Source organism: Folsomia candida, unplaced genomic scaffold, assembly GCF_002217175.1.
Source record: "Folsomia candida strain VU population unplaced genomic scaffold, ASM221717v1 Fcan01_Sc010, whole genome shotgun sequence".
Lineage (NCBI taxonomy): Eukaryota > Metazoa > Arthropoda > Collembola > Entomobryomorpha > Isotomidae > Folsomia > Folsomia candida.
The window spans coordinates 589,110-733,288 of record NW_019091202.1 but is presented as its reverse complement, the minus strand read 5'-3'; the positions used below and the strand labels follow the sequence as shown (position 1 = coordinate 733,288).

The following is a 144,179-nucleotide window of genomic DNA, read 5'->3' as shown; positions in this document are numbered from 1 at the left end:
GAGGTCAGATATCGAAAAATTTTATAGGAAAAATAATTTTCTATTAATATTTTCTAAATTCTGGCAAAGTTTGAATTTTTTTTGTGACGCGCTATGTGTTAGACCTTTTTATGGATGATCCAAAGCGGTCGACGTGGCACCACAGATATACTTAACAACAGTATCTAATCATTCTTTACATATCGTCGCACTAATTCTAAAAAGACGTAAGTGCACTCGATGTTTAATTTTAAAACCACGTAAGTGCAGTGGATGTTTAATTTTAAAAAGACGTAAGTGCACAAAAAAAACTAGTAAAAAGACGTAAGTGCACAAAAAAAACTAGTAAAAAGACGTAAGTGCACTTTTAAAATTATAAAGAGTAATTACTTGTTCAAAATTGTCCTATCAAGGGAAATTTGAACTTATTGGCCCCCGCAGGCAAGTAATGAAAAACAATTCAAAATTTAAAAACCACACCCTCAGGGGGTGTGGTTCTCGGCACCTAGCGTAAGGTGAATTAAATCCTGACGTATTTATTTCTTCACCTCGGTGACGCAATTCCTAAAGATTATTAAAAATTTCAAAACCACACCCTTTGTGGGTGCGGTTCTCCGCGCCTAATTTGCAATAAATAAAACATGGCAAGCAATATATCCTTCTTCTCATCTCGATGATCCATATTCGACGATACATTCAAAATTTTAAAACCAAAACATTCAGGGGGTGTGGTTCTTCAAGCAAAAATTGCATTTTGACGTGGTTACACCCCCAAAGTTTCAAAGATTGCACTTCAACGTGGTTACACCCCGAATTTTCTAAAATTGAATTTTGACTTGGTTACACCCCCAACGTTTCCAAAATTGAATTTTGACTTGGTTACACCCCCAAAGTTTCAAAAATTGAATTTTGACTTGGTTACACCCCCAAAGTTTCAAAAATTGAATTTTGACTTGGTTGCCCCCAAATTTTACAAAATTGAATTTTGACTTGGTTACACCCCCAAAGTTTCAAAAATTGAATTTTGACTTGCTTACTCCCCCAAATTTTACAAACCTAAATTTTGACTTGTTTACAACCCCAACGTTTCCAAAATTGAATTTTGACTTGGTTACACCCTCAAAATTTCAAAAATTGAATTTTGACTTGGTTGCACCCCCAAAGTTTCCAAAATTGAATTTTGACTTGGTTACACCCCCAAATTTTACAAAATTGAATTTTAAGTTGGTTACACCCCCAAGTTTTACAAAATTGAATTTTAAGTTGGTTACACCCCCAAAGTTTCTAAAATTCAATTTTTACTTGGTTACACCCCCAAAGTTTCCAAAATTGAATTTTGACTTGGTTACACCTCCAAAGTTTCCAAAATTGAAATTTGAGTTGGGAAAACTTTGAGGGTGTAAACACATCAAAATTTAGGTTTGTAAAATTTGGGGGAGTAACCAAGTCAAAATTTAATTTTTGAAACTTTGGGGGTGTAACCAAGTCAAAATTCAATTTTTGAAACTTTGGGGGTGTAGCCAAGTCAAAATTCAATTTTGGAAACGTTGGGGGTGTAACCAAGTCAAAATTCAATTTTAAAAAATTCGGGGTGTAACCACGTTGAAGTGCAATCTTTGAAACTTTGGGGGTGTAACCACGTCAAAATGCAATTTTTGCTTGAAGAACCACACCCCCTGAATGTTTTGGTTTTAAAATTTTGAATGTATCGTCGAATATGGATCATCGAGATGAGAAAAAGGATATATTGCTTGCCATGTTTTATTTATTGCAAATTAGGCGCGGAGAACCGCACCCACAAAGGGTGTGGTTTTGAAATTTTTAATAATCTTTAGGAATTGCGTCACCGAGGTGAAGAAATAAATACGTCAGGATTTAATTCACCTTACGCTAGGTGCCGAGAACCACACCCCCTGAGGGTGTGGTTTTTAAATTTTGAATTGTTTTTCATTACTTGCCTGCGGGGGCCAATAAGTTCAAATTTCCCTTGATAGGACAATTTTGAACAAGTAATTACTCTTTATAATTTTAAAAGTGCACTTACGTCTTTTTACTAGTTTTTTTTGTGCACTTACGTCTTTTTAAAATTAAACATCCACTGCACTTACGTGGTTTTAAAATTAAACATCGAGTGCACTTACGTGGTTTTAAAATTAAGCATCGAATGCACTTACGTCTTTTAGAATTAGTGCGACGATATGCTGGTATGTTAATTTGACCAATTAATCATGTCGTTAAGCTGGGTTGCTTATCTTAAATAAGTTTACCTATTTCTCGATTTGTACATTGGCTTGATTCAATTGTAGCTTTTAATTCATATTTGTATGCAAATAACAGTGAATTTCACGATCCCCGTGAATTGAGGGGTTTGAGTTGAGAGTTCTCAAACTAAATAAGCTAAACGAAATACATAATATGACTTCGCAGATATGTAATCACCATCAAGAATTTCAGTGGGAGAAGAGGTGGGGCATAGCTGTCCTTCAATATAAGTAAGCATGAGCAAAAATGACGCGATTATATTAAACTGTTAAGCATACTTCATCTTTCCATTACATATAAGTTTGTTTTAGGTACATTATGCTTAAAAGGTCATGAATTTTTAACCTATGTGCATATATGTATACATAGTTCTTACGTCCTGTTTACTTACAGATTTTTGAAATATTTCATCAATTATGCCAAAACTCAATGTATTTTTTTCCTCCAAGCTAAAACTGCTTAATGAACTACATAATATTTCGACTTGCATAAATTCCTTCATTCTTATTTAACCGTGCCCTAAGTCGTCCGCAAATAAGTATTCAAATGTTTCGCAACTGCTAATATCATTACCAAATTGCCCTTTTGCAAAAAAATGGGATGTCTGCGCTGCTGACAAATACCATCGCCACATCGTCAAATCTGCATTTACATATTTTAAACTCGCAAATCTAAACATTCCTAAGAAAATCCACAATTTAAAAAAAATTCCGAGTACTTAAATTACAATAATCAGAAAGAATGTCTCGGATTCCCCGTTTTTTCCAATATATTGGAAAAACTCGAAAAATTCAACCAATCCCGTCATCCGAAGATGACTTAATTTCACCCAGGTTGTGGGAAATATGGGCACAATACTCCTCTTCCTATCGACATTTGCTTCTTTTCGGCATTTTAGTGCAAAAAAGGCAAATATATTTGAAAACATGTTCCCCCCTGAAGCCAAAATTCCTAAAAATGTTGTCCCTTCTACTTATTTTTTACACCATGACGACATTCCTCCTCCTTTGCGACAAGCTCTATTTCAAGCGCGGTGACGAAACAGTACGTCCCCAAAAAGACAAGGTTAGGACCTGGGCCATGTTTTACGTCACCCTCGTTTTTCCCGCAATCATCCCGAGCAGTTGTATAATCGGGTTTCGGTCGAGTCTAGTTTGTCAATTGTTCAACCCAGCTGGCCGATTCGGCAGCCGAGTAAGAGGTAAATAACTGCAATTTTATGGTTGGTTTGACATGTTTACAGATCTCATTGATGTGTCCTGTGATGCTCCTTGTTTTTATCATGAAACTTTTTATCATGAAATTCATGATTAAAAGTCTTGAATTTCATGTTAAAAGTCTTGTACATGATTTGTTTTTGGTAAATTTGCCTTTTTGACAGCACGTCTCCTTAACCATGACCTAAAAGTAGAGCACTTTCGAACATCCGCGGTGACAATTCGTCTCAGAAAATTATAAAGAGTGCAGATAATTAAGAAATTCATACATGCTTGTGCAATTAATCCTCGCAGAAACATTATCTCTCTTTTAAAAATATAAAACATGTGAATATAAATACATATTTTCACAAGACAGAGAGAAAAGATTTTCAGAGAAATAATTAACATGCTCCCTTTATCCTCAGAATTAGGTAAAATTGGTCATCAATTTCGCTCCAGTAAAACCGTGGAGTCCTTGCTGCAATCATTTATTCAACTTTCTCACCTAATTCCCATATTTATGAGTCCCATCGCCGTCTTACTGGACATCGATCCGTTCCACGTTCTCAGTAAAGCCTCACTTTTCCAGGGATATAATTATATCACAATTCCGCTACGAATTTGCGCCCTGTTCTGGATTGTGGAAGAAATTCTGGCATCAATTTGTGGCTTTGCCATATTCGTGCTCATAGTTTTGGCGACATCCACAGAGATAATTGCTCGATGTAGGAAAGTTACGAAAACCTGGGCCAATTCCCAAACCCGAGTTTTACAGGTGTATAAAGAATTTCAAATTTGGAATTGTTACTATAACAAAGACTTTTGCTACTTTATTTGCCCACCACTCGCGTTTTTTGGGATGGGCACCCTGATTTTTACTAATTATTTGACCATCCGGTCTGAAAGGAGTTCTCTTTTGCTTTACTGGTTAGCACCGGCGACGAGTGCAATCGGGTTTTGGATATCGATGACCCTCCTACCCGAGGCGGCCAAGGTGTTTGAAAAGTCGGGTAGTTTTCTGGGGTTTTTAAAAGGGAAATGCTACTCGAAATATGAGGTCAGGTTATTGCGATCAGTGGCAAAGGTGGGGATCGCTATTGGGCCGTTTGGCCATGCCTCGAAGAGGTGGATAGTAGCTATCTTGTCGAACATTGTGAATTACACGATTGATTTATTATTGACATTTTAACTGGTACATAAATAGTTAATCTTCGTAATTAAGGTAGTTACGGATTCGCAATTTTTTATTTGGCAACTTCGCCTTACAAATGTTATCCTATAAAATATTACTCAAATAGAAAAATAGACGCCAATCTTTATAATATCTGGCCATTGTTAACATGACTGATACATAGCTTGACGGAATTGGAAATTTTGGTGGTAAATATAATACAGGGTGGTTTAAATGTCAGGTTACGATGGAAAATTTTTCAATGGGAAACATTCGTAAATTTCCATTAGTTACGGATTTGGGATTGAGATTTTTATTAGGTTTTATCGAAACTTATGGAACACTGATGACAAAATTCTTAAAATATTGAATTTCAGAGGTAAAATTTAGGTAACTAATGGAGATTTGCGAATTTTTCCCATTGCAAAATTTTCCATTGTAACCTGACATTTAAACCACCCTGTATATTAAATTAAACATGTGATTAAACCGAGAAGACACGATTGGTATGCATATGCTTTCTTTTTCATAATAAATTGTATATTTATTGTATTACAATTGCTTCCATCCCGCATTTTCTTTGACATATTTCAAAGCTATTAGACCCGTCTAAACAAAATGTCCTTCTTTTTCAAGTAAGGCATCTCCCCAACAGGAACTACTTCCCAGTCCGGGGGCACTTCCAGATATACAAATACCAACGAATTCCTCATACCTTGAAGAACCTCTACAACCTGTCGAATCTCACACTCGTCAGAAAACCAATTAATCTCCAGCCTCACCAAATCCGCCCTTAAACCCCGTAACACTTCTATCCCATCCCAGTTAATTTTCCTAATCCTTACCTCCCTCAACCTCGGATATGATTCTTTATTAGATACAATTTCTCGCAAAAAATGCGCATTCATTCGCGCATTGTACGACTTAAGATACAGTGCAGACACCCTGCTAGTCAATTTTATCAGCGACCGGGTCAAATTTGCATACCGCTCAGGTCTTATCGTCGACGAAACGTTGGGATCCATATCTATCTCGAACCTTTTCAGGAGCGGGAATTCTATATACGGGAAAAACTCGGTAATATCATCCTCCGAATTTCCACAATTTTCGAAACAAATCGACAATTCCTCTAGCGAATTGGCCAACCGATTCAGCAACCTTATCAATAGCACGTTATTTATGGTGGGACAATAAACACAACTCAGGCGACGGATTACGCCACAATTCTCGAGCACCTTGTCGAAATCGACACTTAATTTGCAAAACATCACCGTTTCACCGGTATCGATTCGGTCCACGTGCCAATTGGGATGGGCGAATGGTAACATTTCATGTCTGTAGAGAAAGAATCTCGTCGACTTGGCGGGTTCGCGGTAGGCGTAAAACTGGAACCGAATTTCGGATCGGGACTTGAGCAAAAGGACGGCTTCACTCTCCCAGAAGGATGAGACAAGGCGACAATTCTTTAAGGTTGGTAGGGCCAAGTACGAAAATATTTTGGAGAGTATCTACTTTTAAAAAGATTTCAGAAATTTAGGATTTTAGAGAGAAATTCAAAAATTGTTTACCCACCAATGTGTTCTCGAGGGCGCTGTATGTTTCAGTTGTGTCACGGGCGAAATATTCGAACTTTGAGGAATCTTCGTTCTCAGACGAGTCGAACGTAGTAGGAAGTCTTCTCGCCTGAAATTTCAACTAAAAATTTGAGCAAACCCCGGTGAACCAGTTCACGAGGTCATTAATAACTTCGTAAAATAAATTTACAAACTTTTACAGAAGTAAAAAGGCCTTAATGAGTTTGTAAAAATATGCTTCAGAAATATTTGTAGAACTATTTGTTTCTGTAAAGAATTTATGTATTTTAAAATGCCACCAAGCTTGAATTAGCCCAGTGATTTGTCATTTTTTCTGATAAGTTTCCAAGTGGTGTAACTTTTTTTGCAGTTTTGTAGCAAATAAAATAGTATGGACATAAGTAACAAAATTGGAATTTATAAAGCTCTTAGAATTTAGTAAAACCTTAAAAACTACACATTTCCTGTCAGGCAAATCAAATTTATTTTTTTCACAAACCTGGAAGCTGAAAACGCACGTGTGCTGAAAATTTTCGGGGCGATTCTTCCTCTGCACATTTTCTTTTGATAAAAATTTCCACCTTGATTTCCACCAGGAGGGATATTTCAGCGTGTTATGTTCCGCGACGACTAAAATGTCCCCAAGCGATATTCTCATACCTTCCGTGGTATCACAGACTTCGGTCTCGTTTAGGAATATTGCGTAATTTTGGGCATTCTGAAATTTTAGTTTGAAAGTTTATAGATTATTTCACATAAAAATTATTCATTTTGGAAATACGATGCGTAGTAAAACGTTCATCTGGGTACACCTATTAAAATTTTATGAAATGATTCTTCTTTCGTACTTATAAGTCTCGAAAAGTGTGAAAATATGGTTAGGTAACATTCATAAATATATATTTTCGAGATACTATGTAGTTAATAACCGTTACGTTGTAATACAGAGGTGTTGCCCAAAAAATTAAAATATTTTGACTGATTAAAATATTTTGAAATAACTGTAAATAACATGTGTAACTAACCGATAACCGCCTAATCCGGTATTTCCCATGGCGACAAGAAATTTGAAATCGGGCAGCTTCCTTCTCCTTCCCGAATAATCGGATCCTCAACAAGTACAAAAATTCTTCTCCGCCACCACAAGGTTGATACGAGTGGCCGAACGTGTACTATGCAAATAATTGCACACTTCAAAATAGAGTTCTTTTTTTAACAGTAAATGCACTCTAAATTCTAAATAAATTAAATAAACTATACAAAACCCAGTGTAAACTTTATTAAATTTACGATACCCTGGAATTAGTATACATAGTTTACGTCATATAATATTCAGAAATCATTTACTATGCTTTATTTTTAAGAGTGCAAAATCGATTTTCGAAAAAATTTGGCCTCAAAAATAATTAAAATATTTATTCACAACAGTTATGCACACCATCTTTAATAAATAATTCCGCTCACCCGCTGGCCCTCGATGTACGGAAGGACGCAGTACACAAATTGACGAGTTGTTTTAAATTTATGGTCCCGACCTAAAAAACGAAGCTCAATGTCCATTTAACCAAAATTTTGGCTAATAAATAATTTGTTTTATTTTTTTTTGCACAGAACTGTTTGAACAAAACTAGCTTAACGAGCAGCTGGAGTTAAATGGAGAATTATGTAGGTTGGATGCTGTGAAATACCCGGAACAGATTTCGGGTCGATTGCGTAGTGATCCGGGGAAAGTATTGCTGTCAAAATTTAGTAAATATCTGGTGTGGTGGATACGCTTATGCTTAATCCGTAAATGCTGTAAATAATCACACAGCGTACATGCACATGTATGCAATTGCACTCTTAAAAATAAAGTTGCCCTTTTGAAAAGTTAATTCACCTGCAATTTTATATCAAGTATGGGTAAGATATACAAAATTAAGAGCAACACTAACTTCATAAACAGTGAAGTATGCATTTACATATGTGCAAACTCTGCATATAGTGCAGTTTATGAAATTTAGAACTCAGAGCGTATTTAATCTTAAAAATTGTTAGCACTATTTTTAAGAGTTCGTGGTTTTTTGAGTTATCCAAATAAGTTTTTATTAATATTTAGATTACTGGCTACATAAGCATGTACATACATTGTCCGTGCTTAAATACACTCACAATGCGATGGTGTGAAGTGTAATTTGGTTGAAATTTTGAAATTATGTGGTCCAGCTCAATACAACCAACGTTTCTTGAGCCAGTTGTGCGATGGTCAGAATTTGGAAAAATATTTTAGGGGAAGGTGACAGTCAATCTTATTTATGTAGTGTACGCTCGGGCGCCCATGGCTTGTCGGCGCCCTGGGCAATTGCCCCGCTTGTCCCTCCAAAATCAGTACCGAATCGGTACTGATTTTTTCTGACAATGTCGCCCAAGCCCTTATGCTCACCTGAAAATTTTGTGTACATCCGAAAAACATGAAAAGCGCTCAAAATATGGTGGGAGCATTTTTTCTCGCGTGCTCAGAAACTTTATGTACGTAGAACAGATTTCCTCGATGATGTAATACTATTCTTCATCAGGATAGAAGCGAGAAAGCTAAGGTATTGTTAGTAACCAATTAATCGTGGTGTCGAGATGGGTTTGAAGAAATGTTGTAAATGTAGACTTCTTAAAGTAATAGAACGAACCAACATTCACTCTCAAGGGGTGCAACGATTTTGCCACTTTTTTCTCGAATTTATTCCCAAACCGGCGAACAGTCTGGAAAATTAATTAATGATGAAAAAATTAGATATCATGGAAATTCTGAAATTTTCAATCAACATATTTTGCACACCTTTTTGAATTTAGTCGAAGTCTCAACCATTTTAGCCCCCGATTTGATACACCTTCCTTGAGACACCATTGCCAATCCCAGTACAATTTGCGAAATGAGGACCGAGTTGGGGTGCACGTTGTCTAAAAATCGGATCATCAGGACGTGCTCGACGACCTGCATGACGAGCAAACCGTTTTCAAAGGCCGGCCATAATACGCCAGCAGCGACCTCGTTGTGAAGTATGTTTAGTATTTTGAGGGACGAAAATAATTTTAGCTGGACTGATATTGGTACAGTGATAGAGATCAATTTTCTAAAGGATAGAACAAGAAGTATAAATAATTGTTACTAGCTAAATACTTTGTAATTCAGCATAACTAATTAATTCGGTAATGGATATTCATTTGTTCGAGTGGTGCACATGTGTATTACTACCGAACATACGTATAATATAGATATGTAGGTATGTTGGAATCAACATATTACACTGATTCCGGTATCAGTAAAGACCGTTGTCAACCTTCATCCCTCCTCAGTGACCTCGTTCGGGTTCGGGTTATCGGAAAATTACGATAAATTTCTCACATTACAGGTAAGGCTCCATTAATAAATAAATTAATGCCAAACCATTGCCCTCCGAGGTCATTTAGGAAGCATGATGGCAGACAAGTACCCAAAAATTGTACTCCTCTTTTAATGTTCGAACCATAACACCAAGCCCAGTGGCCTGAGCAACATTTGCTCAGTAAATAACTGGTCAATGTGATTGCACATTCGACTGCGTGGTTACAGCCATACCACATACCAAGTATATAAAGGAATTGATATACTGCTTGAATATTACAAATCACACCATGAAACCGGCAGTAGCGTATATGTCACTGCCCGCTAACTTGTCAAATTTAGCACATCTGAAAAGGATGTTGCGGATCGTACAAATTTAGATTAGTATTTAAAAAACCTACTCACCCATTTTCCAAAATTCCTAGCCAAAGTTCATTCAGTTACATGTAACAGTAAAGAATTGAACATGTGAGGCTGGAAGCAAAAGCGTTGATAAATGTAACCCGAAGTTCGTACAACAAGCATAGTACGGCAACGATGGGATCATCATAAATTGATCGAGGTAGTAGTGACGACCCCCAATATTGGCGATGGTGCCGATCCTTGAATTGTTGTGGTATGCCTCCAAAAATCGGATAACATACTGAGAAAATTACTAAAAGATGGAGGAAACGGGACAGAGCTTTGTACTTTTGAGAAGTGTGCCCACCTCCAAACTTTCCTGATAAGTTAAGACCAACAATTTCAGAAATTTAAGCATTTATAAGTATTTAAGTTCCTTACTTTTCAAATCATAATCCAATTGGACAACACTGTTAAAAAATAGGGCACATTGTTTTCTCTTAAGTAACAGCTCCCACCCAAGTGATGTCGTCGCTGTAATGGCCACCAGGTTCCCAATTTCGGTGACAAAGTCGCCAATGGGAAATTCATTCACCGGACGAGAATAAATTGTCCAAGCTCTGTAACCACAATTCAACGTAGCAACGAATAAAGTGACGGAAATGAAAATTAATGAAGTCAGCTTTTCTACAGGCTGGAAATAAAAAAGTGTACATTTTAGTGATATATGTATTACACACCCAGTTTAGCGCTTTCATACCTGCACTTTTCCGTCGAATCTCAGCGGTACGGAGTTTACCATCTTGCCATATTTTAGCAACTGTTCGAAACTGTTTATCCAGGTTTTCGGAATTTTCATTCCAAATATCACTTTTCTTAGTGTAGAATATTTTTTGGTAATGTAGTCCATGGTAACTGAAGCGACTTGCAATTCATGAGTGCCTATAGCTTGGAAAAGAAAGCTTTATCTTTATTTGTTTGGTTTAAAAAAACCAAAGCATATGAAAAGATTAGAGTAAGCACCGGATGTCATATGTTGAAACGTTTAGCAATTTATCAATTTGGATTATAAATTGTCTAAACGGAAATCTATTATGCGGAATGAACTCGGCATCTAAATCATTTGGCGAAAAACATTCTATAATACTCTATAAACTAAACCTTGAGATATTGGCATGAATAAATTTCGCCAAATGTCAGTTCAAATGTGACAATAATTTCTCCATCCGGCAAATTCTGGTTTTACTATGCTGGTCAAATACCTACCGAGGTCAACTAGGGTTCGGAAATCTCTAGGGTTTTAATCGAAAAATCAAGGCGCATATTATGTTTTACGGGGTTTATTATGTCTTATTGAGTTATACTGGTGTATTTGGTTTTAAAATTAAATTCACCAAATTCTTTAAAAAAAATGTAAGTCCAATCATAAAAAACTCCGGAATATGTAGGATAGTCTCCACCATTGATTAACTCAGAAATTTAGAAAATTACAATACTAATCAAAACTACCTACCTGAAATGCAATGGTGTGAAATGCAACGTGCAACGTTCTGTGTGGTTGAAATTTAAAAATTATGTATGTAATCTGAGTCAACACATCCAAAACTTCTTCTGGCAGATTGGCCGATGATTGGAATCTCTGTCAAAATATTTGAGGACCCCCGCAAGGGCGCAAATTCCACTGCCATTCGCTTTGAAGAAATAAATTATCACTAAAGTGAGTTTGGCCTAAAATATTTTGACAAACTTTAACCATCGACAAACTGCTTAATGAAGCGTTGGTTGTATTAACTTGGACTACGTAATTTTCAGATTTCAACCAAATCGGAGTGTTACACTTCAACCCATCGCGTTGTCGGCTTTGCCGAGTCACATGCATGAAGGGTGTTTTAAACTTTTATAGCATACGTACAATTCAGTTAAAACTAAAGTCCATTAACTCCCAAGTGTAACCACTTTGCATGGTAGAACGCAGATGGTTTTATTCATTTTAATTATGCACACTGAAACTAAAATCCAGGTTAGGAAAATCATGTCAACAATCTTAGTTACTAATGCGATCAAAGTTAAGAGAAAAATCTACATACATATGCAAAAAGTGACATTACCAAGTCCAGCCTGATTGTTGTTTAAAGAAAATCTATTATACAGGTGGAATACGTACATACACACATATATGATATGCGAGGTCTTGCGAATTTAATTATGAACTGTTTAAATATTCAAGCTAGCTTAGGACTCGTCATCTTAATAAAATATATCAGTCTATCGGTGAACAAATATATCTTTCTCAATATGTAGATATTGTCATCCAACTATGCAAAAATGGGTTTATTTTTGTACTGGGATATGTGTCATTTGTGTGAATGGTGTGATTGGAAAATGTGATATGACTCATAATAATTAATCTGGTTAGAAATGTAGTAATTTGCATGAGTTGTAAAGCAATGCAATAATAACAATGTGTGAAAAACACCAAATATTATCGCGTGTGTAGGACTTGAGTCCCTACTTTATTCCTCTCTCTTTCCCCCCCAATATCTTAATAATCTTCTTCCTTCCAATCTCCAGTCTTATATGGTACATAATTGGTACTCCTACAGCAGACTTTAAATATCAGGCACATAATCATACAGCGTTTTAAGTGTGAATAGTCGAGTTTTCTAGGTCGTGAGATATTTGAAAGGTCAGCTCCAAACTGAACCTGTAACCTGAAACCTGTCTGGTTTGCCATTCTCCATCCGCTATCTACACAGGATTTTTATGAGCATGCAATTAATTATTATAACTATGTATAGCAGAGCCTGGTTGCTCACAATACTATATCGTCGTATTAATTCGAAAACGACGTAAGTGCAGTCGTGTGTTAATTCGAAAACGACGTAAGTGCAGTCGTGTGTTAATTCGAAAAAGACGTAAGTGCAGTCGTGTGTTAATCCGAAAAAGACGTAAGTGCAGTCGTGTGTTAATCCGAAAAAGACGTAAGTGCAGTCGTGTGTTAATCCGAAAAAGACGTAAGTACACAATAAAATTTTGTAAAAGGACGTAAGTGCAATTATAACTTTAACAACTGGTCAGTTTGTGTTCAAAATTACTTCGTAAGTTTAAATACATATTTATATATTGGAATGTGCAAAATATTTATGCATGAAACTATGTAACTCTTTGGAGTTTGTCAAAAATTAAATTATATATATTTTGAATGCATATATATAACTATTGGTTGTGAAATTTCAAAATCTCGGTTTGCGGAATCATACGTATGACCCTACGGGGAGGATCCCGTCATATTTTGGGGCCAATCGGACCACACCCCCTCGCTTCCATGGGGTGTGGTCGTAGCAAAATGAGGCTTTTACAAAAATTGAATCCATGGATGAAATAGAGTAAAAGTAAGTGTTCCTGAGTTGTGCCACACCCCCTCGAGCCCAGGGGGTGTGGTCAGGGCAAAGTGAGATTTTTACAAATATTTAATCGAACACGTAGGAGATATAAAACAGTAAGATTGATTTATTAATTAGGATTGATAAAACAGTAAAACATGTAAGATGCATTATTCTTCAGAGTGGCAAGATAGAATGAGGAAATCTCAATTATTTTGTTATTTTTAGATAATTCAGATTCGGCAATCTTTGTTTTCTTTGCTGTATCGCATTCTCAGCATTTTTGCGCTACTTTATTTACTAATGGAATTATTGATGAAGATGAAAGATTTACTTCAATAAATATAATATACATATTTAAATTTAAATTTTAAACTTAATTAAATATAATTAGTTTTGAAAAACTGACCTGTTGTTAAAATTATAATTGCACTTACGTCCTTTTACAAGATTTTATTGTGTACTTACGTCTTTTTCAAATTAACACACGACTGCACTTACGTCTTTTTCGGATTAACACACGACTGCACTTACGTCTTTTTCGAATTGACACACGACTGCAATTACGTCGTTTTCGAATTAATACGACGATATTCGGTATGCAAACTCCACGGCAATGAAAGGATGTATACTTGTAAATCAGAGGTCGACGCCGCCGACCATACGCCGCCGACGCCGCCGGCACCGGTACTATTTTACGCGCCGCCGCCGCCGAAAAATCTGATTTCCTATACCTTCAACATTGCGACGCCGCGCCGCGCCGCCGACGCCGCCGAAAAATAACCAAATACTGGCGCCGCCGGAGCCGAAAATTTGTCGGCGTCGACCTCTGTTGTAAATATATACATATGTAAATATGTTCATCAATTGCCAGAATGCGAAACTCCGGTGCTTATCAAGCTTCGCTTCCCTTATATTTAAACAAGATAGAAAATATATTTATGTAACTCCTGTCGGCAAATGATGGCGTGTATAGAACCGAAACATAAAACGGAAATGCCTCATGAATCTAAATATGTAAATATTTAGTCCAAGTAAACTTATCGATTATTATCAAAATATGTACATACATATTTCCTCTTAATACATTTGCTTATTAATCAAACAAAATCAAATTTCACAAACCCATACTTCACTGTCATAAGGACAGCAATTAAAATATTATTGGGACTTTTAGTTTTAAACGAAAAAATCAAAAATGTTATCCCTGTCAATTTTGAACTTGAAAATTTTATCTATTTTGACAGGAATTAGGCCTATCGTATATAATTCAATTAAGAAAAAGTTTCACGCTTCAGTTCATCCTGGTCGTGGGAAAATCATTCTGTATATTCTCATCATTAGCGCAATTTCAGTGAACGGGATAGTTTCCATTATTTGTGGGAATTTGACTCGACTTAGGGTCATGTATTGTGCAATTTTCGTCGGAGTTTTTACCCCCTCGCTGGTCGCAGCGTGTAAATTTCTGTGGGAACCGGAATCCTTCGTTACTTTGCTAAATATGATGTTCGCTTTAAAGGATTCGCTTTCAACTGGTCAGTAAAATATGAGAATAAGTGTAGATTTGGAAAATCATTTCTTAATATATTGATAACCAGAGGACGGATATGTACGTATTTCCAAAAATCTCTAAAATACTTATGTGAAATACTTAGGTAAAAAAGCGCCAATTGGCGCTTTTGCATGAAAAGCTTTTCATGCAAACAATCCTACCTGAAAGTCATGCAATGTCCTTTGTACGGATTTCTAAAAGATTATGTATGTAATTACGTGGAATTTTCTTAAATGACTTTTTTGTAGAAAATAACCCAGCGTTAACCTTGTGGAAATTAGGGATCAAATACTGCAACCTTTTATCCACCTTGACAGCAATAGTTTCATCCGTGGTTGTAATAGCGATACCATTGTTCAAACCTGAAATGCCACCATTTCTTGGGTCTCTATTTTCTTCTTTGATCAATCGACAATGGACCGGTCTTTTTCATAGGGAAGTGAGCCTAGCGCAAGAGACTGGCATAAAAATGTGGATATCTCGAAACATAGCAGACTTGGTTTACTAAAAATTCACGATGATAAAGTAGTGACCCTACCCTACAATCAGCCTCAACCATAGTTTGCTAGGTTTCGTGTGCAGCTTCCACAACCACGTTCTTCCTGAAAACTCCCAAAAAATTTTTCTCACCCACTTGGAGCTAGTTTGCTACCACATTCTGTTGAATCCTGTCCATCCATTCGGTGTTTCTGATTCAGTAGGATATTAGCTTTTAAAATCTGTGCCTACTTTTTCAATGTGACCACATGGGGGAAAGTTTTGGGCAATTTCCTCTCGGCAATAAAATCAAAATTTTTTAACTTTTTTGCAATTTTTAGGAATTTTGACTTATTGGCAGCGAGTTACGTCCAACCAAAAACTAATTTTCTGCAGAAGATGATGACCAATGACCATGGATTCCAAAATTCATTTGATCCAGTTTTTCGCGTACGTATTTTGGTCACTGGGGTCATTTATAGTGAAGAATTCAGGGTCATTTCTTTTCTGACAAATCCCCGAATTTTTGGGGAAACTTGCTTGTCACTTTTAATTTGAAGCCACATCGGACGTCCTGACCCTTGACTGAAAAGAAAACCGGCCATTTGAAAATTCGGCTAAATTCTATTCGGGTCATCCACATGAGTTTAGTTTCGAGCATATTTTTTGAAAAATTGTATGCAAAGTGTCCACTTTGAATTCGAGCTAAAAAAGTTGCGGGTATTATTTAAAGTAATACATCATGATTTTTTAAGTCAACATAAGTTTGTCTAAAACTTCAACAACAAATTTTATTTTTAAAATCGCGTGCGGAGCCACACGGCGTTTTTCGACCAGTCTCCTACGCTAGGCTCACTTCCCTACTTTCCCCTCAATGTCGAGCGTGTCGGGACACCCTGCTGACCGAAGCCAAAAAAGGACACCGTGCAAGGCAAAAAAGAGCTCCGACACTCTGCTGGCCGCAGGGCAGCCGAGTGTCGGAAATTTTTTCCTTACATCACGAAAATAATTTGGGAAAATTTTAATAATAAATTTCGTAAAGAAATTTTATAATTTAGATTTGAATTCAGAATTTATTCAAGTGAGAAGGCCCATATCGCCGAAAGCTGGCATAATGAGATTTATGAGAAGCTGGTGATCCACACAAAAAGTCTATGTAAATTCTACTGTATGTACAAAATGACCTAAATTTCTATCATTACGGAATTGACGCGGTTGCTCGAATTAAGTAATTAAATAAAAAATAAGCCAACCGACGTTATGTTGGTATTATGTATTTTTTGGGTAATGGGCCACCTGTTTAAATTTGAAATCCGCCCGCTACCATGAGAACTTACGTACGAAATGAAACAGCGGCAAAACCAGGGGGCCCATTACCCAAAACATTCATAATAATGTAAAACCACTTCTGCATGAAAAAGTTTCCATGCGTTATTTCACTGAAATTAAATAGATATCGTGTCGAGAGTCTCATTTAACGGACAAGATGTTTAATTGAAATCAAATAGTTAAACACAGGTTGTACCTTATTTAACGTTAAGATTTTTAATTTCAAATTCAAATCCAATTTTTTAAAGAATAGGAACCTATTTCAAAATTGTTTTCATACCATTTATTAATAATGCTAGTATATTGGACTACATTATGGAAATTTTCCGAAGGAAGGGAGATAAAATTGTTGAATGCATAAGTAAGTATTTTAATGTTAAAATATTGCGAATCCCCCGTAGCATAATTCATGCTACGGGAGTTGGCCGGTTCATTATTTCATTCTACCCTACTTAGGAGGAGAGACCCTTTATGTGTCATCTTCAGATCTTGATGCTCTTTGGATATGTTGGAGTATCTAATGAGTCTACTAAAACCCAGAAGCGGTTTGATGCCATGACCCCATTTGCGCCCGCCACACCCCCTCAATGGTGTGAAAAGCATGAAAAAAGCCCTATTTTCATGCCCTTCAACTGTCACCAAAAATCCATTTTTGCTGGGATTTCGATAAAATTTACATTTTTGTGATCCCAAATACATGAGTGATCACATCCAATAGCAATCTCAACTTCTTTGAAATTTTTAATTATTTCAAATAATTCATGAATGTCTAAAAATTTCGAAAATTTCAAAAAAAAAGTTGAGATTGCTATTGGATATGATCACACAAGTATCTGGGATCACAAAAGTGTAAATTTTATCAAAATCCGAACAAAATTGAACTTTTGGTGGATTTTTGATGTTAGTAATTTTTGTGGTTTGCACACATTTGAGTGGGTGTGGCGGGCGCAAATGGGGTCATGGCATCAAACCACTTCAGAGTTTGAGTAGACTCATAGGGTACTCCAACATATGCAAAGGGCATCAAGATCTGGAGATGACATGTAGAGGGTCTCTCTCCTTAGCTGCAATGTCTGAATTCGCCTGGGAATAAATTCCATCAACCTATCGGTTACACTACAGTCGATATCTATCAGGTTTTCTGTGCTTCCGGTTTGCAGGGAAGCCGTCCTTGCCGGTTTCTGTAGTGTCATCCGACACTACAGGGTTTCCCATGTATGCTCGATCGAATTGGGCCCAGGAAATTAGGTGGTCCTGTCCAAAACCTTTTTTTTGTTGTTTTTGAGTAATTCTGAAATGATGTTTGTAGTATTTATCTAATACTCGCCATGTCGGAAGATAATTTCCTGACCAAAGATCCACTTTTTTACGCATTGGCCAAGATTTATTTTTAAAGAAGCAAGATACCTAAGCCTCGTTTGTCATGATGGCATTGATACACGAAAGGGGTACAACCATGTTGCAACATATACTGCTTAAAAATCTTACTTGCCGAAAGTTTCACAAACAGGTTTACTGTTAAACATAGCCGGGATTTCCTTATCTCCGCTATGTTCAACACTTGGTCTCAGAAATCAATTTTTCAAGCTTTCCTTGCGCTTCCTCCACACTTCAATCGTTCCAACCGAACTGATCAGGCGAATTCTGGTCTTATCTGAGAACAAAATATGTTTCTTGTCTCCATGGGACCAGCCTCCCTTTGCCTTGCCCACCCAAGGGACTTATGCTAAATTTAACGGTCTGGGATAAAAATGTGGATATCTGGAGAAATGGCAGGCCAAGGTTATGAAAACTTTACTGTGCTAAAGTAGTAGTAACTCTTCCCTGCAAATAACTATCTATATTATAATTTCGAAAAGTCCGTCCCGTGAAATTTTCCGTGACATCCCAGCATTCTGATTGGCTGTCGGCTTTCTGGTTCCACCAATCGGGGAAGAGATAAGATTTCGGAACATGATTCTGGATATGATTATGAAGACGATTATGAATATTGTGAATATGATTATGAATATGATTATGATATGATATGATTATGAATATGATTATGATATGATATGATTATGTATATGATATTAGGTGAGAAATGGTCGTAATTTTACAATCACCTGAGTCCCAACGAGGTCACTGAGGTGGGAGTATGGTGGACAAGCAGACAAGAACTAGTCCTTCGATTTTTTCGAAATCAAAGTCCCGACTACAAAATAAGGATCAACTATGTAACTGGTTCATGAAACTAACTCGTGCATTTAAATCATCCGTCAAAAATGTCGTAATTAGCATAAATCTTAATTTGTCTCGATTTTAAGGTGTTTAATTCCCGAAAGGTCTCACCATCAGCCCGGTAAACCAATGCTGGAATTACGAATTCATAAATTCGGAAATGTGTTTACACAAATATAAATTATCTCATGTTGCCTTTTACTTTGTATGCATAATTAATTGTATGGATATCTCGACAAAAATATTATCGCAGAAAGCTGCAATGGTATGGTCAGTAGAAATTGCAGACGATATGGGATATAAGAGGTTATAAGAAAGATTACCGATTATAAGAAAATATTTAAAAGAAATCAAACTATAACGATCATAAATTTGAGTCAAAAAAAGGGTAATGGGCAGAAATTTCCAATTATGTATGCTTAATATACGCAGACGAGTGAATAAATCAGGTAGACCAGCATAGCCATCCACGCAAAAGGCGTGCACCAGTTAATCGAAGGATGATTAATTAGGTGCATATGTACATTAATTATTGCGAATTATACATATCACTTGAGGTTTGATGTCGCGATTGGTTTGTCACTCCATTAAGTTGCGTGATATGATCCAAATGTACTTAGTTAAATAATGGTTCGATGTTAACTCAAAGTGCGAGTGGCAACATGAATACCACAGCCAATCAATACGGGGATGTAATATTAATTGCGATGTAAATATGTACGCAGAGTTGTTAAAATTGGCATGCTCTGGGCATTTACGGTACATATCCTCCACACAATAAATATAAATATGTACATAAACCAGAATAAGTTGTATGCGTTGTGTTGAATTTAATGCCATCAATGCACTCTTAGAAATCTGGTTACTCTTTTGAAGAGTAATTCAATTTTGAATTCTACATAACCTAATTACTTACGCTACATTTAGCGTACCGTTAAGTCAATTAGAAGTAAACTTATTTAGCTTTGTTAAGTTATCCTTAATTTCGATTGCATTTACATTTCAAGAGAGATTGTAACATTGTTTTTAGTGTGCATCATTGCAAAAAACGTCCAGCACATATTTCATGGCATGGACTCCGTACAATTCTGACAATTAAATATGACGGCAGTGGTCACGCGAGGATGTCGAAAATTTGTTCCGCGTAGTGCGTATGTAGCTGGGTACCTCAATTCTACCGTTACCAGCGATTATTGGCATGATCCATGCGTATATAAGGAGAAATGTGAGACCCTCTTGTCATCACATATACATTTTCTCAATTCTACATAAAAACTTTGCTGTCAAATAATTGTAAGAGTTTGCATAAATTTCGAAATGTGGGGTATCAGGGGACTGTTCTTCTTGATTTTGGGGGTATTTTTGCCCTCTCAAATCCAATGTGAGAGTGAAAGTAAGTAAATATTACGTGTAATAAATAATGCTTAAAATATTTGATTATATTACCATTTATTTAATTGTAACTTAATTTTCTCAAACATCAAGCGCATGTATTACTAATTTTTGAAACAATTTTAGTCAAACCCAAGAACGAGACGAAAAATATATTTTCTTTAGATCTGCACAGTTTTTTGAGTTAATCTTTGTTACAAAAAATATAATACAATACAATTTAAAAGGTAGATGAACAAGTTGGTAGGAGTTCTTTTTTAGATTTCCAAAAACTCTCGATTTGGTTATACACAATTACATAAGTAGAAAAAACAGTTCAGAATCATTTGGAGCTTGTAGCATCTCGATGTAATCTTTTGGTGGCCCTCAAATTTCAATTTTGATTATTGTTACTCAGAAATGAATTTTTAACTAATACAAGCTTTGCAGATTCTCAAATAAAGTTTAAAGCCAAAGTTATTTGAAAAATTTCGAATATGATTTTTTTGCCAACAGTGCTAGCGAAACAGCCTCGGAGAGATCCCGATCTGATGAAATTGCTCGTCGGAATACGTGGACCATGTATTTGACCAGCTGCTTTTTGCCCACGTGCAGGCCAAGGGGGGCAACCACGTCCCGATCCCGGAGCCCGTGGCGTTCAACAACTTGACCTACAGCCACAAATGGGGAAATATGGACGGAGTGTCACACATATAGTACATAATTACACTCTTAAAAAAAATAATGTTACAACCCATTGGAAAAGGAAACGCAGTATGAATTCTAAGCAAAGTACATACACTAAACTAAATCCAAGCAAGGCCTAACTCGTTATAAAGTTAAAGTTACTCTGAATTTAGAATAGTTTACTTAAAGATTCACTGCATTTGGGTTTTTAATTTGAATTTTTGTTTCCCGACTTTCCCCTCTTCCAAATATGTATGTATATATTCCTATTGTGATTTTGAAACGCGTCAGTCTCAACGTTCTTTTTTAGAAAATCAAGATTTTTTTCCATCTAAACATATGTACATAGATAAATTCTAGGGTTACAAAGTTAGGAGGCAGAATTTTGATTTTTTTCTGCGATGAGAAACAAGACATAAAGAATTATGAGTACAGATTAAATATTTTGTGCTGGCAACGAAAATCAGAATTCTAACTTAGGTAATTCTAACTTTAACTTTTCTAACCAAAAATTATCGAATTTTAAATGCAACAAAGCCTTCATTTTTAAAATTGGTTACATGGATGAACATGTTTCAAAATCTGAATATATGACAGAAGGGAAAGTTGAGACACAAAAATGCAAATTCAAAACATGTTTAATATAGAATTCAGGATGCATCTATGTCCTTATCAGAAGGGTGGCATTATTTTTAAGAGTGAATTTTTTAGTAATGAAAGAGGTTCGTGCCAATTTTACTTTACGAATGTCACTATGTTTTTGGACTTTAGTAATCCACTCCTGTTTGGGTTTTCTGACTCTGTTCTCACCGTTCGTGGGAATAACGAGACGTATCAGGCCAACATTCACCTCGCCATTCCACAAGCGTCACTAACCGGTAATTCAAATTGTATGATTTTATTTTTCTTGGAAATTTTATTCGAAGTGATGGTTATTCAAAGTAAAGGTTTTTGAATTGAAGTAACAATGCGAACGCAAAAATGTTCAACCCAGATTATTTTTTGACCATGCTAGTTTGGAGGAGCAACTCTTTAGAAATTTAGTATGGCACTTGTGCAGATACGAATAAGTCAGAAAGTTTTTGGCACCGCAAATTCCCGAAAAGTCCAAGATTTCGCCGGAACACGGAGAGTTTTCGTGGACTTTCGGTGTGCATAACTGGCTCAATTTGACGGATCTGCGGAAACGCCGCATTAAATGTTTTTTCTAAGTTTCTTTCCAATCAGCATGGTGTAAGAACTTGTCTGGGCTGAACATGGTTTGCGTCCCCATTTTAACTCGGAACTCGTCAACGAATTTTAGGTTCTTACGACTTGTGGGTCGACTTATCCCTCCCGTTTTGGGGGGGAGTATTCAGCCGACACCGCGGCCACGGCTCGTACGCCCACACCTTTACGAATGTCAGCTTCTGGCTGAACTTGACCGTTAGTGAAGGGATGGCTGGCGGCCGGCCACTCGTCACGGAGGTCGCCACGGCCCTGAACTTCGCCTCAGCACGCCTCTGGGCAGAAAACTATTCTTTTAATGACTACGTGTTGGACGAGGCTGAGTGGGAAAGTCGAGGTTCTTGGTTCAAGGTGGCATTCGATTCGGAGGAAAAAACAGCGGACAGAGAGATCGTGCTGACGGAGGCGGCCCGGTCCTACTTTAACAAGCTGTTCGGAGTTTCGGTATACCCTTAAAAATAATATCGCCCTGTTGATAAGTATGTAATCCAGAGTTTACTGGGGTTTTCGAAAATCCGATCGGGTGAGTACTTCGGATTAAAGAAAATATCCAATCAGACATGTTTTCCTGATTAAAATAATATCTGCTTCTATTCGTCGTTTTTAATGTTTAAAAACATCCGATCAGAGTTTGAATTAAAAAATACCGATTATTCGAGAAACAGAGTATTCGATTCAAATACTCAAGTGTCGAGTATTTAGCTTCCCAACAAGATATAAAGTAGTGTTGTATCGGGTAAACGATATCAGAAACCCGATCTGCTCCAATAAGTAAGTGTTCGTCATTTTCAAAAATATCCAATCGGATCCGTTTTTGGACTTTTGAAAACATCCGACCAGGTCCAATCAAAGCGAATCGGTTCGGGCAACGGATTACGTCTAATGCAAAATCACTTTCAATTCCAAATTGAGCAAACTGCATGTTTTATTTAAGCCCGGAGTAGCTCTTTTTCAAGCTAACGTTACTCGGGACTTATGTAGAATAGTTTGCCAAATGTAGAGTATGGAGTGGATTTACTTTTCAAGATGGTCACGTTATTTTTAAGATTGAACATGGTTTTATTAATTGCCGAGTTAAATATTTATATTAGTGAAAACCATAGGGTAATTGGTAACTTTGCATTTTTGTATATTGATTCAGAAATTTAATCGACATGAGGCGTGGCAAATGCTGGTTGATTTGGCTAAAGGGAGGTTAGCAAATTTAAAATTCGACAAGTGTAATTATTTTGTAGCTGACTAATTTCTTTTCGAAATTGTTTACAGCATCGACTGGGAATTCGGAATTTGACATGAAACAATTTAAATGTGGACGAGGTATTTCGATGTTGACGGAATGAAAGCAAATTTACTCTAAATTATGTTACACTATTCAATTTGTGAAATAAATTATACGTATCGAAAAGCAAAAAATGAAGTAGCTTCAGTCTCACTTCACCTTAAGCGGTCCCACGAAAATTAAACTTGACTCTATTTCATATTTGAATTCTACTTCCATAAGAATCTCATTTTGTCGCTACCACACCCTCTTACATAGGGGGAGGGTGGTTTGATGGACCCCAAAAGTTAGCAGGATCCTCCCTCTGGGGTCAAGTGTAGGATTCTGTCAACCAGCGATTTTTTAATCCACGGTATGAAAAGGTTTACCCAACTGTTGTGTCATCTTCTTGTTTTAACTCCACCTAGATAATATAGTCTAACTTCGTAAAGCCATTTTCTCGTCATGTAGGTAATATTTGGGCCGCCGTCTACTCCTCTTGTGTCTACAGTCGACTCACCTTTTTATGGGGTGCCAATTAAACGGTCCAACGATAATACAGTTTTATCCAACCAAAATTAATGGTATCGCCAATAATGCAATGTGCAACGGGTTTAATTTTTCTTTCCAACGAAAATATAAAAGCATCCACCCAAATCATTATTCATTATTATTCATTAATCAAATTACGATTTCAATTACGATATTACGATTTCAAATACGAAATCTATCGATACATAGGTTTTATACAGTTTGCTTAGCCCGAACCGGGATTGCTTAGTAACGCCATGTTTATCACTACTTTTTTTATAAAATTGTGTGCTACTAATTTGCAGTAATTCCTGCACTATCATCAATTCCTGTTACATAAATGCTTCGTTCCAAATTCTAAAAAGATTTACTATCCTCCACTTCCAATGGGCGTTGGAGATCGCCCCTATAAAAATTCCGAAATTTAACTCTACCATAACAATATGCTAATCATAAGTTATTATTCGACTCCATTCTAAATTTCAGCTGATTATATAAACTTTTGGGTCACCCCCTAATCCCCTTCTGGCCAATTTTTGTTCATACTTATATATCGGCTCATCGTCGCCCTCCGCAGGGGTCAAAATAGTCGAAAATCTAGGATTTTCACCCGTTTTGCGAAGTTCAACCGATATCACGTAAGTTTAGAAGCATTTTATACCGACCCCTGAATGTCTGGCTACCAGCGTACGCTATGGCTACACACTTAAAAATGTAATGCTACATGCAATGATTGTGAAGGGATCGAGATAATCAAAATCGGTATGCGGCATCATGCATATGAGCCCAGGGGGAAGATTTCACGTGTAAATTCAAGTTTAGTAAAATTTAATTATTCCACGACCACACCCTCAGGTGCAAAGGGCGTAGTCAGATTTTTGCGATACTTTTTGTGATACATATTTTTTTCACACACATACTCTGCGAATTCACCTTACACTAAGATTTAATAAATTAGCCAAATTTTATTACGATTAATTTGTTAGAAGTTTTAAGCTCAGCGCCGTATCGAACTCTACCATAGAACGGGAAAAATTTACAAACTTTCCCCCACTAAATTTTAGGAATATGTTTACATACATTCGCGGTATATTGAATAAATGAACTCTCTATATGAAATTGTTTATTCATTTTAGTATAGATTGTATTCGCAGAGATGTATGTATGTGTACAATTATTCCTTTTGAGAAAAGTCTAAACGCCCAGAATAGATAGATAAGTACATATGTATGGGTTATTAAGTTTGATTTCTGGGGAGAATGCTTTTCACCGCATGGTGATAGATCTTGGGAACAAATTGTCACCAGCTGGCGTTAATTTTTGTGACAAAGATAGTCACAAAAGTCACATATATATATATATATATGTATGATTAAGTCACATATTTATGCATGCATTCACACCGTTCGGTGACGATGTCACCAGGTTATTAACAGAAGAATGTGTGTACATACATACATATCATTATTCTGCATATTATTTAAACATAAACATGTAGAAAAAATGTTTAATTGATTTGGCTACTGGCGCAAAGTGCAATTACTTCTCGAAAGGGTAGCATTACTTTTAAGAGTGTACATAAAAAATTCCGTTATGCATGAATCTATTTAAACACTATACATATTACATCTAAATTACGGGTTGAAATTTAGTTAGAAAGTCGTAAAGTTTTGTGCACATTTGTAACAAAATTTCGATTTTTTTACAAAAGAAAAATTCAAGAGAAGCCACCAGCATTTAAAATTTTTAAATGAAGTTTCAGCTTTTTTAATGAAATTGCAACTTCAGGACTTTTAAATAAAAATTACTGGCAAATTTCCGTCGTATAAAGAGTAACAACTTTTAGGTCCAAAATTTCGGGTTAACCGGATCCACATTTTTGAAACCTGGAACAAATTTAAAAAAACCAACTAAGTTTTCAATTTCTGTTTTTAGTTCGTCCACCTGCGAAATCTGCACTTGTACTTTGACCAGCTGCCCGCGGGGGAGGTGACCTTGGACCTGACCGGATTCGACAAGCTGGTCTCCCTCGCCATCACCCCGCACGAGCTGGGCGTCATTTTCGACACGTGGAAAACCCTGGAGAGGAACGAAACTCCGGTTGATTTGGAGTTCCCGGAGGCCTGCAAAATTACAAAGCTGGATTTGCGCGGCCTAATTATGAAGGATTCTTTCTGGACTGGATTACACGAGAGGGTTCCCACCCTGATGGAATTTACGTATTGCGTAAACCTCATAAAAATAAGATTATGTATCGTTTTATTAAAGTTTGGGTGCACACAATTAACGGGAGCTTTATAAATTTTGCAAAGACAACAGAAGGAAGTTCACTGAAAGTCTTTATTTAACAAATTACACACTTTACAAATATTTTTACTCAACTTTACAAAGCTTACAAAACTCTTGAAGAATTTTTCAACCGAATTTTTTCACCCGACATGCAAAAAGATCTTTGTTAACCTTGCAAAGGCAAACTTTACCTATTATGCAATATGTACAAGTTTGTGGAAGTCGTTATACATTTTCAAAAAATTACACACTTTACAAAGACTTTACTTAACTTTACACATTTTACAAAACTTTTGGTCTTTCACAACTGAAATTTTTTTCAACGACTTACAAAAATTTAGCGAAAGTCGGTTTAAATATTTTTTTCGACTTACATACTTTACGAATATTATAGTGAACTGTGATGCATATTCATACATGCTTGTTTGGTAAAATTACAAAGTTTACAAGATATCTATGAAGCTCCCACCAAATATTTCACTCTTAAATAATTAATTTATTATTAATGCATTTCTCCTTTACATAAAACCTTTGTATAAAACTTTTACCCACTCTTTTTTTTACAAAGTTTACCAAACTTTGCGTTAAACAAGTACCTCATCAAATTTTCAGGTGGCTCACGCCCCGATCAGCCTGATCGACCCGAAATCCTTTACTCGTCTTGATTCTCTGCAATTTCTATCGCTCAATGTTCCCATAAATTATTGGAACGACGATGTCATGACGCTCCTCTGGCATACCGGCGGCCCCTTCCGCCTCCACCTCGCCAACGTGCAAGACTCCGATGTCGCCGTGGTCGACGAACTCGTAAACCTCCGAATTTTGGGAAGTTTCCAAACCTTGGAGTGGATCGCGCATAAACGCGACAGAGTCTGGATTGAGGTCGAATTTGCGAATTATCAGCAGGAAGATATCCACGCGGAGGAAAGGGCGACAGTTTCACAACAAAGTAAAAATTTTAAGATTGACTGGAAAAACGTTCATGCCGAAATAAACGCCGCAAATGAGGCGGAAGATGACGAATATGGCGAAGAGAAGGAGCCACTTCCGGCTAAATGGGTGCTAAAGGCGGTCTATAAATGCGATTAATACGTAAATGTCAAAATTTGTGTCAAAATTCAAATATGAGGGAATAAAGTTAGGATAGATTTGCATTCGTGTGTTTGTTGTGGGTTGTAAATTCTTGTAAGTCACGTTATAAATTAGGCATTGCTAAGTAAAGTTACAAGATAAGGATGCACTCTTAAGCATAATGTTACCATTTTGAAAATAACTGCACCGTCCATTCTTTGTACATCATGTAAACCAAACTACATACATTCATAAATCTATCTATCTACATATATTCTAGTACTCTTTGTCAAGCTAACGCTACTCTGGATTTAGTTTAGTTAATTTAATTTACATATTCGAAATATTGACAGTTCGTCTGCGTGTCAGAAGATTTTTAAGGGTGCAGACAATAGTGTATATTTGACTTCACCACATTTTTAATAGTGTAGACAACTATCAACTCTGCATTGCACGATACATAAATATTCCACACGTGCTCAAACAAAATTATGCAAACACTACTGCCCACGCTAATGCAAATTTGTGAACATAATTCGATAATTTAACCCGCAATAAGTACTTAAGATTAGTTTGGTCACATAATTCCTACCGGTTCATCAATATTTAGGATGTGAAACTCCTGTGTTTCACAAATTTAAGCGTCCCTTATATTTAAACAAGATATGCAAATGATGACTGACACGACCGTATAGAACTGAAACATTAAACGGAAATGAGTCATGAATCTAAATATGCAAATATTTAGTCACATTAAACTTATCGATTATTATCAAAATATTTCGTCTAATACATTTACATATTAATCAAACGAAATCAAATTTTACAAGCGCAAAGTTGACCATCCTAAATACGATAACTGACTGATTGTTAAGACGTTGAGTTTGAAACAAAAAAAATCAAAAATGTCATCCCTGTTAATTTTGAATTTGAAAATTTTATCTGTTGTTACAGGAATTAGGCTTGTCGTGTATAATTCAACTAAGAAAAAGTTTCTCGCTTCAGTTCATCCTGGTCGTGGGAAAATCGTTCTATTTGTTCTCACCATTATCGCAATTTCAGTAAATGGGATAGTTTCCATTATTTGTGGGAATTTGACTCGAGTTCGGGTCATGTATTGTGCAATTTTTGTCGGAGTTTTTACCCCCTCGCTGGTCGCAGCATTAAAATTCTTGTGGGAACCGGGTTCATTCGTCACTTTGCTAAATATGATGTTCGCTTTAAAGGAGTCACTTCCAACTGGTGAGTAAAATATGAGAAAAAGTGTAGATCTGGAAAATCATTCCCCCTTAATATATTGATAACCAGAGGCTGGATATGTATTTCCAAAAATGACTAAAATATGTGTTTAATACTTTCATGTTACATAAGTAAAAAACGCCAATATACACATTTACTAAATATGCAACTATGCCAGAAAAACATAAGAAGAAATTTCGCAAAATTTATATTTTTACAATAATGCAACATTCAAATATTTAAATAATATGGGAAATATCAATATTTATGTGCGAAAACAGAAATATGTATGTTACAATGCATAAAAATATTTTGAAATTTTACTGATTTATAAAATTTAGAGAACATGAAGTTTGCCCGTTGACTGTCATTAAATTAAAAAGTTTAACATAATGACATACCCAACTTCTGCATATAACTGCTTGCAAATTTTGTTCGTGCTTTTCATGCAAACAATCCTACCTGAAAGTCATGCAATGATTTTTGTACGGTTTTCTAAAGGATTAATTACGTGGGGTTTTCTTAAATGACTTTTTTTGCAGAAAATAACCCAGCCTTAACCTTGTGGAAATTAGGGATCAAATATTGCAACCTTTTATCCACCTTGACGGCAATAGTTTCATCCGTGGTGGTAATAGCGATACCATTATTTAAACCGGAAATGCCACCATTTCTTGGGTCTCTATTTCCTTCTTTGACCAATCAACAATGGACCGGTCTTTTCGGTCACGTTTTCCTGTTTGGTCTTCAAGCTTGGGCTATGATAATTCTTACTTTTATATTTTGTATCCTCGTTTTTAAAATTTTCTTGGGAACGTTACTCTGTCTTGGATGCAGTCTATCCCAATTTAAATGGTAAGAGTTATGTTAAATTCTTTAATTTCTAAATCTACTATTCGAAATACCTAACATGGAGATACATCAATCGTCCTCTGCGGAGAAACTTCAGTGCCAGATTTTTGGGTGGTAATTAAGGTGATGTTTTGTCACCAACGGGAAATGCGTAAGTCAAAATCTCGTGTACCAAACAGGCGTGATGTCGTTCTTTAAAAAATTAAAACTTTCTTGTTAAAAAAATATTTTATTCAGATATTGCAAATTCTAATTTTTTCTAAATTTTGTTTGGTACACGAGTGTTTTTTGTTTATTTTGGTAAATAAAACGTCTCATTAATCATTACCCAAAAACAGAGCACTTATGATAGTAGCTCCTCGGGGGACGATTTGACTCCAAATTATTTAGAGTGTGACATTTTTACAGTTTTGCGAAATTCAAGCGACCACATGATACCGATTATCTAATCTCTCGTTACACACATCTTCGCATAATTGTTGCCCAAGTAAACCTCTGCTATCGAGAAGTTATCCTTCCCGCCGTCTTAGTCACCATCTCGTTCGGAAACATATTGGGAACATATTTGACAATTTCGCTTAAGTCGGAGCTATTTCAACATTTAGGAAACGGCGTGTTTCCCACGTTTGCGACGGCCTCGTTCAATTCAATCTTAACGATAGGAACGCTTTCCGGGTATGTAAATTTGGGTTCGAAGCTGTATCGGAAACGATTATGCGGGATTTCTGAGGGGAACAGGACAAGGAGGAAACTGTTCGGAAAAATTGTAAGATCTTGTGCTCCCATGAAGATAAGATTTGCAAGCAATTTTATGGAGATAACGACCTCCTTAGTCATGATTAGCTGGTGTGCTAAGACGTGTGTTAGACTGTTATTGTTGTATAAATGAGTGCAAAATATGTAAAAAAAAATGTATTCACTCTTAGAAATCCAGTTACGGTTATTACCCGAAGGTGCATGTGCTCTGATAAGTTTGTCACCGACTGGTTATAAATGTTTTACAGTGGTGATAAGTTTGTAACCAGTCCGGGATAAATTAATAACCACTGCGATAGAGTCATAAATATACGTTTAGGTTTACTGCCTGGTTATAATCATGCCTGGATTTCTAAGAGTTCAATTTTTGCATCTGTATTGTTTTAACAATATGTTCAAGTTTTTTATATAGATATCAAAATTTTGTAATGTAAATATGTAGATGCACACTCGATTTAATTAGGTTGACGGCAAAGTAATAAAGAGTAAGCTTTACTCAGGATGTACATATGTATATGCATCCGTAGTCTCATTACTTTACATATTCCTCATGTTGATACTCGAGTTTTTGTAATCGCACTCTTATCAATTGTGTTACACTTTTGAAAATTAAATTCACTCTTAATTTTATATTAAGATACATATAAATAATATAATATAAAATATTTTTTGTTACATTATATTTTGGAGAACACGAGTATATAGATATAAAGTCAAATTTTGAAAATGATGGGTTTTAAAGAAGTTTGGGATTACCTAAACCAGAGTTTTTCCCATTCCCTGGTTTGGGTGGGTGGTGAAATTCTCTTTGTCCCACTTTTTCCTGCTGCGCTGGTAAATTCGATTTTTACCAGTCGAAACCCGTGTCCTTCTATTACCATACGGTAATGCCGATCTGTGCCGGCGAAGTCTTACATGCACTCCGATCGTCAGTGGCGATGGGCGATAATTTTAATCAGGGGGACATATTATTTAAGCGTCTACCCATATAGCGCTCAGAAAATTTGCGTTACCTACATAAATATTTTACCCTGAAGAATTTGTCTGAAAAAACAACAGTATTTGAAAAAACGTTACAAATTTCATCAATTATCTATGTTGAAATTGGATTGTAAAGGTAAGATTATTTTTGTACTGCTATGAACATAATTTATAAATTAGTGTTGAAATTTGTCCAATAAAATGCATGTCTTTGTATGTACATAAGTCCCACGAGATCGTGGAGACAAATGCATTTCATGTCCCCACGACAAAATTTCCGTGAGGACATTGCCCCTATGTCCTCACACTTCCACGGCCACTGCCGATCGGTGAATATTTAACACCATTGCTAACAGTGTATAAACCCCGACCTCACCAGTTACTTTTGTAGTTACGGCGTAGTTACTTTTGTCAACGGATTTGTTAGAGTGCAGTTGAACAGTATGATATTCGTATAAATTTGCAGCCATCAAAACTCATCTTTAGTCAATGGAATGGAATTTAGTCTGAGATAAGTCTTTATCTGGAAATGATAAGCAGAAGCCACATCAGCAACTGCGTATTATTTCTCTCGCCATTTTGCAACCTCGCCCAATACTCCAGTTTTTATTGCATAATCTTCAACAAAAAATATTACCATGGCTGCAAAATATCCAGAAACTACTGACCTGCCAGTCCCAGACCTATCAACCCTTACGCTAGATAATTCACCGCCCTCTGATTTCATTGACAAGATAACAAAGCTTGAATATTGCCTTGGTCATGGTGCTTTTGGTGTCGTTCTTAAGGCCAAAATCTCCTCAACATTCTACGCCGTGAAATTCCTCCTTCCCAACCAAATTCTTCCCGAAGAAAAGGCACGTCGGGAGTTCGAAATTCCGCTCACCCTAAGAAAACATGATAAAGTCGTACAGATTCACAAATTCGTAGAAGAGAAGGTCCTGTCGCACTCCCAAGTGGAACAGATTATCCAATTATCGGACCCCACCATTGAAGCTAGATACAAAATTGAACAACGTAAAGGGGCGCCCGTGAAATGGACTTGCATTCAAATGGAGCTCTGCGGACGGAGTTTGCGACATTGGCTAGAAAAATTCAAACCACCCAACGACTCAATTTATACTCAAATGAAACAAGCCGCCATTGCGGAAGACGTGATTGAGGGGATGCTATTTTTGCATAAGAGTGACGTCATACATCGTGACCTTAAACCCGAAAATATTATGTTCACTTCACTCGAATACAATCTGCCCGTTAAAATAGGAGATTTTGGTACGTTTGCAAAATTTTTGCAAGCAATTTTCAATTTGAATTATGTATGTATATTTTCAAAAGGCCTCGCGCGACGGATCCTTCCAGATGATGGTAGCACGCTCACAAGCAATATCGGCACGAGATCGTATATGGCACCGGAAATACTCGATGGAAAGTACTCGTACCAGGCAGACATTTTCTCCTTGGGGTTAGTTCTATGGGAATTGACAGCATTAATCCCGTCAACTGAAAGGCCCAGTTTATTCAACAAATTAGTGTATGATAAAGATGAGAAATTAGTACAAGAACATCCTCTCCTTGGTCCAGTGTTAAAACAATTTATCATATCCTGCACTAAAAGGAGCCCGATCGACAGATTAAAAAGTATGACTAAGGCCTCCGAACTACTGAATATAAAGAAAATAAAAATTCGCCCACAAGAAATCCTTGCGAGAACAAGTGAAGAGTTACAACTATGTCTCAAATTTATTTCCAGTGGATGCACCATCCGATTGGTAAAGACAACTTATTTCGTTGGCATTGGCCTGTGCTTGGACAACGTGAATATTATCGGTCAAGGATCAAACACCATTATTGATTTACGTCCCCCAAGAGGCATCTACATAACTGGAAGTCATTGTACCCTTTCAGATTTGAAAATCGCTTGTTATGCAAGAGAGGATACTCCAAATATATGTGTAACAAACTCACATAATAAACTACATGACGTTATCCTTACATTACAAGTGTGTCAGAATGGCGAAGAAGAAGCCGACGATTATGGAATTATTATATTGGGTGATAACCATATATTGCAACGGGTGACGATTGAAAACACGACGTCGGAATTATTTCTAATTTTTTTTTGTTGCCAACCAAACTTGGTCATTTCTGATTTGTATGTCACGACAGGACACGCTAAAATAGTCATCCTCAGCGACAATACTTCTTTTAAGCGTATTGACCTCTCAGACCTGATGGATAATCCTCTGCAAAGTGAATCCTCAATTTCAGAGTTGCCAAACGAACAATTAAATCGTCGAAATTGTCCCCCGGAATTGCGCATAGTTGTTGCAGGATTAAATTGTAATCTGGAAGAAATTAAATGTACTGGTATCATCGTTGATGCAAGCAATGCATCACTTCACAATGTGCAATGCTCTGGTGCGATTCAAATTTCAGGCGGACTGGAAGGAATCGCGTTGAAGAAATGCGAAGCGAAATCGATCGAAACAGATTCATCAGTCACCATCACAGATTGCAAACTCGGCGCCGTATCAAGCTCTTCCATAGATTGGCCAAAATTTAGAAAAGTATACGTATTAAGGACTTGGACGTATTAAGTATTTGGGGGTGGGGTCAGTCCACGTCGATGTCAATCATGTATTGCGGGCCAGGTCTCAGATTTTAGGGCAGATTCTAAAATTTCAAAAATTTGAAAAATTTGAATTCTAGCCATCATGTAATGGTAACTTCAAAACGCTATAACTTTTTGCACCCTGTCGTGTGCAACCCAAATTTCATAAATTATAACGTAATTTTAAATTTCTAACCCACCATAAAAAAATTAGGTCGCACACGATAGGGTGCAAAAAATTATATCGATTTTTCTGACACACATTAACACATGCAAGCTTATGTATGGGAATATTCCCAAAAATTATCAAAAAACAAGAGGCGTAAACAAAACTTTCAGTGACAAAATTAAAATGCCATACCAGTCAAGATTATTTTTAACGCTGAGTTAAAAAAATGTGACTAAAAAAATGTAGGCCTGACCGCGTCGACATTTAAAAAGTTAGTACGTGCTACGGCCACTGCTCGTGAGCATTACCATCAGTAGTGTCGCTCGGAGTGGAGAGACAACATCTCCGCTCTCATGACTCTCGCCCGATCGTGGATATTGGCGTGGACCGACCCGGTTATTCTCCGCGATATGTATCAGAATGTGGTAAATAGATAAGCAGATGTGGGTAATGCATTATCGATATTTTTGTCTAGACTAACAATGCGATGGTGTGAAGTGTAACCCTAAGAATTGGTTGAAATTTTGAAATTGTGTGGTCCAAGTTGATACAACCAATGTTTCATGAGGCAGTTTGTGCGATAGTCAGGATTTGACAAAATATTTGAGGGCAAAGTTGAAAAATATGCCATTTTTGCATGAGAAGAGAATGGAAGTTGAGTTTGCTTCCAACGCGTGCAAAAAATCACTCGTTTTTCAACTTTAATCTCAAATAATTTGCTAAATTCTGACCATCACACAAACTGCCTCAAGAAACATGGCTGTATTGACATGGACCACACAATTTCAAAATTTCAACCAATTCGGAGGGTTACACTTCACACCATCGCATTGTAAGTATAAAAAATCCCGAGTAACGTAACGTTAGCTTGATAAAGAGTAAGTCCTTGAGTTTAGTATGTTTTGCTTAATAGCGAATTCAGACTAAAGTTACTACTCAAAAGGCTAACATAATTTTGTAGAGTGATGCATATGCATTTGTTCAACTCATAATGATTGATAATTGCTTACATTAAACTCCAAAGTCTACATACATAACATGTGTAAATGTATCTCATTCTTATGTCCAGAATCTCTTAATTAAGGATTCACTAATTTTTCACATTAGACTGTGAATGCTATGTTTATGAAGGGGCCCTTTTATAAGAATTATGTTTCCGTCTGTCCGTACGATAACTGATGAACGATTTACCAAATTGACTTGAAATTTGGAACATAAATATCTCATGTAAAACCAATGGTCAATTTCGAAGGTGGGCGTGGCAGACTACACCCCCTCGCAAACCCGTAGGTTGTGGTCATACAAATTTTGGAATCAATTTTTTCCTTGCTAACACATTGTTGACAAAGGTATTTAACATGTTTTAAATGCATGGAGATAAATCGTCACCCGCGGAGGTATAGTGATCTATTTTTAAATAAAATTAAACCTAGGACTCGACAACTAAATAGGGAGCGTCCATAAATCACGTGATCGATTTTTGGACAATTTTGACCCCCTCCCCCCCCTTGGTGACCGTTGGTGATAATTTCGTTACCCCCCCCCCCTCGGTCACGTGACAGGAGATGATGCTCAAATTAAATCATGTCCGGAATAATAATATTATTCCAGTGTTTTTTAAATCATTAATCAAATTAGAGCTACACACATGTGTAAATAAATATTTAATGCGCCAGTAAGACATAGGAATTTTAAGTCGAGCAAGTTTCTAAATGTGCAAAATGAAAATCAAATGTATATAACGTGCGTGTGGTATGCTAGGAGAGTTTATATATAACTCTCCGATGACAGTTATTCACTCTAAATAAAATCATTACCAAATCATTACCAAAATGCACACGTATATGACTCTGCAGAAACGGTAATAATAACCACCAGCTGGTAAAGAAATTGATTTAACCCGAAGTGGTAATAAAGAACACTTTTTGGGATAAAATTAATACCATGATGTATGACAGATGTACTACAATATGTAGTAAAATGTCTACAGCTTGGTAATAAACCATACCACTTTGTACACGGTGTGCTATTCATACCTGTATTAATGCTTTGTTTTAGTATACCCCATTATTACCAAATGTTGTGCAGATTTCCACCGAAAAGAATAGATTTTTTTGCTTGTCTTTACAATAATCTTTCAATCAATTATATTTATTGTAAAACAGTTTTGAAACATACTTACATAATTAAAAAAATTAAGTATAATGCAAACTATTGAGTTACATACATACACATGTATACATATTTACATGAAATTTAAATTTGCTCCGATTTCCAACTTAAATTTTTGTTTAACACTGAAAAAATAAGCGCATAAGATTATTATTATCATGTATTTCCTCTTAAGTGGAACTGCGTTATCTTAAAGTATGCTGCGCAGTAAGTTGAGACTGAAATTCAGCATTATAATTTTTTGAGACGCAACTTCAAGGGCTTCCAGGGGTATAAAGCGTTTTTTCCTAAAATGCCGAAATTCGATAGAAATCGGGCTGAAAGTAAAAAACTTGTGAATCGAGTTTTTCAAAACTAAAAAAACGTCGCCCAACGTGACTCGAACATGACGTGGCAACACTTCAAAACGGAAGTATGTCACAAAACGAAAATCTGCGTTTATATTTCGAACTATTAGGATGACAAAAAGCGAAATTCAAACAACATTCGAGGCCACCACTCGTTATAGCCTCCCCAAAAACGTTGAAGCCGTAAAAAAATTCTTCACCACGAATCCTTCCAGATTAAGTCCTACGGAAGCTAGGGAACTGAAAACCTCAAAAAGCTTGTTGTGCAGCATTTTAGTTAATCAACTGGGGAATACAGAAAAAATCAAACCAAGTCTGGGAAAAAATGTTCACGACAAGAAAACCAGGGTGCAAAAAAGTTGCAAAAAAACCAGTCGACAAATGTCATGCAAAATTATCATCGTTTGTGACGAGACCTACGTCGACCCTGATTCCTTAAAGACTTCGAAAAGCACATATTTTCACTCTGGCAATCCAGTGAGTGTAGATTATCAACAGAAGTTGTACATGAGATCTAAATTCCCTTCACAATTCCAAGCAAGGTTTACATTGAGACAAAGGGGCTTAAAATAGAAAACCCTCCAAACGTCCCTATTTGCAAGAAATCGAAAAGATTTGGGCCTTGTGGAATAGAAGGTACTCTAGCCTTCGCTACAAGGCTAAAAATCTGGAAAAATTCGATCGCTAATGGCGAAAAATAATAAGGACATTTGGAATTTCGAGTGAAAATCGCAAATTTGAGGGTTGTTGCGGAAAATCTGATTGGTGACTAAGAATGAAGAAAGACAAATCCTTCGAAACAAAAACTGACATGTCTGGTTCCTACCAACAATTTACGAAAGGCTTTGTAAATATCTACTAAGCAGGTCGAAATGCACAGGTCATTGAGCGCGGTTCCACTTAAGAGAATATGGATCATAGCTCTTCCTGTAGTGATGGTGCTCGATCACTATCTTGATAAAGCATCTACAAATGATAATTTGATACTTACCTGTTTCCAAAAATTCTATATAATTTCCAATTTTTTCATTGAAAAACTTCTGGACAGAATGGATTAATTTCGCCATGTTGACTTGAGTTGTGCTGAGCGGAAACTAAAACTGACAAATGCGCCACTATTTAGCGTCTCACAATTAACGCCAAATGTATTAAAATTCTTACCTCCATGGTAATAAACTACACCAAAATGTAGATCTCATTAGCACCGCAGGTTGTACTGCACTTTACTAAAATTATGGTAAAGAGTGTTATCTACATTTGTAGGATATAATTACCGGCTCGTAGGAGTTTATTACCAAAATTATAAAGATAACTTAAAACATTGCGGTGGAAGGCTAGTTACCCGTTTGGTATTGATACGGTAATAACCCCGTATAATTTTTGTAGGACGCGTAATTACCAAGAGCTCGGTAAAGATGCTTGTTAAGAATTCTTTACCAAGTTGCTAAGAGTGTTTCAGACCCCCTCCCCCCCTCTAATCGATCACGTGATTTATGGACGCTCCCATAACGATATAATCTGCAAAATATTCAGACTTAATGGAGCTGGTTTTAGTAATTTCCCGGCTCTGGAAATTTATTTGAAAATTCTGGACGACAGATTGGTAGCCAGTTATGTACTTGAAAGAATTACAGTGACTGTTTAAAATTCATGCAAGTCAGTGTAGACTATCGTAGTTCCAATTTTTCTAAAGGCCTCTGATACTTGAGATTCCTTCTTTCGAAAAATTGTCAAAATCTTGCGTCCATATTTTAAAAAAATCGACGAAAATATTCGCTTTGCAAATTCGCGGTCCGGAATTTTTTAATCAGTTCCCAGAGCAGAAAAATGATTAAACCTGTGCTTAATTTCGCGACTGGTCAAACACATATTTTTGCATGAACGTATCGAATTTTTAAATAACGGCGTCAATTATGTCCTGTACGAGCTTTTTTTACTTAAATATTTTTATTTAATTTGTCTCCAACTTACATATTTAAAGTGTAACATATATATTTTAACCAAATTTATTTAGAGCGTACCCTATTTAAAAGGAATCACGATTGCAACAGTAAAACAAGCAATCTCTACCAAATCCTGAGTAAGCTTTACTCTTTTCAAGCCAACTTAATTTTAGGTTTACTACAGTCTGCTTAATTTAGCATTGAAATCGCGATTATTTTTCAAAAGGGTAAAAGTATTTCTAAGAGAGTACATTTTGTAGCACAGCTTAAAATTGTGCAAACATACATATTCAGTGAAAGTGGTGATGATACTAAGCATTGTTTATGTATGCAAGTGCATATGTATGTAATGAATCAATATTGGTATTCCATTCCCTACTAGGGTAAAACCTTGTTCGATACGTTTAGCACTCCCTCTCTCTACTTTACCCACGATAATCTGGTTGCTATTTTCACATTCAGATTTTTAAACTGCGTAACAGCACACACTTCTTCCAATATACACGAAAACTCCTCAAATTATAAGACAGAAATATATATGTACATACACTCTTAAAACCCCAATTTTAATCGTTACCGCGTGGTGTGCATATATGACTTCACCGCATGGTGATAAATATTGATGGCAAATTGTCACTAGCAGTTATTAATTTTTGCGAGAAACATTATCACCCCGCGGTGAAGTCACATATGTATGTATGCACACCGTTCAGTGACGATTGACACTAGGTTACCAACCTCTTTCAACTTTATTTATCTCGATTAAAATTTCCGTTGAGTACGAAATTTAATTCATAACTGCATTTGGTAGCAACCCATTGAATTTCCATGATTTTCTGTAAAAACCCAATATTTATTTCAACCAGTTTCCAAGTTTTGTTTTTTTTGCGAAAATCACGATAACTCCACTTTTTAGCATTGGTCGGTATAGGGAAAATTCCAGAATTTGTGAAGAAAAATATCCAAAAAGTCATCTTTTTACCATCGAGTTTTCCACAAAATACCAAAGAAACACTTGGATTTGAGAAAATTTGAGAAATCTGGGTTTTTTTAAAAATACGTGATATGACGTATTTGGTCCTCAAGGGACAGTCGTCATGGTACGTCATTTTTTTTTGATACATGATATGACGTATTTGGTCTCCAAGGGACATATTTTGAAATACGCGATATGACGTATTTAAGTGAAAAGAGGTTAAGAGTGTACATACATATCATTATTCTGCATGATCTTAAAACTTAAATATGTGAACAGAAATGTTTAATTGATTTGGATACAGGCGCGTGTGTAAAGAAAAGAACTAAATTTAGAAGGAAATAGTGTTCAAGGAAGCATGTGTCAGCTCAAGTTTCTTGCAAATATTGGCTTGGACAGGTGCTCATTGTTGGTTTCGAGCATCTATTGTTAAATTGCGGATTATTCATTTCAAACATTAATGTCTATATGTATGGTTGAATAAGATTGTGGATCACATTGAAGTGGGAACTGAATACTCAACACAAATAAGTATGGAAGTTCCTGAAGCTAAAACTTTGATAGCGAAATTAGGAGTTTGTTACGGTTTAGTTGTCTATAATTAAAAAATTTTTATAACAGTTGTACAACCCGTTTCTTATTGATTCAGTGAGTACCTACAGCTTTTCAGCCTTGCACACCACACGAAATAGACACAAATTTATTAAGATTGGTTGTAAAAAAAGTACGTTAACTAAGGTTAACTAAGACACACCTTATCGTCGTTGGATTTCAATACAAAATTGGTCATATTTAGTTAAATTTAGGAAATTTTCCATCCCCATTTCATTTCAGTATAGCATCTTAAAGTAATTACTTCATCAATATGGACGCATCACTATCTGTGTTTCGTACAGTTGAGATTTTTTCGCATTGCATGATCACTTTAATCTTGCCTAATTCAAGTAGGAATTTCCTTACATTGCACCCAATATTACTCTATATTGAAGATGCTGGGCTATTTGAATATAGAAGCAACGAAACGTATGCCCATTCGGAGTTTAATTTCAACAAAGCAACCTTCATCAGACGAAAGCAGGACAAATCGTTTTGTTGGGCCACACTTTTTACAGATCCGTCTTTTACACCAGAGGTATGACATTTTCACGAGTATTTCCAAAAATCTTGGGAAAGCGGACCAGCTTATTTCATTTTTATGGCGAATCCCAAATATAAAATTGAAGACCAATTAAACAATATTTACAAAATGATGTTAAAGACGGATCTAACTTTCATGGGAAATCGAGAATTCTGTCTCTTTGAGGATAACCCAGTTCCAAAACTGCATCACCTTAATCGATACCATCGACAGGAAGGAATCCTTAATCCAAACCCAGTACCGATTGAATTAGTACAAAGGTTTACAAAATTTTCAGAAATTCCCTGTTCCAGAGAAAACTTGTCAACGTGCTACTCCGCTCTTAATCAAAATGCTGATTTTGTCTCTGCAACGTTTAACAAGTACTTTTGGACATTTGGAAACTGGATGGACGACATTCAATTCGAATACAAGTATAGCCAAGATTTTCGAAAAATGCAAACAAAATATTTTTTCACTACAAAGTATCCAGATTGGTTTTCTGTCGCGGATGATTCAAAAGGACTGGAGGACTTCATCGCGTACACTATACTCTCAGAAACTCTGTACAATATAACAATCCCGGAAAGTATCTTTGTGAATGATAAATACCTGTATTTTGGATCGGCAACTTTTCGCTATTTACGTGGGAATCATCAGATTATCTTGATTGGCAGGAAATCTTGCAGTTTCATTTCCTGTTATGGTATCCAACACGAAAGGTCATACGAATTGTATACAAAGCCGTTTCACAGAGGTGTTTGGATTTCAATTTTTCTGGTTATCCTTTCATTTATTGGGTTAACATGGGCTACAAATTCCTTCTTCGGAAATGAAACAGAACCGCCAACAGGACGTCAGGTTAGGATGTCAGTTGTTGAAATAGTAATTGCATCATTTTCAATTTTACTCGAAATTTCGTTATCCGCCATTGATAGGGTAATCCCTTGCAAATTCAGCGCCATCTTTTGGCTCTGGATATTATCTTGTGTCGTAATCAGCAATATGTACAAAGACGTATTTACATCAGAAGTAATCAAGTCATTCCGAAGAAATCCAATCGAATCCAATCGAAATTCTCAAGATATGAAATTCATAAATTAAAGTATCTAAGTCGGTTTGTAGTTTTAATCAGGATTTGTTTAGTTAAGGTAAAATTAAATAAATATGCAAAAGTGGATATTAGTTGCTTCTGTCTGTAGAATATGTAAATACAAAGATGCAATTAAAAGTCGAACTCAGTTTTATTTATACAAATTATAAGCATGTTTTAAGCAAAAAAAAATTCATAATGAGTTTTATTTGGGATGCATTTCAAGTATTAATTATCATCCTTTGGTAGCCACGTTATTTATGTTTTTCTCAATCCAGTCCAGATAAGCAGATATTTTCGTGTAAACGCCCGGATACTCCCAAGATGCACATCCAATACCTGACAAAATAATGTGACCATTATCACAGGAATCCTACTACAAAATTTGAGTACTCCAATGAAACTCACAATGGGCGTATGCTTTTCGATTTTACCAGACTATTTTAAAACTAGTCAAAAACTCACCTAACTAATACGAAAGTTTGAAAAGCTGCTATCTTCAAATGTAAGAACGCAATAAATTTGCAAAGTATTAACTCCAGGGCGAGTTTTCTCCACTTAGGAGGAAAATCTATTTTGAAAATTGCTATGAATCAAATTTGTCTTCGATTAACAAAAATTTGGTTAAAATCAGACAGCACCCACTGCAAGGTATCAATTGTTGGATAATTTCAGCTCAAAAACCAAAATTTGAAATTCTCAATTTTAAAAATTCATTAAAATTAACTTAACGATAAGGCCCTTATCGTTAAAATCCGGGTTACCCTTATCATAAGGGTAACCCGATTTTTAAGAGTGTAGCATAACCTACCATACGAGACGATCCCCACGACGGTGTACTCATCCGTATTCTTTCCGGTGTGCAGGGGCCCCCCGGAATCCCCTTGACAGCTGTCCTTCCCCCCGCGCCGACGCAAATCTGTCCCATCCCTGCATACTTTAAGGGGGTGGGTTGATACGCCTTTTCACAGACGGAGTCTTCCCTCAGTTTCACCCCGACCTTTAGCAAGACGTCGCTGCCGCGCGCATTCGCTCGAATCGCGCCCCACCCGCAAATTTAACGCTTTGTCCACAAAGCGCTTCAATTTTAGAAGGTAAGAACCCCAAATCACCATATCATCGGTCGGCTTTGTGTCGACTTTCGCGATGCGGGCCGGTTTGATGTACGGAGTGCTAAAGTTGAGCGGGGTTTTCAGCCGGTAGAGAGCAATGTCGTGAAGAAAAGTTTTGCTGGAATTTTTTCCAAGATAAAGTATTATTAAAGCGTATTTATTACACTCTTACAAATAGGGTTACAATTATAACCAAAATGTAAACGTATATTTATGCCTCCCCCGCCATGGTTATGAATTTGTTATAAATTTATTAGTTCTGGTGACAATTTAATACCAGGTTGGTGAAACTTTATAATTCGTCGGTGACAATTGTAACCACTCGATGACAAGTTTATAACCACGGCAGTAGAATCAGATACATCGACTTGGTATTTGTGTCAGGACGAAAAATGGGAAGGGTCGAAGAATTGACACATTATGGGGTTCGCGCTGTCCCAAATTTAACACAGTGATAGATTGGGAGTTAACATGGCATGGTGTTGAGAAAAATCTAGAAACTTTTAATTTCTTGCAGGGACCATGCTAATGGCAATATTCTTAAATATTATTTTGGGAAAATTTCAACTTTGTGTTGCCTTCCAAGTGATTTAAGCATTTGGAAAAATTAATCTAATCTAGATTTTTAGTAGAAGATTACTTATTTTTTTAGAAAGGTAACCAACTCACATTGTGAAATCTTTGTGCGGAATGATTTCCGCTACTTTGACGACTTGTTCCGTGCCTTCATCCCCGCTTTGAATGTGGTCCCCCACGACGACGGTCAACATGCTGGGATCCACTCCCGTGCAGTGGGCCTGTTATTGGAAGACTGTTACGTAAGATGCAGCAGAACAATGGGGGATAGTGGGGGGATGGAGAAAATGTACTAATTATGATATATTTATGGATAAAGGACTGTCCATAAATTCCGTTACGCGAGAGGGGGGACTAAGGGACCAGTGAAATCGTGCTTATGTTACACATGCTAAAGTAGGGATTGAGAGGGGGTCAAAAGAATCGCGATTTTGCGTCCTTGTAATGTATGAACAGCCTCAAGCATATTGATAAATATTTTGTGGGGATTTAGCCACTGTTTTTCCTTAGAAAAATGTTATCGCAGATTTTTACATGTCAAAAAAATTGGGAGATTATAAAATTGTGTTTGGTTTGAAGACGATTGGGATCAAGCATTTTGAAAACCCAATCCGATTTCCCAATCCGACCGGGCCGGTTAATTTCTATACTCGACCCGGATACTTGCTCTGTCCCCGTCCCCCGAATCCGATCTGGTTACGGTCCGGGCAGGTTTAACCCGGGCGGACCGGGTATCCGACTCACCTCTAATTTAGTTTAAAGTAATTAGTAATAACTCGTAAATTCTAGAAGTTTTATACAACCATTTAGAAAATAGGGCCTTAATCGGATAAATTAATAACTTGTATGCTATTTTCCATTCGAAAGATTGGCAAAATTTTGGTAAACTTATAGAATATAAGGATTTTACAATTTCACCAGGAACTGCATGAATTAACACAATTTTGACCAAATTTGCAGTTGTTTTTTTAAAGAAACTTACAGCCCCCAGGATGTAATTTTCGTTAAGGATGGTTCCCGCGCAGAAGAGTGCGCCATCAAATTGGAGTAGAGCCACCCATGGAAATTCCCCCTTTCGGGCTTTATATCCCCCCACGATCCGCCCGCTTCGGGTCAGATTTTTCCTGAGAACTTCAACTTCCGGGGTTTCCTCGGCTGTTGGCAGAAATAGATAAAGGAGTAAAAAAAAGTTAAGAATTTCACTATGTGGGCGTTTTTAGGCAGCGTTTGCCCAACGATGCCTGATAAAATGGATTACACGAAGTTATGCAAAAGTTATTCAACCATCGGATAAATTATGCAAATTGTTGTGTTATCCTCTATTTTTTGCTAAATTTTGGGAAAGATTTACTTCGTGTGTACATAAATATGTAAATAAATATGTACAATATATTTTGCAATTCACTCAGTTTTTGATAACTTGTAAGATTCTGATAAAACCCTTGCTCTCTGCGAGTTTACGAAAGTTAGCATGCATGCATGTACATACATATGTAAGCTAATTTTCCTTGGAAATCCATACATATTTGCAAAATTTTGAAGAAATTTGTATCTTTGCAATGTTGACGGGTTGCATATTTAAATAAATTTGGCAAGAACTGCGTGAACTTCTTCCTTTTGTGGAACACTTTAATTTCTAAAATAGTCTAAAGTATCGATTTAAATTTTCCTTTAGCTTATTTACTTTTAAAAATTATGAATCCTTTAATTAAGCTAAATTGAAACCCAGCCAAAAGCAGGCAGACAATTTGGAGTTTTCGCATTTTTATACAATTTTGAATCTTTTTAACACCGATTTTACCCGGAGGAAGAGTTTTGTCAAAAATTTGAGTTACACTTCAATACTATTCCCGAAACCATAAATTTTTCAGAATGACGTACATAAATATGTAATCCACTTGGTTTAATACTTCCTTTCATAATTGAATGAGAGGATGAAATAAACTGCTTAATTACTGCCCATTGTGAATTAATAGGGTTGTACGATGGGCAGAAATAAAATGCGAGTCTTGCAACTCACACTGACCTTGGTAACACTGTAAACTCGGTAAATTCTTTAAACTTCCAAACTTTAACAAATACTTATAAAGGAAATTATACAGTTTACACACTTTAGAAAATTTCTGTAAATGTGGACAAAACTAAACTATTTGTTGGTAGAATTACTAACATAGGCCCCGTTCATTAATTATGTCACGCGACAGGGTCAAAGGCTCCAATGATATCGTGACACATGCTAAATAGAAGAGATGGGCGGGGCGATTTGAAAATCCCGATTTTTCCGTTACATAATTTATGAATGGCCCCATAAATGTGGGATCAATTAAACATGTATGGACGTCCTAAATACGTCAATGAAATTTATTTTTGATGTCGTCCATCTTATTCATATGCATACTTGCATGAACCCCGTGATTTTATGCATGCATTTTTGTGACGTTTACATGGTGTACAAAAATTATCTGACGGTCCAAAGTACAGTTTCCAACTATTGGAATTTTGGCGCGAGGAAATTTTTATTGACGAAATCGTTTATATCATGTAATACAACACTATTTGGTGTGTCCTCAGACGATTTTTGCATGTCCTGAAATCTTGTCCTGAAAATTTATGATCGATTTTCCAAACCAGTTTTTGGAATTTTTTTCAAAGTTGTTCTTAAAAGTTCAGCCAGGGAAGCACAATCGGGTGGAACTGGTTTGTTCAACGCATTGCTTTTAAGTTTAGGCAATAAATGTTCACCTCGGTGTGTGTCCGGGCTTTTTCCGAGCTACAACCACTTCCTCAAGATGATAAGCGACCGCTTGTCTAAAAAGCGAGTGGTAGCATTTGAAGCATGGGCTAGTGCTCCATCCTGTTAATATTAAATTTGTTTCGAATTTGGAAAAAGTTTGTTAGTTTGCATAGTATCGAAGTACATTGGCCAGATGTGGCTACCCGAAAACTGTCCGACCATATTTTGACAAACAAAATTGATGTGCAGCTCGGTGGCGCCAAGACAGCAGAGCCAACCACAACCCATCAATGGTCAGTTTTTTTGAAGCTTCTTATCGGGGACCTCATTTCTCTTCACAATTTGGTACCTTGTATAGTGAGGATTCGCCACATGATGACCATTCATTCCGGTCTTTTGCGTACATAAAATTTCTCCACCCTTTTCGACAGCAGTCAAAAAGCCGTTTTGCTCCAGAAATTTGCTAAAGTTTAGTCGATGTTGAATGTTTTTGTTCGAAAATGCGTTGTTTTGGGACTCATGAAAGCTAAGTGACCCTACTCACTGGGTTTTACCTGATTCTGGATAATGGAACGACAGCTCTCCTACCAAAAATCGTTAAAATCGATCTGCGAGATTTAGGACCACTACGCTTTATGGTCGAACTTGCAGATTTTCGGGACATTATTTTCAAAATCGTGTCCAAACTTATGGCTGAGGTTATTGTGGGTCGTCCAAGATGAATTGGGTCTCTGGATGGCTTCCGGTTCCTCCACAACTTGACAGTATGTCAGGGAACCCAAAATTTTTGAGGAATTTATGAAACGAATTCTCCTTCATCTAAACGTGAGGTTGTTTTTATAATTTTTCCCACATTTGAACATAAACGTCTGAGGGACATTGTCAGAAAAAATTAGTACCGAGAACACAACAACAAGAAAGTTCTGACAAGTTTTGTGGCAGGTGGGATGATTTTTTTGGGACCGTCAGATAATTTTTGTACACTATGTACATCTTAAGAACCAGTCATCAAACGGTGTGCAGATGTGACATCACCGCGCGGTGATAATGGGAATAACGTTGGAAATCCAAAATTTTAACATTGATTTGTACATACATAAACAAGTATGTAGATATGGTTCACGTTTTCGGATAATTTCGAATAAAATTGAAGGTCGACTTACATACAAATTGTAAGTGACGACAACACCTAAATAATAATAATAAAAATAATTTATATTTATTACAATGAGATATGTACCCCAGATTCCTGGGTCATTACATTTCAAGGCAGTCATTCATTACAGAGACACTTTTTACAAAAGCATATCAATCATATGTAAATTCTAATTCATCAATAAGATTAAAGATGTCCATTAGACGTTCCGTACATTATAAGTTTACGTATGTACGTACATACATACGTAAGAAGTCTGTATCAGGCGTGGGAATTTGTCTCCACGTGGTGATACTGATCAACTGAATAAATATGTGGATACATACCTATTTCCTCAAAGTCAAGGAAACCATGTGTGTAACACTCACAAGATATAGTTTTTTGTGTATCTTGTCCATTTTAACCTCATCGTGACCATGCTCATGGATTTATAAAAGAATCTATCCTGAGTATGTACGATACTGATTTCATGCCGACATTTAATTGGCAGCAAAGTAAGTAAGTTCCCATGATTTTATATATGCATGAAAAAGATGAAATATGGTTTTTTACGAAAAATGCAGATAAATCTACCACATTTTAATCGTGGTCGGTACATATGTATTTGTAAATTTGAAAGTAAAAAAAATATCGAAAAAGTCAAAAATGACAAAAATAAAAAAAACATGGCCCGTTCGTATATACATAATTTGCAAGATTTTTACATCCTATTGGAATTTTCCAGGCATATTGTATATTACCCGAATATTTTGAAATTTCTCTTTTTTGCAATATTTATAAGTGAAAAATGCAATTTTGGAAAATATTTATTAATTTAAAATGTTGACCAATCTTATGCTATCCTGCTTCAAGAGTCAGATAGGACTCTGTCGATTTTTGGGGTTTAATAGTTACAAGTTTTCCAAAAAAGATAAAACTTTTATGGAGTCGACCCATCCCAAACGGAATCCATGGACAACAGTTCTTTTCGCTATTGTGACATCGTTCGGGTTCTTTGTTGGGGTGAACGGATTCTATGTAACGTATCGGCTTTCAGTGACGGAAAATAATTTCGGAATTGCTTCCCTCGTACTAATTGCGATGACATCGGTCGCCTTGTCGGCAGATGTGTCAATTAATCTGTTCGCGTGGAGAAAAAGTAAGGAAATGTTGGGTTAATAAAAATGTATATACATACTAACAATGCAATCGTGTGAGGTGGTTATCGCCGATATCCACCGGACTAATTTTAAATTGTCCACGCTCTAAAATAAGTGGACCCGCATTTCATTTTTTCGTTTTCCTGAATTGGCATGTTTGCGCCCTTGACTGAATTTAAAAAAATCAGCCAAAATTTTGATTTTTAAAAACGCTGTTACTTTTCGAATTTTAACCCGATTTCAAAAATTAAACCAAATATTTGCTCAGAATTAGTAACATGAAATTATAAAAATTCATTAAAAAACTATCAAGAAACTTATCTAAAAAAACTTATTTTCAAAAAATTATCGTTTTTAGCATTCCGAAATGGCATTAGGCATTAAAACATCTTTTTAAAATTTTTGAAAATGCATTTTTATAATTTCATGGAAATAATTGGTCGAAAAGAAAAAAAAAGTTTTCTTCCATCACGCATGTTCAGAATTTTTATTAATTCGTCAAAAACATTTTTATCTTGTAGCTTTGTAGAATTGTAATGAAATTGTAATGAAATTGTATTTAAATTTTCAGACTTCCAAGTAACCAATTTGCTAAATATGATCTACAAATTAGAAAAATTGGACAAACCCTCATCCCAGAAATGGAGTGACCTCACAATAATTAGGGTCATGTACATGTGCCAAATAGCAAGTCCAATCTATTCAATTGCAACGGTACTTCCGGTGGCTCTTGATCCCTGTGCGGCACCTTGGTTGGGCTCACTCTGGCTGAATTTTGAGCTGGATAACACCTTATCAAATATCTGTACCTGGCCAAAAAACTCGTTTTATTGGGATACCATTCAACTCATTTTATGGATTTTTCAGTCATATTTCGCCGTTTACATAATGTGTGCCTGGGTAACTTCCGGTTGTCTTTTTTTAATAGTTGTGCTCCTTTCGGTGACCAGATTGCTGCAAAAGCTGCTGGAAAATGTGGAAATGGAAGAAGGCTGTAGTTCATATTTAATAGACCGTTACAGGGTGCTATATGTGGTCGAGAAATGTTTTAATGATTCGTATCAAGATGGGATAATCGCATTTACGATCCCTGGACTCGTGACGTGTCTCATTATGGTGCTGTGCATTGTGATAAGGGTACATAAGTTTATTTATAAGGATTACTGCGGCAAGGTATTTAGGTTACATAGACTTGCATAAGAAATTCAAACTATGCAGATTACGGTCGGTATTTTCTTAATTATATGGAATTGAGATTTTTTAAATGAAAATTTATCATTTAAAATTCAAATAATTTCAATACTTGTTCACTTTGAACAATATACATACATACTGATAAATTCTTGCAAAATTTTCCTTGCAAATTATTTTTTCTATGTGGAAATTTTGATGTAAAGGCATTTACATTGTTTAAAATATTGAAATTATTTGACTAGTAAATGAATGATGAATTTTCATTAACAAATCTTAAATAGATATAATTGTAATTTGTGATGTAATTCAATTACGTAATTTGTAATTGTAATTGAAGCGAATTTTTTAGAGAAGTAATTATAATTGAAGCAATGTTGTGATTGTAATTTGACTTCCAAGTAATTTGACCAGCTCTGATAATTAGACGATTTTTTGTAAGCCTTGATTACCCTATTTTAAATAGGCAATCCCGTATTATTTTTACGAGAAAAAAGCACGTGCCCACGTCCTGCTTAACATTGGGGGCGGGCTGAAATTCAATTCAAACGGGGTGATGCTTACTTAATAAAAGTCGCGTAATATTATTATTAAAGAAAGGTTTGATTATAAATTCCGACTATAGGATAGATTAATATACCCCTTCATGCATATTCAAAAATATGGATTTGAAATGATTTGCAGGTATCAACTCTGGATGGGAATGTTGGTCTCGCCGTGTTCCCATTGATTGCCGTAGAGCTCGTCATGTTGCTAGGACTATTCACAAGAACGGGTGGAAACATTTACACCACGTCAGGAACGATATTGCAAAATCTGAGAAAAAGGAAGCACAACAAAGAGTCATTTTTCAAAGGGAGGAAATCTCTAGAGATAAAGGTGCTAAGATCCCTGCCCAGCCTTAAAGTTAAATTCGGACAAAATTTCTTGGAAATGGCGACATGCATAAATGTTTTAGATTTTTGTGTTAATCGAACGGTAAGCTTACTGCTGATGAATTAGATTTTAGGTTAATTGCCAATCAACTCTGTTTTATAGAATTTACGAAATAAAAATATAGTTGTAACGTAATACACTGGAGAGCAAATGTGAACGCCCAAAACCACAAGCACAATTCGGATCATAGTTTCTCAATAAGTACGGGGAATTTTTGAAAGGTTGTTATCTCATTTTGAAGACAACTTAGTACACAAACCTTCACCAAAGTAAATTTGCTGTAAGATTATTTTTCACTCCGTACGGAACTTCGGCGTCAAATTAAGAAATGAGCATTGGTGCAAAAGTCATCGCCACAAACAATTAAAATAACAGCAGTTTTAAAATTACGAAAGTAGGATAACATCCTTTTTAATTTCTAAGTACACCTACTATTGAGGTATATACAAAATAATTCCTCTCCAAATAAGAAAATGTATGCGAGGAGAAAATGTGCAATAATGAAACAACAATCGTTATTCGGGATCTGGTCATTCAGCATTACGAAAATAGGGGGAAGACGCAAGAAGAATTAGCTCATTTGGTCAAAAAATCTCGTCAACTGTCCGTGACATCATTTCACGTTACAAATTAACGGGATCTATCGAAAACAGACAACGAGGAGGACGTCCACCAAGTTTCATCACGCGCGAGTAGAAAATATTTGCTCGAAAAGTGACCACAAATCTAAAACCTTCGTCTCCCAAGATTTCTGGTGAAATAGAAAATGATGTTGGAAGTATTTAGTGGTTGGGCAAGCTGGAGAGTATTGAAAAACAGTGCTCAAAAAAATTATGGAGCCAGGAGGAAGCCTACATATCAAAAACGCACTAGAAGAAAATGTTAGATTTGCAAGGCAACACACAAATAACGATTAAAAATTTTGGGAATCACTCTAATGGCTGCTAAGGGTAAACTTAATGTTTTAGGGTCGGATGGAAGGGTTCGAGTATGGAGAAAAGTCGGAGAATCTGACAAATTAAAAAATCACAACGACACCTTGAATGATGGCGGAGGATGCGGCATGATATGGGAGTGTTCAGCTCCGCTGGGGACGGTACGCACGAATTCATCAATTCACCAAGCACCAAATTATGTACCAAGACCTACTAAAGAGAAATGGTTAACAATTAGCAGCAAAACTAGACCTTGGATGGCGCTACACCTGTTAGTAGCACCGCGACCCTAAACGCACGGCCAAGTCCACCTATGAATTCTTTTGACCAATAAGATTAATGTTCTCGAATGGCCTCCACAAGGACTAGATCTCAGTCCTACTGAACATAGGTGCATAGGAACATATATTTAGAGATCCGAGAACGCTAAATTTCAAGCAAAGCTGACGTGAAATCAAAAATCTAAGCCTTGTTGAGTGACGTCAAACCTGGTGTCACTAAGACATTGGTTGCGTCCATGCAACGTCGCTGATAGGCTGTCATATTTTCTAATGGACGTCCAACAACATATTAATTGTTAATGGTTTACTTTAAAATTGAAAATTGCAGAAATATTAAATGTTTTATTCATTTTGGCGATCACTTTTGCACCGGCTGTTTTTACTTTTTATCAAATCTACTCACTTGTGATGAAAACTATAAACGTTTATGTAGACTATTTGATACAAATTTGTTGAATATTAAATTGTCTACAAAACGCAAAAAAAACTTCTGGAAAATTTCTTATTTTAAAAAAGTTACAAGCAATCTAACCGCAAGCTTTCTCTTGGGCGATGACATCTGCTCTCCAGTGTATGTACTGACGACATTTGTTTTCTGATTTCATGGTTTCTTTTCATTACTGTCTAGTTTTGTTCAATCTACGCTATTTAGCAAGAAAACATGCGGAAAACATGCCTTTTGGCCGTAAATATGCCGGACTCCCGTAAACCATGCCTTCTGGACGTATGTAAATGTTCGAAACTAGAATCTACGCCTAATTTGTGATAAACTATAAATAGCACTGCAAAAATCTGAAAACATTTTTCAATTGTCAAAATTGAAACAAATTTTTACTTTAAGCTAAACACAATGTGCTACGGTTGACGGTTGCCTGTGCCAGCATCTCATATAAGTATATTATTTTAAAACAGATTTTTAGATACGTGCAAAAAATAGTGTTAGTAAGTTGCAAAATAAACTGAAAAGTAGTCCCTGCAAAAAAAATATATGCAGGTACATACATATGTAAATATGTATGTACCTACATATATTTGCATTAGCTGGAAAAAAAATCATAGCATTTTTAACAAGTTCTTACATACATTTTACTATAAAAATCTATAACGCTTAACCTGAATAATCTCTATTTATATGAATCGAATATTAAACATCCAATCAAATTTGCCCTAACCGCTCCAAAATATTAAGTACATAAACTTTCATCCACAATTTAATCTAGTACGTATAAATAAATTATTCCTAAAATATGGGGCACAACATATTTACATATGTACTTCCACGATAACTTTGTAGCTGTATTTATATGGAGTTTACTACATAAAATATGTATTACTTGAAAATAACCCACTTATTTTTAGAATCGGAATTTATCGGAAGATTAGCCAGACTTTAAACCAGGCATGATTTTAATTTAGGTCAATAGAATACTTCATAAATTCATAACTAGGCCAGTCACTCTACCTTGACACAATTTACGCAGTCCTTTTGTAACATTGTAAAATCCATAAATTCCGTAAAAATACATATGCAAATATATGTTTGTACAAACTTTTAAGCAACTTTTACATACAAATATTTCTAAGGAAAATTGGTTCACAAATTTGTATAAAATTTGGGTAAAACAGTTAAAGGGCGTCATTTTATTTTGTAAAAATTTGTAAACTTTTTTTACAAGATGCGTAGATTTTACGAACTGGGTGAATTGGCTCTCTGTACGTATGAAACGTTATTTCTGAGATAGCGAGAATTATTGAATAAAACAAACTGAATTGCGTAGATATGTTCAAAAATATACATTGATATATGTAGATTTGTATGTATGCATGTTTGGGAATATGGAATTGTGTCATGTGCGGACATTTTAAGAATAAATATTTCAATATTGATTTTAATTTTACTTTTACCCAGTACGTATTTATTACATTGCGACCCAGTCATTTATAAACGAATTACTAATTTAACGACAGTTTCATGATGGGACCAGGGTTTGGAAAATTATATTTATCACAACGCGATTTTTGAAGATGATTAATATTTTGTCGGATTTCTGTGTTTATGGGGGAAAATGAAACAAATTGTGGATTCTGCATAAAATTCTGAGCATTTGCATACATGCACTCCAAATATTTACATAAATTTGACTAAAAGTTGCTCAAGATTGAGGAAAATTTGCGATGACACAACTGTTGTGTAAAATTTACTGTAATGAAAGTTAAGATTTATCCAATGTTGTAGAATTTTCGCTTAAATTAAATCGCTTAACTTCGTTGGGAGAAGTTTGCGAGTTGTTCCATCTCAAATTTACTCAAGACAATTAAAATTTTCATTTTTGCAAAAAAATTATCGCACAAATTTCGTATCCAAAGTATTTTAAAGTTCAAAGTTTAATTTATCTTTCGATAATTCGTGGCTTCACGTCCCACAAGGATTAAATGTTTATGTATTTTGAGTTATTTTCATGAGCTAATCTACATATTTGTGAATTTGACTTACTACCAAAAACAAACATTTCTGGATAAAAAATTTGCATTTTTGTTAATCCCCCCATCATAAAGACAAAAGACCAATTATACTGATATCACAACCCGCATTAATTACCCGAAACCCTGGCCACCTCTTTTATAATGAATGTTTAAAACGGGGTAAAATCAATATGAACGAACCATCTCCATGACAATTTTAGTGGAAAAGTCACCACACAAATTTCTCCTCCTAGACCAACCAACAAGTCGACTTTATTTACGTCTCATCCTAATTTTTCGTCATGGAATACACAATTTTAGCGACATCCTGTCCCCCAGGGGACGAGTGGGAGGTCCCTGTCCCGGCCACCTTCTGCCCTAAATTATCCCACCAGGCGACCAACCGTGACAACAAGCCGGCCACCCTGCTCCTGGATCCGGACGATTTTACCAACTTGGAAAAATTTGAGGAAACTTTGAAAACCTGTGGAAACCTGGTTTCTGTCCAGATCGAGGGAAAGTTGAGTGAACAAGGGAGCTCCCGATTCGGGTGGGATCACTACGCCAAAATCCTGCAGCTGGTGACCCAGTATTGCGGGGGGAGGTTGGAATGTTTCTGTCTCGCGGTTAATAGGACGAGTGAAGTGTCACAGGTCGAGGGAAAGCTCAAGCGGAGGATGGAGAGTGAAAGTAAGGGGACTGGTAAAATATTGAGGCACGAGAAGCTTTGTAACTATGTAAATGTCTAACTAGTTTACTGGTAAAAACCGTAGAATTTGGGCTAAATTTCTGTAAAAATCGGGTCTATTTTTACAAAAAAATCAATAGGAAACATTACATATTTGTCGCGTAATTATATAATCAAAATTTACCACATTACAAAACTGTACGTAATACATCTCGCATGCATATACATATTTAATTGAATTCAGTCATTGAAAACTCTTAAAATTCGTGCATTTTGTAAAATAATTTTACAAACTTTACAAAATAAGGGGAAGTCATGATCTGAGGATGTACTTATACAGAAATTTATAATCTTCATAACTCCTAAACTTTGTAGAATTTACGAGGTTTGCGATGTTCTGAAGTCCTGCGTGAATTGTCTTATTGATTAATATGTAGATACCTTAATGCAACCAGTCTCATAAATTGGATATTCTAAACGACGTTGAGTATTTTGTGAAAAATGCATTATCCAATTTACACGGTTACAAAGCCTCACGTGAATGATGTATCAACAAAAATACTTAAAAAATAATACTTCTGATTTTTCTTAGAGCGTGAATATCACCCACATTCTCAGATCTGGGACGATTTCGTGACCGCCGTGGCGCCCACGTTGCGCCACATTTCCCTCCCCACGACCTCGTTCCCCTATCACATTCCGCGCTTCGCGTTCGAGCGCCTCATCCTCGAGGCGCCCAACTTGGATCAAATCTCGCTCGCAGGGGAACCTCCGAAATGGTCTTCGCTTTACTTGAACCGCGCCGAGCTTGGGGGATACCACGCGATCCGGAGGAAGGACCCCTTCACGTGTCTCATCTCTGTGCAGATCGGCTATGTCGACTTGTCGGACGGATGGATGCTCAACGAACTGAGACACGTGCGTAAAATTATTTGGGGTCACATGTCGCATTACATTTTTATGTACACCCTTAAAAATAATGTTACCATTTTGGCATTTTACGTTTCAAAAGGTTAATAGTATTTTTAAGAGTGTGAGTAAGTACCAGAGTTACGCTACGTTTGACACTCTTAAAACGTTTAACATCCTGGAGAAAATTGAATAAGAAAATCCTTCAATTTTATTCCTGGTTTCAACAAACTTTGAATTTTTCACAGAAACAAAATTGATTTGGATAAGATGAATTCTCGGTTTTCTAAAATATTAAACATGAAATAGGGACATAAAGATTTAGATTTAAGATTTCTAAACAGAAATTGGAGACTAATTTCTGATGCATCTACATTTTAAAAAACTTTCAAGTATAATGTAACAAATTTTTCGTGAGAAAAGACCTGTAAAAATTTATCGCAAGAAATTACACTTTTTTTGTATGCATAAAATCGGTACATATTTTTTAACAGTGCAGTACAAAAAATGTAGAAAAGTTGCAAGAAATCCATTATAAAATTACGGATACCTATTTTTGAAATTTAATACATCTGTAATTTAAAAAAAAAACACTATTTATCTTGATAATTCTATTTTTAGTTTGTCCACCTGCGAAATCTGCACCTGTACTTTGACCAGCTACCCGTGGGGGAGGGGACCTTGGACCTGACCGGTTTCGACAAGCTGGTCTCCCTCGCCATCACGCCGCACGAATTCGGCGTCATTTTCGACACGTGGAAAACCCTGCAGAGGAACGAAACCCCGGTCGACCTCGAGTTCCCGGAGGCCTGCAAAATTACAAAGCTGGACCTGCGCGGTCTCATTATGAAGGATTCTTTCTGGACTGGATTACACGAGAGGGTTCTCACCCTGATGGAATTTACTTATTGCGTAAATCTCATAAAAATACGATTGTGTATCGTTTCATTAAAATCTGGTGCAATTAGGGGAATCTTTGTAAACTTTACAAAAACAAAATTCACTGGTTTTATATTATTTTCCAAGAATCGATTCATAAAACTTTGTTAAAGTCTCAATTTTCTAAAAATTGCACACTTTACACATATATTTACTCACCTTACACAAAACTTTTATTTTTGTAACCGAATGTTTTACACAGTCTACAAAAAATGTAAGCAATGTAAGCATATCAGGGTCCATAAAAATTTCCCCACACTTATTTACACACTTTACAAATACCAGAGTAAACAGCAGTATTTATATACTTAGCAAAATTACGAAGTTAACAGGGTACCAAATATTCCACATGTGCATTTTGAATCTAATTTACTCAATTTTTATTATCACATTTCGACTCCACAAAACTTCTACAAAATATTTTTTTTGCAAAGTTTACAAAAATTGGCGTTAAACCAAACTCATCAAATTTGACATGTATTCAGGTGGCCCACGCCCCGATCAGCTTGATCGACCCGAAATCCTTCACTCGTCTCGATTCTCTCCAATTTCTATCGCTCAATGTTCCCATAAATTATTGGAACGACGACGTCATGACGCTCCTCTGGCATACCGGCGGCCCCTTCCGCCTCCACCTCGCCAACGTGCAAGACTCCGATGTCGCCGTGGTCGACGAACTCGTAAACCTCCGAATTTTGGGAAGTTTCCAAAACCTGGAGTGGATCGCGCATAAACGCGACAAAATCTGGATTGAGGTCGAATTTGCGAATTATCAGCAGGAAGATATCCACGCGGAGGAAAGGGCGACAGTTTCGCAACAAAGCAAGAATTTCAAAATCGACTGGAAAAACGTTCATGCCGAAATAAACGCCGCGAATGAGGCGGAAGATGACGAATATGGCGAAAAGAAGGAGCCACTACCGGCCAAATGGGTGTTAAAGGCGGTCTATAAATGCGATTAATGTGAAAATGTCAAAATATGTGTCAAAATTCAAATATGATGGAATAAAGTTAGGTTATATTTGCATTCCTGTGTTTTTTTGGCAGCAATATGAAATGTGGATAAACAATTAAAAGAGCACGTAGAGTTTATGTGCATGCATATAAAAGATAAACATATGCATATTTATAGGTGCGAATATGTAAGTTCGCACATTTTTTAAGTGTTTTCATATGCGAATAACACAATCTGCACATGCACATACATATACACATATGTACATATGCATTAAAATTATTTTTAATTCATTGCATGACAAATGTTCCACACGTGCTCAAACGAAATTAAATATCGTCGTATTAATTCGAAAACGACGTAAGTGCAGTCGTGTGTTAATTCGAAAACGACGTAAGTGCAGTCGTGTGTTAATTCGAAAAAGACGTAAGTGCAGTCGTGTGTTAATCCGAAAAAGACGTAAGTGCAGTCGTGTGTTAATCCGAAAAAGACGTAAGTGCAGTCGTGTGTTAATTTGAAAAAGACGTAAGTGCAGTCGTGTGTTAATCCGAAAAAGACGTAAGTGCAGTCGTGTGTTAATTTGAAAAAGACGTAAGTACACAATAAAATTTTGTAAAAGGACGTAAGTGCAATTATAACTTTAACAACTGGTCAGTTTGTGTTCAAAATTACTTCGTAAGTTTAAATACATATTTATATATTGGAATGTGCAAAATATTTATGCATGAAACTATGTAACTCTTTGGAGTTTGTCAAAAATTAAATTATATATATTTTGAATGCATATATATAACTATTGGTTGTGAAATTTCAAAATCTCGGTTTGCGGAATCATACGTATGACCCTACGGGGAGGATCCCGTCATATTTTGGGGCCAATCGGACCACACCCCCTCGCTTCCATGGGGTGTGGTCGTAGCAAAATGAGGCTTTTACAAAAATTGAATCCATGGATGAAATAGAGTAAAAGTAAGTGTTCCTGAGTTGTGCCACACCCCCTCGAGCCCAGGGGGTGTGGTCAGGGCAAAGTGAGATTTTTACAAATATTTAATCGAACACGTAGGAGATATAAAACAGTAAGATTGATTTATTAATTAGGATTGATAAAACAGTAAAACATGTAAGATGCATTATTCTTCAGAGTGGCAAGATAGAATGAGGAAATCTCAATTATTTTGTTATTTTTAGATAATTCAGATTCGGCAATCTTTGTTTTCTTTGCTGTATCGCATTCTCAGCATTTTTGCGCTACTTTATTTACTAATGGAATTATTGATGAAGATGAAAGATTTACTTCAATAAATATAATATACATATTTAAATTTAAATTTTAAACTTAATTAAATATAATTAGTTTTGAAAAACTGACCTGTTGTTAAAATTATAATTGCACTTACGTCCTTTTACAAGATTTTATTGTGTACTTACGTCTTTTTCGGATTAACACACGACTGCACTTACGTCTTTTTCGGATTAACACACGACTGCACTTACGTCTTTTTCAAATTAACACACGACTGCACTTACGTCTTTTTCGGATTAACACACGACTGCACTTACGTCTTTTTCGGATTAACACACGACTGCACTTACGTCTTTTTCGAATTAACACACGACTGCACTTACGTCGTTTTCGAATTAACACACGACTGCACTTACGTCTTTTTCGAATTGACACACGACTGCACTTACGTCGTTTTCGAATTAATACGACGATATGCATGTATATACGTCCTACATATATAGTTTAAGGAGACATAGAGAAGCTTGTATATACCTACCTGTATCATATCTAAAGATGTTGTTGTTCCGTTTAAACTCGGAATTATGAAAAATTCTGAATTTACCCCTGTTTTTACCATACAATCCTCACGTCCTCACTCTCATTACTAATAGGATAGCAATGGTGACGTTCCGCGACGTATCGTAAGCTAACGGACTGCATATGTGCATGTGTATGTATAATCATAAATATACATATATACATATGTACAGGCCGCGCATACATCTACTTTTTGGTTATAATCATAACCCCATTTCTAAGAGTGTAGCATTATTTTTAAGACTAGATTGAATTATCCAGCACATCCATTAATCTATCAACATACAAATATACACTTACAGATCAAACGATATGACTGCGCTTATCGTACTCCGTCACAATTATTTGACCGGCGCGTAACACGTGGAGATTGAAGTTGATCGTGTCTGTCGTTCCATTAACGGCGGTCTGTAGGAAAACAAAATTATCTCAAAGTAATCAGTTATACATAAAGGGCATCCCAAAAGTAAAGAGCAGCTCGGTCAACCATTGATTTTAAGGGTACGGGCGGGAAAAAATTGATCAGAGATAAGTCATATTTTAGGTAATGTCATGTAGATTAAGACAACTGATTTCAGATTTCATCAAAAAATCTTATCTATGTAATACACGAGCCGGAATCCAAAAATTCGGAAGTGTCGATTTTCACTCGCACGAAAATTCATATCGGCGTGATTAGAAAAAGACGATTGATTACTTCGCCAGGCAAGGAAAACGTAGATTCGTTGTCGACCTAATAATTACAAGATGTGAGCTTGCCGGTGACATGAATTGCAAAAAAATATCAGGTCAGGCGGTTATCCAGTCGAAGAAAAGAAATGTCGAGAAAATTAGGATGTTCTCAAAGAAGCGTCCCGCAACTCCATGATTGCCGTATCCACAACACAAAAGATATCAAACTCAACGATATGTCGAATTAAACTTCACGTCTTAGGCATGAAAGGGTGTGTAAAGCAATCGGCAAAGAAAAATGTACGGACCCAGCACCATCAAGCTAAAACAGCATGCAGAAAAATTTCCAATAAAGGGTTGAGCAAACTCGTGGTTATTTATGATGAAATCTAAGTGACCACTGACCCTGATCATGTTCCCGATCGTACATATTTTCAAGCAACTACTCCAGTAGATGCAAAATGCGAAGATAGACTAAAGCCAAAGACAATGTTTCAAAAGAAAACCTTGGTTATTCATGCCCCCGAACACATTGGATGAGATACACAAAAACCAAACAACGATAAAAATGTACCTCAAACACGTGGTATCGAGAACTTCTGGGCCAATTGTCGAGGACAATGTTCTAGACGAGAGAAAAAGTTTGCAATCGTTCGTGGATTTCGAAAGTTTGGAGCAGAATCGCAAAGGACATTTAGGAAAAACCGTGAAAACGACCCTTCGGCGGAGCTCGGAAGAACCTAATATCTCTAAGTTACAATGGGATAGGAAATTGGTTTAACGATTAAACTAACACATACAGATCCTAAGCTTTTGTGTAAATTTAGTTTCTTCGAACAAAATTGAATTACAACAAAATGAGGGCCGTTTTTCCATCTGCACTTTACATATGGGATGTCCTTTATCGTCGCCGTAGAGGCATAAGATACCAGGACGAAAACCAGTTGGGACCATAAAATACCAGGACGAAAACCAGTTGGGACTATGAAATACCAGGACGAAAACCAGTTGGGACCATAAAATACCAGGTTAAAAACCAGTTGGGACCATAACGTACCAAGTTTGTTTTTTTGATTTTTCAGGACAGGAAACTCGAACTCTTCGAGAACAGAAAACTCGAATTTTTCAGGAAACTCGAATCACATGATTGCTGGTTGAAGGAATATATCCAGTATTCAAGTGTTGCTTTTTCCACTGTTTAATGTTTCGTGTAAATTTAAATTCCATCCAAAAAATTTGAAATTTGGCATGAACATGTATGAATATATTCTTAATCATAATATGACATCAATTCCTATTCCGATCGCTATGAATTTTTCAGGAAAAATCAAAAACCACATTTTTTAAAGTCTTTGATTTTTCCTGAAAAATTCATAGCGATCGGAATGGGAATTGATGTCATATTATGATTAACAATATATTCATACATGTTCATGCCAAATTTTAAATTTTTTGGATGCAATTTAAAATTTAAATTTAAATTAAATAGTGCCCAGATCGCATAGATTGGCAATCTTGCCACGGTTTTTCCCGAGTGAGAGAAAGCAAAATCCTCCATATTTGACCAGTTTTTGAATTTTAATACCTTCAAAAATACTTGCTCAATTAAAATTTTATAAAAGCTACTGTGTGCGCAATTAACAAACCAATTTTTAGCAATTAAAATCTCAGTACGCCCCAAAACAGTCTTGGTATGTTATGGTTCCAACTGGTTTTCATACTGGTACTTCATAGTCCCAACTGGTTTTCGTCCTGGTATCTTATGGTCCCAACTGGTTTTCGTCCTGGTACTTTATGGATCTACGGCGACGATATTTCGCCTTGTCTGATTTCATGCATTTTGCACAACGTGCACGTTAGATGCAAGAAATATGGTTTACTTTATGTACTATTCGAGTGGAGTGTGATTTTTTATGGAAGTCGACCGGGAACTAAAAATTAGAAGCACAATGGCGAAAACCGATTTTGTTATGTTGGGGCATTCTAAAGATATCCTGCTTACGGAAGGACGGACAGACAGACAGACGGACAAAGTGATCACAATACGTAGCCCATGCTACTTAATAATTTGTACCTTTAGCAAAATTAGTATGAAATTGACCAGGTTCTCCATAACTATTCCTAGCACGATTCCCGCCAGAGGCCAGGTCGTAATAAACGGATCCAGTGCCATGGTGACGAGTATGATTCTCAAAATTATGGTGACAACTCGAATCCGCGTGAATTCAAAGAATCCATACTTTACTTTGAAGAGTTCCTTCTGTATCAGGAAGATTGGATCCGCACCGACAATAATTGTCACACCGAGGACAGCAATCCAGAAAAGATAACTTGCGGTCAAAGTCAAGAGTAGATTTGCGCTGGCAAACATTCTGTATTCTTTCCATTTGAAGGGTACTCTGCAATTTTGAGCTGGAGGAAACATTTAGATAAGATTTAATTTCGTCTACAAGCTTTCATGACAACAGGCAAAGTTCGATGATAAAATAATATTTTTTTTGCAAGAAAACAATCTGCGTTTAAATATAATTCCAAACGACAATTATAAAGATGGGGTAGCAAATATGTAAAGACAAATATGTAACCGACATTAATGTAACGACGTTCATGTAAACGACATTTATGCTTCCCGACAAATACTTATATAACCCGACAAATATGCAAACGACAAATATGAAACACATATTTAGGATTGCGCGACTTTCCGTCGGGTTATATATTTGTCGGGTATCATAAATGTCGTTTACATATATCTCGCTACATAATTGTCGGTTACATATTTGTCGTGTCACCAATGCAATAACACTGAAAACTCAAAACCCAGCGTAAACCCTACACTATTACATATTGTATACATACATAAACCCAGATTCTCACCTTCCTCACACACGCTTTCCGCCAAACCCACCAAATTATTAAAAACGAATGGAAATTTTGTAAAATTCCGAGAAAACAAGAGAAGTATTAAATACTGAAATGTGAGCATGTACCCCGCAACATGCATAACGATCTGTTGCCAGGCGAGAATTTCTGTCGCCTTGGTGTAAACAGAAATCACCATGACGCCGCAGAGGCTCGCTTGCAGTAAGCAGGCCGCCATGCCGCAACGCATCCGAACTTTCTGCCAAGACGTCTGAGCATGCGTCAATTCACCGTCAGGAGTAAATTGAACAATGTATGGGTTCCAAATTTGTAGGTTTTTCGTGTAAATTTCTTGCACGGTAAGGATCAAGGTTTTCTCTTTTTTGGATAACATGGTGCATAAATAAAGAAAGTTTAGACTTTTTAGCCTTTTAAATTGAATGTTTACTTAATATTCCCGTTTCCTGTTGCCCATCAGTTGGGAAAATTACTGTTATTATTTTCGAACCACTGTTTCCCCGATAAACTTAAACTGCCTTAAAACTCATGCCTTGATTATATTATGGAATATCCATAAAACTTACAGTGCATACCTCGTGCATAAAAATTTTAACCTTAAGGTGAACTTCGATGAGTCATTCATGTGTGTCTCATTCTGCTCCATGTGTCATGTATCCTTATGGAGAACTTAAAATTAACCTAACGCCGTTAATATTTAATTAAATGTAAATGTTTTTACTTTAAAATTCTATATTTTTAACTTAACAAAATTGTCCAGCCAGATTTTTGAAAAAAATCGCCTTCCTGCGAGGGCCAACAAACTATTTAGGAAGGAATATGTTTTCCAAAAAATCTGGTTGTGCAATTTTGTTAAGTTAAAAATATAGAATTTTTATACGTAATAATTTCATTGAATATTAACGCCGAAAGAATAATTTCAAGTTCTCCATAAGAATACATGACAAATGGGGCAGAATGAGACGCGCATCAATGCCTTATCGAAGTTCACATTAAGGTTCTCCTGTATGTGGGTCTCGAATTAGAATTTTTGTCCCTCAGCTTCCCTTCTTCCATGTATTCAAATGACGATTTTGAAACGTGGTAGTCTTTGGCTTTTGATAAAATAAGGATATCATTGTTTCTACCTTTCGATCGACATCTTTTCGATACCTTTTAGATTTGAATTGGTAGAAGGTTAAAATTACGATTTTTTTTCTTTATGAGAAAATAGAAACCAAACATAAAAATTAATAAGTAAGCCGAAATTAAATATTTACTAAATAAAATAATAATTCTAACCTCCTAGATAGCTTTGCAAATCTAAAAACCATCGAAAACATCTAAAAAGTATCGTCATCTGAATATGTACAAGACAAAGCTGAAACACAAAAATTCAAATTCTAAACCCACCAACAATGGAACCTTAATATTTATGCACTGTTTTTCCAGAACCTGGTATTCTCATAAATTTTGCAAGTATAGACAAATAAATAAGCCCATTTCCATACCTGATTCTTATAAAAAAGACGGAAAATTACCTTGTGCCCATTAATAATTACTCGATTCTATTCAAACATTCCTAAATGCCAAGTCAGTCAGGGTCCCTATTTAGATAATTATCGACTTTCCATACAACTCTATTTATTTAAATGAGTGGATTGGAATATTTACATGCAGAATATGTATTCGGCAAACAATTATATCTCGGTGTTCAAGATCGTGACGCAAATCCGGTTTAATTTTATTTCGACATATATGTACATAAATACATAAACGCATGAACCCATACCTGTTTATTTTCATTAAAATATGTAACTAACCATGATATGTATAATTAATATCTCTCTGATTCAAATGTGAATAATCGATTCCCTACTTTTCGGATTAACCATTGTCAAGTGGAAATATTGAGTGAACCTCTATCGAACAGTTGAATGTGGTCATAATCTATGAAAATCGTACATTGAATCGTACTAGTTGCAGTTTAGTATAGAATCGGTGCATAAATAAAAATCGGAATGGAAATAAAGACAGTATTACTGCTTGGCAACTGCTACTTCTAACGTTACAACGGTTAATTCTGTAAGTACTTGTGCTAAAGGGAAGCGATGCGATCGTCACATTCTGTCTCCAAATTGGGAAACCTGGATAATATTTTTCCCGTAAAACGTGCCCTAGTGCTGGGTGATGCCTGAGTCAAATGATTCTTCTCATCTTCCAGATGCCCCATGCCAGGAGGTAATAGACGCATTACGTCTTCGTCGGCCTGCCACACCTCATCGTGCAGGCCGGAAAAAAATGGCAACATTTTTAACGACTTGCAAGGCTTGGTATCTGACGGGAATAGAGCTTCAATCATGAAAAAGGTAGCCTCCAGATCGTAACATTTCTCACTTGATTGATAGCATTGAACTCCGTCGAAGAGAAGTCTGCAAAATGCAAATGATTTAAGATTTCATAATGTATAACAAAAAAATTCGCAAGCTACACCGTAATTTCTGACGAGTTATATTAAAAAATCGAGCCACAAATTAGGAATCATATGGCGCTTATCTGTCCGGTGAATGACCATATGAAGAAAAATATTAGCGACAAAGTTCAGTTTTTGATTTTTTTGTTGATTTTTCCTCCTAGGGGCGAAAAACAAGGCGGACTTATCCGCAAAGCGGGCATCCAACGGAAAGATAAATACCACGTGATTCCCAATTTATGGCTCAATATTTTTTAATAACTCGCTAAACAATCCCACTGTAGCTTGTCAAAAATGTGTTCCATTTTCAATTCATTTTGTGATTTTACGATTCTAGTAATGGAAATTGTATCGCGGGGTCATCGTCCTGCACTTGGGGAGTAAAATATCGGTAGCAAATGTGCGGTGGCCAGGGCATCTGGACCAGCTTGATTGTTTTCAAGCGAGGCATCTTCGGAAAGGCAATGGTCACCTTGGGACTGTCCATGTGCGCTGTGGAGGAAAAGTTTAAATTTTTGAGTCTAACGTTATTAGTTAAAGCCTAGTAGTCAGGACGGATTTCTCGCACGAAAAGGCAGATTCTAAATATGCGTTGTGTCAAATTACTCATAAAATGGAATTACCTTAATTTCACTACAAAGTGTACCGAATCGGCGTGTTTGGCTTTATTCAAAGCAATTTCAAGATGACACTGAAGTTTTACTAACTTTTCGCGCTAAAAATCAGTCCTGATTAGTAACGGCCGTCCATAAATCATGCAACGCGCCAATGACATCACGCAGGTGTGACACATCCCTAGTAAAAATTTGAACAGATTTCCTGCAGAAAATTGGCCCAATATTCTGCAGAATATTGGGCCAATTTATGTATAGCTTTATGTATAGAGCTTTCTGAAGAAACCTATGCAGAATTATGCATAATTATGCACATATGGTTCTGCAGGATAATAGCGACACACATTTTCTCCAGGATTATGTAAAACAAATTATGCATAATACAATATGCATAGGGTTTTTGTCGATTTCTGCAGAATTCGGCAAAGAGATTTCAACCAGGGATGATACACGGGGAGGGTGCATGACATAATTGATGGAAGTCCCCTTCTACTTAACCTGATGGAAATCTTTTTAAGTATGCTAAAATCTGAATACATACCAGTTAATTCAGTAATTTCCAATTCCTCCAGAGTTAAAGAGCAATGGTTTAGTAAAAGCTGGAAGAAATACACGTCTTCCCGAAATTTAGGGTAGCTAAGGCCCACGAAAAGCACAAGCCAGATTTTTGTGACAGGAATTTGTATCCAATGAAGCTGCCTCAGGAGCGGATATTGCGCCACGATTTTTTGTGTTACCCATTCTGATCGCACGACAAGGTTGATAGATTCAAGCGATGATTGTGCATCTACATTGAAAATATTTTAATTTGAATTTGCTCGTTTTATATGTACGTTTCGTTCGGTAGTACTTATTATACAGCGTGGTTTAAGTGTCACGTTACAATCATATGTACCTGTTGAAAAAAAACTTTTTTTTTTCATTCAAAGTTCAGTCATCCCGATTTCTTGCTGAAGATTTTCAATCACACTCATTTTATTTCACCTCATCCGACTTCATTTATTACTTTGCCCAATGCATTAAGCATAGGGTGAAAAATGAAAAGAGTAAGAAATCCTTTAGTTCACACTGTGAACTTCACAGTCACATATCTGAAATGACAGAATCTTTCACTCATTTTCATTCAAATAAATTTCAGAAAATTAATGTAACTACTGTAATTACTGTAATTTCAGAATTACAGGAAATTCATTTTCATTCACCATCATTCTCTGTAACACGAATGAAAGTAAATAGGTATGGAACATTTTGCAAACGTAAAACCCCCTAAAACTCCATTCGTTATAAGGCAATTGAATAGGAACTTTACTAATTTTCATCAAAACTGATGGAACTGATGACAAAATTGTTAAAAGTTTGAATTTCAGGGACAAAATTTCTGTAATCTAGAAATTTTTCCCAATGAATAATTTTCCACTGTAGCGTGACATTTTAACAACCCTGTATATGAATGACATTTGTAGATAATTAGTACCTTCAAACATTCTTAAAACGGCTTCCAAAACGGGGCAAATGTGATTTCTTAGTGATAGTACGGTCATCCTTGGGAACGTCCTTAGCATTGTTTCCGACTCGCTAACTTCTTGTTCCGGTGTGAGTTCATACTTTGACTCAGGGCCTGGATAAATTTGCTGGGGCACCTCAACAAAAGGACACGGCCCATGTATCCACAAAGTTAGCTCCTTAACTTTCGGAAATGTTAAGTTTCCGTCAAATACGGTGTGAATTGAACGGCCTGTAATAAAAAATGGCATGCATTCAGGCAGTTATTAGTATTTTTAATAGGGTCTTAACGGGTGAAAAATTTAAAGCATTTTATGCACAAATTTGGCTGGATTTTACATATACAGAAAAAATTTATGCAGAAACACTTTGTGCATAAAATATGCAGAATTATGCATAATCGTGCTAAACGTTCCTGCAGAATATATGTACCTGTCAGAAATTTTATGCAGAATCATTCATACACTCAAAATAAAAATGAGTAGAATGTACTCGAGGTTGGATAAAAAAGTGGACGACACAGTCAAAAGGTAGAATTTACCCAGAATTGGGCAAATTTTGCAGAAGGTTTGACAAATTTTACCTTTTGGTTGTGTCATCCTCTATTTTTCCTAAACTTGAGTAAATTTTGCTCATTTTTATTTTGAGTATACTTTTTCTCCGGGTTACTTAAAACCCCGAATAAAAACTAAGCTGGGATAGCTACATAAGTAAAAAAAAATATGTTTTTATGTTACAGGCACATAAAACTCGGAGATGATTCATTATGTACAACTACTTAATTTATCGATTGCTATAAAATTGGTCGACATTGTTGACTCAACAACATGGCCCTGCTCGGACATGATGAACTCACCTTCTGCAAACCCACTTTTTGAGAATAACACGGAGGACATAAGAATTTCCAAATCGGGCACAAATTTTGAAAACTTGGCAGCATTTACTTTTGAAAGACATCTCCAAGTCGCGTCAATATTTGATATGCATGGCCCCACAGCTGGCCAGCGGGCAGGCGGAAGTAGTTGGGCCGTAATGCTCGGTGCACCAGCTGCATCGAAGGGATATACATATGATTAACACATTATTCATCATCAGGCCCTGTTTAAGGCAATTTGGAGCCTTAGGTAAGAAGATAATGGGCCCAAACGTGGTGACTTATTCGGTACTTGGTATTTTTTCCCATTCTTATTATGTATACCCAGTACTCCCTTAATTAGTGTTACAAGAACAACTTGTTATAGCGAACCCAGTTTATCTAATTTCGAAAAAATAAGTTCATATCTGAAAAGCCAATGAAATTTCGTGTAAGAAACACTATTCACCTATCAAAATGTCAATCTTATAAGGCGACGTTGGTATCCCAACTCGATCGGAGTACGCACGCGTTCCAGCGGGGATGGACCTCATTTCTGTACCGTTGAATTTTTTATGGATTTCAAACTTTTGTGGGGTTTAGCACAGACACCTGGCTCCAGTTTGGAAAATATGTCATACTCCAGCAGGTTTAGGTTCGGCGACAGTGAATCTTTTTCTTGATCCGAAAAGAGGCACGAATTTAGAACTAGTACCACTAATATACTATTTTGACCTCATGAGAAGGACCTGACCCTTGCTTGAATGTCGCGGCGCTATTTTTGAACAGGTAGTTGTTCAGTGGTTCTACAATTCGCTCGAGAACTTGCAAACAAAAAATTTGATACGAAATACTTTTTCGACCCAAACCAACTTATGTCCAATCAAAAAATCGTAAAACCAGGATGGTAAGTACGATCAACATTTTTGAAATTTTTACGAATAGCCCAGACTTGTAGTGTGTTGAAACGGTATTTTTGATATTTTATTTGGCCTCACCCATAAAGGTGGGCTGATCTGTTTAAAATATCCGTTTCCAATTGTCAAGTGCGTACCGCATGATCGCCGCCCGGGTTCTGATGGGTCTGTTTTTACTTTGCGTGTAGCTAGGAAGTAGTTCTCCTCAAATCTTGAAGACATAAGTCCTAGGTTTAGCTTAAGGGCGCGGGACTTACTTTTCTTTTATCCATTGATTTGTGAGGGAAATTTTCTTAGAGCTCGGCATAAATTCGTAGGAATCCATTTTTTCGTGACTTGGTGAATTTTGGTGACCTTTTAGACCGTCTCCTTCCACTTCTATTTCGGTCATCGACACTATTAGTATCAGTGCACCATTTTATGGTATGGTCGAGCACCTTGCAATCGATTCCGATTTTTATTCAGCAATTTAAAAATGTCGGATTTTTTTGTTTACCAAAATATTGTTGAAAAATTGCAGCACGCCATGTTTTCTGACCTATCAATTTGGTTTCAAGTTTTTGAAACATGGCTTCTGAGGGACAATTGCATGGGGATTTCAATAAAAAATAGTACAACTTTCTAAAAAATTGTCTTGCCTGCTTAATTTAACCGGGAAATCCTGTAACAGCAATTGAGGGAGTACTAGGTATAATCGTACAGAAATTTACCTTTTGAACTAATTGCATTTGCACAAATCAGCTCTTTTGAAGTAAATTTAATTAAATATTTGTAATTAAAATGTTGAATATTTACCAATTTTTATATTTTGTTTTGCGCGATAAATTATAAAACTCCAAAAAAGTGGTTTTTACCTAAGGGATGAATTATGTCACGCGAGAGGGGGGAGGTGGGTCCAAGGCTCCAATGATATTGTGCCTACGTGACACATGTTAAAGGGAGGGAGGGGGTCTAGAAAATCGCGATTTTCGCGTGGCATAATTTATGGATCGCCCCTAATGTGCAAATACATACTCGCGCGCCACAGAAATTGGCGCCATTGGCAATTGCGTAACTCGCCTATGCCTAAAACAGGGTCTGATTCCCATGAAATTACCATTATCTAGCTCATACGAGAGCCAGGAATCCAGAAGAAAGTATCTGCCGTTTTTGTCTCGCTGATGCATATATTTCCTCGCCTCGTTCGCCCACTCGGCGCAAACGAAGGACAAATTGATCAATTCCTGCTCGTCCGAATTAGTCCAATGAGTAACACATGAGCGATCAATTATTATTTCAAATAGTCTGGAAACAATCTAGACGAAAATATCACTAATACTTAGTTAATTGTAAGTGTGGAGAGTTCCATAAGGACAATTTTTGAAAATGTGGTGTCCAAAATCGGGATAGGATATACTAAAACGGCTTTCGAAGTCTTTAGATGAACTAATAAATTGGCATTTCTAATATTTTGGGTTGAAAAAATTCACCGTGAATAAAGTATTCGTTCCTCTAAAGTATTTCGAAAGCCGTTTTGCCTTATATTTTCCCACCTTGCGACAAAAAAAAATTCTTAAAAATTGTTCCAGGAGAGGGGGAAACTCTCTGTATTATTAGCTCACCCTGCGTAGCATGAGAGCTATTGAATTCCTCTTGTCCGTCTGTTAACGACCTTTTTGTACCAATTGATGCTAATTAAAATGTACCATTTTTATGGTCCATTTTTTAATAAATGGTCCATTTTTTAATAAATTAATAGCACCGTTGGTATCTAACAATCGCTAACACAAAATGATGCGAAATAATTGGTGGACGCGATGTACTACGTATAGTGCAGAATCTCCGGGAGAAAGAGTCCTACAATTTTGACATAAAGTTTGCAAAATAAATTTTGGCCGTTTGGTCGCTCATGCTCCGCAGGTAGTGCATACTAATTCGGCCTTTTGATCATTTTTCCGTTTATATTGCACCCTTGGTGCAAAAATATATAAAAAGTATGATCTTCTTTGTCGGCTTATTCCGCACCTTTGGTTCAAAGTTGTCTAAATCATTATGAACCTTATTTTTTGTCGCGTTATTCTACACTATTGATGCAAAAAATCTCAAAATTCTACACCTACATATTCCGATTATAATGCACCATTGGAACCAAATTATAGAGTTTTAGACTTGTTTTGTGCACTTATTCGGCACCATTGGTGCAAAATTATATATCTACATCCTATTTTATATTGCAGGGTGAGCTACTTCTAACGCTACCACGGTTTATTACAGGATTAAATATTTAGTTAAAAGTATAAAGAAAATGCGCAAAAAAATTACCACGAAGTTTTTCAACGGATGTTGTCTCTCCAGGGTCACAATCTCTCTATCTTCAGCCATTTATAAGTCAAATACAATGAGCGTATATATGTACATCTTTAATTAACAATTAGTGAAACAATTAACTCAAGTACATAGATAGAAATTCTATCATAGAATTATTTATCTTAATTTCTCACACGAAAAATCTACTTGCTCAATTTTCCCTTTTCATAATACACATGTTCTTCTTCTAGTAGAAAACGTTTGCCTGTTAAGGGATAGGAAGCAAAAGTTATAACCCTTTCACTAAAACGATCAGGGTCCAATTGTTACAAATGTAAAGTAGGTACACATGTATGTATACATATTTACTCTCTTTATGTACGTAGTAAACTTGCACATGAATATATTTGGAAATATACTACCACGTAATGCATTTTTAGAGTTATTCAGGGATACAATGGAACATCCATGTATTACGTCATCAAAAAGGTGGGTGGATGGTTTCAGAGGTCGACGCCGCCGATCTCACGCTGCCGCGCCGCCATACGCCGATGCATTTTACGCGCCGCCGCGGCCGAAAAATTTGATTTCCCATTCCTTTACATTGCGACGCCGCGCCGCGCCGCCGAAAAATCACCAAAAACTGGCGCCGCCGCCGCCGAAAATTGGTCGGCGTCGACCTCTGGATGGTTTTACTCGTGGGAACATATTTCACTACGAATATATGTACCTGTTTATCCGAAGCTTTAGCACAGGAGAGTACGCCAAAGGCTAACTCGTAAATATGTATTTGCCTGAGAATTCTTAACTTTTCCCTAAAAGCAATGTATGGATGAGAAAAGTGATGTGCATACCTTAATTCGATGTATTTTTGTGTATCCTAATATTTTTAGCGAAGGGTCATATTTTCTATTTTCGATCCCTTAACGGCTAAACCTTTCTACTAAATACTTGAGAGGAAAAGATTTCGTAATTTTTCTGACTAATTTTTTTAAATCTGTGACATTGTATAAACTTTTTGTGAGAAATTACGATTTTCCGTGTAAGATATATGTAAATACAAATAATTAAATATTTACTGCCCATTATTTCAGTAATTGTTGTTTAGACAGATGCATATATTGTGCATACTCGATGCAAAAATGTCCCAAGAAACAAAGCTTGAGACCTGGAGGGAACAACATCCGCTGAAAAATTACGTGGTAAATTGGCATATATTTTACTAAATACCTTTAACAATTTAGATATTTAATGACGTAGTTACTTACAATAGAACCTTTTTGCAAGTTATACCATAATCTTCTCGTTGAATGGCCCTTTAAAAGAAAATACTGGCAGCAAAAACCAAGCCGGCCGTGTGAACTTTGACCACTACGTAATAGTTTTCCTTAAATGGGCCATTCAACAATAAGATAAGTGTCACGTGGCTCCTAATTTTTTGCTCTATTTTTTAAAATAACTCCCGGCATAACTTGCAAAAAGGTTCCATTGTTAATTTCACGTCTAGGTTGTTTCCCGACTGTTTGAAATAATTCACCAAGCCTGCACGCCTCATTGGACTGGGTGGTTTAAGCACGAAATGGTCAATTTGTCCTTCGTTTGCCCCGAGTGGGCGAGCGAGGCAAGAAAATATATTCATCGGCGAGACGAATATGGCAGATTTTTCTACTTTGATTCTTGGCTAACGTTTGAGCTGGATAACGGTAATTCGATGAGTCAATATCTGTTCAGGGAACAGTCATATATTACGTCGTCAAAACTGGCCGGTTTTTTAATTTGTTTTCAATTTTGCAAATTTTTGTTTTTATTCAAAACTCAGTCAAAACTATTTCTGATGGAAGATTTTCATTCACATTAAGTCATTTTCTTTCAAAGCAATATCGCACTTCATCAGACTTCATTTCTTACTTCGCCCGATGAATTACATGGATAAGCATAGGGTGAAAAATGACAGGAGTGGACAATCCCTCATTCATAGTCATTAATGTGAATGATGGAATCTTTAAGTCATTTTAATTCAAATGACAGGAATTCCATTGTTTGTGCAGTACCATAATCAATCAAATGAATGAAACAGGTACATATGCCGACCTGCATTTTTGATGACGTAATACATATAAATATGGGCGTTCCCTTAACCCGTGTGAAAATCGTGTTTCGAATTAGCCTTGATTCTAAACACGTAGCCGGAGCAATGGTTTGTGCAGAAAAAGTGTGAACGATTCTACATACAACTGACTGGTATATTTTGCAGAAAGTTTTAGCATAATTCTGCATATTTTTTGCACAAATTGTTTCTGCATAAAATCCAGCCAATCCTATGCATGAAATCCTTTAAATTTTTCACCCGGGGATGCAGCTCTTTGTTCGCACGTTACGGCCGTACTCCCGCCCGACCAATGGCCACCTCTGGGACCATGCGTGACAAATATTGACGCGTCATGGACTGGTCTTTCAGCGGGGGATGCTAGAAAAATTTCAAGGTTAATGCCCGCCTTGGAAACTCTGGTAGGCGCCGTTCTATTCTCAAGAGGGGCTGATCCGAACGGTGAGAAAAGCATGTTCATTAATAGGAATCATACCTGGTTAAAAAATTACTTTTCATTCAAAAATTCCGAGTTCTGATTGAAGATTTTCATTCACATTCAGCTCATCAAACTTCATTTTTTACTTCAGTTTATTAAGCATAGGGTGAAAATGAAAGGAGTGAAAAATCCTACATTCACAACCATTAATCTGAAATGAGACGAATCCTTCAGTCCTTTTGATGCAAATGAAAGGAAATTCATTAGCATGAAGTGAAATGAAATGCGTTTGAAATAAAATGACGGAATTTGAAAGAAATTTTTTTGTCAGAAATGGGGATGACTGAATTTTGAATGAAGAATCAATTTTTGACCAGGTATGCACTCAGGGTTCGCTACCCCTGGTTTTTGTGGGTTGGGGTCTTTGAAATTTTTTGTGGGTTTTTGGGGAATCAAATGGCCGGAAAAAAACCCTTCTTAATTTAATTTTTGTGGGTTATTCAGAGCCTAAGTGAGTAGCTGCGGGATGGGTACTTTCCCCAGGGCCGGGCCCCGAAGGGGCCGGGCCATTCGGGCTTACTTACAAATTTGCATAAAAAATATAATTTCATTTAATAGCTTGGCCACATTTAGATTTTGCGAATTCCTGTTAGGTTACAAGTTCCACGAACAACGAAGTTTTCGGGAAACAGCCCATTTCACAATTTTGGCATTCTTACTTATTTAACAATTGTCTTGTTTATTTATTATTCTTGATCAGCGTACGCTATGGCTCGGATGTGGCGCATCCATCCAAACCATGGAAAGTCAGCGATTGGGTGTTCTATTTTTAGCTGCTCACTAAAAAATGTATTGGCACATGCTAAGATTTTGAACGGATCGAGATAATCGAGATCGGTTTGCGGCATCATACATATGACCCAAGGGGGAGGGTTTCATGTGTGAATTAAATTTGATTAAAATTTAATTATTCCACGACCACACCCCCAGATGCAAGGGGAGTGGTCCGATTAATCCCAAAAATTGATTGGATCCTCCACCTTGGGTCATATGTATGATGTCGCAAACCGATCTCGATTATCTCGATCCGTTCAAAATCATAGCATGTGCCATTACATTTTTAAGTGAGCAGCTAAAATTACAACATCCAATCGTTGACTTTCCATGGTTTGGAGGTATGCGCCACATCCGTGCCATAGCGTACGCTGTTCTTGATGCTTGTTAAAGTACATGCACAGTACCGGTACATGAATCGGAATCCGAGCTCCACGTCGGTGAAATATCGGCCGCAGCCGATACTTTTACCGTTAATTCTCACAATGCAAGTCTTTTACATGTACAACTCCGATTTGGATGAGACTGGCACCAAAAAATCAAGCAAAAAATTAGGAAGAACATTTGGTTTGCACTTTTTATAATGCTCAGGTTGTGACGAGAGATGACGTGACGAAGTGACGAAAACGGGCCCGTGCGAGCCCCATCTCACCGCTTCTCTCGTCCATTGCTCTCTGACCTCCTCATTGCTCCTCTCCTCCTTCTCGCTCGCTCGTTTTCACAACTTCATGCGTTCTACATTTTACTTTAGCATACAAATTTGGTATTATTTTAGAACTTCGTCCAAGAATTCTTCGACTTTGCTCCGATTTAGCTTCCCAGATTTTGTACAAGTCACGTACAGATTAGGGGCCAAAAGCATCGTATCCAGTATTCGGGGGCCGAATTTCCCATCAACCTCTTGCAGGCAAATAAACAATGGGTCCAATATTTCGCCGGCATACGATATGACATACTGAACGGTATAACTATGCGTGTACTTATTTTTGGGTGACATGCAGGAGCCGAACGTACATATACCTTTCCCCCTTTTTTGACAAAGTTCTTGTTGAAGTCATCTCATATCTGAAACCTGTTTGGTCTGTGTTGAATATTTTGTCGGGGCTGAAGTTCTGCAGCATGGGAACTATTTGATTCCGAAAGTATTCTGCGTCATTCTGGATTTGCTCGATATCTTTTACCTCGCGGAAGCTAACAAGTTTTTGAATTTTTCGAGAGACTATCTTATTACGACGTTTAAAGACGGTTAACCAAGAATGCGATGCTTTAAAAACGAAGCCGGGAAATTCAGACGCCTTTACAATAGCCCATTTCTTTAAATCCATATCATGCACGGGGAGGAATTGCTCTCTGCATAGCCTAAATTGCGCTTTTTCCACCTCGTTAAGTAGTGTGGTTGACGAACTTTCGAGAACTGTTGTTTAAAGGTTGAAAATTTCCACTTTTTGCGATTCTCGTTAACCTCCACGGCCCTTTTCTTGTACTGCAGCGAGATTTCGGACGGTTTTAGTTCGGCTCCATGTTGGTCTATGTACGGTTCATTTGATTCGTTGTTATTGACATCTTCTCCTGTATATATTTAATAATATTTAAAACTGCTAAGGTTACTCGCTCTTAGGAGATTTTACCATTCTCATTTTCGTCGATAAATACAAACTCGTGAGTGATATCGTATAATTTTTCCAACAATAATTCTGCAATTTCCTCTTCTTCCAAATTTGCTATTTTTTCTTCATATGAATATGTATTTCTTATTAGACGCACCAATTCATTAGCGACTTAGTGATAGAAAATTAATACTATCCATTGTTAATTTCACTACTTTTAAAATAATTTGCAACAACAAGTCTATAAAATCAGTGAAAAAATAATGTCATAAAATGTAGAACGCATGAAGTTGTGAAAACGAGCGAGCGAGAAGGAGGAGAGGAGCAATGAGGAGGTCAGAGAGCAATGGACGAGAGAAGCGGTGAGATGGGGCTCGCACGGGCCCGTTTTCGTCACTTCGTCACGTCATCTCTCGTCACAACCTGAGCATTATAAAAAGTGCAAACCAAATGTTCTTCCTAATTTTTTGCTTGATTTTTTGGTGCCAGTCTCATCCAAATCGGAGTTGTACATGTAAAAGACTTGCATTGTCAGTCAATAATAATTTTAACAAATATATTTATTTAACTTTGCGATATGAAATATCAAGCCGTTACTCAAATATTGTACGGATCATTTTTAATTTGTTCAATTACCACAATATGCAGCCCCATATTTTTTAACTGGTGACAATGGGAGAATTTTGCTGTGTGACAAAATTTTAAAAACATTTCTCCACCAATGGATCCAAATCAGAATGGTTTATTCGGATTTTCGAATGTTGGCGCAACTTCAAAAATTACGAAGTTGTATTTTTCGAGCTAAATTGAAATTTCCAGGCTAAATTTTTCAAATGTGCACTTTCAAAAGGGTTTTTTGTTTTTACATGTTTCTGGGTTTAGAAATATCCCAAGATTAGCCTAATTTACAATTTCCAAACAAAGTGCAGCATATAAATTCCTTTGACTATCAGGTATGCAATTTGATGTGTGTACGAAACTGTTTTTTAATCTCATCAAGCTTCGAAAAGAATTTAGGAAAGCGGAAGGTTTGTCTGGAGGTTTGAATGATTTAAAAATTCCTCTGCACGGTGAACTTCGGTTGTTAACAAAAATTAACGGATTTGCTGATTTTCGTGTGTTAATATTAAATCGTTCCGATTAAAATTTGCGAGGAATACAACCTCTACATTTTTTCTTCGCGACGGTATGCTCAGCAAAAGTATACACCAAAATTGTTTTGGCCACAGCAAAAAATTTTCTTCTTTCAACCACAAATAAATACATAAACCGTCAAATTTCAAATTTTAGCATTTTTGACATTTGTCTGCATAATTTGTCTCGGCAGAGTTTAAGCACGAACGCATTATTCCATGTCATGAGAGGATAATTTTGAAACCAAACGAAACCGTTGTTCTGTGCAGTAAAATTATCTATTACCATTTGATCTGATCAAGATGATGTTGCTTTAAAAAATATGTAATGATACATTTTACTTCAACTCGAGAGTAAAATTCAAACAAACCATCGAAATCGAGGGTACAAACCCAATTCGCTTCGCTTATATGAAATAAATTTTCCCCGGTAGCGTGCCGAGAAATTTGCGCCGGGACCGCGCCAACGATTTTTCCCGGTGGTGGCCGCACCAAAAATCGGGTCGGCGTCTTTGGCACACTAGCGAAAATCGGCGGCGTGGAGCTCTGATCGAAAGTTTTTATGCCCAGGGCCGGGCCTGGCTCGCTTAGCCTCTGGGGTTATTCTTGGGTTTTGGTAAGATTTTGTGCCAGATTGAAACAAGATTCTTTAAACTACAACTTAACTCAATGAAAATTCAGATTCAGCATGAAATTTGGAGCACTTTGTGAGACTTGAATTTCCAATTATGATTGCAAATTCCTAGTTGTATTTCTATTTTACTTGTTAAACATGAACTTCTGACTTAAAATTCAAAGTCAATTAACATTCAGAAAATTCTATGTTGAAAATATCGAATTAGTTTTACTTTAATGTGTAATTTTAGGAGTTTTGTTTCGAGCAGCCCCGTAATGTACAAAAACCCACAAAAAGTCTAAAACTCCCGAAAAACACCCGGGGTAGGCTTTTTCTAGAAAAACTTTTCCGAACCTGCTAGCAGTTGACGCTTATAGCTAAATACTTGTCCCTTCCTTCCTACAGCAAAAATTTGGAAAATTTGGAAAATTTATCCTTTAACGTCATTGGATATCAGATTTATAAATCTGGTTTGCAAACCAAGACGGTTCCTCTTCACCATATAACTCTGATGGCGGTGAGTCGGATCTTCTCACAGAGAACGGACTCTGTGAGGGCTCCCTTTTACAGCATTGCCAGACCGTCTGGCCGGGCTCACCCAACCATGAGAGGAGCACCCACCCCGTACTAACACCGAGCCGAGTAGGATTAGCAAATAACTGCCCAGCGAGTGAGGAATCGAACGTGTGACTGCGTGGTGACAGTTCCACCCCCGATCCACCAAGCCAAGCAGCTACTGCTTGACTTGGTGGATCAGACATTTCAGTCCACAAAGTATTTGACGGAAGCGTAACATTTCTGAACGTTGAGGAGTTATCATTGTGGGTCCTGGGGCCTTGTGAATTTGATGAGGTGCCCACCCAAATTTATCCCGGCCCTGAGTGCAAGTATGAACTAACACCGGAACAGGAAGTCAGTGAATCCACGACAATGCTGAGGGCATTCCCAAAGTTGACCGTATTAACACTAGGCATTCACATTTGCCCTGTATTGGAAGCCATTTTAAGAACGTTTGAAGGTATTAGTATTAATTATCTCATATATTTATTTATACAAATAAAGGGTTTTGATTTAATTCGTCCCGATTTTCCCCGGCAATATAAAAATACGTGTACCTCCAAAGATGTGAAAACTTCGAAATCAATTTGGAAATACATTAGTCTTTCGGAAATTGAAACTAATCATTACATTAACTTTATTCTTTTGACTTTTTGCTAATTTTCGTAAATTTGTGTCAGGTACCCATAAATCCGTTGGGGGGAAATAAAATCAACACACTTTATTTAAACATACAAAATACATAATAAAGGTTGCTGATTTAATTCGTCTCGATAGATGTTTGGGAACCTGACACAAATTTACGAAAATTAGCAGCACAAAGTCAAAAGAAAATAGTTAAGGGCATGAGTAGCATAAATTTCCGAAGGACTAATTAGCATTCTATCTCTGATAAAGAAAATGACCTCGAAGCTATCACTCTTTCTGAGGCACGAGTTTGCAAATATTTACAAGAAAAATAGGGCCGAGTTAACTCAACACCCTTTATACTTTTTGCATAAAAAGAATTAATGCAAATTAAACATATTCCTAATTTATGTAAATACATAGGCGCATCCCAACTTGAATCCGTCTACCTGATCGTCCGATCAGAATGGGTGACCCCAAAAATCGTGGCGCAATATCCGCTACTGATGCAGCCCCATTGGATACAAATTCCTATTACAAAAATTGTCTTTGTAAATTTCGTGGGCATTGAATACACCGAATTTCGGAAAGACGTGTCCTTCCTCCAACTTTTACTAAACCGTTGCTTCCTTACCCTTGAAGAATTTGAAATAACTGAATTAACCGGTATTTAAATTTTACATATGAAAAGTTTTCATCGATTTTTAAGCCTAGTACTCAGGCCGGATTTTTCGAACGAAAAGGTTCAGAAATTTGAGCACTTAAGAGTAATAAATTTATTTGAAGTAGAAATCCTATTTTGTCAAATTAAATTCAAGTGCTTCCAGTGAAAAACATTTATTACAAACTAGCGTAGAAGCCCGTCTCCCGCCGGGCGATTAGTTTCACACCTTGAATACCAGTCCGCACCGGAAGTAATTAAATTAAAATTAAGTTTCTCCACTTCCACTTCCGTTTCGGAAAATTACTTTCACTTCCGTTGCAGACAAACATTTCCAGCTTATAATATAGATTGAAAAATTTGTCCTTTCGAAAAATCCGTCTTGAGTACTACGCTTTAACCATTAATGTCAGACTCAAAAATATAAAGTTTTTAACACAGCGCACATGGACAGTCCCAAGGTGATCATCTATTTCCCGAGGATGCCTCGGTTGAAAAAAATCAAGCTGGTCCAGAGGCCGTGGCCACCGCACGTTTGCTACCGATATTTTACTCCCCAAGTGCAGGACGATGACCCCGCAATACAATTTCCAGCATTAGAATTGTAAAATCACAAATCAAATTGACAAATTGGAAACCTCTTTCAAGCTATACTCGGATTTGCTAGGGAATTATATCAAAAAATCGAGCCAAAAATTAAGAATCACATGACACCTATATTTCCATTGAATAGGCTTTTTAAACAAAAATTTTGGCGGCGTAATTGTATGAATTGTATGAAATTGTATGAATTTGTGAATGAATTTTCTCTCGCTTTTCCCCCCACATAGCGAATACCAGGGCTGGCGGATGAAATTTGAACCGCAATATTTTTCCTCAAAGGGATCGCCCGAGAGGTCGACGCCGCCGACCATACGTCGCCGACGCCGGTACTATTTTACGCGCCGCCGCCGCCGGTACTATTTTACGCGCCGCCGCCGCCGAAAAATTTGATTTCCTATACCTTCAACATTGCGGCGCCGCGCCGCGCCGCCGACGCCGCGCCGCGCCGCCGACGCCGCCGAAAAATCACTAAAAACTGGCGCCGCCGCCGAAAATTTGTCGGCGTCGACCTCTGGATCGTCCATAAATTACGTAACGCAAGAGGGGAGAAGGGCCTAAGGCTCCAATGATATCGTGCCTACGTTACGCATGTTAAAGGGGGGATCTATAAAATCTCTATTTTTCCCTTACCTAATTACATAATGACCAGCTCCCCATGGGTTATTCAACAGAAAGATAAATTTTCGGCTCGAGTTTTTGATATAACTCGTCCGAAAATCCTGTTTTAGCTTGAAGAAAAGTTCCATTATGAGTTTCATTTACACTTTATAAAAGTTTGAATCATTTCTTTTGCAGACTTCTTTTTGGTGGAGTTCAATGTTATCAGTCACGTAAAAGGTGTTACGATCTGGTCGCCACCCTTTTATGATTGAAGCCCTATTCCCGTCAGAGACTAAACCTTGCGAGTCGTTAAAAGTCTTGGCTCCTTTTGTCGGCTGATACGATGCGATGTGGCAGGGCGACAGGCACGTAATGGAGCTACTACCCCCTCCCGTGGGGCATCTTGAAGATGAGAAGAATCATTTGACTCAGGCATCACCCAGCACTAGGGCACGTTTTACGGGAAAAATATTATCCAGGTTTCCCAATTTGATGACGCAATGTGAAGATCATATCTCTTCGTTTGATAGATTTCGGCAAAATATGGATTTGCAAGATGTCTATGATTCTGACGCATAAATTATGATATAAAATGGAACAAGGTTGTTAAAAATTTTATGAATTTTGGGTTTGCTGATAGTTTTGAGTTTATTCAGAAATTTGGGCCACAAGTCAGCATTTAAATTTAAATTCAAATTTCAAAAATTATATCTTTGTATATATTTATTGAAGTGTACATAATTACGACTAATTAAAAGATATCGATTTGATTAACTTGAATTTTTGATAGATTTTTTTTTAATTTGTAAAAAATATGAAAATTAGTTTTCGGAAACATGTTCGTAATATTTTAAGCTATTGTACTTGGACGAATTTAAATTTGACGTATTTGCCGCGCACCAATAATGGGGGTGGATTGGGGAGCAAAAACGGCAAACTTAAATTCCTCCAAGTACAATAATTGACAGTTTGCGTATTCCGAAATTATGTCACACTTCCATGTCGACAAAAATAATTGGACGGATCAAGGATTGAGAAACGTTTTTAAAATTGATTTCGAATTTTTCGAAATTTTTCGACCTTAGAATTTCAAAAAAGTAAAATAAAAAAATTGTAGAACTTGAAAGTTACTGAAATCCTTAGAATCAAAACTTTTAAAAAATCCCTTCTAAGTACCTGTTTTTATAATCCTAAATAAGTTCGAAAAATTTCGAAAAATTCGAACTCAATTTTGAAAACGTGTCTCAATCCTTGATCCGCCCAATTATTTTAAAGGACATGGAAGTGTGATATAATTTCGGAAATCGCAAACTGTCGGTATTACGGAGTTTCCGGAAGAATTTCGAATATTTCCCGTCCAGAATTTCTAACTGGAATTTGTTTTTAAAGAAATAAATAAGATTGCTGGCGGTATTTTTTAAAAATAAGGCATAATCACAAATTTTGGACGGTCGGACTGTCGGTCGGTCGGTTAAACTGGAGACATTTCAAATTCATCAAAAAACGTATCTTTAAAATTTAATTCGCAATGGCATTATGCGACGAATAGGTTGGCAAAATGCGGTGCAGATTTATAGCAGGATGTAAACACGAGCAAAAGTACAACTTCAACACAGAAAGGATTGACACATGCCCTCGTGATGATTTGATGCGACAAGGTAGCAGCCACCTGAATTGTTCGGGAGAACGTTTTTCGCTTAAATTATGCGATGAGTAAGCATTTATTTAACTGGATTATGATACATGAGAAGACATTGCATGCAGTATGTCATCGATTTGTCACAGGTGTCATTAATTCCGGTCTACATATGTATAGTGTATATATATATATATGTATGATATTTGGTACAAGTTATGCTCGTGTGCTGTCAAAAATTGAAAAAGATTTTAGCGAAGAAGTGTTTTGGGGGCGGTGCAAAAAGTATGTCATCGATTTGAGGAGAGGGAGAGGTATCCTATCCTGCCCATGTTAATTATAAGGTGACTTTAGGGGGTAATAATTAAACACGCGCTTTATGTACCGTACCCTAATAAAATATATGTACACTTATGTAAGCGATGCGTATGTATCTATTTGAATTGCGATGTTCTCTACCTAGGGCCGTGCACAAAGAATGACGTCGATGTTGGAAGAGTTAACTCGGCATGCATATGTATCATTCTTGTGTTAATTACAATGTTGTTGGAACAAATAATAAGGCGAAGTGGGGTTTCAAAATCAGTCAAGTTGCTTATGCAGGCCCCGTGACAGATTTCCTGCCTTATCAGGTTTGATAAGCTACATACTTACGTTTAGTAAGCCCCGCTTCAAGTTGTTATCGCACAAATGTGCATGTCTTCTCGCTCGTTCTACATACGTATCTACTTAATACAGAGGTTAATAAATCCTATTTGGAGAGGTTTTAAATTTGGCTATAAAACTTCAGTCGATTCGATGAATTTGTTTGGATTGTTCAATGGTTAGCCAGCCTACATATATCGCCGATTTCAAGAACTCGTTATTTTTCCTATATTTTCGAGGTCAAACTTCTTCAACTACTAGCGAAGAATTTTCTAAAACACCAAAAAAAGTTGCAGTTCGACAGAGGAAAATCTATTGTTTTAGTAGTCCAAACCCTTTAAAAATCGAAAGGAGTAGCATCAGGACTTGTCGCAGGTGTCTGGGAATTAGGAATGATTGAGATCCCTAGCATTTCTTTTAACTCGGCTGCATGCTGGATCGTTTTCCGAGAGATTTTAGATAGAAAGTTATTTTATATGTGAACTTTGATCCTATTTGAGACTTTTCTCAAAGCTTAATCTTAATAACCCGTCCCACATTTAGTTGACATATTTTAACAACTTTTCCAATTTGATTTTGGGACGGAGGAACTTCTCGGGTTTACAGGGCGTCGATTTTTCGAAAAATGGTACGCGAAACTTTTTTGGGGGCTACAACTTTATTGGGGATTGCAGCCCCGCTAATTCTAGTTCCAACGGCATTAGTTGCACTAGATATTTACTGCTGAATGCGCAATACTATATCCGGATTATATGTAACAACTAGTCCATGCTTTTCGTTTGTGACAATCTTCGTTCGGAAAAATACTTTATGAGACGGTCGATTTCGTATGCCAGTTTCCTGTGCATTTTCTCACCCATATTTGTCAACCAAGTGTTTTATGTACACCAAATGACATTTCGGAAATAAAATTACATTATTATAAAGATCCCCGCGAACGCTTAATTTGGTCAGTTTTTAGACCTTTCCAAACAGGATCTGTAACCCTGTAATACTCGCACTTGGTGGAGACATACATTTCGCAACTAAAGACAAGTTCGCAGGACAGATTTTTCACGAGAAACCCTAACTTCCTTGGTTTACGCAAAATTACTCTTTTCCTAGATTATTCTAATTCCACTGCAAAGTGTACAAAATTCAAGTGTTTCTCTAAATCAATTGCACAATTTTGCTTAAATTTCTGTTTCCTATTTGTTTTTACTAACTTTCACGTGAAAAATCCATCCTGAGTATTAGGGTTAAGCTGCTTATCCAATTATTTAGGGGAGGAACCTTCTCCAATTAATTCGCGAGCTTGCCGCATTGTCATTTCTAACGGCCACGAGGCTACGTATGCCCGTTCATTCAATTCCGGTTGAAGTTGAAATTACTTAACACCAACCTCCCGCCCCGTGATATCACTGCAAGTTTTTTATACACATTTTTATTGTTGACTTATTAGTTCGTGCGACACTAATTTCTCGTCAGTCCTAAAACCACGCTTGGCGGATTAACCCCTACACATAAACCTTGTCGGCGAGGGAGTAGGTAAATACATATGTAAAATAAATTAAATAAGAAAACATTTGGGAACATATGTATGTCTTAACGGTATGCCAATAATTCTCGGAAACTTGATCAATAACTAAGACTCGTCACAATTTAATTGCTCATATCAACTTTTGCTACCTATGTCAGGGTATGCTACCCCGGGTTTTTGGGTTTTTGGGGTATTGCGGGTTTTGGTGGGTTTTGGGGTAGCAAATTTGAGCAATACCCACGGGTAGTCCGGGTAGTCGGGGTTTTCAAATTTTACAAAATATGATAACAGGGTATTACTAGCAATTCAACAAATTAATTACCTTTTTAATATAATTTTAATATAATTAATATAATTTTAATTTTTTAATATAATTAATAAGCAGTTTTGTTGCGAAATTACTGAAAAACTGATTTTTTATTAATTTCTGAACATGAGACACTGACTCAGTTTGCCCAAAAAAACCCGACTACCCGCAAAACCCTGGTAAAACCCCGGGGTATGGGTTTTCAATAGCAAAACCCCGGGGTTTTCCTTACCCTGACCTATGTGCATTAAAGACATTTTGTAAATAATGATTTTAACATTTATTTTTTGTATGTCTAGAAAAGAGCAGAAATTTTTACGTGATCGTCGCGCAGCGACGGTGTAGAAGGATATAAGAACCTGTTCGGTAAGTTCATAATTTAAAAAATTGAGTAAAATTTATTCACTGTACATATATAGACAATACGATGAGAAAATTTGCCACCAGGTGCGCATTGAATAGTGCCGCGTTGCAATGCATTCAAACTATTTAAATGAAACTCAAATTTACCAAAACTTTATTTTTACCAGTCTGGTAGTAAAGTTGAAGATGTGCATGTATTTATTTACATAAATACAAATTTTGTTCAGTTTTATTTACCTGAGAAATCGTTTCCATGTCATTATTGGCTATATATACATAGATTGTACAATTGGTTTTGCTTCGCCAATACTCATAACTATGTTATGCATAAACGTCATCAAATTAATCTGCTTAACTGCATTATCCCTTAAATAAATAATTAGTTTCTCCAAACTTTCTTTACATAATTAATGTATCAACTTCCACGCCTCATACTTAATATTCTTCGCATCATTATTATCTATTAGATTTCGTGTTATCCATAGTGTGACTCATGATAAGTTTCTCAAATCCTCGAAATGTAAATAAGTATGTTGGGCGTGGCAGTGATTACATAATGGTGATAGGATGTGGCCGTTATAAAAAAATATCGGACGTTTTGAATACGGTTAAGTTGCCGTGTAATGACAAAATATATGTAAGCATAGTGAATGGATGCGGGTGGTCTTATCAATGGAATGATGAGGACGTCGTGACGATAACCATTGCTCTCGTTTTGCTTCGTTGGCTAAAAAAAGCGGACTCCTTTTTCATTATCTAAAAGCTTTACTTAACCTGTATTTGCTTTGTGAAAATTACTTAGCAATGCATACATACATAGGTATGTAGATATCAGCTCCATGGCTTATCCATGGCTTATCTCTGCTGGTTAGGTGTGTCTAACGTAAAATAACCAAAAAATTTAAAGGTTGTCAAGTATTACTATCAGACTCCCCAACATGACTGACACTCAATCTCGAAGAACGGGCCCCCACCTACTCCTGACAGAAGTGCGATAACCACATCTAACGGTGGCCCCCCCATTTGTTCAAGAATGCGGGGGGATAAGCACAATTGATAAATTGCTTTACCCCTCCCGATGAGATTGGTAACCAGCAAATTGCGTACAACTGACTTATTGACCAGATCTACAAAGCAGTTCATATGCAAATCACTTTCTCCATTTTCACTTCCGTTGCACACATACATTTTCAGTGTATAATATAAATTTAAGATTTCCTACTTAATCAGAAAGAACTCCGGAATTAATAAAATTTCAGGAAATAAAATCAATAAAATTTTTACTAATAGCAATTTCTGTTATAATTCCTTTGCAGGATTGAAAACTTTGACAAAGATTGAGAAAAGATTGACAAATCGTTGCTATGGACAACCCTCAGATGTTGCTCACCATCAAGAAAGTCGGGAATGACGCCTTTAAAGATAAAGATTACCACAAGGCTATCGCCATCTATACCAAAGGATTGTCAATCGAACCAACAAACACCGACCTCTTATCAAACCGTGCCGCAGCTTATCTCAACTTCGGACTTTACTCGAAAGCCTTGCTTGACACTGAAACTGTCCTCTCGTCCAATCCCCGTCACAAAAAATGTCTCTACCGCAAAGTTAAAGCATTGTGGGGACTCTGCCGATACGTGGAAGCACAAAACTTTATCAAACAATTCAATATTAAGAATTTGTCCGACAAAGCAGACACGCTCGTTACCCAGAGTCAAGGAAACTTTAAAATTTCTGAAATCAAAAAACTTCCAAACCAAGCGCGCCTCGACCTTGCAAACTATCGCGGTCCTATCGAAATTTCTCCCGTGGAGGGAAAAGGACGTGGCATTCTGGCCACGGATTGCATTCCCGTCGGAACTTTGATACTTGTGGAGAAAGCGTTTTGCATCGTATTTGATGAGGACGTCGACCTCTGTAAGAAACATCATTTAACTGGAAAGCATCAAGATGACTGGTCGGACGAGGATACTTTGGTGATACGTACTGCTGCAATGCTGAAAATTGACGAATCACTTAAAGAACAAATTTTCGACTTATATTCTGGCCCTGATTCGCTAGAGAATATGACTGATAATGATTTGATGAAGACGAAAAGTATTGTAGGACTCAATTTTTTCAGTTGCAGTGCTGATGAATCCATTGTTACTGCTGGAAAACCAAATAATGCTGGATTATGGGTTTTACCCTCATACCTTAACCATAGCTGTCCAATGATATCGTGCCTATGTTACATGTTAAAGGGGGAGTGGGCGGAGGGGCCTTGAAAATCGCGATTTTTGCTCTACGTAATTTATGAGCGGCCCCTAATGAGTTATTCAACGCAAAGATAAGTGTCACGTGATTCCTAATTTTTTACTCGATTTTTTAATAAAATCGATATACATAAAATCCCGCTGTAGCTTGAAGCAAGGTTACATTATGAGTTTTATTAAACTTGAAGAAATTTGGTTTTTGCAGACTTCTCTTCGATGGAGTAAAATGTTATCAATCAAGTGAATGATGTTACGATCTTGCCGCCACCCTTTTATGATTGAAGCCCTATTCCCGTCAGAGACCAAGCCTTGCGAGTCGTTAAAAGTCTTGGCACCTTTTGTCGGCTGATACGATGCGATGTGGCAGGGCGACAGGCACGTAATGGAGCTACTACCTCCTCCCATGGGGCATTTGGAAGATGAGAAGAATCATTTGACTCAGGCATCACCCAGCACTATTGCACGTTTTAAGGGAAAACTATTGTCCAGGTTTCCAAATTTGATGACGCAATGTGAAGATCATATCTCTTCGTTTGATAGATTTCGGCAAAATATGGATTTGCAAGATGTCTATGATTCTGACTCATAATTTACGATATAAAATTGAAAATGTTCTTAACAATTTTATGAATTTTGGGTTTGCTGATAATTTTTAATTTATTCAAAAATTTGGGTAAGAAGACGGCATTTTCAGAACTATATTTAAATTCAAATTCAGATTTGTAAAATCATATATATTTATTGAAGTGTACATAATTACGATTAATTAAAAGATATCGCTGTGATTAATTGGAATTTTTGATAGAATTTTTTTAATTTGTAGAGAATACATATGCCAATTATTTATATAGTTGTCGGAAACATGTTCGTAATATTTTAAGCTATTGTACTTGGACGAATTTAAATTTGACGTTTTTGCCGCGCAATCCAGCACCAATGATGGGGGTGGATTGGGGAGCAAAAACGGCAAACTTAAATTCCTCCAAGTACAATAATTGACAGTTTGCGTTTTCCGAAATTATATCACACTTCCATGTCGACAAAAATAATTGGACGGATCAAGGATTGAGACACGTTTTTAAAATTGATTTCGAATTTTTCGAAATTTTTCGAACTTAGAATTTCAAAAAAGTAAAATTAAAGAAATTATAGAATTTGAAAGTTACTGAAATCTTCAAAATCAAAACTTTTAAAAAATCCCTCCTAAGTACCTTTTTTATAATTCTAAGTTCAAAAAATTTCGAAAAATTCGAAATCAATTTTTAAAACGTGTCTTAATTCTGGATCCGTCCAATTATTTTAATCGACATGGAAGTGTGATATAATTTCGGAAATCACAAACTGTCGGTATTACGGTGTTTCCGGAAGAATTTCTAATATTTCCCGCCGAGAATTTCTAATTATAATTTGTGCTTATTTTTTAAAAATAAATACGATTCCCGGCGGTATTTTTAAAAATAAAGCATAATCACAAATTTTGGACGATCGGCAGCATACGAAGCGGAATTCGATCGAGTCCATTTTTAGGAGGAGAACGTGCGACGTTTGCCACGCCAGATTTTGATGCCCTTCGGATGCGTTGTAAGACTTAAGCAGGACAGGAAAAGGGAAGGAGGGTTCAACTTCATGGGTCCATTTGGGCCCGCCAAACCCGCCGAAATGGACGCCAAACGCTAAACTGGTGACATTTTAAGTTCAACAAAAATTTAATCTTTGCTCGGATTCCTTTCTTCAAGAAATTTCCTCTCCTCTATCCAATGCTAAACTCTACTTTTTCGCAGTTTTCAATAGCAGACAAAAGTTTAAAAACTCTAAAAATCTACAGTTTTGTATTGCATCGAGCAGAGTAACTCTTAAAAAATATGGTTGAAATCCGAGCAAAATTGAATTCAGGAATGCCTCCTGTTTAGCGTTTAGTCCCCCATTTAAATGGGTGTGGCGGGCCCAAATTTTCCCATGAAGTCGAACCCTCCTTCCCTTTTGCTGTCCTGCTTAAGTCCGACAACGCATCCGAAGGGCATCAAAATTTGGCGTGGCAAACGTCGCACGTTCTCCTCCGTAGATCGAATTCCAATCTGTATACGGCCGACCTTCAAAAATTAATGATTACACAAGAAACTAAAGATATTTTTCATAATAAGTTTCCTAAAATTAAATTAATATTAAATTTTTTAGTCGATATTTATCACATCATTTCAAAAATTGTCGCCTCGAGTTGATCCACGCCAAATGTTCGTCCCCAATTATCATCTGATTTTGCCAGTTTGCCAAAATTTGCTGCATACTTTCCAATTTTTCCTTGTAATCTATAATTTCCAAATTTTTGTCTTCAATGATTTTTTCCAATTGAGAAATTTTTTCGTTTTTTGCAACGTTCTCAGAAATAAGTTTTTCACGGCGTTGCTTTTCCGCGACGCGATTCTTTTTCGCCGTGATCGCATCTCGGATGTCTTTTGTGGTGGGTTCCAATTCCCATTTCTTTACTCGGCGAGTAGTTTTTGTGGCGGGTTTTTTCGGGTTTGGTGGTCGGCCCCGCCCTCTTTTTTGAGGTGGTGGCGATAAGGTGTCGGCCAACTGTTGGGTTGCTGGCTCGTTATCGATTGGTGATGACGTAATAGAAGATAAGACCTCATAGAGCGAGTTATCTGGTTCTGATGATGATGACTCAGTTTGTGACGTTGGCTTATCAAGTTGTAACAATTCTGCATCGTTTATCAAACCTGAAAATGAAATGGTGACGTCCGGGTCGTCCGTATCCATGGCTATCAAATTTTCGTCTAACCAAGCCAAAAAGGTCAAGGTTGACTCGTCGTCAACGCCATTATCTTGATCCGGCGTCAGCTCGACAGCACCAGCAGCGACCGGAGACGTGAAGTCAATCTCGTCGTTCTCGAACGAGGAGAACGTACGAGAATTGAAATCACCACCACCGTTTTCAAACTGATGAGAGGGATTCATTAGTTCTGCAATTAAGAAAGTGAGAGATTGTTAGATTTGAGGCGTTGGCGGAAATCGAATTGTGTGAATTTTGTGGCAAAATTTGGTGGCAAAAAATACATAATTTTTATAACCAGGTTATAAATACAGATGTACATACTTATTTACTCTCAGGAATTTGGGATTATGTTCATAAATCATTACTGGCCGGAGTACGTAAAAAATATACAAGCATTACCATTCAGTAGTGTGATCGTACTCAAAAATGTACCACTCACAAACAAACTACTATGTACTACCAATCCGGTATTAAGTTATTACCAGCTCGATACCAGTACGGAGTTTGGTTGTATATTACTAGACCAGATTTTTAGCAGTGTACAAATGAAAAACAAGAATTGACTAGAAATAATTTATTACCGAAGCTATGTACCAAGCAAGAAATTCATTAAACTTATTTAACCAAATTATTATTAAATTTTGATAAACTAATGGCAGAGCAGAGCGTAAAAATTTTCGCAAATTTGGTGACACTTTATTACCACGGTTAAAATAATCGCGACATAATTTACTTACCAAATTGGTGTCGTATCTAGTTTACACGGTCGCTGTGCTATGACGTTTTTAAACGTTGTGATGTTATCTGTAAAACGATTTGTTAAAATTAATTTTTGCAATTTTTTTTACCTTAATTTGCATACATATTTGACATTAAAATATTTTTTTGCATAATCGCTAATTAACTTTCAATTATTTGCATATCTACCTTTTTCCAGAGGTTTCGTTTGTTTAATTCCTCTCCAGACTATTCCCCATCTCCACAAAGGAGCAAAATTAAGTTGTTATTCCACGAAGCGTAGATTTAGGACTGACGAGAAATTGGCATGATTCCATATTTAAAGCGAAACAGCAACGTACAAATTTAATTCGGAGTGACATCATGCATTGAGTAAGTGGCAAAATTCAGTGCAACTTTATGGCAGGATATACAAGCAAGCAAATAGTATAACTACAACATAGAAAGGACTGATACATACGTGCCCTCGTGATGATCTGATAACGCAAGATACCAGCCTCCCGAATTATTTGGAGAACGTTTTTTCGCGAAAATTATTTCATGAGTATTTACATTCATAAGCACAAGTAAATATGTAAATTACTTTGTTGCGATGCGTTGCATAAAGTATGTCATAGATTATTTAAGGGTGTTCGTATGTTAAAAGCTTACGTACATACATAAAGTAGAGATGCACCGCTGATCAGCACCTAAAAGAAATGCATTTTTAGTTGTTTTTGCACATGTTTGCTGCAAAATTTTGAGCGGGAAAGCTATGAATTTTTTAAGCATAAATGATCTACACCCTTATAAAGGGGGATTTAGGGTACCATACGGTAAGTAGGGGGTGCTTTGTAGCGGTGCACCTCTTACATAAATATCGTTTTATACAAATATAGCATATGCACAAATCGCAATGTCTCGTTGAGATTAACTGGATGACATTCTTTACGCATGGTGTGTAATGCACATTTGATACATACGTACATATGTAAATATGTACGTAGTTGTTGGGAATAGTAATACATAATTGAGTGACCCTAATATTTTCCGTCCTGGTGACAATCGTAATTGAGAATAGAAAGTTTATCATACATACATTTAAAAAATAATAAAGTTGACAAAATAATTCTTCCCAGTTTGGGGTCGGTCCACGTCAATACCCACGATCGGGTGAGAGTCATGAGAGCGGAGATGTTGTCTCTCCACTCCGAGCGACACTACTGATGGTGGTGCTCACGAGCAGTGGCCGTAGCACGTACTAACTTTTTAAATGTCGACGCGGTCAGGCCTACATTTTTTTAGTCACATTTTTTTAACTCAGCGTTAAAAATAATCTTGACTGGTATGGCATTTTAATTTTGTCACTGAAAGTTTTGTTTACGCCTCTTGTTTTCTAATAATTTTTGGGAATATTCCCATACATAAGGTTGCATGTGTTAATGTGTGTCAGAAAAATCGATATAATTTTTTGCATCCTGTCGTGTGCTACCTAATTTTTTTATGGTGGATTAGAAATTTAAAATTACGTTCTAACTTATGAAATTTGGGTTGCACACGACAGGGTGCAAAAAGTTATAGCGTTTTGAAGTTACCATTACAAGATGGCTAGAATTCAAATTTTTCAAATTTCTTTAATTTTAAAATTTAGTTTATAGTGCCTACAACAACTTTTAGGTTTAGGTAAACCTTCCCAAAATTACGTGACACTCAGTGCATCAAATGGAAAATTTTCTTAAATTTTTTACAAATTTAAATTCTCGGCCAATTTCTAACATAGAATTTTTATTTTTTCACTAGTAACTTTATTTAAGCAGTACGTATTTATGGTAAAATTAGCTTTAAAATCTGAGACGTGGCCCGCAACACATGATTGACATTGACGTGGACTGACCCTTTGTTTAAAAGTTGTTTTTTAAAAATATAAAAATTAGTGATGGTAGAGGAGGATGTTTCAGTAAAATGCGATGCAAACCAAAAATTTGTCAATGTCAACACATCGAGATTAACTTGTATGCTATATATCACTTACATTTATTCGTGCATCGGCTCATAGTCTCATGACCGGTGAACCACACCTTATGAACTTCGACCAGTAATTATTACGTGTGAAAATTTTGAAACATAAATCCCATCTACTTCATGAAATTTTTCATGAAAACTCTCCGAAGCGAGACTGGCTTTTGTGTATTGGCATGTTTGCAAGTCAATTAAATTTGTGCCTAACGTATTTGCGAACACGATTGGGGAATGATTTCTTGTTTTTTATGAAATGGTTTAGCGGCCTGGATTTTATTGCCTCCCTTGAACTTTAATATTTTTTTAATGTTCCCGAAAACATTCGAAAATTCCCCGCCGATAAGCCGCAGACACATGTGGGTTGTAAGCATTACGATGGAATTTTTAGCGAAGAAAAGATTTAGAAATCCTTATAAAAATGGGGCCTGTTTGAGTGCAAAATTTATCTCAACGTAATGTTCACCTTGTAGAAAGATGTTACATAACATGTTATCATATTATTTGGGGAGCGTTGCCTCCCAGGTATCTGTAAATTACGTGGTACCTAGTTAGGCTTTAATGTACAGGAAGGCTGTGCACAAAGGGTTGTGGCCTACATAGTCGTAGATAGTCAAATTAGTGTATAATTCTTGTGTTAATTACAATATGGGTAAAACGCCAAAGTAGCATTCTAAAATTAATCACGTAGTTAATGCAGGGACCTTCATGGTGGTTTTTCCCATCTCCAAGTTTGATAAGCTACGTTTTATAATATGGTATTGAACTACGTTTTAATTTGATAAGGCAGAAATCTGCGTTCTTAATCATTTGGATATTCATGTGGTAATAAAATGAGAGGGGCGACGTCGCTGCTTCTTAACGATTTTTGTGGAAACGTCCACTATTTTCCTTAACATTGAAATCATAGACAAGGCGTTGGTTGAAGGTCTAAAAATCTGCGCTTTTTTGAAAACGAAATATAGGGTGTCCAGGCTTAAGTTGGAATGAGAATAATGACCTGTGGAATTCGTCCTGTTTAGAAAATTTTTATAAAACCTTTGGTACAGTGTAGATGGCAATCATACCAAACAGGTTTGGTCGCGGAAGATTTGCCGCAGCCCTATCTTGGCCACCAGTCCAACTTTCCGCACCAACCCTCAAATTTTAGATTTTCCACCAGTTTGCGAGATGTCTTGGCTGATTTTTTGCGATTAACGTTCGAATCCAGCCAGCTTTTTCGCTTTGGATCGAAGGTTAGAGTACCCTCTTTAGCACAAGGCCAAAAACTTTTCGATTTCTCGCAAATCGGGACATTTGGAGGGTTTTCTTTTTTAAGCCCACCTGGCTCAATGTAAGCCTTGGTTGGAATTTTGCAGCGAATATAGATTTCAGGTACAACTTCTGTTGATAATCTACACTCACCAGGTTGCCTGAGTGAAAAAATGTGTTTTTCGAAGTCATTGTGGGATCAACTTTGTCGCAGTTCTTGTCATAAATGATGATAATTTTTAATGACATTTGGTGACACAATTTTTTGTCATATTTTTGGACCGTGATTTTTTGGGCTTTAACGTACTTTGGGAAACTTTGTTTTATTTTTTCTGTGACCCCCAGTTTATGTACTTTAATATTGCGAAACAAACTTTTTGAAATTTTCAGTATTCGTGCAGAGCCACGACTTGACGAGGAAGAGTTAGTGCAGAAGATAAGGATTGATTCATAAGTTGTGGCAATGTTTTTTGGTGTACTCTAGCTTTAACAGAGACTCAAATTATTATGAATGAATTGTTGCATATGATAGTCCAACCGATGTAGTGTTAGGGTTTTAGTTTAAAAAGGTTGGCAATTAAACTAGAACATCGTTAGACAAAAAGAAAAACAAGTCCAAGCAAATTTCTTGGTGCACTTTTACAAAAATGCTGCCAAATTGGACGAGAAAAAGTTGCACGACCACCTCAAAAATGAAAATATTCTAAATCGCTCAAATTGCCGTTACATTTCAATGTATGATGCAACAAAATCAGGCGAGTTCAAAAAAATTATTCATCACCTGGTGTGGCAGGCCACATCCAAAGTCATCAAAGCAGTGCCAATAGTTTTCAGGGAACGCTCCTTACGTTAGAGAACCTAGCAGCCAAACGGGTAAAGATATCTGAACAAACTTTTCGCCGATTTAAAGCAGAATGATAAGGGATTACAACATTTAAAAACTAATGCCTCAAGATACATTAAAGAGGAAAAATTAAGAACCAAAATGGGATGCAACTAAATTTGCAAAAAAGTTTAATCCAAAATACTTCCTAGCTGTGACGAAGCGTACATTGAAATAACGCCACTGGAAGATTGCAGATAGAATTTTTTTCTGGCTACAAGTCATTGGGATTTCAAACATGAATGTAAGGTATTTCTCAAAGCAAAATTCACAAAAAATTACCGATTTAGTTAGCATTGGACGAGAATGGAGCAATTTCGGAGCCCTTAATTACGGATAACACCACTCCCTCATCTCTTTACTTTTTGGAATGGGACAAACGCCGATTAATCCCTGTAATAAATGGCCATCGGGAAAATACAGTTTTATTTTTGCCGAATATAGCAACTTGCTACTATAGTCGAATTGTTACCGACTACCTCAAGGAGGAAAAAATCAATTTTGTGGCTAAATTGGAAAACTCTTCCAAAGTCCCCAAGGTAAGAGATCTTGAATAGTTTTGGGCCTAATGCATAAGAGTATATTCAAGACGACCCAATGGATCGAAAACCCTGCTTTAATTCGACGCGTCATGCGTCAAATCTTGAAAGGTATGGCGAGAAAGTCAGGAAAAATAGTGATAGAGTATGCCTGGGAAAACCTGCATGAAATTGGTTTCAAAGTATGAACCGGTGTCTAATTGATTTTGTGTGATGTTGACAATCGAATTTGTGACAATTATTAGCAAATTTGGTAAAACTACAACTTCCCGTTTTGTAATAAACCCATTTCTAAAACATTGCCATAACTTATGAATCAATCCTTATTTTAAATGACTTTCACTTTTTAATGGGTGACTACGACGAGAGGTGGCCCGGAATGTTTTTGAAATTGCACTTACTGGCATCCTCATACTTCGAAATATAAAGGTAGATTCCCGTTTTGGGACATTCTTCTGTTTTGAAGTTTTGCCACGTCTTGTTCGAGTCACGTCAAGCGAAGTTTTTCAGGGTTTGAAAAAACGCGATTCGCGAGGCTTGTACTTTTACCCAGATTTCTAACGAATTTCACCATTTTTACAAAAAAAGCAAAATACCTGCTGGTTGCCCTTGAAATTACGCCTCAAAAAAATAATATAGCTGAACCAAAATCTTGACGAATTGCGCAGGATGATTTAAAGTTAACTTTTCCAACTTAACCCTGGACATGCCTTATATTGACGTTCTCCATGACAATGGAAAATCGGAAAAACTAGGTTTTCAACAGTATTTGCAAACTGGCAGGCTTTTTGCAATTTTCCATGCCTTTTTGCCCACTTGCCTTTCTGCATTCGTTTTTGATGCATTTTTACCTTTTTTGATGCCTTTTCCCTCGATTGCATGATTCGCAAGATTTTATTTTACTCCAATAAGACCAAATTTATCTCCGAAAGGCATTCTTTTTGGTTGTATTTACTATAATACATACTCCCCCAGCGTCCAGATTATCTTCCGCAGCCACTATATGGACTTAATGCAAATTGTGTAATGCAATATGCAATATGTATAATGCATTTTATCCATCGGAATCCTTATCAATTTATCAGTTATCTCATTAAGAACCTACACATGTATTTTTAGCATTGACTTCACACTAGGGTAAAATGAAGCCAATTAGTCTCCAGTTCAAACCCCAAACGTATTTGAGTATCTGGTCAATAATCCTCGTCAGAAGGCGATTAGATCTACGAGAGGAAATAATCTATCAAAATAGCCCTCTGGGAAACGGTATGCAAATAATTAAACCTTACTTATATGGTAAACGGGCACACAAAAATTAATTAATTACTTATAAATGTCAACTAAACAATGAGACCTGTCTAAATTTTTACTCCAAGTTATCTGTATTCATTTTTTACATAGAAATCAACACACAGGTCTACGTCTACAGAGTAACGAGCATTTCGTAATACTGGATCCTTCAACAGTAATAAATCCTTATGATAAATTTCGCCTGAATAGGTGACAATTTTCAAGTTTGTTACCACAATTCAGTCCACAGTGGCTGCGGAAACGTGGGGACTGAGGGCCAATGTCCTCACCACAACCCAACCCTCTCGTGTCCATCATCTCCCCATTTTATATTTATAAACCTAACCCCCTCCCATGCTAACATCTCCAAATGTCCCCACACCTTCCCCGGGCCACTGTTAAGTCTATAATAATTACACTTGTATTAACCTTCCATATTTTTTAGAACAAATGGACCCATTTGAAAACGTTAATCACTCCAATCTCTTTCCATTCTCCACCTCGGAGAACGACGCTGAGATCGAGTTAAATCCAACAGTCCATGTTCCTGAATTTTACGACGTACTGCTCGCAACGGTTCGCCGTTCGGACCATATCCAACCGGAACCGCCCCGTTTCGGTCCGGTTCACTTGGAGCGAACTGGACCATACGACCTGGCAGGGCCGTCATCGGAGTCGACTTTGACCGCATACTCATCAAATTTTCTTACCTTACAAGAAGATCTTGCCCTTCCAGGACAAGACCACATCGACCATATGGAATTATCAGGTGTGCACTTATCCACTGTCACGTCCTCATTGCATGACTACGAGTCACCTATACCACCGCCACCGTCGTCTACTCCGGTAACTGATATGCTCTTATCATACGTAACTGATAATAACTCCGATCCAGTCCAGATTTTTGAAACGTTTTTAACTTGCCCAACTGAGCATGACTCACAACCAGCGCAACGCGTTGATACGCTCTTATCTTCTACACCACCACCACCACCTAAGAGGCCTCGGGGACGACCACCTAATCCGAATAAACGCGACCCAACTAAAATCATTCGTAAAATAAGAGCACATCAAATGAAACCCACTACGAAACGGATCCGTCAAGCGAAGGCAGCCTATGAGAGACGCCTAAGGAAGAAGGAATTCGACAAGAAGCTGCTCGCCGAATTGGCCGCTAAAAACGGGGAAATTGCCAACCTTAAAAAAGCCGCCATTGAACAGAAAGATTTGAAGGAACGCAACAAACAACTGCGAGCCGACCTGGCGGCCAAGACAGAAGAAAATGTCAGCCTGAAAAAAACCCTTGAACAGAAGAATTTTGAAATTGCAGATTATAAAAATCGATTATGGAACGTCCAAAATGCTTTATTTCCGCCAATCCAAGAGAATTATGGGTCATCGATTGAGGCCACAAATCTGGACCTTCATAACTTCGAATAAATCCATTTTCACGATTGCGATGTAGTAAGTAATTTACACATTCCGCCTTAGTATTTAATATTTTATATCTCAATTCATTACAGCAAGTCACGTAATTTTCATGTACCCAAATGCATAAATCTCACAATGCCCATTTCCGGCGATACGAGCCCTCAATATCAATTCTTCCTATTTATTTCGCAAATGCGAAAAAATACATGCGAAATGAAGTGACTTTCTGTAATGAACGAAGTGTATTTAGAATCTAATACTGTATATCTACGTAAAAATTGTATTCAAAAAACGTTTCCTGGAGACGAACAAAATTTCCGAAATAACTTATTATAAAACTTGCCATAATTTTATTCCCGAAATGAAATTAGTCACTCAAATCATAATCAACTGGTCAAGATGTTGTTCAAAAAGTAACAAAACCTTTGACGAAATTATTTATTTATGTAAGCTGGTCTTTTAAGTTAGACTATTCAACTACATAATTTAATAGATCAAGATCAAGGATTGAGACACATTTAAGATACATTTTGTTCAGAATTTATGACCCTTTCGAAACCTTATACACATTACCATAAGTTTAAAAACCATACAGTAAAATTAAGTATGCAAATTATTTTATAGTGTATGCTGTATGTTGTAGTTAATTAATTAATTTAGTGTCAATGTGACGCACCTACTCTTAAACTGAAATAGTGAGTCACCATTTCAAAATCACGCGTTCGCGAAATAACCACGTCGAAAGCCTGTATCGTCGAAAATGTGCATTGTGAGATTTATGAAAATGACTCACCATATTAGACGGAGAGTAGGTCGTACAAATTTACATGTGTTGTTCTATCCGAATAAAGAAACTTTAAATAATTTATAATTAATCGTCCCCAATTCCATTCCGTATGTACATATGTATGCGTGTGAGTATGTGTTAATAAAATAAATAAACAAATAAAGAATGAACTCACGTCGACGTTTGTAACCTACGCACACCTCTGCATAAATATTTAAGCAGATTTTAAATTTTGTATGTAGATAGATGTATAAACTTATTGCAGTTATGTAGTTACAAACCTGACGTTAATTTCATTAATAATTTTGCGCATGGAATCTGCATTTAGTATTTTGTACTAACAAAATCTACATAGTTTTGGGTATGAGGCCATTAATTAATTATGTATGCAAGGCAGAAATCTGAATTTTCTACACCATTCAACATAAATATGGCACAAAGGGACGATATCATTTAACTGTACTGTCCTCGTACGCGGCTCTGTCACCTCATTTCCATATTTTAACTCATTCGTGAGAGTCATAGAGTTTACTCAACGTGGAAAGCTCGTATCGGGCTCATTCCATTTGTAAGCAACACGTTTGATTGAGTCCCAGAAAATAGAGGTGCTAAACCCTGCTCGCTGGTGGTGGCTGCCTGACCATGTATTTTCTTCTCTTTGATATGAGAACACCACACAACTTATGCTTTGTCAATGTTCCCGGCCACGTAGGAACACAGAATTATTTACTTACTCCTGTCTACACAAGCAGCCCATGTTAATTTTACCTTTTCGAAAAATCGCCAAAACTCCAAGACGGACAAAAATCGCGCGGGGTTATAAACTTTTTTGTTTCCTCAGGCCCAAAGGCATCGATTGGCTTATCTCCCTATAAGCGATTTTTGTCCGTCTTCTCGATAATCGAGTTTTTCAATACATTTCAAATTTCTGATGTTTCCGAATTTTTTAAAATTTTTCCTATCAATAAATGATCAATGAATGAAATCCGTAAATGTAACCTACCCCTTCGAACCTACACTTTGGCGACGAAAGCATTTTCAATGAATTTGCACATTTTCTTCTACCTGCTGTATCTTTGCGGAAAAAATTAATTTTTAAATTTTGATTTTTATGATATGTTTTGTTTTATATTATGCATCTATGATAAGATTGTGGACAAGATATCAAATATGGGTGCGACGACGATCGTGTGGGTACAGATGGAATGAGCGATCGCCGAAAATGGGCTATTGAGATTTATGCAAATGAGGTGACACGCCTAAATGCGAGGATAATATGCAAACCGCCTTTCGGATTTCGTTATTTATGAACGGCCCATACTCCACCAGCATCAATTTTTCCATCTATTTCAAACTGCATAAATATTTTGCTCAACCTATCTGCCAAGCAATATTAAGGGTTTGACGTTATCTTGTTTGTCTGGCTTATCCAGGTGTGGGACCGTGCATGCAAAATGTGATCGATTTTCTAAAACATGCCTTTGGAATTATTTAGAAATGTGTATTTAAATGATTATTAATCCTCACAAAATCGCCACATCCGTTCCGCACAGCCCTCGTGCATCCATTCATCCACCCAATATCGTAATATTATCCTGCATCACATTGCTTACTTATAAATTTTAGTGTGAAACGTTTTTCAAATATTTATGTATGTATGAGTGAAACGTTTCTCTAGAAATTAAAGATTGTGCTGCACTCTTATAAAACTTGTACCGTATTAACTGACCGGAGTAGATATGTAAATACAAAAACGAGTCACCGGCACTTGTAATAACGAACATTCAAGCTTAGTAACGTTGTGGTAATGAAAAATTTACCACTCATAAGCAAACTACTACAATTGGGTAGAAAGTTGGTACCAAATCAATACAGTACGGAGCATACATATATCTGACTGTCGGATTTTTAAGAGTGTGCACATGTTTGCCAAGTCTAATTCATAATTAACTTCATTCTCCTGGGTGGATGATACCTTTGCAAAAAAATTGCCAATAAACATGGCAACTCTGTTTAGGCATCGTTTAATTTTAATTTTGCACTCTATGCACAATTTTTCGACAGTCCTAAATTAAAATTGCATGGAGTAAGAACTTGCAATTTATTCGTCGTGGACGGATTAATCCAGCATCTGGGAAAAAGGTATGAAAATAATTAAAAATTAATTAGTGAGTATGCTACATTAAATAAAATAATTATACACTACACATCTGCACAATTTACATACATACATATGTGCCTACACTCTAAATCTTCACCCGCTCTATTTATTTGTAAATAGTGATTAAGGTGACGTTTCGTCAAAAATATGTCAAAATTGAAGTATATACAGAACATACGTTATATATGTCGGTATTTTTGAAAATTTCACATTTTTATTATACAAATCTAAATTTTTCCAAAATATCGAATTTTAAGAACTAGATCATGTCTAATGATGCACATGAATTTTTTACTCACACCTTTGGTAACAAAACGTTTCCTTAATCACCACTAAAAAAAGTGACCACTACATATTTATGTACAGGGTGGTTTAAATGTCAGATTACGATGGACAATTTTTCAATGTTAAAAATTCGCAAATCTCCATCAGTTACCGAAATTTTGTCTCTGAAATTCAATATTGTAAGAATTTTGTCCTCAGTGTTTCACAAGTTTTGATAAAAAGTAATAAAAATCTCAATCCCAAATCCGTAACTAATGGAAATTTACAAATTTTTCGCATTGAAAAATTTTCCATTGTAACCTGACACTTAAACCACCCTGTACAAATATGGGTGACGCTTTTTCTCTAAAGTTATTTAGAGTGCGCATGAACATTTCCTACAGAATAATGAATCGATTTGAACACGTCAATCTGCCAGAGATTGGGAACGACGATGAAGGGATTTACCTCCTTCTTCCAACTTCCGTTGTCGTGACACCAATCGAGCTTCAAGATGTTCAAGGGGGGTCATGTCCCTTACCCCCGTTGGGAAGCAGTTCGACTGATTTCCTTCCGTTGGGGGACACCACTATCGCTGCTACTAGTCTTCAAGAGGTTAATTTCAATTCACCACAAATCGAAACACCATCACATGCCCACCAGGTTGATAAGAACTTATCCCCTCCACCGAATCCACCACCACCCAAAAGGAAGCGGGGCCGCCCACGTAAAGTTAGAAAACCTGCCCCACAAACTACTCCACGCGTGAAGAAATACGACCTCGAGCCGACCACGAAACGCATCCGGAACGCGGTAGCAGCCCGACGAAACAGAATTCTGGCCAAGGAACGCGAACAAAAATTGAAGAATGATCTAGCCCTTAAGGACGATATAATTTTGCGACAAAGTGAAACCATTGAGCGACTAAATTTCCAAATTTCCGAGTATAAAAGAAGACTTGAAATAATCCGAAGCGCAGCCTCCGAACAAGTAGATATATTAATTGATGACACAAATGCTGACGTTGAAGGAAAGGGTGTTGATTTAATTCGACCCGATGAATTTTTAGGAACCTGACGGAAATTTATGAAAATTGTTACCAAATAAAAAGAAAAGGGTTATCATAATAACCTTTTTCTTTTGATTTAGTTACAATTTTCGTAAATTATACATAATGCTTAGCGTAAACCGTCGAAACACTAATTAGCAAAGTATTTTTGATATACAAATTTATTTCGAAATTTTGATCATTATTAAACTACAAGTTTCAAATATTGTCATGACGGACGGCGGCTGACGCGCGGTCCCACCGGCGGGACCATTGGACACAAAACCCGCACACAAACAATATACACGATTACATTACGTCTTTTCTCGTTCTTTTTCGCTTTCTCTTAATATCACTTATGATTTTGTCATGCAATTACTATTACTTTCATTTATTTTAAAAATCTATCTGCTAAATTTTATTTATATTTTCTTTTTAAGGAAAAACGCGAATCACAAATATTGTACAATATTTTATGAACATGTAGCCTTATGGGCCTATAGCCCCAAAGAAGGAAGCCAATAAAATTCAATTCAAGTTTTCAAATATTGCCAGAAACCATCGGGACGTATTAAATCAACACGCTTTAATAATTTCCAATAAAAGTCCATCATAATGTTCATAATAATTTTATTTTCAAATAATTGTTTCCATCCAATGTACGCATGCGTACTTATTTATTCAACTTTATTTAACTTCCTCGCCACATGAGAGGCCATCGAGAGCATAAAGATCCACACGATCGGGGCGAGCAGTGCGGCGCGAACGACGCCGTGTTCCAAACCCCACCCATTATTCTACACGCGTCGCATACCCTCCATCGGCAGAGCGAGGGGGTCAGATACACGCATACCCAGCGATAGTACGGGCTTATCGTTTCCAGAGGCCACGGCATTCCTATAGATATATCCAGAAACCTTAATTACTTATTTATAGCCGTATTTTAGCCGGACCTAGGCACCAAAATTAAACATGTTAGCCGGCTACTATTTTTTTGGCGGGCAGGACACTCAATGGTAAAATGATGATTTTAATAGATGAGCCATAGTGGTAAAATTTGCCGTAGGTAATAGCGGGTAGCGTTACCCTGTATACTGGGTACCCGTTTCCCAGCGGGTAGGGGTAATTAAGTTATTATTTAATTTTCGCAATAAATAAGATAACCAGCAAACCTAGCAGCCTGTCAGGCCGTTAAAAGACAAAGGTATCAATTTATTATTCATTTACCACATTAAAATTTGGCCAACAAGAAACGTTTATACGTACCTAGAATTTGTTCTAAGAAGTCAAAGGTATATACCTTCAGAGCAAAACTATTTTTCTGAAAACGTCAAGAAGTTATTGTATTGACGAGGTTTTTTTTAAAATGAAAATGTACTTTAGTTAAAAATTTTTACAAATCCAACTGGTGCGCGGCTATGACTTCTAACGAAAATTCTGTCCGTGTCCTTGTTTGCTTTATTTAATTTATAATTTAGACTGCACTGACTTATCAAAAGTGTAGCACAAGTTTTAAGACTGGACAACTCTCTTCAGACATGAGCACCCTAACTTTTACCCTGACTTGAGGAATGATAAATCTTCTCAACAAATGCCACCACGATACAAATAGCAATGAAAATCAACCCCGTTACAAATGCAAACGCAACTTTTCTAATCTTCAATACTTCATAAGTAATATCCAAAAACGCTCCATTTTTTAAATTTGGTCTCGTCAGTACTTCCCTCTCGTACGAATCATACCACAAAGCTGTCAAACCATGTTCAAACATTTGATTTGTCTTCTTTCTAATAAATCCGCCACCACAATCACGTTTAAAAGTCCAGATTATAGGTTCATTCCGTACTATGGGTTCCTTCACCAGGTGACATTTCCTCTCAAGCTGATTCTTTCTGTAGTACAATGTCCGTCTGATTCGGTCCTGTATACAACCCTGCTTTGTCTTAACGATGGCCACATCAAAAAGTTGGAGGCCGTCTGAAAGCATATGTATAAAAATAATGTTACTCTTATGACAAGTAAATGCACTTTGGATTCTAGATTAAGTAAACTTGGGTATACTATCCAACATAATCCAACATAAACGTTACTCTTCTTCTTAATGTTACTCGTGATTTAGGATATTATTATTTGGCTTAAAATGCATATTTAGTTCAGGGCGAATTTACTTTGCAAAAGAGTAACACCAAGTTCAAGAGTGAATATTAATTATTAATTGGAAATATAATACATGTATTAATATTGTACCGTTGTAGGTTAATCCATAACTGTTTCTTGTATCATTGTCAACTCTCCATAGTGGATTTTTTGCTCCAGGCTTTTTCAAATTTTTAGTTAATTTGGATAATTTCTCGTTCACAGTTTTAAAATTTGCGATATTCTTAAACGTCAAATTTCCCTCGGCTATTTTATACATTACACTATCGTATTCGAACACGGTCTTGTCGTTCCCAATATTTATTAGATTCACGAATATACTGAACGAGCTATAAATTAATTTTTCGAAATTAGCATAAATAGTAGGCTCATCTGGCGCAACAACTCTTGCCGTAATGTCTGCCTCGTATGGAAACAAGACCGGTATAAAGACGAGGCTAACGATTAAATGGAGTGGCTTAAACTTGCTCACAGATTGGCGAAAGAAGATGCAAACCACGCTGAAAAAGGGATACGCATCCGTTCGCGAGACAAATTTTGTGGTCAGTGCGCACAAAAAATATGTAACGAGTAGGCAAATCCATGTCGCAGTGTCAAACGCGCGGAATAACATGGCAGAAAAAGCGGACGGAGTGTAAGGATCGGGATCATTTTCACAATACAAAATATACAAAACTTCCCCCCGTATTTTTAGACATGTCGTAACTAAGGGGTTCATATTACTGTATCGAGTGCTCAGTCCAAACCCGTAGGAAAACATTTTTGGGGTGTAAATCGTAGAAAGGAGGACGCCCCTTCGTTGTTTATGCTCTTTTTGAGCCAGCTCATAATCTAGAACGAATAGTGGGGTAAAGTTGAGATATTTCTTTAGTTCGAGGAGAATGATAAATCGTGGCGCTATTAAACTTGGAAATGAGTTGAGTTTAGGTAGAGTAGTAGGATTAATTAGGGTGGTCACGTATAAGTCTCGATCAGCCCCGTCCGGTTCAAAAACCCAAATGCCGCTAAGTTTAAAGTTTCCATTGGGCCGATTCGTTTCTAAAAAAAATAGAGTACAAAAATATCTTATACCTATTGGAACTAACGAAAAATAAATTTACTTCTGAAAGGGTTGTACTCCAATACATATGTTGGTCGCTGCTGAAACGCTCTTAACCGTGTTGCCAGCGTTCTATCGTAGTCAACATTTAGGACAAAAATGTCACGAATATTATCAATTGAACGGCGCCAATATTTTGCTAGAAATTACACCCGGAATCAGCCAACCATCGGGCACAATATATATCAATGTTTTGGCATTATCCTCTGCTGAAACCTTGGGGAAAGAAAGTGAAGAAGAATGCTTCACAATTACAACGTGCACCTTGAATTGATCCGACCGTCTAGAAATTGAGGAGTACATGTCAAGTTCCGTTGTCGTAATTTCCATAAAATCTTCAAGTATAATTGGAAATTTGGGTTTTGCACTCGAAAAAAAGAATTCATCGAGGTTAAAGCGATTCGATGTATTTCGGTCAAGACCGATAATAGAATATTTCCAGGTGCATCCCATTCGTGTCTGGGTTATGACTTTCGGTACCCTTAAGGTGGTTATGATGCCAATAAACAAAAATAGAAAAATTTGTATGTGAATTCTGCTTTTCAGCATGTTGATCCGACTTAAAATATTTTTGTGTATCGTTAATCAGAGCTGATTTGTAGTGGCTGTTGACTGCGATTAGATGTCAACAAGAGCAATGTCAATTCAAAGTTTAAACGCGACAAGCGGAAAAAAGCTACTGCAGCGCAAACTATTATCAAGCTGGGGCATAGATAATTACACGTTTAGATTGATGTAAGTATGCCACGGGTCAAAATAAATTGGTATGATATATTGTCATTGGCATAAGTTAACATGCATTCAGATATCCGTTCATTCGCTTCCTGTCACGACATGCAATGTTTTAACGGAATATCTCATTAAACGTTTTACTTTTATTTGGCCAGGACATTAATTAAGAAAGTAGGTAATCGAAAATAGGAATTTTCTACATAATAAATAGCTTTTTAAACACAGGATGCATCTTGATGGCCACGGGTGATGCTAAGTATGTAGCATTTGTATAGCGCGGTGTCAAATTTCGATATGTGTAAAAGTCATAACTTTTATGGTTATCTGCTTTTAAGCAAAGTATTTATCTTCTCAATAAATACCACCACGATACAACCAACAATGAAAATACTCCCCGTTACGAATGCAAACGCAACTTTTCTAATCTTCAATACTTCATAAGTAATATCCATTTTTTAAATTTGGTCTCGTCAGTACTTCCCTCTCATACGAATCGTACCACAAAGCTGTCAAACCATGTTCAAACATTTGTTTCATCTTCTTTCTTATAAATCCGCCACCACGATCCCGTTTAAAGGTCCAAATACTTGGTTCATTCGGTTCAATTGGTTCCTTCACAAGGTGACATTTCTTCTCGTGCCCCTTCTTTCTAAAACAAGGTTCGCCTGATGCTGTCCTGTAGACAACCCTGCTTCGTCTTTACGATGGCGATATCGAAAAATTGAAGGACGTCTGAAAATATATGGAATACACTCTTAAAAATAATGTTAGCCTTTCGAAAATTAAATGCACTATGAATTCTAGATAAACTATACTAAATCCAGCGTAAACTTTACTCCTTATAAGGTTACTCTGCATATAGTACATATATTTGACTTCGTTTTCTTAAAGCTATCATAATTTTCAAGAGTGCATGCTAAACTCCGTTTCACCTTACATGGTATTACCGCCACACGAAAATAACATGGTATTCTCATGTTCCTTGCCTGTGGCGGTAATACCATGTAAGGTGAAACGGAGTTTAAATAATTAATCACTTGGAGCAAAATATCCTACCATTGCCGATTACTCCATTGCTTGCTGTCTCGTTTCTTCCTCTCCCAACTGGATTTTTTCCTCCATATTTTATAACTTCGTCCCGTACTTTAAAGACTTTCTTGGCCATCTTTATGTAATTTGCTTCCCGATGCACAATCAGATTCGGCCCGAATGCGTCCCGCATACGATGTTTTCGGTTTAGAGGCGGCCGAAATTATCGCCTCAATTACGACTACGGATAGATTTCTAATTTCAGATTCTATGTAGTAACTCACAGTAGCGGGTGGGCCACATTCGGTTTCAAAGCTAAAAAAAGATTTCGTTTAACCGACAAATTTATGCTATCGAGCAGAATTCGGATTTTCTCTCGCTATCCGAATTCTGCTGCCGACTACGGCCCGAATGCGGGGCGAGCTCAGCTCAGCAGCGGGGTTTTTAAAAACTATATGCCATGCCTGTCGCTATTAGCACTTAGCACCGGTCGCTGATTTCGCTACTCAACGTCCCAGAAAACAGTGAATAGTTTAAAGAATAAACCCGTTGCCGTGGTTTTCGTAGAAGAAGATAAAACTTTGGTTTCGGATGTGTCAGCAAACTGGTTAAGTGCCAATAAGTGCCCAGTGTTCTTGGCCATCAGGTCCAGGAAGTCAAAAGTAATCAAAAATAAACCTTGCATTGGTTTGATAGTTTAGCAACGAATGATGACATGTCAAGGTCCGTTGTCCTCTTTTCTATAAAATCTTCCAATATAATTGGAGATTTGAGTGTTGCACTCTGATAAAAGAATTTATCCAGGTTAAATCGATTCGAAGTATTGCGGTCACGACCAATAATGGAATATTTCCAGGTGCACTTTAGTCGTGGCTGGGTAATAACTATGGGCAATTTCAGACTGGAAATTATAATAATAAACAAAAATAAAAGAATTATGACAAGGCTGCTGTCTGGCATGGTGATAAAAAGCTCAAATCAAATATCAAATATTTCTATTTGTGGCATTAAACAAAACCGATTCCAAGAAGTTTTTGACTGGGATTAGATGTCTGCAAGAGCAATGTCAAAACAAAGTTAAAACGCGACATGGAGAAATTACTTATGCAGGAAAAACTATTAGAAAACATGGCCATATTTATCCGCTTAGATTAACATACGCCACGTGTCAAAATAAATAATTGTCATACTGCCATTTGCTTGAATTTATATGCATTTCTTGGTTCATCTGTTTCATGTCACGACAATGTTTTAGCGAAATATCTCATTAAATATCACATTTTTTAAGAAAATAGGTTACCAAACAGTCGATTTTTTTAATATCCAGTTAAACACCGGATGCAACTTAATCACCAGATGTGATGACAAATAAGAAAGTAATACGTGGTGGTATAATAGTTTAGTTTATATATATTCAAATCAAAAAAACAGGAACAGTTAATCCGAATTTCTAAAACAAAATGTACCCACATTTTAAGATTTTACGCAAAGGCTTAAAATGAAAATGATTGGATAAGGGTGTTCATAAGTACTCCATAGTTGACGGGACCAACTGCCATCACCATCATGTGCATACATATATGTACACAATTCCCCTCATTGAAAAATTCCTCTTAAGATTATCTTTTGAGAAACGATTTTGGTGGAAAAATAGATACATATGTACATTTTAAAAGAATGCACGTATCTAGAAGTTATAATTTTATATAAAAAGCGTGTCAAAGTACACATACCTAGCTACATATATGAATCCTAAATACATTTATTAGTTTGTGCAATGATTTACCCAAATTTGTCTTAAATTGTTAAATTTGGTAATACATTTTAGAAATTATTAAACATTTTCCATGAAGCAAGAAATTGATGCATAATTTCACGGAAAAAATAAGTAATCAGCTTGAAAAACATTTCAAAATAATTACATATTTAAACATGTAATAGCGCGTGGTGTTATTTGCTTTACAATTTTTTGAGTATTTAAATACTTTGAGGTTTGACGTAACGTGTATTTTTATTACTGCTCTTGTCTACTTAAGCTTAGTACTCAGGCGGATTTATCGTGAACAAATGACTTAAGCACCCTTAAATATTTTTTTTTACTTTTAAAAAGTACATGCGCTATTAAGTTTAAACCAGAGGTCAATGCCGCCGATTTCACTCGCCGTGCGTGCCATCATACGCCGATACATTTTACGCGCCGCCGATAAATTTAATTCCATATTCCTTCAACATTGAGAGGCCGCGCCGCGCCGAGAAATCCCTAAAATTGGCGCTGCCGCCACCGCTAAATTCGTCGGCGTTGCCGTCCCGTTTAAACCAAGCAAATTACACTATACTCACAATCGAACCTTTTTTCAAGCTACATTAGATCGTCTATTGAGTTACATATTTTTTTGCATGTTTTTATTTATTATGCATGTTCATGAAATCTAAATCTGCTAATTCTTCTTCAAACTGTGACTATTTTTGTATAGTTATAGTCCATCACGGTATGTACGAAAAATTTAACTTCGAAAAAGTATTTTTGCGAATATGTAAAAGCTCTCATTTTACAAACAAAAACATAAAATGAGATGGAGAGAAAAACACTCATTGCTACATCATTTTAAGGAGATCCGTGACAAACATGTATGACATGTGAATTGTTAGAAATCAAGTTTCATCGCTCTTAAAAAAAAGAAGTATATATAGTTTCTTAAACCCCAATAGAAAAAAATTTGTCAGTGTTACCAACACATGGCCATCAAGGATGCGGGGCCGCCCACGCAAAATAAAAGATTCCGCCCTACAAACTACACGCGTGAAGAAATACGACCTCGAGCCGACCACGAGACCCATCCGGAACGTGGTAGCAGCCCGAAGGAACCGAATCTTGGCCAAGGAACGCGTCGAAAAAATGAAGAATGGCCTTGCCCTCAAAGACGAGATAATTTTGACACAAAACAAAACCATTGAACGACTAAATTTCTAAATTTCCGAGTATCAAAGAAGATTTGAAATAATTCGAAACGCAACCAGTGGACAAATTGGCGAACTAATTTACGAGACAAGCCTTAACGAACTTCAACACACAATAAATTTGGGGAATATGTGACTTCTTTTTTGACAAAATACGTGATTTTTCTTACATTTTACCGACGAAATCTACAAAATCTTGTTTTCATTAATTACTAATTTTGGATGATCTCCAGGATATTTTTTTGTTATCGGAATTCGGTCTAAATTGGACTCGATCTAATTCCGATGGATATACTGGCGATCATCCAAAATTAGTAATTACCTATACACATTTTCTCCTACTAGTACCTCTCGACTGGTGATTTATGATGTTTATAATTTTTGTTAAAAACGATAAACCTCCTAATTTATTAGTCGAGAAGTTCCAGCGGGAAAAATTAGAAACCTCAAAGTACAAACGTGTATCTGTGATAATGAGTGGTTATGTTATTAATGTTATTTTGCCCTCCCCGGTAATTACATATTTTGGGTTGAAATATGTTTCAAATTTCTCAAAAATATCTAAACTTGCATTCCTCTTTGGACCATATTAGACTGAGAATTATGAAAATTGTGATAAGCAACGTCCACATTTTATGTGTGGACGTTCCTATAAATTTTGACTTGATATTAAACCCAAATATGTTGGAGGGGGACTTCAATAATTTCGAAAATCTTAAACTGGCCTTTTTTGCACTCGGATGAATTTTAGTTTGCCGTTTTTGCCCCATAATCAACCCCCCTCCATTAGTAATTGATTTTGCGACAAAAATATCGAACTTAGATTCCCCCGGGTACCACAACTTTAATGTATTCCAGGGTTAAATCCGGTAATTCAGTATTTTTTAAACACCTGTACGAATATTAAAATAAATGAAAGGAATCAATTTCACTCACATACATAAATTTAAAACTTTGTCACTAATTTTCATCTCCCTTCATGCTATTGAAATATTCTTCTTTAACAATTAATATATTTATGTAGAAATGCAAACGCCTAATTTTTCGCCGTCTTTTTAATATTTACAGCCTTGCATCTAACCAGCTCTGTTTCACCACTTTCACCACCCTCAAAATTCAAGCATATGTAAAAAAATTAAACTAAAATTAGAATTTTAAAAACACAACTGATACCATACATGCTCACCTGTTGGAGAGTTGAATGCACCAAGTTTAGCTTCATTATGGTTCATCTATTAAAAATGCGTCCGTTTTTTCCTATAAGATTAATTAGTGCACCCTGTAATTCTTCTGAATTTTTAGTTTGAACAGTTGTTGCAATTCTTCATCCATTCTCAAAATTAAAAGCGTTTTGAAAACTTTACACCGTTGACAGGGCATTCAGTGGTAGAATGACGTTTTTAATAGATGAACCATACATGGTCGCTAAATTTGCCTTGGGTAGTAGCGTGCAGTGTTACTCGGTCTAGCGGATACCCGTTTCCCAGGGTAAATCAGTTATTATTTAACTTTCGCAATACAACTACGTAAATAACATGACCAGCAAAGCTAAGTAGCAGCCTATCAGGGCGTTAATCGACAAATGTATCAATTTATTACTCATTTACCACATTGCCAACAAGAAACGTTAATGCGTACTTACAATGGAGGTCTCCCAACGTATGCTCACAGATTTGGACCAAACTAGGCTCAATCGATCAAAAATTTAATTAGTATGAAATTTGCAAATGGAACTATGTATCTGCCAATGCGCAGGTTTGGCGGAGATATTTGCATCCAAAAATTGGCAGCAAATTTGGAAAATGAAACTTTTTCCATCCTTGGGGTGCGTTTTTTCCTCTTTTTATGCAAATATCTCTGCTAAACTTGAGCATTGGCAGGTAGTTCTATTTGAAAATTTTATACTAATTATTTTTGTGATCGATTGACGCTAATTTGGTCCAAATCTGTGAGCATACGTTGGGAGACCTGCATTGTAAAATTAGAGCAAAATTAAAATTAAAATTAGAGCTCCTTTAGAGCAAAACTATTTTTCTGAAAACGTCAATAAATTAATGTATTGACGAGGTTTTTAAAAAATGAAAACGTACTTTAATTAAAAATTTTAACAAATCCTATTGGTGCGCGGCTACGACTTCTAAGAAAAAGTGTGTCCGTGTCCCAGTTTGCTTTACTTAATTCTTAATTTAGACTGCACTTACTTATCAAAAGTGAAACCTCAATCACCACCATCAAAAATATTTGTAGCACAAGCTTAAAGAATAGGCAACTCTATTCTGACATGAGCACCCTAACTTTTACCCTGGCTTGAGGAATGATAAATCTTCTCAATCAATGCCACCCCGATACAAATAACAATTAAAATACTGCCAGTTACAAATGCAAACGACACCTTTCGAAACTTCAATATTTCATAAGTAACATCTAAAAATGCTCCATTTTTTAAATTTGGTCTTGTCAGTACTTCCCTCTCGTACGAATCATACCACAAAGCGGTCAGACCATGTTCAAGCATTTGATTTGTCTTCATTCTAATAAATCCGCCACCACAATCACGTTTAAAAGTCCAGATTATAGGTTCATTCGGTACGATGGGTTCCTTCACCAGGTGACATTTCCTCTCGAGCTTATTATTTCTGTAGTACAATGTCCGTCTGATACTGTCTTGTATACAACCCTGCTTCGTCTTAACGATGGCGGCATCAAAAATTTGAAAGGCATCTAGAAATAAGAAAAATCTTAGTTATACATTTGGAATCAAATATGTGGGCACTTTTAAAAATACATAGTATATCATCATACCATCATGGGTTTGCCCTTTTCTCCGTCTTGTCTTGTTTTTGTTTCTCCTTAGTGTTCGGTTGTTCCATCGTGTAAGGTTTACCTCATATTTTTTAAAGACTTTTGCAATTTTCTTAATCACAGTATTAAAATTTATTTGATTCTTTGCTGTCATGTTTGCTTCGGCCATCTTGTAAATGACGCTATCATACTCATTAACCGAATACAAGTCACCCCCCAGGTTTACTCGGTTTACAAGTATGGCATAAGAGCTGTTGAGTAACTCTTTAAAATTGTTATAAATGCTCGGCTGATCTGGCGCAATAACTCTTGCCGTTATGTCTGCCTCGTACGGGAACAAGATCGGGATGAAGACGAGGCTAACGATTAAATGCAGTTGCTTAAACTTGCTAACAGATTGGCGAAAAAATATGCAAACTACGCCAAAAAAGGGATACGCATCCGTTGGTGAGACCAATTTTGTGGTGAGCGCGCAGAAAAAATATGTAACGAGTAGACAAATCCAAGTCGCATAGTCAAACGCGCGGAATAACATGGCTGAAAATGCGGACGGAGTGTACGGATCGGGATCATTTTCGCAATACAAAATATGCAAGGCTTCCTCCCGTATTTTTAGATATGTCGTAACTAAAGGGTTCATATTACTGTTTCGTATGCTCAGTCCAAAACCGTAGGAAAACATTTTTGGGGTGTAAATCGTAGAAAGCAGAACTCCCCCTCGTTGTTTATGCTCTTTTTGAACCAGCTCATAATCTAGAACGAATAGTGGGGTAAAGTTGAGATGTTTCATTAGTTCGAGGAGAACGATAAATCGTGGAGCAATTAAACTTGGAAATGCGTAGAGTTTAGACATAGTTGTAGAATTAATTGGGATAGTCAGGACCATGTCCCGGTCAGGGCCGTTCGGTTCAAAAACCCAAATGCTGCTAAGTTTAAAGTTTCCGTTAGGTACAATCGTTTCTAAAAAAAAATATCGAATAGAACAATATCTTATACTAACTGTTACGAACCAAAAATTAATTTACCTTTGAAAGGGTTGTACTCCAATACATATGTTGGTCGCTGCTGAAACGCTCTTAACCTTGTTGCCAGCGTTCTATCGTAGTCAACATTTAGGACAAAAATGTCGCGAATATTATCAATTGAACGGCGCCAATATTTTCTAGAAATTCTACCCGGAATCAGCCAACCATCGGGTACAATATGTACCAATGTTTTGGCATTATCCTCTGCTGAAACCTTGGGGAAAGAAAGTGAAGAAGAATGCTTTACAATTGCAACGTGCACCTTGCACTGATTTGATAGTTTAGCAACGAATGATGACATGTCAAGGTCCGTTGTCCTCGTTTCTATAAAATCTTCCAAAACAATTGGAAATTTGGGTGTTGCACTCTCAAAAAATAATTTATCCATGTTCAGTCGATTCGAAGTATTGCGGTCACGACCGATAATAGAATATTTCCAGGTGCATCCCAATCGTGGCTGGGTTATGACTTTCGGTACCTTTAAAGTGGTTATGATGCCAATAAATAAAAATAAAAGAATTATGGCAATCTTGCTTTCTGACATATTTTATCCAAGTTAAAACACTTATGTGTATCGTTAATCAGAGCTGATATTTACTAGTTGCTGACTGCGATTCGATGTCTAAAAGAGCAATGTCAATTCAAAGTTAAAACGCGACATGGGGAAAAAAACTTATGCAGCAAAAAATATTATCAACCTGCGCCATAATTATTCGTTTAGTTTGATGTAAGTATGCCACTGGTCAAAATAAATTAATATGATATACTGTGAGTGGCATGAGTTAACATGCATTTAGATATGTATTTATTCGTTCATTCGCTTCCTGTCACATGTTTTAAAGGAAAATCTCATTAAACGTTTTACTTTTGCTTGGCGAGCATATTAATTAGGATAGTAGGTACTCGAAAAGAGGAATATTTTCTAATATTTAGCTTGTAAAACATCGGAAGCAATTTTATCACCACGCGTGATGACAAATATTTAGTATATAGCTCGGTGTCAAATTCTATTTAGATATATGTATGTTAACACCATACATTTTTTGGTAATCTCCTTTTAAGCAAAAGACTAATCTTCTCCGTAATTGCCACCATGACACAAACAACAATGAAAATACTCCCCGTTACGAATGCAAACGCAACTTTTCTAATCCTCAAAACCTCATAAGTAATATCCAAAAACGCTCCATTTTTTAAATTTGGTCTCGTCAGTACTTCTCTCTCGTACGAATCATACCACAAAGCGGTCAGACCATGTTCAAACATTTGGTTTGTCTTCCTTTTAATAAATCCGCCACCACGATCCCGCTTAAAGGTCCAAATACTTGGCTCATTCTGAACAATTGGTTCCTTCACAAGGTGACATTTCTTCTCGTGCCGCTTCTTTCTGTAAAACACGGTTCGCCTGATGCTGTCCTGTAGACAACCCTGCTTCGTGTTTACGATGGCGATATCAAAAAATTGAAGGACGTCTGAAAATATATGGAATACACTCTTAAAAATAATGTTAGCCTTTAGAAAATTAAATGCACTTTGAATTCTAGATAAACTATGTATACTAAATCCAGCGTAAACTTTACTCTTTATAAGGTTACTCTGCATATAGTATATTTGACTTATTTTTCACAAGGGTATCATAATTTTCAAGAGTGCATGCTAAATAATTAATCACTTGGAGCAAAATATCCTACCATTGCCGATTACTCCATTGCTTGCTGTCTCGTTTCTTCCTCTCCCAACTGGATTTTTTCCTCCATATTTTATAACTTCGTCCCGTACTTTAAAGACTTTCTTGGCCATCTTTATGTAATTTGCATTATTCTTGGACGTCAAATTTGATTCGGCAATCTTATAAATGACACTATCGTATTCGCTCACCGTGTACATGTCCTTCCCAAGATTTATCGTATTCACGAATATGGCGTACGAGCTATTAATCAAATCCTCGAAATTAGCATAAATATTGGGCTCATCTGGTGCAATCACCATGCCTGGAATTTCTTACCCCACCAACCCGCAATGCGGGGAGAACACTTTGAGAAAAAATTCTCAATTTGGGCGAAAGAGAACAAATTGTCCAGCACATTTTGAATTATCAAAAATTCAATTACCTACAAATTTAAGCTTCAGCTCGTATTTCAAAAGAATAAACTGAGATAACGGGCAAACTTATGTTTACAACTTTTGTTCTCCGGTGTTTCCATTAGATGTTCAAAAATTAAGTGGAGAACACTTTCCCCACCTTTCGCACACATTAATCGAGGCTAACCCGACTGACAATGCTTCGACGCCAGCGGTCTCGCTCCGATTTTTACGAAACAATAATAATTATGTAGCCTTAGACAAATAATTAACATATTTCGGGATTTTTCATAATTCTCAATCTTAAATAAATTATGACGGAATCCTTATGCGAGAATTGGCATTTTTATCGTGCAATTTTTCTCACAAGGGAGAAAAGTACAGGTTTTCTCTTACAGATTCCATCATAGTTTTGTTTAAACTTAAAATGCGAGAGTGGTTTTCTCGAATTTTGGCTGTACCCATTTTAAATTTCTCACATACGGAAACATGCATAAACATGTTGCATTTTCCAGTATGCACGTGTTTCTATCTTAATTAAAAAAATAAATTTTCATCAAAAATAAAGATTTTCCAATATTTATCCGATTTCAAAAATGAACGAACATTCTTTCTAAGAATTACGTTGAGTAATTTAAGAAAACTTTTCTTTCAAAAACATTGTTCAAAATTCCAAACTACAATTAAAATTTAAAACTCATCAGAAATAATTTCAAGGAAGTAATTTTGAGCCAACATGTTCCCTCATTTTTAAAATAGTATTCAAATTACAAAATTTACAGCTTTTTGAATAATCCTGATTTTGGATGAAAGTATATTTAAAAATTACGCCACAATCGAAAACACGCGCATTCAGGAAAGCCACGGATCAGGTAATTTCGGTGTGGGCAATTGTCCACGCATTTTAAGTTAATTTTAATGGAATCCGGAAACGAGAATCTGTTTTCCTCCTTCGGCGAAGGAGGAAAACAGATTCTGCAATGCATGAAGGTGCGATGGTCTGCGATGAAGATGCGTAGGTCCTTCGCAAGAAATATTAAATGTAAAAATGGAAATTCCGTCATAATTTCGTTTAAACTGAGCATTATGAAACACCTGCTTAATTATTTACCCAAGGCTTCATACACAGTTTCATGGTTTCGTCAAAATCGGAGCGAGACGGCTCTGGCGTCATCGCATTGTGAGTAAGAATCTTGACTTATAAAATCTTAAGCGAAATATGAAAACGTCTTAAATTTCTGACTTGATAGGAGAACCGCTTAAAGTCCAACCATTTATCAAAATCTTTAAAAATTAAGTAATTGTATTATGCAAGTAATTTTTGTTATACCCCGAAAATTAGGGAAGGGTATCCGTAAGAAAAGACCACGTGAAACTGTGGCAATACTCCAATGAGAAGATTCAATTTTAATTTTGAAAATTTAAATGAAATACATCAAATATCTATGCAAATATGTATGTATGTATCAAACAAATTGAAACAGAATCAGTAGTTTCAACATCAAAGTTATTTGAGCTTGTTTTTTAATCTGCAAGATCTGGTTGAAATTCAAAAATTTCAATCGTTTTGAAACATTCTAATCCTGCTTGAAATTGTTTTTAAATTCCACCACCAACCATAACACGTGCGTGTTATTCAATAAAAAGCAAAAAATTTGGACAGCCAGATACGATGTGCAAAGTTTAAAATAAGTCTGGTCAAAATCGAAATAACAACTGCATAAAAACGTGACTGCCTGTGCATATATATGCTCGGAAATATTACCGAAGTATTTCGTTATGCTTATTTTTTGTGGTGAACAAATTAAAATTGGTCCCATGTAAATCTTACATTTACAAATGAAAGACCTGCATTGTAAGTTTTACTTATGCAAATATATTTTTATGACAATAGAAAATTTCTGACTCTCCTCTCTTTCTTAACCGCTCTAGTATTTTTTTAGAATACTGTTTCCCTTCAGTATGTATGATGCTGATTTCATACTTACACCTGATAGAAACCAATTAAAATTTCAACAAGTTTTCAATTTTTGAATTTTTTACGAAAAATTCACTTTTTGAGATTTTAGAAACAGTTTAGAAACACTTTCCAGTATATGGTAAATTTGGAAAAAAATACACGCTTTTTACCAGTTTATAAGTTTTCCGAAAAATACCAAGGAAATACTTTGTAAAGAAATTTTAGTGTAGGGGAATTTATACAGAACGCAGATTTGTGTTTCGTCGTCAACGGAAAATCCAATACTGCGCAAATGTGTGTGATCTGGTAGCCAAGGGGCTGTTTACAACTTTTCTCATAACAAGGGCAGCGAAAATCATCATAAAATGAGGTTTCTCCATTTGCAGAGAACATTTCAAAAAAATTGTAGGGAGAACACTTTTATAAGTGGTGGGGAGAACACTTCGAAATTCTTGTAAGAAATTCCAGGCATGGAGAACACTTTACAAGTGGTGGGGAGAACACTTCGAAATTCTTGTAAGAAATTCCAGGCATGGCAATCACACGCGCTGTTATGTCTGCCTCGTATGGAAACAAGATTGGTATCAATACGAGGCTAACGATTAAATGGAGTGGCTTAAACTTGGCTTAAACTCACAGATTGGCGAAAGAAGATGCAAACCACGCTGAAAAAGGGATACGCATCCGTTCGCGAGACCTATTTTTTTGTGGTGAGGGCACAGAAAAAATACGCAACGAGTAAACGAATCCATGTTGCAGTGTCAAACGGGCGGAACAGCATGGCAGAAAAAGCGGACGGAGTGTAGGGATCGGGATCATTTTCGCAATACAAAATATGCAAGGCTTCCTCCCTTATTTTTAGGTAATCAAAGGGTTCATATTGCTGGGTCGCGTGTTCAGGCCAAACCCATAGGAGAACATTTTTGGGGTGTAAATCGTAGAAAGGGGGACGCCCCCTAGTTGCTTATAAATGCTCTTTTTGAGCCAACTGATAATCTGGAACGAATATTGGGGTAAAGTTGAGTGATTTCTGTAGTTCGAGGAGAACAATAAACTGTGGACCAATTAAACTTGGTGATTTATATAGCTTAGGCAGAGTTGAAGGACTCATTTTGGTGGTCAGATACAAGTATCGGTCATCATTGTTCGGTTCAAAAACCCAAATGCCGGTAAGCTTGAAGTTTCCGTTGGGTGGAATCGTTTCTAAAAAAAAAGGTGGAAAATTTAGAATAGGAAAATATCTTATATTAATGGTTACGAGCTAGATAGAAATTTACTTTTGAAAGGGTTGTACTCTAGTACATATGCTGGTCGCCGCTGAAACGCTCTTAACCTTGTTGCCAGCGTTCTATCGTAGTCAACATTTAGCACAAAAATGTCGCGAATATTATCAATTGAACGGCGCCAATTTTTGCTAGAAATTACACCCGGAATGAGCCAACCATCGGGTATAATATATAACAATGTTTTGGCACTTTCTGCCCCATAAACTTCGGGAAAAAAAAGTGAAGAAGAATGCTTAACAATTACAACGTGCACCTTGCATTGATCCGATCGTCTGGAAATTAAGTTTGACATGTCAAGTTCCGTTGTCCTTGTTTCTATGATATCTTCCAAAACAATTGGAAATTTGGGTGTTGCACTCTCAAAAAAGAATTTATCCAGGTTAAATCGATTCGAAGTATTGCGGTCACGACCAATAATGGAATATTTCCAGGTGCACCTTTTTCGTGGCTGGGTAATGACTACGGGCAATTTCAAACTGGAAATTATAATAATAAACAAAAATTAAAGACATATGACAAGGCTTCTGTCTAGCATGTTGATAAAAAGCTCAAATCAAATATCAAATATTTCTATTTGTGGCATTAAACAAAACCGATTCCAAGAAGTTTTTGACTGGGATTAGATGTCTGCAAGAGCAATGTCAAAACAAAGTTAAAACGCGACATGGAGAAATTACTTATGCAGGAAAAACTATTAGAAAACATGGCCATATTTATCCGCTTAGATTAACATACGCCACGTGTCAAAATAAATTGATGTTATATTACCATTTGCTTGAATTCATATGCATTCCTTGGTTCATCCGTTTCCTGTCACGACAACGTTTTAGCGAAATATCTCATTAAACGTTTTACTTTTGTTTGGCGAGGACATTTTTTAAGAAAATAGGTTACCAAACAGTCGATTTTTTTAATATCTAGTTAAACACCGGATGCAACTTAATCACCAGATGTGATGTGATAAGTAAGTAATATGTGGTGCGATATCAGTTTTGTTTAAATATATTCAAATTAAAAAAACAGGAAAAGTTAATCCGGATTTTTAAAACAAAATGCACCCACATTTTAAGATTTTACGAAAAGGCTTAAAATAAAAATGATTGGATAAGGGTGTTCACTATTACTAATAATGCAGATCTCCCAACGTATGCTCACAGATTTGGACCGAACTAGCGTCAATCGATCACAAATATGAATAGTATGAAATTTGCAAATGGCACTATATGCCAATACTCATGTTTAGCGGAGGTATTTGCATAGAAAAAGGAGAAAACGCACCCCAAGGCTGGATAATTTTTCATTTTCCAAATTTGCTGCCCATTTTTCCCGCTTTGGATGCAAATATCTCCGCCAAACCTGCGCATTGTCAGATAGTTCCATTTGCAAATTTCAGACTAATTATATTTGTAATGGATTGACGCTCGTTTGGTCCAAATCTCTGAGCATACGTTGGGAGACCTCCATTATCAGTTTTTCTGAAGTTTCTATGTTTTGTTTTTGATTGGAACTTGCGTAATCTCATACATTTCATGTACATGAAACTTTTTCATGGAACTTTTTTCAAGCTACACCGGCATCGACTAGCGAGTTATATCAAAAAATCAAGCCAAAAATTAGGAATCACGGGGCTTCTCATTTCGTTGAATGGCCTCTTTGAAGAAAAATATTGGGGGTCAAAGTACCCAAGAGTGCCTTGGGTTTTCGCCTCGTGGAGGAAATGGGAGGGAAAATCTAATAAAAATTTGAACTTCGCCTTTAAAACTTTATTTTTCTTCAAATGGGTCATTCAACGGAATTATAAACGCCACTACATAGATTCCTAATTTATGACTTGATTTTTTAATATAGCTCGTTAACCAATCCCGGTGTGACTTGAAAAAAGGTTCCATGGTAAGTAAAAATATGTATGTATGCACAAAATGTATTTGGTTAGCAAAGTTAACCCTTCTACAAACCTTTCACATTCTAAAATTGGAAGTGGGATTAAACTTTTCCAAATGGGCTAAGGGTCTCACATATGTACATATTTCGCTTTTTTGGAATGTAAGGGCAATTACCCCTTTCTTCTTTAGACAGGCGATTCAGACAGGCTTTTTTCAGGAAAATTGAACAATGCAAAGTAAATTCAAGGAATGTGAAATCTTTAAAGTTTGTTAACTTACGAAGGGACGTCCACATGTTACGTCGTCGAAATAGGTCTAATTTTTCACCAAAACCTTACCCCTTTCTTATCCTCCTCGCGTACATAAGGCTTGGCATGATTAGATAACCGAGGCGACCCTAAACCACCCACCCACCTGTTGAATAACGTAATACAGGGTGGTTTAACTGTCAGGTTAAATACAATGAAAAATTTGTCAGTGGGAAAAATTCGTAAATTTCCATTAGTTACGGATTTCGGATTGAGATTTTTATTAATTTGTATTAAAATTTATGGAACACTGATGACAAAATTCTTAAAATATTAAATTTCAAAGGCAAAATTTCGGTAACTAATGGAGATTTGAGAATTTTTCCTCTTGAAAAATTTTCCATTCGAACCTGACATTTAAACCACCCTGTATATGGTGGTTCCCCCACCAACCGCTTTACACATATTTTTAACCTCTACCCTCAGCAGCTTTCTTGGCGCCTGGCAGACGCCCTCTGCTTCAAAGCAATAAGAAAACGTCCATGCATATATTACGTCATCAAAAATGTGGATGGGTGGTTTGAGCTCTCCTATTGATGTAACTCGTGTTTAACTTAGCCAGTGGCCGCGGAACTGTAGGGACAGAGGGACAATGTCCCCACGGTTGTTTGATATCCGCATCATCTGCCCATAAACCCCTCCCTCCCCTATCCTACAATGTTAATGTCCCCACTACTTCCGCGGCCACTACATAAACTTAGCTTGAGTAGGATAGGGAACGTATGGGCCAGAAATCAGAGATTTTGAAGACGGAATATATGGACGTCCCCACAAATGGAAAAATTAGCCCTTTGTCGTACCAGTGTCCCTTACGCACTTTCCTACCTTACAGCCAGTAAGGTTCGCCTCGTCAAGAGCAACAGACGTCTTCTCTCAAGCCTACAATCCTTCACCAAGAATATAATTGGTAAGTTAATTTTTTTTAGACTTCTAAAAAGTCCAAAATACAACTGTGTTTCCAGAATACTTGATTATTTTGTCCCAGAATAAAATTGCATTTTCAAAATTCCTGACCTATTTCATGCCAAGATACCTAGAATTGTATTTTCAAAACTGGATTATTTTTCGTGTGCTAAAATAAAATTGTATTTTAAAATGCTAACCATGTAGATGCAAACCACGTTCAGCCCAGATCAGATTTTGATCACTTTCGTTTGAAAGGTTAAATCTTTAGACACAACATTTAAATACTTCGGCACTTGCTCAGGATAAAAAATTTCAGCAAATTATAAGTTCCGCGAGTTTGTGGGATCGCTTCAATTTTCAGCTTCTGCACTAGAGGTGAGATGGACGCGCGACTCAGTCGGGTTCAACCCGGCCCAACCAAACCCATCCGGATTTGGGCGGGTTGAACAAAAAAATTAAGGAGTCGGACGGGTTGTGTTGGGTCATTTTTAGGCCTTTGAATATGGCCTTATAGATTTACCCACATGTCTGTCTGTCCGTCCGTCTGTGCACGATAACTCTCTCTAAAAAAATCTATCGACTTGAAATTTTGCTTGCTTCATCTTCGGGTAAAAATTAAGGACGAGTTAGGAGACCGGCATCAGTCAAGTGGTTGGCCGCTGGGGGTCATTTCCACCCAATTGTGTTGCCATTAACTACCAAGATGACATTAATGCCATCTTAAAAGGCCCCGCAAAGTTGCTTAGAGTAGGTTTTTTCTGGTTTAGTCTGGTTTGGGCGGGGGGTTGAGAAAAAATATGCTAAACTTAGGTTGGGTAGGGTCGAACTGCAAACTGTCGGGTTGGCTTGCCTCGGGTTTGTTTAGTACCCAGGAAAGTCGGGACTGGGCGGGTCGGGTTTTCGAAAACCATGACCCATGTTCACCTATGTTCTGCAAAGAGTCAATTTGACGCACGCTTTCACCCTTTGATTACGTGCGTTCGGTTTATTTTTACACAACGATTTCTAATGAAAGTCGGTCTCCTTAACGATACACAACACAAAGTGGAGCAGTCAAACAGCACCACCTGGTAATTAGTTTTTATTTAGAAACGACGCATAATTTGCGAGAAAGTAGAAAATAAGTCGTCTATTAAGTCGTCCCTCATGACTTGTTAAAAACAGATTATGAAAATTTGGAATTTTACAGTTTATATTTTATGTTATAGATTTGGTAAATATTATAAGTTTCAGATGCCTTTCATCAATTTGGAATCCTCCGACGGGGAACGCGTCAAGGTAGACGCTGACGTCATAAAATGCTCGCAGACGATCAAAACTCTCATCGAAAACTTGGGGATGGAAGATAGCGACGATGACCGCGAAGTCGTCCCGCTGCAAAATGTCAGCACAGAAGTACTGCATAAGGTCATTGCATGGGCCGAGCATCACAAGGTATCCAATTTTACGGCCTAAAATTTTAAGTTTTCGGAAATACTTGTCATTGAAGCATGTCACTTAAAGCTACGATTTTAGTGGGAAACTACCTCTTAAAATCTATTTGCAATCAACAGGGTATGCTACCCCGGGTTTTGGTGGACTTTAGGGTAGCAAATTTGAGCAATACCCACGGGTAGTCGGGGTTTCAAATTTTACAAAATATAATAACAGGGCATTACTAGCAATTCTACAAATTAATTACTTATTAAAATATAATTAATAAGCAGTTTAGTTGCGAAATTACTAAGAAACTGATTTTTTTCAGTAATTTCTGAACTTAATACATGAGACACTGACTCAGTTTGCCCCCAAAACCCCGACTACCCCGACTACCCGCAAAATCCAAGTAAAACCCCGGGGTATGGGTTTTCAATAGCAAAACCCCGGGGTTTTCCTTATCCTGACGCAAATATTTACAAGTTGTAATTTTTGAAATTTGTATGGAAATCATATGTATCAAGGGATCTATTTAGTATGAAGGAATACTGGAAATTAAAGATGTTTGGAGGGACCGTTCCATCGTTTTTGGAGGCAAATTTTGAAATAATCTAAAAATATTCTAGATTATGAATTAGAATACGTGCTACATTGCAAATTTATTGGGTTATTAATACGTGCGCAGGATGATCTCCCGCCCATCGAGGATGACGAGGATCCACCTCGTGAACGTCGCACCGACGACATTACCACGTGGGATGCTAACTTCATCAAGATGGAACAAACCCAGTTGTTTGACCTGATTGTGGTAAGCTCTATGAGTGGTTTAAATGTCAGGTTTAAATGTCACAGAGTGGTTTAAATGTACGTTATTACGGAAAATTTTTCAACTGAAAACCCCCTAAATCTCCATTAGTTTCAAGGTTTTGGATTGTAATTTTATCATTATTATCAAAACCGATGGAACACTGATGACAAAATTCTTAAAATATTCAATTTCAGAGACAAAATTTCGACAACTAATGGAAATTTACGAATTTTTCTAATTGAAAAATTTTCCATTGTTGGGTGACATTTTAACCACCCTGTACATACATACATATACAATTATTGCAGAAATAAGTGTGAACAGACATATATTGATACTTGGTATGGTTTTTGACTGGAGGCTTATGATGTCAACCTACATAATCCTTATCATTTATGCCTAATGCTTAACTAAATTACCATTTTTTTTAGTAATTATCAAAAAAGTGGGCCCTCCATTTAGAAGTCAATGTTAAAATTTTTGATTTCCAATGCTATTTCTCATAAGGAAGTGCAACAATCCCCTACGATCCACCAGCATAACTTGAGGATAACCAATGTATTTTATTTTCTGTTTAATTAGGCTGCCAACTATCTCGACATTAGTGGCTTGCTGGACCTCGGGTGCAAAATTGTGGCGAACATGATCAAAGGCAAGACGGCCGAAGAGATTCGCACAATGTTCGACATCGAGAATGATCTGACGCCCGAGGACATGGAACAAATTCGCAAGGAGAACGAATGGTGTGAGGAAAAGTAGGAGATAAATTTCTAATGGGCTTGTCATAAGTTTCAAAGAAGAAGAAATTTCATGTAAGTTTGCAAAATACGTGAATCGTATCAGTTGTTTTCAGTAATAAATAAGTTTTTAAAAGGTTCGTGCGATGTTTTACCAAATTTGTATTTTTATTAAATCGTTAGATCCGACCATTCTAAGCGTGTTTTAATTTCTGAAATAAATCGTTACCAGATAGTATTTTTACATCGCGTAAAAAATTGTTGGTTATTCTCTAAACTACAAGTTCCAAATTTGTCATGTCTGGAATTTTGAAAAATTAGCATTCCACTTTCCATTTCTGAAATTTTGATTCTTGACTAAAAAACTTACTTAATGATAAGTACATACCAAATTAATCAAAAAAACAAGGTATTGATTTAAAAAAATGCATTTCAGAATAATTAACTCTTACGTGAAAAATAAGAAATTAGTTACTAATTACACCCATCTACAGAAGTACGCTTCTCTAAATCAAGTTTGACGAACCTTGTATTTTTTAAAAAGAGGTTTACGAACATAATTATCAAGAACTCTTGAATTACCTTGCTACATCAAAAGAACTGACTTAACTCGGATTTTTAAAATTTTTCCACAATTTTGAAATTATTAAATATTTTCCATAAACCAAAATATACCATATTCATATAATTTCACGATAATTTCATACATATGTATAATCAGCTTGATATAGCTCCAGCTCCAGCAGGAGAGAGCACGTCCCTTGTTTTGCTCTCGTAGAATATTTTTTCGTGTTAAAGTTTTAGAGGTTCCTGACCACCCCCACCTCTAGAAAGTTGATTGCCACTTCCCCATTAAGCCCTCTGGAGTAGTGATAGTGGAAGTTGGGGGATTTTGCTCGCCTTGGTGACCTTTTAGGCCTCGTCGGATTTAGTACTTTTTTGACTGGACTTACACCCCTATGTTCTCGAGTGGACTCTCTCTACTAGTCTTACCACGGAGGATACCACTACTCAGTAGTGGAGGAGTGTGGTCCCTGCACCCCCAGGGCACGACGCGGAGTTCTGAGTGACCGTGACCTGCGGGGTTGGCCATACTCATGCACTTTATGTGCCTGAATCAGGCAAGAAAGTTTTTTCATTCTTTCTTTTTCGGGGACAACGGAAAAAATGCGTCCAAATAAATACTGATATTTTTCTTGTCCCTGTGTGAGTCCAATTGGCCTCTCTTTGCGCGCAGGGCCCGGTACAGGTCGCCATGTCGTCACGTGATGGAATTTTGGGTGATCCTCCCGACAATGAATCACAACCACCGGGGGACACGTCGTCAGCGCCACCACGACCAGGGGGCCGCCACCGAAAATCGCTCATGGAACGCGACTTCTCAGCGATTGTTTCTGTAGAGGAGGAAACTTCTACGAATGAAGTTGTTTCCCCCGTCCCTCAAGTTCATGCAATCGGTTCTACTCCGTTCGACACGTCATACCTCTCCGTCCCGACTCGCCGCCGAACGTCAGTGTCACCATCTTCCCCTGGTGTGACCAAGAAAGATACATTTCTCTCAGCTCGCCGGTGGATTCAGCAGTCCCTAATCCCAGATCCGAACGCGCGAATAAGGAAGGCGGATGTTTTCTCCCGCTATGCAGTTTTTGTTGACGAATCGGGAGAGGGTGGAGTCGCCGAGACCACCCTTGGAAAATATATTAAGGAGTTGTTGCCCGACGTTGTCAGTCATCGAACAACTGGAGCAGATGCCCATACATTTTATGAAGGCATGCGGTGGGTCGACTCACCACAATCTGGGGAGGCAGTGCCACATGATTGGGGGGAAGTCTTAAGTCGACTCAAAATGACCACACCCACACTGCGACGAGTTCCAAAAGGGGCGAGAATGGAAGTTGCTCGTGCCCTAACGAAGGTTTTGGAGGAGGTGACCACAACCAAAACCGAAGAATCATGGGGCAAACTATTTCTATTCCCTTACGTAAGCCTTCCCGTTCCCCAGAAGACCGACAAGGTCAAGAATTTGACGACGTGGGTCAAGTCAGGAGTTGCCCGGTGGTTGTTGGAGCAGGCAGCCCCACCGCCACGACTCCCACGACCTCCCGCCAAGCCCCCTCGAGAGATGGAAAATGTGACAAAGAAAGTGGAGGCGAAACTGGCGGATGGTGATATCCGGGGGGCAATTAGACTTGCCTGTTCCGACGACTCGATAGCCCCAAGGAGCCAAGAGACAGTTGATGCGTTTTCCAGTAAGCATCCGCCACACCCGGAACCAACCGCATATCCCGAACCACTAAATAATTCGGAACCACCAACGGTGGACCCTATAGAAATCACCACCGCGATATCAAGCTTTCCGCCTGGGTCAGCGGGGGGCCTTGATTCCCTTCGCCCGCAAATTTTGAAAGACCTTGTCGCCACTGGGCAGGGGGAAGTGGGGGAAAAATTACTTGAGGCTATCGTAAATTTTATAAATGTTGTTCTCAGCGGGAATGTTCCAGTCCCTTTCTGCCCGATTTTCTACGGAGCTTCCCTCACCGCTCTAAAGAAGAAAACTGGCGGGATTCGGCCCGTTGCGGTTGGAAATGTATGGCGCCGCCTTTCCGCTAAAATCGCACTGAAAAGAATGTCCCCCGACCTTGTGGAGTACCTAGCACCCCATCAACTGGGGGTGGGGATAAGGGGGGGTGCCGAGGCGGCGGCACATGCGGCCCGCATCTATTGGGGACACGCCCATACGACATCTAAAGCCTTTTTGAAAGTCGACTTTAACAACGCCTTCAACGAGATTCGGCGGGATACAATTCTCTACATTATTCATGAAAGGTTCCCCTCAATGTTCAGTTTTTTATGGCAGGCTTATTCTTTTCCGTCTCAATTATACTATGGCGACACCCCCATCTCCTCCCGCCGCGGGGCCCAACAAGGGGACCCGTTAGGTCCCGCCCTTTTTGCGCTCGTCGTTCAACCCATCATCCTCGCCGTCGAAACGGAGCTAAACCTGTGGTATTTGGACGATGCCACTATAGCGGACACCCCAGAAAAAGTGTTAGTCGCGCTGGACACCATTATCCGCATGGGCGAGGAAGTTGGTCTTCGCCTGAACACCGCCAAGTCTGAAGTGGGCGTGCTAGGGGCGGACGAACATTCCCGCCTTGAAATTTTGGAGCGTTTTCGTCGGGCAGCACCGGGAATACAGGAGATTTCCCCCGAAGCCGCCGTACTCCTGGGTGCTCCTCTCACCGACGAGTCGATCGAGGCTGTACTGGGGGCGAAGGCCGAACAATTAGCTACACTTGGGGCCCGACTTCTTCACCTCTCCTCCCACTCCGCCTTTTTCCTTCTTCGAGCTTCGGTCTCTACACCGCGTCTCATTTACTTTTTGCGGTGTGCCCCCACTTGGCGGAGATTTGACTCCCTCACCCTCTACGACGCCAAACTTAAGGAGTCCATGGAGGGGATTCTGTTTCCTTTCCCCGCAATCTTGGCTTCAGTCCTCCCTTCCGGTCAGTGAAGGTGGCCTGGGGGTCAGGGGTGCTGTAGACGTGGCGATTCCGTGTTTCCTAGCGTCCGCCTACAGCGCCCTGCCCCTCGTTGAGCGCCTACTTCCGCCATACCTACATGGCACCGACACCGCACAGCAGGAAGGAGAAGAGAGGTGGAACCCCATGGGACCGGCGGAACTCCCCCCGCTCGAAGTTAGGGGTATACAGGCCGCATGGGAGAAGCCTCAACAGGAGGCCGCCATCAAGCACCTCAAGAATAGTGCACCTACACCGGAGGATAAAGCCCGACTCCTTGCTATGGGACAGCCACATGTGGGGGCGTGGCTAAATGCCGTCCCTTCGCCACAACTTGGGACGCTACTCCCCAACGAGACGTTCCGAGTCGCTTGCGCGCTTCGCCTTGGATGCGACGCGTGCCACTCTCATAAATGCCCATGTGGAGCGGAGGTCACAACAAAAGGCTATCATGGCCTAAAGTGTAAGAGGAGCGCGGGTCGTTATTCGCGACAAATGACGTTATTTGGAGAGCGCTCCGATCTGCTGGAGCACCAGCTATCAAAGAGCCACCAGGTTGTTCTCGACAAGACGGGAAGAGGCCGGACGGCCTAACGTTAGTCCCATGGGCGAGAGGGAGGCCCTTGGTTTGGGACTTTACATGTTCGGACACCTTCGCACCATCTTACCTCCCTCAAACCTGCGTTCATCCTGGTGCGGCAGCCGAAAGAGCGGAGGACGCCAAGATTAAGAAATATGAATTCCTTCAGGACAGATTCCTCTTTGTTCCTGTAGCCATTGAAACGATAGGAGTGTGGGGCAAAGAGGGCCTGTCCCTTATCAAAGAAATCGGATCAAGGATCACGATCGTTACGGAGGAGAAGAGGGCAACATCATTTCTCCTCCAGAGGATGAGTATTGCAGTGCAGCCTGGAAATGTGGCTGCTATTTTGGGATCTCTTCCAGCCGGACGAGAGTTGGATGAGATTTTTTACCTTTAGGACAACTACAATTAAAAGAGTTTTTTAAATATTCAGATAGGGACACTTATGTACGGCGCTGGTCGTTTAGCTTTTTCGAAATACATATATGTAAAATGATTTCATGGATATGTGCAAAAATGCAATTAAAAGCTTGAAAAACATTCCAGGATAATTTCGTACTTAACTATGTAATTATTAGTCGTTTTAATTGCATTATAATATTTTGAGTATCTAAATACTTTGAGGTTTGACATAACTTGTATTTTTATTTAAAAGCGTTTAATAAAATTAGAATGACTTGGTTCTCAAATCAATCAATTCAATCAATCATTTTCAATCAATTCTGTCCCACATAAAAAACCGGCTTAACTCCGATTTTCAAAATTTTCTTTCTGCCATAACAATACTTCCCACGCGTGTGACAGCCAACCAAGCAAATCCTTACCCCTTCCAAAGTCCGATTCCTCCTCCCGATCCCAATCTCAACCAGAAATATTATAACACAAACACCCGTGGAGATGATCAACATAATAAACACGCTAAGAATATTGGAATTAAGCTTCTGTCGTAAAAACTTGTCCTCCCACGTAATCCGAACACCCTCACCGGTGTGCAAGTAAACGAAAAAGTTTTCCCAAAACTGGAAAAATCCAGCTTCCATGATTTTTGCAATCCTCCCCCTAAATCCGTCACTTACCCCGCCCATTTTCGGAATTAGTATGTACACCCTACTAGAAAAAATGGTATCATTCCCTTTCAAATACGGTTTCTGATTTAAATGTGATTTTTCTCCTCCCAAGATGTTGAGCAAATATCTTTTCGACTTGATATAAATGAAGGGTGCGACAAATGCTGTTTTGTTGCAGAGGGCGATAATATCCGCAATTTGAGAGCCGCTCACAACCCGCGATAGTTCCGCAATCTTACTAACCTGCACCTTCGAAAAAGCTACCTCAACTTGACGAATGAGATCCTGATTTTCATCAAGGTACACGGCCCAGTCTTCATGCTTTGGACAAAAATATTCCAAATAATGATAATCCACATGAACGCGTGACATGTTCCCCGAGACGGGACAAAGATCACGCGCCATTAGTTTAATAATCGTAGTATTAACTGGTTCTTTTAGAGCTTGCCACCATTCCGAAAAGCGCAAATTTATTTCCGTGTCGAACTCGCTCACTTCGTCTCTCCAATTCGTCATGGTTTGTGGAATGATGTTAAAACGTTTTGTGTAACTAGTGGGAACACTGCTGTCCATTTGAAACCTGTTGCTCGCCAGGTGATCAAACGTTTTTGGCGGGCTGGAAACCAGCGGCGCGGTAGTGTCTTCGGTAACGATACTTTTGTAAATATTTACCACCACGAAAGTCACCAACATCCAGAGCGTAATTTATTTCAGGGAGGCAGAACTGGTAAACATTACGGCCAATGTGGAACCAGACTTCTCAACGAGGATCAGCCCCACCTCCAGGGCCGCGTTGAGGACTACGTGGCATAATTCGTGCCACGTGAGGGGTACGTATTTCGCGTAATTCTGCCCAAACAGAATGATCGTTAGGAAAAGGCAGGAAGCCAATAAAACGTACCAAACGGAGATGTTAAATGGTCTCGCGTAACCCCAATAATCGATCCGATCTTGCCTCATGGATGAACACGTGACAAAGGAGAAAGACCAATTTCCCACAAGGATTCGAGAATTCTCCATGATATCGAATGAATGAAGTGCAAAATCTCTAGGTGGTATTCTTGCCTATATGCTGAACCCGTGTATTTCTTTGGATAGATTTCCGCTATAAGCCAAATAACGCAGCGCGTAATTTAGTCCTTCATGAAGTGACAAGTATTTAATTGTGTCCACAATTCCTAGAAACATTTCTATTTTGCTTTGGAATTTCCGGGTTATCCAGTCCGAATACTCGGCGGCCTGAAGTAATCTTTGACAGGATGCGATTAGGCGGGCCAACCCTGTGTTCTCAGCCAATCTGGCCCCTTTACAAAAAGCGGTGAAATTTCGTTCAATAAGGAAACTGTTGCCTGTGCTTGTTACCAGCTTAAAAAACAAGCAGACTGGGTGACCGAATAGCATATTGATGAAGTATGCCGACACAGTTTGAGTGCGACCCGTATCTCCACAAATTATTACCATGGTGGAATCAAAGTAGGAAAAGTATTTATGACGAGGTCTCATGTCCTAGTCAGCCTCAAAGTCATGGTCCCATTGCAGTGTGTAGAATTCAACGGTTTTATACTCCTGAGATAAGCCGGGCGGGATGATTATCATGAATCTTAAACAGAGATGGTGATGACGGGGTCGAAATATGGGATGGATCGGTTGAACAAGTAGGTTGGCCTGGATTGGGTTCGATCTAAAAAAAACCAAATTGATTTGAAATTCTTCAAATTTTTGAGGATCTATTCGTTAACTCACACATTTTTCTTGTCCAAGGAAATATATTTGCTTAGTTGGTACGGCCTTTGAATATTTGGGGGGACGTGAAAATTTCCAAAGTAAGAAATGCTCAAGTAACAAGATGAAGAAAGTGAGTGCACGTTATCCTCGAAATTTGTAATTTGGTAAATATTTTGAGACAGACAGGTCTGGGTGATGTAAAGGTGCACAATTAGAAGTATTTTACATCGGATGGGATCCATTTTTGGGCGAATGTAGATAATTATATAAAAACGTACTAAGTTTCACAGACTAATACGTAAAGACGTGAAAATATTCACTTACAAATATAGGTGAGTCTTAAGCGAAAGTTGATCATACATTAGCGAATTATTTTATTAATGTATGTATACATAAGTAATGATCATTAAATATTAAAACTTTCACCTGATGAAATCTATATGAATATGGCCTTTATATCAAGGAACACACGATACGTGCAATTTTTACCCCGGTACTTTATTCTACCCTAAAAGAAGTGAAACCGGGACAGGTTGCTACATATATGTATGTATATGTACGTAGATTAGCACTTACGTATTTACGTCTACACGACATTTGATAAGTGTCACGCCATGTTGAGTGTGATTAAAAAATACTTTCTGAAAGATTGTTTGACTGTAATAATCACTAGATATACTAGGAAGGGTGCCAAATAACCATTCATCTTGAATATCTAAGTATTTACTTAAGTATACCAGTTGCCGCGGAAGAAAATTTGGACCGAGGGAACTATAGCAACACAATAGCAGTAAATGAGGGTAATCAATGATGAGGGTAATCAATTGCCTCGGTAATATTTTTATTACCAAAGGTAACAATTGTATAAAAAAATTGTCATTTTCATAAACATAATAATGCATATCTACATAATTTAGTCAAACTCTCAATTTTTTTCAATTAACGCATAGTCAATAATTACTTAACCAGTGATTTATAATTGAATAATTTAGTCTTCATTTAATATGTATTAACAAATGCCACAAATCAATAATCTACTTTTCAATTTTTAAAACATTTATTAAACTTCATTTTGTCCAAATTCGACAAAAGACATGTTTCGAAATATACTCCAGGGATAAATACACCTGTGGGGGGCGATGCTCCAATGAATATTTCCGTTGAAAGAAACTATCCGACGAATCGTGATAACTCTCTAGTTAGCCATCAAAGTCCCCACATGGAGTTTTATTTAGGGTGGTGATTCGTAGGGGGTTGTAAGGCCCTTCACCGTTATGTACCTAATACGGAATGGCGATATCGAAAGGTAATGAAGAGTATCCCTAACTGCCTATCGAAACTCAGTGTACAATCCGCTGACAACGCCCTTGTGGCAACTATCCGCTGAATTGATCCCCTATGGATATAAACCTCTGAATTTGAGCTACAAGCAAAAGGCCGACTGGATATCTTGAAATACTTTTATTAATCGCGTAAAACCGTACAAATACTCATAAAAATAATTACTCTAGACCTATCAGTTCGCTACAACTATTTAAGAAATATTATCACTGTTCAATGTTACGCCGTTGACTTCTCAGTGTAGACTGGCTTCTCCGCGTCCTTGCTGCAGAGAAAAAGGTTGATGATGATGATGACTCTGGCTTGTTCTAGAAGCTTCTCTAAACTTTTAGTCACGTACTCGCTTTCATAATTAGTCAAATAGGCAAATAATAAATTTGTGTGGCATGCAATGCCTAATATCATGAATCATATACATAAATTTACTTTACATTGGAACATTTTAACATATATTCACTTTACGCTGCAACAATACCAAAGACTTCTTGTTCTTGTTCAAAGAACGAGTTTTTTAGTACACATTTTCTAGGAAACTATGTATGTGCTAAAAAGCCATTTGTTTCAGACATTGCCGGCCTCAAATTTTGAAGTTTTCCCTCTGCTGACCAATGGAAAAAAATGATTTTTGTATTTTTGTCACAAAACTCAGACATATACTGGTTGAAGAATATTTCGTCTTTTACAGGAAACATTTTACGAATATTTAATGACATTACGCATGAAGTAATTATCACAATAAACTAAGATTTTTTTACAATTACGGTCGCAGTGAGGTTAACAAAATGCAAATCTTTTTTAATCCTCAACCCATAAAGTTTCCATGACCTGTTCCAACAATTGATTTTCTCCCAGACTTTCAATCTCCTTCTCAATCGCGACCCTTAACCGGGCTAACTTTTCTTTTGTGTAGCGTAGGGCGCCGGAACTGTTCAAAATTTCGAGCACTTCCAGCTTCACTTTTTCCGAGGTGGACCGAGCCCTTAAGAGTTTGATGAGACGATCCTTCACCTCGTCGGGGACCTTGTTGAGCGCATAGATGACCGGGAAGCTTAGCTTGCCTTCGGAAATATCTTCACAAAAGCCTTTCGTGTCGGTATACTCTTGAGAAGTTAGGTTCATAAAGTCGTCGCGAATTTGAAAGTAGACTCCCGCCATGTACGCCAAGTTGGTCAGGTCAACGTCAGGTTTTCCCTTGTGCTTTCGTAGACGCATAATTCTTGCGAGGAGGATGAATTGTCCAGAGGTTTCTGGTAATTAAAAAGTATGTTAATTGTAAGTGTGGAATACAACAATTTATAAAGATGCTTCTTTATGGTATAGTTATGTCGGTCCTTATGTCTGTCTGTCTGTCCGTCGGACTGTTTGTAAGCACGACATCCACATGCCTCAAACTACTTTAACTGAGAGATTGACGTCAAATGTCGAAAGATATGGATAATTGTCCCCTTTAATGTAATTTATGGTAATTTATTGGACTTACTTTTCGCAATGACTTCCACATACTCGTCTTCCGTGGGGATGTACTTTTTAGGGTCATCGTTCGGAGCAAATATTTCCCAGTCTCGCCAGTACAACTCCATTCCTTGACCATGATGCAGATTTAGCAATTCTTCGGTAAAGATTTCGACAGCCTGTTACCAGAAAATATGAGTTATCACCCCAAAATTAAAATTAACGACATTATTGCCTGAAATATTTTTTTAATTCAAAAAATATGGTAATCCGGTTGTTTCAATCTTCCAAAATCAAGAATCATATTACATACTAGTAATTTGGTAATACTAAATTCGCTTCCAAGCTAGAAAAAAGTTAGCAATGTTACCGCTTCTGGTAACAACTCAGACACTACAAATATTACCGTAATAATATAACCATCAACGTGTTGTAATAAATACAGGGTGGCTAGAATCCCACGTTACAATGAAACATTTTTCGACTTATAAATTTGTAGGTTTCCATTAGTTATCGAAATTTTGTCTTTAAAATTGGAGAATAATTAATAAAAATCTCAATCCAAGATCTGGCAACTAATGGAGATTTAGCGGTTTTTGAGATTAAAAAATTTTCCACTGTAGCGTGACATTTCAACCACCCTGTATATTCTTAGTATCCTTACCCTTAAACTGTTTCGCTCCAAGAGGACTTTCAGTGCATCAAAGTAGGCATAATTGGCCGCATTGATCGATAATGGGACCCCGTAGAGCAGATGAGCAGCTGGTTTTCCTCTCCGCAGTTCGGAATTGTCTTGGATATCGTCAATCACCAAGGACCCGTTGTGGAGGAGGTCAATCAGGCGAAAAATCCAGTCCATGTCTGCACAATTTACGCCATACCTGTTCACATTCATTTGTTTAGTAGAAACGGAATAAATACATAATTCATTCATTATGATACATATGAAATAAATAAATTCGTGAATAATTTTTAAAAATTGTTGAAGGAATGAATAATTATTTGTTCACATCATATTCATGAATAATAAATGAATTATTTTAATCTTTTAACATTTTTCACTTTACACTTAGCAGATGGGGAAATTAAGAAAAACGTAATGACGTTAATTTGAGATACAATTATTTTTTTAAATTAACAATGAATAAATATTTATTTTCAAATTTTGAATGAAGGAACAATGAATTAATATGTTTTCCAAGTTTGAATTTGGAATGAATTTTGAATGAAGGAACAGTTTTGAACAGGTATTAAATATTTATTTACACCATACCAATAGTTAAAGGCGACGGCAATATGCCTCCGGAAATTTTTCCCCTTCATCCCCAAAACGTAGGTGAAGGGGGCCAAATGCTTCGCTTTTTGAATTTCCTCCTGTCTTTTAGCTTCTTTCTTCTTCAAATTGTTTCCGTAAATCGAAAGTTTTTCCATTATGGTTTCCATCTTGGAAAGTAATTGGTATGTAACTGCGTCGCGTGGGGCAAATAAAATAACACAAATTCCAGATTGTTCCCGTATTTATACTGGATTCACAAGATTGAGGGCCGAGATTACGTGTACAGTACGTAATTGTTGCATTTTTATTAGAAAATGTGTACGTGCGAAAGTTGCAGGTTTTGTTCGTTGCATATGTTGTATGTAAGCTGTATTGATCAATTAATTGCTTACAAGCGGTTGACACGCATCACATGATTGTAGGTACATATTTATTTACACTCTTAAAAATAGTTTTACCCTTTTGAAAGGTAAATCCACTCTGAGTTCATGTTAAGTAAACTACACAAAATCCAGAGTAACATTAACTTTATAAAGAGGACATCAAGTTTACTCAGGATAGTTTACTTACATATGTAACTGGAAAATGCAGTTTCTATTTTTATGGACTTTTCGAAAAGAGAATATGATTTTTAAGAGTGATTTGTTATGAAATGTCCTCACTTGTATCTATGCATGTATGTATCTCTGACGGTATCTGGGAAGGATACATCCATATATTATGTCATCAAATATACCACGATTTTTAGACCACCCACCCACCCCTACCCTGTCGTAAATTTGAATTTTAAGCTCAAAACGAGTAGAATATTTGGCCCAAAACTATCCACGCTTCTATGTCATGACGTAATATACGTACGTCCGTTGGATTCATCAGTTCCAGATACTATGCACGTAACAGTTACATATGTACAGTACAAATTATGTGAAACAAAAGGAATTAAAATAATAAGAGAAAAGTACTATTCCCCAGTCACTAATTAATAACTACTGGGAATCACTAATTAGTGCTTCCCACGATTCCAAAACACTAAAGGATGTCCCAGAAATAGCGGAATGCCTACAATTTATATACATATGCTGCCCAATACATAAATGTTTGAAATGTTTCACGGGGGGATTTATATACGTACTCACATATTAACTTATGCTAATCTGATTTTTGAAAACTTAAAAATTATCATTACCTTAATGTGCAACATATGCATACTGATGAATTTTTGGTAACATCCATGGTTTTGGCAAACTTATTCACAAACTTTTACTTTATCTTGAAGTAAAATTTGTACTATATACAAAGCTTACATACTTAAACTTTACGGATTTGTGTAAATACACAGATCAACGGCGTCTCTCGTCATTTTTCAAAAGTTTGTAAAACGAACAGATTTTGCGAGTTATCAATGATTGCTGGAATATTTCCTTACTGGAACATTTTATGAAATTTTACAAAGTTTCACGAATTGCATGCCCCCAGTTTTCATCATAAATGAAACTTTATCCGCGTAAATAACGAACCCATAATCATTTTTAAATATCCAGCTACTTACACACATCCCACCAATTCTTGGACATCCTTTAACTATTTCACGGCAGCATTGCCACGTGTAAAAATATAACGAAAATTATGAAACCTGGAACTTGCCTTCCCCGAGCATTGGAGAATTAACACCTTCTCATAGAAGAATGTCAATCACAACTTGTTCCAGTTAAGAACAAGAGTCAGACTTATGTAAATATTTATCTGATCAATCAATTTCCCACGAGGTAAAACCCACACTGATGAACTAGTCATGTGCTTCACAGCGCAACATATGTAACGTACGGTTCCTTCTCAAGTCGGCCACATATTTAAATCGATACAAGCGTTGTTCATTGTGTAATTGTGCATCTTAATTAATAAGATTGTGCTCTAATTATTGCAACACGTGGTGACGTCAAGGTGAGCAATTTCTCAAATTTCTCAAGCAATTATTACTCACTAATAACTTTCCTCCCGACCGACGAGATTTACATAAATAGGTTGCGTGTGACTAAATACGTATTTTACTTTTATAACAAGTTTCAGGAAAAGTTATGTATGTATAATTGCAGGAGCTCCTTCATATTTATAGATATTTATCTATGCATAGTACGCCTCGTCCGCGTGGAGGCCCACATGCAATTTTGTGTCGGAGGCAAGCAATTATGGCCTAATTCGTATGGACTTCCCCAGATTCTCGGCATAATGGACAAAGAACTAAACAATCGAATTCCCAGAGCGCGGCCAATTACTTACGTAGGAAAATCTTTACTTGACCACACCGGCTGGTGACTACATACATGTATGTGGCTCTACCGGATCGTGATTTTTATATTAAAGTAATGAATTTTTTATATGACAGCGATATTTTTGACTAATTTCCCATTGGTGACAAAACGTTTCTATAATCATTACCCAAAAATAGGGCACTATAATATCACCGCGGGGTAACGATATGTCTCGAAATTATTGAGAGTGCGCATTCCCAAATTTTAAGCAGTATGTCTATAGTTAAAACCTCATTTGATTTCAATCAACCTAGCTCTATTTTAATAGTGTGCAACCCCACTCAAATATAAACACCCTAATTTTTTACCTTTACCTCCTCTTCCAATAATAACAAATCTTCTCCGTAATAGCGACCACGATGGAAACAACAATGAAAATACTCCCTGTTACGAATGCAAAAGCAACTTTTCGTATTTTCAAAACTTCGTGTCTAATATGTAAAAATGCAGCATGTTTTAAATTTGGTCTCGTCAGTAGTACCCTCTCGTACGAATTGTACCACAAAGCAGTCAAACCGTGTTCGAACATTTGATTTGTCTTCTTTCTAATAAATCCGCCACCGCGATCCCGCTTAAAAGTCCAAGTGCTAAGTTCATTCGGTACAATTGGTTCCTTTACAAGGTGACATTTCTTCTCTAGTCCGTTCTTCCTGTAAAATATCGTCCTCTTGATGCTGCCCTGGATGCAACTTGGCTTTGTGTTAACGATTGCCATCAAACATCAACATCAAAAAGTTGAAAGACGTCTGAAATTATATAAAGAGTATACCAATTAATGATTTCGATTAATAAGACAGTTTACTGTGCACTCTTAAAAATAGTGTTACCCAATCGAAAATTTAACGCACTCTGAAGTCAACATATATTAAGCTAAACTTAATCAAGGGCAAAGTTAACTTATAAATTGCATTGCCTACTAAAGATTTAGTGTTTTTTGCTTAATGTAGAATTCATAATGCAATTATTTATCGAAGGAATAACACTATTTTTAAAACCGAGTAGAATAATTGTACCCTCTATAGTTACACCATTACTGTGTCTTGTCTTATTTTTGCTTCTCCTTAGTGTTCGGTTTCCACCATATTTTTCGTAGAGTTTGATTATTTTATTAATCACAACGTTAAAATTATTATTATTCTTCTCGGTCATATTTGCTTCAGCCATCTTGTATATGACGCTATCATACTCATTCACTGTATACATGTCACTCCCAATGTTTACTTGCTTCACAAATATGGTGAAAGAGTTGTTAAGTAATTCCTTAAAATTGTTGTAAATCTTGGGCTCGTCTGGCGCAATAACTCTTGCTGTAATATCTGCCTCGTACGGGAACAAGACGGGGATAAAGACGAAGCTAACGATTAAATGCAATGGTTTAAACTTGTTCATTGATTGGCGAAAGAAGATACAAACCACTCTAAAAAATGGATATGCATCGGTTCGCGAGACCAATTTTGTAGCTAGTGCGCAAAAAATGTAGGTAAAGAGTAGACAAATCCATGTGGCAAAGTCAAATGCCCGAAATAGCATGGCAGAGAATGCTGATGGCGTGTACGGATCGGGATCTTTCTCACAATACAAAATATGCAAGGGTTCTTCCCTGATCTTTAGGTACGTGGTAATCAATGGGTTCATATTAGTATGTCGCGTGTTCGGGCCAAACCCGTAGGAAAACATTTTTGGGGTGTAAATCGTGGGAAGGAGGACACCACCTGCTTCCGCTTGTTCCTTTTGAGCAAGATCGTAATTCAGAACGAATGCTAGGGTAAAGTTGAGATATCTTTGAAGATGGAGGAGAACAAGGAATCGTGGAACGATGAAAGTTGGCAATTCGTAGAGTTCAGATAGTTTTGATGGATTAATTGGGGTTGATATATAGAAGTTTCGGTCAACGCTGTCCGGTTCGAAAACCCAAATCCACGTAAGCCCAAAGTTTCCGCTGGGTTGAGGAAGATCTACAGAAAGAATTTGGATAAGAAATAAATTGTGATCAAATTTAAGAACGTGATTGTGACCATTCAAGATGCTTATCGACTTGTGATGACAAACATTGAAGAGTTAAGTAAAATTGTTTTTCCTTATAAACACCGTATTAATCAGATTAATAAAACTAAGGGGGTGCTGCCCGAGGTGAATTGTTTCTAATTATGATTATGATTTACAGTCGAAGCTGCAATTACAAGTTGAAATGATTTCCCTTGCGCACCCTTTCCAGTACCAAAGGTAATTTATTATTATGATTTGCAACTGTGATTGCAAAAAAATATATTACTGGTGATCCATCTATGTTCAGTCATAATGACAATCCGAAAAACTTCTCATTCTCAATCTCTCTAATATTTTCTATTCATAACTAAAGGGCATCCCAGAAGTAAAGTGCAGCTCGGTCAGCCATTGATTTTAAGGGTACGGGCTGGAAAAAATTGATCCGTGATAGCTTATCTTTTAGATAATTTCATGTAGTTTAAGAAACCCTGTCACAGATTTCAGCAAAAAATCTTGTTTACCGATGACATGAGCCAGAATCCAAACATTCGGAAATGTGGATTTTCACTCACACGAAAATTCGTCTCAGTGTGAGCAGAAAAAGACGAATGATCATTTCGCCAGGATAGAAAAACGCAGATTCGTTCTTGACTTAATAATTACAATATGTGAGCTTGCCAGTGACACGAATTACAAACAATTATCACATCGGACGGCCACGCAATCGATGAACATAGATGCGGTGAAAAGTAATGAGCTCTTAAAGAAGGGTCCCGCACTTCCATGACTGCCGCATCCACAAAACAAAAGATATCGACCTCAACAATATGTCGAATTAAACTTCACATCTTTGGCATGAAAGGGTGTGTAAAGCAATCGGCACCGAAAAATGTACGGACCGAGTACCATCGAGCTAAAACAGCATGCAGAAAAATTTCCAAAAAAGTGTTGAGCAAAGTCCTGGTTATTTAGGATGAAATCTAAGTGACCATTGACCCTGATCATGTTCTCAATCGTACATATTTTCATGCAACTACTCCAGCAGATGCAAAATACGAAGCCAAAGGCCATGTTTCAAAAGAAAACCTTGGTTATTGATACCCCCGAACACATTGGATGAGATGCACAAAAATCAAACAACGCTAAAAATGTACCTCAAACACGTGGTATCGAGAATTTCTGGGCCAATTGTCGAAGACAACATTCTAAACGAGAAGAAAAGCCTAAAACCGACCACGGATTTCTAAGATTTGGACCAGAATCGCGAATGACATTAAAGCAAAATCGTGAAAACGACTCTTCGGCGGAGCTCGGAAGAACCTAATATCTCCAGGTTACAATGGGATAGGAAATTGGTTTAACAATAAAACTAACACATACAGATCCTAAGCTTTTGTGTAAATTTAGTTTCCTTGAACAAAATTGAATTACAACAAAATGGGAGCCATTTTTCCATCTGCACTCTACATATGGGATGCACTTTATCTAAACCATGATTCACATACCTCGTTCAGGATCATATTGCCAGACATGCGTTGGTCGCTGCTGAAACGCGCTAAAGATGATAGGCTTACTTACATCATTTGAATCATCGTAGTCAACATGTAGCACAAAAATATCCTGAATATTATCAATTAACGAGCGCCAATGTGCATTAGTAATTACAGCTGGAATACGCAAACGATGTGGCATAATATATATCAATGTTTTTGCATTATCCTCGCCAGAAACAGTGGGGAAATAAAGTTGAGAAGAATGCTTGAAAATCACGACGTGAACCTTGCATTGATCCGAACGTCTTGAAATTGAAGAAGACATGTTAAGCTGAATTACCTTCGATTCTAGAAAATCCTCCAATATAGTTGGAAATTTGGTAGTTTCACTCTCAAAAAACAATTTATCCAGATTCAATTTAGTAGAATAATTCTTGCCGGGACCGAAAATAGAATATTTCCAGGTGCATTTCATTCGTGGTTGGGTTATGATTGGGGATAATTTTAGAGTGGAAGCGATAGCAATGAACAAAAATAGCAGAATTATGACGATCTTGCTTTTTAACATGTTTATCCGGAATTCGAAGTTGTGTATATTTTAGACTGTTAGAAATTTGGTACACAGATTTACCCAGGTACTGACTTCTCGATGGTTTGGTTTGGAATTAAAGTTATATCGGTTCATAAAATGATAAAATTTTAACATAAATCTATTCTAATGTTTATTACTTATCAATACCAGTACGGTAGTGACAGAACAGCTTGATACTCTAGACACACTCGTAATACTTGTAATATTGGTGTCATTGACGAGCCTGTCTTAAAGCAACGATTGAATGTCTACCTAAGCAATGCCAACTTAAAGGTTAAAACACGATATGGGAAAGAACCTTATACAGTGAAAAATGTATTGTTAGACTTGGCCATAATTATCTGTTTCGATAAATGCCATGGGGTAAATTTAGCGTTTCCCCAGGAGATTGAGCCTACCACGGAATACCATGGATTACCTTTGGTTTAATGATACTGGGACGAA

At 37.1% G+C, this 144,179-nt stretch overlaps 9 protein-coding genes across 13 annotated transcripts; 5 read left to right on the top strand and 4 right to left on the bottom strand.

The window, feature by feature from the left end:
* Window positions 1-5,005: 5,005 nt before the first annotated feature.
* LOC118436723 lies at window positions 5,006-7,795 on the bottom strand. Its single transcript, XM_035855303.1, has 5 exons — window positions 7,650-7,795; window positions 7,211-7,357; window positions 6,685-6,903; window positions 6,184-6,294; window positions 5,006-6,119 (listed from the first exon to the last, which is right to left on the bottom strand). The coding sequence occupies exons 1-5, from the start codon at window positions 7,743-7,745 to the stop codon at window positions 5,211-5,213; spliced, it is 1,482 nt and encodes a 493-aa protein (XP_035711196.1). The 5' UTR covers window positions 7,746-7,795; the 3' UTR covers window positions 5,006-5,210.
* A 23,896-nt stretch (window positions 7,796-31,691) lies between these two features.
* On the top strand, window positions 31,692-34,649 carry LOC118436842 (calcium-dependent protein kinase 22-like). Its single transcript, XM_035855479.1, has 2 exons — window positions 31,692-32,380; window positions 32,444-34,649. The coding sequence occupies exons 1-2, from the start codon at window positions 31,747-31,749 to the stop codon at window positions 33,703-33,705; spliced, it is 1,896 nt and encodes a 631-aa protein (XP_035711372.1). The 5' UTR covers window positions 31,692-31,746; the 3' UTR covers window positions 33,706-34,649.
* Window positions 34,650-54,275: 19,626 nt separating this feature from the next.
* On the top strand, window positions 54,276-57,622 carry LOC118436718. Its single transcript, XM_035855288.1, has 4 exons — window positions 54,276-54,749; window positions 55,340-55,665; window positions 56,278-56,568; window positions 57,081-57,622. Exons 1-4 carry the CDS (start codon window positions 54,362-54,364, stop codon window positions 57,555-57,557), a joined length of 1,482 nt encoding a protein of 493 aa, XP_035711181.1. The 5' UTR covers window positions 54,276-54,361; the 3' UTR covers window positions 57,558-57,622.
* A 6,995-nt stretch (window positions 57,623-64,617) lies between these two features.
* Window positions 64,618-71,771, bottom strand: LOC118436727. Its single transcript, XM_035855308.1, has 6 exons — window positions 71,565-71,771; window positions 68,350-68,541; window positions 67,465-67,725; window positions 66,532-66,777; window positions 65,706-65,868; window positions 64,618-65,335 (listed from the first exon to the last, which is right to left on the bottom strand). The coding sequence occupies exons 2-6, from the start codon at window positions 68,387-68,389 to the stop codon at window positions 65,002-65,004; spliced, it is 1,044 nt and encodes a 347-aa protein (XP_035711201.1). The 5' UTR covers window positions 68,390-68,541; window positions 71,565-71,771; the 3' UTR covers window positions 64,618-65,001.
* An 11,882-nt stretch (window positions 71,772-83,653) lies between these two features.
* On the top strand, window positions 83,654-88,912 carry LOC110854758 (SET and MYND domain-containing protein 4). Of its 2 annotated transcripts, XM_035855388.1 has the most exons (4): window positions 83,654-84,629; window positions 84,858-85,121; window positions 85,720-85,786; window positions 87,100-88,912. In XM_035855388.1, exon 4 carries the CDS (start codon window positions 87,148-87,150, stop codon window positions 88,048-88,050), a length of 903 nt encoding a protein of 300 aa, XP_035711281.1. In that variant the 5' UTR covers window positions 83,654-84,629; window positions 84,858-85,121; window positions 85,720-85,786; window positions 87,100-87,147; the 3' UTR covers window positions 88,051-88,912. The 2 variants fall into 2 exon arrangements, with proteins under 2 accessions (XP_035711281.1, XP_021958897.1); XM_022103205.2 differs by lacking the exons at window positions 83,654-84,629; window positions 84,858-85,121; window positions 85,720-85,786 and adding an exon at window positions 86,727-86,870.
* LOC118436787 lies at window positions 88,890-92,016 on the bottom strand. Its single transcript, XM_035855390.1, has 3 exons — window positions 91,742-92,016; window positions 91,552-91,618; window positions 88,890-91,001 (listed from the first exon to the last, which is right to left on the bottom strand). The coding sequence occupies exon 3, from the start codon at window positions 90,994-90,996 to the stop codon at window positions 90,229-90,231; it is 768 nt and encodes a 255-aa protein (XP_035711283.1). The 5' UTR covers window positions 90,997-91,001; window positions 91,552-91,618; window positions 91,742-92,016; the 3' UTR covers window positions 88,890-90,228.
* Window positions 92,017-97,389: 5,373 nt separating this feature from the next.
* On the top strand, window positions 97,390-99,809 carry LOC118436661. Of its 2 annotated transcripts, XM_035855175.1 has the most exons (3): window positions 97,390-97,486; window positions 97,622-97,685; window positions 97,956-99,809. In XM_035855175.1, exon 3 carries the CDS (start codon window positions 97,961-97,963, stop codon window positions 98,948-98,950), a length of 990 nt encoding a protein of 329 aa, XP_035711068.1. In that variant the 5' UTR covers window positions 97,390-97,486; window positions 97,622-97,685; window positions 97,956-97,960; the 3' UTR covers window positions 98,951-99,809. The 2 variants fall into 2 exon arrangements, with proteins under 2 accessions (XP_035711068.1, XP_035711069.1); XM_035855176.1 differs by having other exon boundaries at window positions 97,622-99,809.
* A 23,559-nt stretch (window positions 99,810-123,368) lies between these two features.
* Window positions 123,369-126,615, top strand: LOC110854613 (S-phase kinase-associated protein 1-like). 3 transcript variants are annotated; one of them, XR_004835669.1, is made up of 5 exons: window positions 123,369-123,430; window positions 124,657-124,863; window positions 125,531-125,653; window positions 126,236-126,465; window positions 126,574-126,615. XR_004835669.1 is itself a non-coding variant. In XM_022103079.2 (4 exons), the coding sequence occupies exons 2-4, from the start codon at window positions 124,663-124,665 to the stop codon at window positions 126,410-126,412; spliced, it is 501 nt and encodes a 166-aa protein (XP_021958771.1). In that variant the 5' UTR covers window positions 123,369-123,430; window positions 124,657-124,662; the 3' UTR covers window positions 126,413-126,530. The 3 variants fall into 3 exon arrangements, 1 of the variants encoding a protein (XP_021958771.1); XR_004835670.1 differs by having other exon boundaries at window positions 123,370-123,430; window positions 124,663-124,863; XM_022103079.2 differs by lacking the exon at window positions 126,574-126,615 and having other exon boundaries at window positions 126,236-126,530.
* Window positions 126,616-134,732: 8,117 nt separating this feature from the next.
* On the bottom strand, window positions 134,733-137,591 carry LOC110854757 (geranylgeranyl pyrophosphate synthase). Its single transcript, XM_022103204.2, has 4 exons — window positions 137,353-137,591; window positions 136,744-136,960; window positions 136,108-136,258; window positions 134,733-135,874 (listed from the first exon to the last, which is right to left on the bottom strand). Exons 1-4 carry the CDS (start codon window positions 137,520-137,522, stop codon window positions 135,423-135,425), a joined length of 990 nt encoding a protein of 329 aa, XP_021958896.2. The 5' UTR covers window positions 137,523-137,591; the 3' UTR covers window positions 134,733-135,422.
* Between the last annotated feature and the right edge of the window lie 6,588 nt (window positions 137,592-144,179).

What these genes read in the sequence shown, in the direction of transcription:
- LOC110854758 (XM_035855388.1), top strand. Translation starts at nt 87,148, where the DNA reads ATGGACAACCCTCAGATGTTGCTCACCATCAAGAAAGTCGGGAATGAC.
- LOC118436727 (XM_035855308.1), bottom strand. Translation starts at nt 68,389, where the DNA reads ATGTCCTCCGTGTTATTCTCAAAAAGTGGGTTTGCAGAAG. An exon ending in AAAAAGTGGGTTTGCAGAAG is followed by an intron (nt 67,726 to 68,349) that starts GTGAGTTCATCA and finishes TTTTTATTACAG; the next exon opens with GCCGTTCAATTCACACCGTA. An exon ending in CGTTTTAAGAATGTTTGAAG is followed by an intron (nt 66,778 to 67,464) that starts GTACTAATTATC and finishes TTTTCAATGTAG; the next exon opens with ATGCACAATCATCGCTTGAA.
- LOC118436787 (XM_035855390.1), bottom strand. Translation starts at nt 90,996, where the DNA reads ATGAATCCCTCTCATCAGTTTGAAAACGGTGGTGGTGATTTCAATTCT.
- LOC110854613 (XM_022103079.2), top strand. Translation starts at nt 124,663, where the DNA reads ATGCCTTTCATCAATTTGGAATCCTCCGACGGGGAACGCGTCAAGGTA. An exon ending in CATGGGCCGAGCATCACAAG is followed by an intron (nt 124,864 to 125,530) that starts GTATCCAATTTT and finishes ATACGTGCGCAG; the next exon opens with GATGATCTCCCGCCCATCGA. An exon ending in AGTTGTTTGACCTGATTGTG is followed by an intron (nt 125,654 to 126,235) that starts GTAAGCTCTATG and finishes CTGTTTAATTAG; the next exon opens with GCTGCCAACTATCTCGACAT.
- LOC118436718 (XM_035855288.1), top strand. Translation starts at nt 54,362, where the DNA reads ATGGAATACACAATTTTAGCGACATCCTGTCCCCCAGGGGACGAGTGG. An exon ending in GCGGAGGATGGAGAGTGAAA is followed by an intron (nt 54,750 to 55,339) that starts GTAAGGGGACTG and finishes GATTTTTCTTAG; the next exon opens with AGCGTGAATATCACCCACAT. An exon ending in TGCTCAACGAACTGAGACAC is followed by an intron (nt 55,666 to 56,277) that starts GTGCGTAAAATT and finishes TTCTATTTTTAG; the next exon opens with TTTGTCCACCTGCGAAATCT.
- LOC110854757 (XM_022103204.2), bottom strand. Translation starts at nt 137,522, where the DNA reads ATGGAAACCATAATGGAAAAACTTTCGATTTACGGAAACAATTTGAAG. An exon ending in TGGAGCGAAACAGTTTAAGG is followed by an intron (nt 136,259 to 136,743) that starts GTAAGGATACTA and finishes TTCTGGTAACAG; the next exon opens with GCTGTCGAAATCTTTACCGA. An exon ending in TGTGGAAGTCATTGCGAAAA is followed by an intron (nt 135,875 to 136,107) that starts GTAAGTCCAATA and finishes TTTAATTACCAG; the next exon opens with AAACCTCTGGACAATTCATC.
- LOC118436842 (XM_035855479.1), top strand. Translation starts at nt 31,747, where the DNA reads ATGGCTGCAAAATATCCAGAAACTACTGACCTGCCAGTCCCAGACCTA. An exon ending in CGTTAAAATAGGAGATTTTG is followed by an intron (nt 32,381 to 32,443) that starts GTACGTTTGCAA and finishes TATTTTCAAAAG; the next exon opens with GCCTCGCGCGACGGATCCTT.
- LOC118436723 (XM_035855303.1), bottom strand. Translation starts at nt 7,745, where the DNA reads ATGGACATTGAGCTTCGTTTTTTAGGTCGGGACCATAAATTTAAAACA. An exon ending in ACCGGATTAGGCGGTTATCG is followed by an intron (nt 6,904 to 7,210) that starts GTTAGTTACACA and finishes CTAAAATTTCAG; the next exon opens with AATGCCCAAAATTACGCAAT. An exon ending in GCGCCCTCGAGAACACATTG is followed by an intron (nt 6,120 to 6,183) that starts GTGGGTAAACAA and finishes TTTTAAAAGTAG; the next exon opens with ATACTCTCCAAAATATTTTC.
- LOC118436661 (XM_035855175.1), top strand. Translation starts at nt 97,961, where the DNA reads ATGGACCCATTTGAAAACGTTAATCACTCCAATCTCTTTCCATTCTCC.